At 36.9% G+C, this 131,740-nt stretch overlaps 6 protein-coding genes and 3 long non-coding RNA genes across 40 annotated transcripts; 5 read left to right on the forward strand and 4 right to left on the reverse strand.

Annotated features, from left to right (window-relative positions):
* Positions 1-12,202: 12,202 nt before the first annotated feature.
* On the reverse strand, positions 12,203-16,778 carry LOC113322513. 20 transcript variants are annotated; one of them, XR_003347180.1, is made up of 9 exons: positions 16,624-16,778; positions 16,427-16,490; positions 15,121-16,355; positions 13,871-15,027; positions 13,640-13,722; positions 13,421-13,498; positions 13,280-13,309; positions 13,062-13,137; positions 12,203-12,802 (listed from the first exon to the last, which is right to left on the reverse strand). XR_003347180.1 is itself a non-coding variant. In XM_026570610.1 (3 exons), the coding sequence occupies exons 1-3, from the start codon at positions 13,772-13,774 to the stop codon at positions 12,678-12,680; spliced, it is 336 nt and encodes a 111-aa protein (XP_026426395.1). In that variant the 5' UTR covers positions 13,775-13,860; the 3' UTR covers positions 12,203-12,677. The 20 variants fall into 20 exon arrangements, 1 of the variants encoding a protein (XP_026426395.1); XR_003347173.1 differs by having other exon boundaries at positions 13,236-13,309; XR_003347186.1 differs by having other exon boundaries at positions 13,062-13,722; positions 13,871-14,065; positions 14,307-14,398; positions 14,966-15,027.
* Positions 16,779-28,274: 11,496 nt separating this feature from the next.
* Positions 28,275-29,222, reverse strand: LOC113321974 (50S ribosomal protein L10, chloroplastic-like). Its single transcript, XM_026569966.1, has one exon. The coding sequence runs from the start codon at positions 29,145-29,147 to the stop codon at positions 28,476-28,478; it is 672 nt and encodes a 223-aa protein (XP_026425751.1). The 5' UTR covers positions 29,148-29,222; the 3' UTR covers positions 28,275-28,475.
* A 158-nt stretch (positions 29,223-29,380) lies between these two features.
* LOC113321973 (enoyl-[acyl-carrier-protein] reductase, mitochondrial-like) lies at positions 29,381-32,352 on the forward strand. 2 transcript variants are annotated; one of them, XM_026569964.1, is made up of 9 exons: positions 29,381-29,603; positions 29,724-29,953; positions 30,029-30,172; positions 30,269-30,371; positions 30,863-30,962; positions 31,131-31,207; positions 31,388-31,466; positions 31,778-31,896; positions 32,033-32,352. In XM_026569964.1, the coding sequence occupies exons 1-9, from the start codon at positions 29,428-29,430 to the stop codon at positions 32,124-32,126; spliced, it is 1,122 nt and encodes a 373-aa protein (XP_026425749.1). In that variant the 5' UTR covers positions 29,381-29,427; the 3' UTR covers positions 32,127-32,352. The 2 variants fall into 2 exon arrangements, with proteins under 2 accessions (XP_026425749.1, XP_026425750.1); XM_026569965.1 differs by having other exon boundaries at positions 29,814-29,953.
* A 14,553-nt stretch (positions 32,353-46,905) lies between these two features.
* On the forward strand, positions 46,906-60,199 carry LOC113322133. Of its 9 annotated transcripts, none has more exons than XR_003347005.1 (5): positions 46,906-47,029; positions 48,277-53,259; positions 54,982-55,042; positions 56,573-59,111; positions 59,864-60,199. XR_003347005.1 is itself a non-coding variant. In XM_026570155.1 (2 exons), exon 2 carries the CDS (start codon positions 50,687-50,689, stop codon positions 52,427-52,429), a length of 1,743 nt encoding a protein of 580 aa, XP_026425940.1. In that variant the 5' UTR covers positions 46,906-47,029; positions 48,277-50,686; the 3' UTR covers positions 52,430-59,479. The 9 variants fall into 9 exon arrangements, 1 of the variants encoding a protein (XP_026425940.1); XR_003347004.1 differs by having other exon boundaries at positions 56,586-59,111; XR_003347007.1 differs by having other exon boundaries at positions 48,277-57,665; positions 57,809-59,111.
* On the forward strand, positions 58,706-59,110 carry LOC113324533. Its single transcript, XM_026572853.1, has one exon. The coding sequence runs from the start codon at positions 58,706-58,708 to the stop codon at positions 59,108-59,110; it is 405 nt and encodes a 134-aa protein (XP_026428638.1).
* A 30,165-nt stretch (positions 60,200-90,364) lies between the features above and the next one.
* On the forward strand, positions 90,365-91,999 carry LOC113321175. The gene is made up of 2 exons (XR_003346528.1): positions 90,365-90,854; positions 90,983-91,999. It is a non-coding gene; the product is annotated as an uncharacterized LOC113321175 (long non-coding RNA).
* Positions 92,000-97,884: 5,885 nt separating this feature from the next.
* Positions 97,885-98,537, forward strand: LOC113321176. The gene is made up of 2 exons (XR_003346529.1): positions 97,885-98,063; positions 98,159-98,537. It is a non-coding gene; the product is annotated as an uncharacterized LOC113321176 (long non-coding RNA).
* Positions 98,538-103,440: 4,903 nt separating this feature from the next.
* Positions 103,441-107,084, reverse strand: LOC113322860 (zinc finger CCCH domain-containing protein 21-like). Its single transcript, XM_026571034.1, has 8 exons — positions 106,637-107,084; positions 106,447-106,531; positions 106,199-106,342; positions 105,996-106,087; positions 105,695-105,883; positions 105,163-105,293; positions 104,971-105,070; positions 103,441-103,896 (listed from the first exon to the last, which is right to left on the reverse strand). Exons 1-8 carry the CDS (start codon positions 106,802-106,804, stop codon positions 103,723-103,725), a joined length of 1,083 nt encoding a protein of 360 aa, XP_026426819.1. The 5' UTR covers positions 106,805-107,084; the 3' UTR covers positions 103,441-103,722.
* A 302-nt stretch (positions 107,085-107,386) lies between these two features.
* LOC113320864 lies at positions 107,387-113,582 on the reverse strand. Of its 4 annotated transcripts, none has more exons than XR_003346325.1 (8): positions 113,444-113,582; positions 113,244-113,317; positions 110,731-110,821; positions 110,415-110,505; positions 109,388-109,541; positions 109,131-109,216; positions 108,522-108,809; positions 107,387-107,682 (listed from the first exon to the last, which is right to left on the reverse strand). It is a non-coding gene; the product is annotated as an uncharacterized LOC113320864 (long non-coding RNA). The 4 variants fall into 4 exon arrangements; XR_003346324.1 differs by adding an exon at positions 108,257-108,343 and having other exon boundaries at positions 110,415-110,821; XR_003346323.1 differs by adding an exon at positions 108,257-108,404 and having other exon boundaries at positions 110,415-110,821.
* Positions 113,583-131,740: the final 18,158 nt, after the last annotated feature.

The raw sequence follows: 131,740 nt of genomic DNA on the forward strand, positions 1-131,740 counted from the left end.
AATACTGCGGAATGCACGAGGATTCATTCTATCTTCAATCACTATTTGCATAACGACAACTAATAGACATAATCCTTGGAAAAAAAAGATTTTAACATATCTTCCATCAAGTGTTTGACAATATAGGCTTAACTTTTGTGTTTGTCAAAAGTCTATTCATTTTTTACCAGTACGTGAATACCGATGACAAACGACTTTACTTTTTACAGAGTATGGGACAAACATAGTTCACGGGCGTAAACACCAATATCCCATAAAAAATTGCAATATATCAAATCATAAAGATTAATACTGCAAAAATCATCTTCCAAACAATTTTTTAGAATTTTAACAAATAAATCTAAAATATGAAGATGAAAACGTTGGACATAGCTATGTGTAAACACAATAATGGCTATTCCAAACTCTAGTAATCCTTCTCAAAAACAAGAATAAATTCTCATAAGAAGTTTCCTAGGCACCAAGACAAACTCGTAATGCACATATAAGATGATTTGTCCTTAGAGGGTAGAATCAATCTTTTTCGCCCGGATTTACACCAACAATATCTACCAAAGGCGTATAAAAAGATTTTCTTAACAAAGAAGAACATACAAAGTCATTAACGACCATGCACCATAGTCACAAAAAAAGATTGTGAACATTCAAGAATCTCATAGTAATGCGTGCTACTGCGCATTCTTGAAATTTCTTCTTTTTGATTCACCAACAACATTCTTTTAAAAAGCTACAAATGATCTTAGAAGAGTAGTACTCCAATAATCCAAGTGCCCAAGTCCAAGAGTAGTGGAACAAGTGCAACGAAACAGAGTAAAACACTCAAAAACAAGAGACAAGACAAATACCAATCTTAACTCATCCAAATTCAGAAATTCTCATCTTCAATTTAAAGAGAATTCAAATAGGAAGAGAATGCAAAAATAATGAGGTCATTCCGAGTTCGGACGAAGAAGTTACGGCCAGAACAAGTTTACCGAATATCGACGTCAAGTATGCATACGGGTTTGCAAATGAATTTTCAAGTCCGCGAACTTAAACCCCTGGATTTTGATTTTAAAAGATGTTATGCATACCTGGTAGGTGTACCATGAAGTCCAAATATCCCGAAATACTATTTTCAAACCTAAACGTTTAAGAACCTTAAACACAGATCAAGTTAGGTAGAAAAGAATGATAAGAAAGGTACATTAATCATTATAAGTTCTCTAAACAAATAAAAGCACAAATCTTGCTCAAGTTTATAGACATGCCTTTTTAGATGAATCCAATTGAATTCTACAGCCTTACCGAACATAATTTTTGCGCCCCAATTTTCGTGCTTTCTTCTCCGTATACGTAGCAGGGCATTCATTGGTGAGGATGCACTTACAACACAATCAAGTTGTGTTGGGGTGAACAATGTCTTGTTCACCACCATTGACCTTTGGATTATCATGAAAGGGATCACTTTTAGAGCCTTTCACATCCAATTCCATTTTTCCAAAAAACTTGTTAAGTTCCAACATCATGGATACTGCCTTCTCCATAGTCATGGAATTTTCTGGAAGATCATGCATTTTCACACTCAAAGCATCATTAGATTTCTTTGGTACCCACTTATGAGTGCGTTTAGGAACAACCGGAACCTTCTTCCCATTACTCTCTCAATATTTTTCGGAAGAGAATTGGATTGACTATTCTTTTGGAAGTTAGTCTTTCTCCAATTGGGAGCATCGGATCTTGTCTTCGTCTTTACGAAGTTATCCTTTTGATAACCATTACGATTGTGAAAAGGCATTGTATAACGTTTATAGGAAAAAATATGATTATCACATGACTGATTCATTTGCCTAAAGGTTGGACATTTACAACCCGTAATGTCGAGAGTCTTATCCTTAACATATGATCCCGGTTTAATCACTTATTTTAACACCTAAACAAGCATATCATGAATTTTTGCATTCCTTATACGAAAATGACATCTCCTTTCCAGGTGACCTTTGTTTCCACAATAATGACAAATATAAGGAACGTTCTTACCCGGATTCATGTGTGCTGATTTTGGAGGTTGATATACTTTTCTCTTTTGAACCTTAACTGCCGGTGAAGGTATTTCACTTTTGCCATCAGTGGAAACCTTTTGTCGAGAAGAATCACTAGCCTTGAAAAAATGTACCTCTTTGCTAATATTTGGAGCATCTATTCCCTTATAGCCCAATCCTCGTGCATCACGATGATTTTTACTTGCTCCTAGCATAGTGATTAATTTGCTTGAACTAGTATTGAACTTTTTTCAAGTTATCTTCCAACATCTTGATTTTATCAAGAGCAGCAGTTAAATCAGCCTCAAGGCGTTTTTCTCGAACGAGACAAGCACTTTCTCTGTCATCAAAACTAATTTGTTGAGTTATACTTTGCTTCAGATTATGCAAGTTTCCCTTCCAACAAAAAGTACTTTTGATAAAGATTATCATATTCAAGTAACTTCATACGTAGGTTTTCCTAAGAATCCTTGAGGATCGATTCGTTAGAATGATTCGAAAAATAAACACATGTGTAACATCTTCTAAATTTCTTGTTTTCTCGACAGAGAGGAGTCAGAAGAGGTGTGACAGGAGAAGTTGTAATCTTCTTCATTTTCCACGAATCCAAAAACTTAACATACTCTGAGATTTCCTCATCAACATCTCTATCAATATCTGAATCACCTTCATCAGAAAGTTCATCCAACTGTTCTTCTAGAGTGTTTCCTAATCAACAGTTTTTACATCAAGAGAATGTTTAGATATTGACTTAGATGTGGCAGTTCTCTCAGGTGAATCAAAGCTTTCAGAATCATCTGGTAATTTATGAACTGATACGTTATTAGAGATAGACTCGTCCATATAGTCAGATTGCTACAAACACAGACTTTTAAGGTCTTGAACGTGTTTGCCTGCTCCGATACCAATTGAAAAAACGGGGGTCTAACAACCACACCCAATATTTTGCTTAGAAATCTGTATGTACAAACTCCAATATACTTTCTATAGAATCAACTAGATAGTCAGAATCAATCTAGATAAAAGTATATCAAAGAGTTTATATCTCAATCTCTCGATTTGATCTATACTCAAGCAAATAGAAATCTGCGAGTCTTTATCAAAGAGAGATAACTTGGATGGTACCAAAGACCAATATCCAAGTGTCAATCAATTTAAATCAACAACCTAAAAGGTCGGATATTCTAATTGACTGAACAATACACAACCTTTGATATTTCAATTATATAACAAAATATAATGCGGAATAGAAATAACACAGGCACCAGGATTTTGTTAACGAGGAAACCACAAATGCAGAAAAACCCCGGGACCTAGTCCAGATTGAACACACACTGTATTAAGCCGCTACAGACACTAGCCTACTCCAAGCTAACTTTTGACTGGACTGTAGTTGAACCCCAATCAATCTCTCATTGATCCAAGGTACATTTATGCTCCTACGCCCTTGATACCAGCAGGATACTGCGCACTTGATTCCCTTAGATGATCTCACCCACAACTAAGAGTTGCTACGATCCAAAATCGCAGGCTTTGACAATAAAAAAATCTATCTCACACAGACAAGTCTATCAAAGGATCAATCTGTCTCCCACAAATAAACCCTAAAGGTTTTGTTCCGTATTTTGATAATAATCAAGGTGAACAGGAACCAATAGATAATCCGGTCTTATATTCTCGAAGAACATCCTAGAGTTATTAATCACCTCACAACAATCTTAATCGTATGGTAGCAAAACAAGATGTTGCGGAATCACAAACAATGAGACGAAGATGTTTGTGATTACTTTTTATATCTTTCCTATCGGAGATATCAATCTCAAGCCAATCAATCTGATTGTACTCGTACGATAGAAGATGCAAGATCAGATCACACAACTACGATAAAAGTAGTATCGGTCTGGATTCACAATCCCAATGAAGTCTTTAAGTCGTTAGCCTGTTTTAGAAGAAGAAAACCAAAGGTTAAAGGAGAATAGACTCTAGTATGCAAACTAGTATCATACATAAGGTGTGGGGATTAGTTTTGCACAATACTAGATATCTCCTTTATATAGTCTTTCAAATCAGGGTTTGCAATCAATGTTAGCTTAGTAACAAAGCATTCAATATTCACCGTTAGATGAAAACCTGATTTAGATTCAAGCTAATATTTCTCAACCGTTAGATCGAAAACTTAGCTTGTTACACACACTTGAAAATGCACGCTTCTAGGTTTGTTAACCGTACCCAAACGTATGCACTTGTTGGTTCAATAATAATTAACCAAAAGGTTATCCATATGAGCATTTCATATCAATCGTGTTCTTCTTCACCATAACTAGTTCAAATGACTTCAAATGAACTAGTTAGAGAGTTGTTCAATTGCAAGGAAATCTATATACTACACAAGACACAATTGAAGCAAAGATGATTTGATTCACTTGAATCGATTCATGAACTTTTATAGCCACGATTCGCAAACTGCATTCCTTATTCTTTTTAAGTTTAAGTTCAGAAATCATCTTCAGATATATAACCTTCTCAAGTTCGCAGAATAGGTTCGCGGACTTAAGTTACCGAGTAGAGTTTACAAACTCCAAAACAAATTCTCGGGTATGAGAACTTCGCCGGTCGCAGAATGGGTTTGCGGACTTAGCTTCACTCAAGTAGTTTGTCAACTCCAACAGAAATTCTCGGGTTTGAGAACTTGGGCAGTTTGCGGACTGGGTTCGCGGACTTGGAACCAACTCCAATATAATTTCTAGAGAATCAACTAGACAGTCAGACACAATCTATATAAAAGTATATCAAAGAGTTTATATCTCAATCTCTCGATTTGATCTATACTCAAGCAAATAAAAATATGCGAGTCTTTATCAAATAGAGATAACTTGGATGGTACCAAAGACCAATATCCAAGTGTCGATCAATTTAAATCAACAACCCAAAAGGTCAGATATTCTAATTGATTGAACACCACACAACCTGTGATATTTTAATTATATAACAAAATATAATGCGGAATAAAAATAAAAGTATTAATTCTAAGGGGGAGTTCACACTATAAATACATATGTAGTTCACATTACACATACATATGGTTTTCGGATCATTATGTAAGGGGGAGTGGTTTCCATGTGAGATGGAGTATTGACTAAGGGGGAGTGATACATATAACCGTAGTATTATTGTCAAAGTTGTGAAATAATGAAACATTGATGTTGTGTAATAATACTATGATGGATCTTCAACAAGTACAGGATGAACACACGCAGAGTTGAAGAACCAAGGAAATCAAGCTTGTTGATTTTGCTGTTAACAAGTACAATCCATATATAAAATGGTTTTGTCACTAAAATTGACAAAGGGGGAGATTGTTAGATCACTGCTCGGTTGAACCCACTAGTGTTGGTATGTCAAGTTAGTTGTCAATTTTAGTTGCCAAAATGCATTCTTGATTTAGCATACTAAAGATAGTTTCGGACTAGATTAGGTCTAAGAAGTTGAATCGAAGCTATCCTTAAAGGATGAAGATTGAAGATTGAAGACTACAAGAATACATCAACAAAGTTATGTGATTAATTTCATTTGGATTCTTGTTCAATTCTACCTTTCTAATCTATCAAGATAAATGCTCACTCTATGGAATAATTCCAATGACGGTAAATGTACATTTATGTATATATACTTGAGGTTATTTGATGCATGACCTTGGAGACAATAACCTTTATCCTTATAAAGAATATCATGTTATAGTGAATGAGCTTATGTATCCAACGAGCCAAGAATCACTCAATTCCGAGTTATAACAATGAAGTTATGAGTGATTTATTAAAGTTCGTTAGTAGGAAACAATTCATGGGTTGTTTGTAAAAGTTCATGGACTTGGGCCCAATTACGTGACTAAAAGCTATTTTTGGTCAACTTGGTGATGTTTCCTTGTCTAAGCAAGATGGCTATTAATCCAAACATTTTTTATTACCATATTAAAATGTTTGTGATAACTTTTAATTCCTGCCTAAGTTAGAATGTGATTTATTCACATAAATAAATATTTGCTAATTAATTACTCAATTGATTATTTATGCATAATATTTGTAACTTAGGAAAGAGTCTCATTTTTAAGAGAGTCTTTAAAAAGGAAAATAGCTTTGCTTAGCTTCCAAGCTATTGCTCATTATAAATAAAGGGTTCGTGAGTTTACACGTTTTTCATCCCCTTTGGAAAATTGGCGTAATCTTTGCAGGTTGTTTCCATGTCTTCTGTTCTTCGTGAACAAGAGTGAGATAAAAGTATTTTTATTGGGGATCACAAATCCAAGTTGAATTAAATATTCGTGATTGATTATACAACTTGTAGTCTAGGTTTTTCACCTCTTGTCTATTCTAAGGTTTTCTCTTCTGATATAAAACCATTCAGAAGTTGTTGATCACAAACCCTAGGTTTTGATAGATTTCAGTTTCCGATCGTATACCAAAACTTGTTAGTCGAAATCGGAGACTAGAAAGAAAAAATTATATTGAGGCATCTCGTAAAAATCCTTGAGAAGTTTTAAACAAGATATCTCTAGATTTATTCTAGTTGTTCTTGTTGTAGAGTTATTAGGTTTTTCTTCCTATTTTTGAAGAGTATAATAATCCCTAATCTACGAGTTTATTTTGATATTACTTTTACCTAGTAATTGTTTTTATCAAAATAAACACAAGATTTCCAAAACCTTGATTCACATCTAAAGGGAAATCAAACTGGTGTTTTGTGCATGCAAAATATCAAATCGTATCAATCGTGTTGGTGTATCTTCTAAAGAGAACTTTGGGTTCTGCTAGAAGATTTTTGTGAAGAGTTCCTAAAGAGAATCGGTATTCTGCTAGGAGTTCTACAAGTGATGAAGAAGGTATTACATTTAGTCCGAATAGGTAGTAGGAAATTGGTGTAACAACTTATAATCAGTGTGTGTTTATTCTGGACTAGGTCCCGAGGTTTTTCTGCATTTGCGGTTTCCTCGTTAACAAAATTCTGGTATATGTGTTATTTATTTTCCGCATTATATTTTATTTATATAACTAGGTATCCCCGGGGCCTTACGGCCCCGGCTCACCTCTCCTTTTGGTGTACATACTTCAGGCCTACACAACAACCCTGACTATAGAATAAAACGTAAAACCCATCATTTAACCCTGGTCTGATAGTTACCTTTGCATTTGGGAGTAGTTTTATACTGCTCTGTCAGTTAAATGAAATACAAAAAACGGAAAATTATATTCGAATTAAATATCTTTTGTATTGTTATTACCACTCGGAAAATGATATTTGCAGCATGTGGTTGCATACTAACTTCTCAGGGGAATTATTATTAGCAAACCCATTCAAGTACATGAGCAAACCAAAAACAAAATCAGTTTTTCTTTGCATAATGTTAAATTACTGGAACTGAAATACTTATATGAGGAAAACTATGACATGCACCTTAAACGTACTTCAAGATCAAATGACTGTACAACTAACTATCAGAAATATGTGTGATAGTTGGAATACATTAGTTAAAAGTGAAAACTTGAGAATTTGGCATGAGTTTGTAGTTTTGACTATTATTTTTTTGTCTTTTTTTTGTTGTATGTATGTATGTATGTTTGTGATATCAAAAGTAATTAATATAAATGTATTGTGTTTATTATTTGTAAGAACACCTTGAATTTTAAAAATAATATTATTTATATTTGAGCCTTTCATGATTTAGAATCATCTCCCTTTAAGAAAAGATAAAATGTAATTAATATATCAACGAACTTTCATTGACATGAACTTGTTCTAAAAAGCAAAATATTGAAATTTCATAAATAAAGGTATTCGTAGAACTGTAAGAAAATTAAATTCAAGACAACTCAGTTCTAATCGTGAAACTATCCACTTATAATAAATGAGTAGTAAGTCAAGGTCAAAAACTGTAAAAATATGGATACTTATACAATTTAGTCAACTTATTAATCTAATAGATCTCCCCTTCTACGCTTCTTTTTGAGGTAGCGAGTATGTATTCATTGTTGGAACTCCATGTCATTTCAATATCCATGTTCCTGTAGGTGGTGAATTCTCAGTAGTGCATTCACGCACCACGGTTTTGTAATACCCTGGCAACTCATTCTTCTTGATAACAGTAATTTTTAGTTTAGATGGATCACCGGATATTTTTGAAATGCCAATATGCATTGGATTTTCATCTTTTGTAAAAGCATCAGATATCAAGTAGAGTTCAGCATTATGTAGGCGATGTTCCCTACACACGTCCATCTACATAGCAAAATAAATTACTTTCGCATGAAATCGATATCTAGTTACATGTATCATATCTTTCAATCTCATCACTTTCCACTATATTATTATTATATCCTCAGCAGCAACACCAGTTAGGACTTCTGCAGCAATCTTCAGATCTCGTAGTTGTGTTATCGTTAATCTTGTTCCCTAAAGATGTTATATCTTTTATTAATAAATTTCAAAAGAATAATTGTTAGGACAATTTTTAATTGCAAAGTATGGCTTGGCATATACTTATTTTCAAACTAATTTAAATTTTTTGTGGGTTACATCCCCCAATTTTTGTCTTAATATTTAGAGGCGGAAGATGAATAGTCATTGCTCAAGTATACGCGCCATTGTCTAAGAAAGAGTGACAGGATGTGCTTATTTATTTCAAGGACTTTAATTACAACCCCGTCTCAACCTATAATTAATGTCATGCGTGACGTAGTCTCCGGTATTCAACACATAGTTTTCGTCTTGGCACTTTTCGTGAAAATACTTTAAAATATCACTAATATGCTTATGTTATCCAAGTATCTCATTGGTAAACTCCAGTTTATGTTATTCAGGTATCATCATTGATGTTTTCTTGAAAAAGATTCTTGGTGCCTTTTTATTCTTTCACTCATGGATAATTGAATAATAACACTAATTATTTTTTTATTCTTTGACTCCTGGATAATTAAATGGTAGTATTAATTAAATATGAAATCATCCACCGATTAAGTGAAAATTAATAACAGTCAAAGTATAATGTGATATATATGGGCGATACTCAGTGTTATTATCTAACAAATTAGAAAATGAAAGGGACTTATGAAAAGTTCAATCATAAAATACCCAAGTTAGGATTCACCGAAATATCTTCTAATAAAACCCGAACAATATTGGTATTCTATACAACAACTGTGTCCTATGAGTATTCATCAATAATACAACTACTTATTAAATGACCTAATTCCTGACACTTGGTATATCTTGTAATTGATACTTGATTTTCTTGACAACTCTTGACACTTTGCATATAACAAAGATCAAGATCCATTCATCCATCTTTCTTTTAAACATTGTACAACTCTTGCGTTAATATGCTTGAAACGTCGTAAGTATAATTGGATATGTAACATTCATCAACATGTGATAACAAAAGGAACAACGTCCACATTAAATATTCATGACATATTGGGTTGGAATGAAAAACATCAGTATGGTTTGTCTCACAAAAAAATATTATTATGTCTTTTCCATCATTATGCCGACGATAACTTGGATATCCAACTTCTTCCAAAAACATATGATTATGTACCTTTGGTTAACTTTTTGTATACTTTTTTTTGCTTTAATAGGGAGTTTTTTTTTTCTAGAATCCCTATACGGTACATTTTTTAATGTTTGAAAAACAACTGGGTCAGTTTTTTCATCTAAGGGTTTAACACAAATAAATTCGTGAATATGTTCTTTTTTTGAATTATATCATCTCCTTGGTATTTGATCATTCCAAAATAATGGTATACTACTATAAATCCAAAACCCATGGGTTAATTAGCGGGCAATCACAAACTGTAAGAAAAAGGTTTTCAACAACTTCTGGAACTCATGTTTGAAATAAATTTTATGTAGACTAAAATGTAATGCACGCTATGGTGTCCGTAAAAACACGAAAAATAGTCCAAGTAAAATGGTCTTTACTGAAGATGTTGTTTTGTAAGTCATATTGTTTGATAATCAGAAAATATGTGTTTGAATTCGTTTTAAATTTAGGGTCAATATTCGAAGACAGGCATATAACAACTGGTCCATTTAAAATATAACAAAACATCTATGTTCCATGTCATTGAAAAGGTGAACACGACCGTGGTTGTTACATTTAACGAAATTAAATTGCAAATCTAGAGATATGATTTCTCAAACGTGATATTAGATCATTGACTTGCAATTCACAGTGTCTTCTTAATCTCTTACATGCACAAATACCTCTGTGATCCACATGCGGCGCACGGTTCAATAGAAAATCGTCGCCCATGTACGCAAAACCAAGATCAATTGCTTTATTAACTTTGCTACGTCCTTGTTGGAGAGTTTTTTTCTTGTAAAGAATGATTACATACTCTTATAGTTGAAATCTATTTTTCATTCCAAATCTTTCGTCTCATGTACTCCTCTCACTTGCAACTCTTCCACCTCTTGAACGGCCATTAACCTATGTTATTGATTTCATGTCTAGATGATGCAAAAAAAATATAGATCTTTCAACCCTCTTTATATATTTTGTATGTTGTAAAATTAAATATCTTCATATCCTAGTGACCGTATAAATTAAGGCTTGCAGAAGAACATCAAAGTCATCTTAGATAATAAAATTTAGATTACGAATTATGGCTTCCTTTGCAACTAATCCAACTAACTTGTGACATTCATATTCTTATACTTTCTCACATAATAAGTTATCTTAGAAGAGAGTTAAAATCGTGCTAATTGTAGACGTACCAAAACATACCATCTAGTATAATATTCATACAGAACCCTTAAGTTGGAAGGGTAATGATTTTCCATTTCAAGAACTTCAAGAGCATGGTATCATGAATGCGTTGAATATACCAAGGTATCTTTTGAGCGCTAGGACTTCTATACGGCATCTTCAGCTCACAAAGAGTTTGTACCTATCTCATTGATTAGGTGCTAGTTTTTGTTGTTTAATATGTTCCGTAGAAGTAAGGATAAGCGGATGACATTACCTAAATAAACAAAACATATAAATTACCCGTAGAAGAAATGAATCAGTCTGGCATTTTAATATACCATAACCTTAGAGGAAAGTATCTTGTAGTCGGGAACAAAATATATGCACATATGGCTCCAGTCAGAAGCTCAATTATCTGATGAATTTCCATTTGTGTACATTCCCCCCTGAACGTCGCCTTACATTCAAAAAGTATCTTCCTGGTTCCAGAACTCCTCATAGTTAATATATTCCTGTAATGTACACTATAACTCATCTTTATTTTATTTACTTTTTGATAAGATTGAACAGTGATCCCCAGAACTACACCTAGGTACATTAGCCTAGGATATTATGCTATCACAGGGATTCGATTCCTAACCTCCCTTATAGGAGGAAGCTTGAACCATCATACCACTTGATGGTCCTATTTTTAATAAACATAGTGGTAGCTAAACACGAACTAGTCCGAAAATGTGGAAACATAGCACTCAAAAAAGCACAAACAATCAAAAATATTATGTGAGATTTCTGTTTGCATATAATTATAGTCAAAGCATGGGTACCTGACGTAGTATCACTGACTAATAGAATCACAAAATACTTCGTCATTTTATAAGTCGTTGTCCACGAATAGTGACATCAACTAATTGAAAATCAAAGCACATACACATAGAGGTTTCAAATTATCTCGCTCAACCAATTGATACTGCATTTTCCATGTTGATGGAACAAAAAGATATATACCCCGACTATAGCGAAAAAGGATTAAGTACATTAGTCTATATGTATCACATTGAAATCAAAGAAAGCCACTGAATAGCTTCCTTTGGGACAAATGTTCAACATGCTTTTCCGTTTTCCATAAAAGGACATGCGCATCTTGGCATGCTTATTTTCAAAGCCGGTTTGCTCAGACAGACAAATTTCATAAGGAGGTTATATAAAATATCATGGTTCATATCTACTTATGTTTCTTGCAGGCCATAACAGTATTGTATCCCAGAAAATTCAGTCGAACATGAAACAACAGATTAAACGTCAAACTTGGTAGGTGCTAGAACAATTTCTTTTTCTTTCGGCATGTATTGCATTCTAATCACAATCTTCATCTTTTTTCCTCAACTTCTCGTTCATTTTGTCATTAATTCGCTCCTTGTTTTAAAACAAACAAATATAGAAAACAAAAAAAAGATATTTAGGTATAATATATAGAATTCTAAGCATTTTCCATCATATCATTGCCGATGACTGAAAATAAATTTCAGTTTGTTTAATACTCTTTAACAACACTGCAACATGGTGTAAAAAAGAAACAAATTACCTCTACTGATTAGCTAACTAATTAATGAAAGATGCACTTACAAAGGACCTAAAGACCTTAAACCTTCTCATACTGTAATGTGAAAATCAGCTACCGGCATTAAGATTTAAGACAACCTACCATAGTAAACAAACCAAGAAGTCTGAAAACCCTGCAAGAGCTTGGTAATATAATTTTCCACTGCCAACACAAACAAACTAAGGAGGCATATGGGGCCTCAATGTCTTGGCTGGAAACACCGTGGGTACTTTACAAAGCTTCTTCACAAATAGATGAAGCCTCATAAGCACCAGTTCAGTTTGAAGAGCTCAAGCAAAAACCTGATTTCTATTCAGTAACCGAATGCAAGTATCCAGCTGAGAATGGCTTTTCTGCTGAAATAATGTTGTCGAGAGAACTTGCGAATACTGAATCCTGACACAAGCAAGTGGTCGAAATACCAAAGAAGCGTGAAGCCTACACGAACATCATAACGTTAAATTATCACCCACAACTGACAACGGGGAATAATGAAATTTCTAAATAGCTCAAATGCGAGCTGTGTATCTATCATCTATTAATGTATTAACCAAGCAAATGGAATGTGCTTCTATAAATAACCCAAGTGGGGAAAAGGTGCAACCCGTGGTTGTTCTCAACTGATACCGGCTTAGTATTTAGACATCTAATATCACCATTTCCAAAAGCAGAATAAATTAGATGTACAAACACTAACCTGGTTCAGTTAGCAACTGCTCTTTCCTCCAAACTTGCAAAAGAAAATCTGAAAAAGGCAGGAAATTGATGGGAACCTGCAAATGACGTTGTTGAGTGTTTCATTGTTTTGCAAAGTTGATTAGAGTTAAGACTTTATTCAGGCTGAGTTATCAACTATGCTCAACAAACATACACTAATCAACATGTACAACTCAAATGTATCCAAGTCAGTTGCACCTTTCAGTTGAAATAAGCCTGAAGTTGTTTCTGCTCAAAGGATCAAACAAACTACAATTAAATGTTTGTCGGATCTCAATGGACTATTACGATCTGAAGTTCAGCAAAATGCACGTGGAAAGCTCTCTATCCAAGTATTACCTGGCTTAGTCAAGCTCTAATTTCTAAGACAGCCATATGCATATAAGACTATGTTATTCAAAGTGAACCCAGTAGATCCTGTAAGAGAATTTTTGGGAGATATCTTGAATCAAAAAATAAACTTTGAATGCCATAATTACACAGAGAAAAAAATTATGCTTTCAACTTTTCATTTACTTTTCCTTCAAACTAAGAGAAAAAAAGTTAGGGAGTAATTACCTCCAATAAATTAGGATCAAGATGGCAACCGTAAGCATCAATATTACCTCTTCCCTGATCCATCATCTCTATTTCATTATATACTAAAGTACAAAAAAAATTAACAGTACTTAAGAATGCAAAATTCGCAAACATGCAAAGTTCAATAGATCCTTATTAGAATTCCAGTGGAATTAGAATTACAATAGACACACATTTTCAAAGTTATATGTAATAATAAGTAGTGGATACCTGTTCTTTTAGTTCTCCTTGGGTGATTGTACCAACATGTCCCTGTACAAAGATAATACCCAAATCTGGTCACATGGTCTTACGGGATGCTATAAACTTCCATTAATCTCCACCTTATCTCCTCTTCCTCTTCAACGACTCTCTATCCCCCAACTTTGACTTTGTTTCATTTCCCCGTATGGTCCACGTTACTCACTACAGTAAGTGATTCGAGTAGTTAAAGAGAATCTAGTTAACATTTATATTATTTGGCTATGCGTACAATTGCCGAAGCTTTTCCTTAGCTCCATTCTACAAGTTTTCTTTACTTTCGGAGCTATAGAATAATACTGTACAGAAAATGATAATGTTGATACTTGACCTAGTACGGAATCTTAAAAGCAAAAACTGGAAGTAAAAACTTAACAATCAAATATTCCCATATCTAAGAATTTACATAAGAAGTGTAACGGTAGCAATGTCTCCACAAACTCGCCTTTTCCTTGATGAGAAACTGCAGAAAGTTGCGTAATAGTAACCGCTCTTCCCCTGCAAGTACCACTATATATTAAAAAATGCTACCTATTATTTGTTGCGCACGACATTCGTGCAAGTATCCAGCATACCATCTATCTCTCTTTATCACTCAATTTTGACAAAATAAAGACTTTGGTTTTATTCCTTCCAAATTTGCTTACTATGATTCTTCTGATCATGTATGCTATTATTACATTAGAAGAAACTCAAATTCACATACGTCCTCCAGTAAATCTCTATAGGTTTTCTGATTCCTGTCTTCGTAGATTACTCTTAAAGATAATAAATCAACTTGAGACACACGCATGTATTTACTTATGATTCAAAATAAAAGAAAAACCTGCACTTAGCTTCCAGACTTGGCTAGGTTTCCATACTGAGGGTGAGGCTGAAATTTCCAGAAAATGGTTCACAATAAATGGATGTTGATCACTGCATGTGAACTAATTCATAAAGAGCGTAGAATATATTTTCTGCCACTTTATTACTATTTTGAAATAAAGTCAAAGAAGCCATGCGAGAAGAGATAAGATGTATAGCTAGCATGAACAGTAAAAAAACGCCATGAGCAGAAGTTACCTTAATCTGGATACTGATTATATCAACAATGGTCTTCCTACCATCTAAAATAAAAGTACAACCTACACATCACAAAAGCAACCCAAACAATCACTACCAAACACCATTCACAGAAATTCAAACACAGAGTTGTATCATCAATGATTGATAATTACCTTGAGATCTCCCGGCATCTTAGCAGCGAGTGCTTCTGCGAAATCGACAATACAATTTTTAACATACATGGACATAACCACTGCAGTCACAATTTGTTGCCACTTAGGTATTAAGATGGTTTTCTTCTTTCAAGTCCTAACCCATGTTTAATAGCTTCACTTCGTGGCAATGCATCATGGTAAAGTTTGAGCATTCAACTTCTTTTGCGAGTACATGATCATCCAAGAAGTAAAATATATAAATTATAAGAGCAGGTAACCCGTTTGCAACATTTGCAATGAACGGGTTTTAGAGTGCAGGTAAGGAATTAAATCTTAAGGAATTTGTGAGATTTGTGATTCCTCCTCTAGTATATATCTCGCATGGGATAAAAGATAGTCAAACGAAAACCATCCAAGCGCACATACTTCAATTGATTACTTTCACTCCCACAACATACTTATAAGAATCCCACCCTCCTATCCTGCACAAAACTGAAAATTATGTTGATCATATATTTGTGGTATATATATCGCATCGGCTATCAGGAAACTCTAGAAAATTCTCTTTTACAGTCATAACCCGACCTTCCCAGCATCTCCCATCACCAACATCTGCTACTGAAAATATAGATGACTTTGTGAATTTAAACCACACTCATGTTGCATAAGAACTTTATATCTCGTAATAGTCCACCATTAGATATGCTTTCTTAGTAGCTTCTCTGGATCACCTATCTCTCTTAGGAATATTATGATCTTTTTATGAGCTATACTTCTCAAAGCAATAAATCCAAGTATAATGTAAGTGGAGTGGCTCAAAGGAAAATCGAATAAACTGCCAATGCCAAACATTTCCTAAGACATTAAAATATGTTCACTAAAACTAAATCACCAAAAGCTTGAGCAAACTGTGAATGTAAACAGATGAGGGCGGTTAAAAATTCTTCATTTTCTTAAAGAACAAAAAAAAAATTGAAGCAATCATATGAACTGAAAACCACAATAAAGACTTTGACCAATATATATACTGTAAATAATGTAAATAAACACAAATTAAAAGATATTCTCATAAAGTAAACCTCATTAGAAAACCAAACCCAATATACCAAAGTGAAGTCTTACCTTGAAGTCTTACCTTCTCGACCAAAGGTCCGGTATGCATAGGCTCTAATCTTTTATCTATTTTACCTTATCATCAGTCCCTATCTGAATCTGTGGCTCCGCATTTTCTTCATTTGTTGATGCAATTGCACCTGCTTTGTATCTAAAACTGTTTAGCATATGAAGAACAACAATAAATAATGCGGAACTCGTCACAACTAACCCAATCATTGAATATCTACTCCAGGTATTTTTGAATCAAGCTCTTGCGGAATATCCTCGCGAATCTATAACATGAAACATGAATTCGTCAGATGCCTCTAAATGGAAGTAATAACCTGATCAGAACCTAAGATCAATACACAGTGAATAGTGCCCAAAATCAAACGAAGTAACAAAGAGAGGTCATTGAGGCGAGACCGAAGAGTCCAATATAATGGAGGCACACTTGCTGGTGATGTGAATTGAGTTTTTCTTCTCTTCTTTGTTGAATATGGAACCCTTATGGTTCACTGTACTGAGCAATTAGGTTTCTTCGGGGAGGAGAAAGAAAAAGAGTGTTCGCTCTGTGCAAAGATAGTTAGGCTATATGACGCACCCAATCCGGAGTGATTTCCGTATATAATCCAAACTGACTTCCGCGTATCATACAGTGAGTCTGTCGTGGCCGTCCATGCAAAAACTCAATCCGGAGTTCCCGACCTTTGGATGATGGTCCCCATTCAACGTCGTCCGTCTGATAGCCCTGGCTATCATGGACATAAACCTCATACCTTTTTATAACAATGATAGAAATATCACAGGTTGTACGTTAAGATCAACCAGTTCTTGTATCCGACTTTAGGGTTGTTGAGTGAATTGATTGACACTTGAACATTGGTCTTTGGTACCGTTCAAGTTAATCCTCTTATATTCAATCGGGCTCGCAAATCCCTATTTGCTGATTGCGATTGAATCAAAAGATAGATATATAAAACGCTTTGATATATTTTTTATGGATTGAGTCTAACTGTCTAGTTGATTCTCTTGAAAGTATATTGGAGTTTGTCTATTCAAATTGCCAAATGAAATATATTGGGTGTGGTTGTTAGACCCCCGCTTTTTCACATGTCATGAGCAGCGTGACTGGGTGCACTGTTTCTAAGGAGGTGGTTTCAAACTGGGAATTCCACTGAGATGTGTTCAATGCTTCCTGGTTCTATGAAGGGTTTTCTAAAATCCAGAAGCTGCAAGATTAAACAAACGAAGTTCCCTCCATGGACTTCATTGCTCGGCAAGAGGAGGAGATCGAGAGTCTATCCTTGGAATTGAAGCTGAAGCAGGCTGTTCTCCGCAAAATGAAAGGCGCTCTTTCCAAAAAGAATGAGTTGTTGCTGAAAGACTTCCCTTGAATACTTGCGCATTTTCTTTTATATTTCCCTTTTAGGTGTCTTGAGTGATGTAAGGAATTCCTTTCACAGTTTTGATTTTCTGGTTTTTGAACTAGTAGGTGATTGAATTTTTAAATTGGTTTATTTTTGAGATGATTTTATGAATGACTTTCTGAAAGGAATTATGTTTGAATCGGCTGAAAGCCGGCATTCTGGTTTTGAATACGATCATTCTGAGTATCTCGTAAAAAGTGAAAATGTTGCATAAAAAGGGAAACATGTAAAAGGAAGATAATGTGGTGTCTAAGAAAAACTGCATCATTGACTCCCTTCTTCGATGTGGGGCGCATGCGTCAAGTCCCTAGGCTTTTAAAATGTAAAATTGTTTATGAAAACTTACTTGTTCACAAGATCTCGGTTGAACGAGACTTGAATTCTCCAAGGGTGATCGCTTCGAATCCAAGTTGTTATGGCGTGCCTCGAGAAACCCGTAGTTGGTTCGATCAATTCGATAAAACTGCGCACGTTAATCTTCTGGGAAAGGGGGTAACTCTCCTGATTTAATCTTCCTTTGGAGAATATGCTTCAGGCCGTTGCGTTTACTGGTAGAGCGATGAATGAATCTGTGGCAGTGGCAGTACCTCGGGTCTGTTATCTCTTGATCATTTGGAGGACGTCATACGGGAGGTAATTGAACTTCCCCGTCTCGCACCCAAACTTCTAGTAATTCCAGAATCTTCCTTGTTGGAAATGGGAAGTGCGGGTATTCCAGATCTGGTTTCTCTTGCGTTAACGGCTGCCATCATGAGAACTTCCGTGGACTTTGGTACGAAGCTCGTTTCAAGGGCGGAGTTGAGACACGAGCGTATGTTGACGCAAACGCAGACCGTTTAGCTCGGCGATCATGTAGACACATAACTTTTCTCAAGGACTCTTCAACGGTAACAGTAGCACTATGAGGTGGTGGAACTAAGCACCATTCATTAGTGCAATCTTTTTTTTTTGAAGGCCTTGGTTGATTTCTCCTTCTTCGGGTGCTTCTGGCAGAGAGTATGAGCAGTTGAGACTGCGCATTGTTGAATAACCCTCCGGACTTTTGCGAGGGTCTCTTGATACACATTTTTTAACAAATCTTCGTAAGCTTGGTGCTTATCTTTTATCTCGCCGGTACCATGACTCTCTTGGCGAGTCGTTTCCCCGTGAAACTGTTTCAGCTCCTTGATGTTGGTTGAATCTTGTGGATTGTTTCCCTTCTTCTCATGTCTGATGTCTGCATCGTTGATGGCATTCGCTGGGTGGACGCTTGTCGATTCCTACTACAATCGGTTTACATTCCTTAGAATATGAAGCATCTCGTCTTTCTGCTTGGCGATGTTAGCTTGATTCGCGAGAACATCTTCTAACATCCTGGCCATGTCTTTCATAGTGATTGGATTTTGATCACTTATGATTTTCAGAGAATTCAACTGGTAGGGATATATCACGGAGCGGAAATTGAGATAGGTGATTGGAATGAAATCAGGTTAATGACTAAGTTTTAGAACTAAGATCGACCCGTTCTCAATTTAGAAAGATTGAAATCAATCTTTTTGCAACCGAGAGATCAATCTCCCACTGTGGTCGCCAATTGTTTTGGGGTAAAAACTGATTCTGCTGTTTTTGGTAATTTGGGGTGTGTTGATGAGAAACGAGTTCAAACCCTAAACAAATGCACTGCACGGGAATGCTTTTAGGTTCGAGAACTCAATCTGTAAGACTCTGGCCTAAACCAAGAAATGGTCGTTCCAGATTCAATTCGGTCACAAGGTGAAGGAGAAGGGTTGATCTTAGGGAGGGAAGCGGAGAAGGTGTTTGAGATCAGAGTGTTGAATTATGAAGGTGTGGCTGTTTATGACTTGTGTTGATAACACTTGTGTTTTTCGTGTTGTTGTTCAAACAGGCTGAAAGCCTATTTATAAAAGTCATTGAGCGCAAAACTCTGATCTCGTAGGAAGTGAAGGAGATTGAGTAATGGAGTAGTGGGGTTGTGTAGGTGGTGGTGATCGTCATGTTTTCACTATGAGGGAAAATTGGTCACTCTTTCACTCACTACTCTCATTACTGCTGAACGTCCGTCTTTTCCTAACACTTTCTCGTAATGGGCGCGTTGCACGCCGCACGCTGTAAACCTCCATACCAATACCCCAGTGAGCATCTCCCAGTTTGTGACACGTTTGATGTCTCGAGTAAGTGGGTCAAGTCGTGGGGACTTGCCGCGGAGAATAGCACATGATGCTATTAGGTGAAACAACTAAGTTGTTTATGAGGCCGACATAAAATATCGTATGTATTTGATGCATGTGAAGCATCGCATTTAAGCATCTCAATTTAATCGATGTGTATGAAGCATAATTGTTTTAGAGCATGATTGAGTAAGTCGCGCATAAGCGTCTTAAAAGGATAGCGGGGTCGACCACTTTGGGTAATCGTTCGAGTGTATTACGGGAAAACTACCATCTGGTCAATCACTCCCTGTGGAGGAGTGATGGCCGGTGTTCACAATGCCACTTTGTAAATTTTCTGAGAATAAATCTACACCATCCGACTAAGCTGGCGAAGTTGGATGGTCGTGATTGATTTGCGGCAGTTGATCAATGTTGTTGACGCGATTTTTAAGGTTTGGAGGCCGATCGACCAACTCCCTTTTGAGCAAGCGATTCGAGGTGTTGCGTTTGGGTTTGAGTAGGTCAATCGACCATGTACAAAGGTGGGTTGCCAGCGAGCACGCTTACATCCTCTAGGTCACCTAAAATCAAATCTAAGCCACTCAATTCGGCTGGCGAAGTTGGATAGTTGTGATCGATTTGCGGCAGTAGTGTGTTGCCGCAAACGTAATTTAGGGTTTCTAAAGCAGCGCGTTCACCCTACTTTGGGTGAACGATTCTATACGTTCTCGGCTTGCCGTGAGCAAGTTGATCAACCATGGGTGTAGCTGGGTCGCCGGTGGACATGCCAGCACTTCTTTGATCGCTCAAGATGCGATCTAAGCCGTCCAACTAGGCCGGCACGGACGTGATGCGTTTTGAGACCGTCTTTGCTGGTCTCAATTCGTTTGAGCTATTTTACGCAGCGTGAACGCCCATGTTTGGGGTAAGCGGTTGAGCACTCTATAGGTTTGCCGCATGCAAGCCGATCAACTAGGGCACTAGTGGGCCCACTAATGATCATGCTTGTGCTTCCTTAACTATTCGTAGGAGGATCCAAGCCGTCCAACCAGTATGGCAAAGTTGGACGTTCGTGATGCTTCTAAGACTGTTTTGAACCGTCTAGCTCGTTCGAGCTTTGTTTTTACGCATCGCAAATGCCCATGTTTGGGTCAGCGTTTGAAACGCTTGTGAATGGGCAACATGGAATTCGATCAACTAAAGGACTAGTGGTCCCGCCGGTGATTGCTACGGCGATTGCCTAGTTCTACTGGGAGTAAGCTATGCTTGTTAAACCGCGCGGCCAATTCGTATGATCGTGATTGTTTTTGAGACTGATATTGACAGTCCAGATTTTCTTTAAGAATAAATATGTGTTCAATCACGCTAACTTTAATTAAAAGTGTGTGAAAGCGTTGATCTCTTTGTCAGAGAGATGTAGCATGTATGAGTATTTTTGCGCAGATACCAATACTAACAATTCGGGAGATTCTTGCTACTCTTCTGAGAGTGAGCATTGATCGTCATGTCATGTCAGTATTGAGAGTTCGGCTGAGAACATAGCATGGAAAAATACCAAGCGCACAATGCATTAAATGGATAATGCTACTAGGAAAATTCATAGAATATTCGGGATTGTTGCACCATTCTGAATGAATTCCATACATATTGAATTGCTCAATGAGTGAAGAGGTTTTTGCGCTCATCACTTCTTAATGGATTTATACCCTTGCAGGGCGTCAGCGCATTAAATACAGGGTTTTACAATTTTAGCCCTATTCGAAAAACCACCATCAACATTAAGTCCCCTGCTTAGCACGTAACAGTGACATTGTTACAGGGTAAGCAATGGATGGTGACGGTTAAATATAAAACTTATGAGGCAAGGTAGATAGATGTTACCAGGATAGAGGTCGGCTAGGTCTTTGAGCAAGATACGCTTAACGAAGTATCAAGGCTTGCAGTGATCATCCTCCTATCATATGTCAATTGCCTCAAGGTAGATTTTGAAATTTGCTAAACTCCATTGCGCTCGATTGCGAGAGACCTTGACTTAAGTTGCTTGGAGTCTGGACTGCTGAATCGCAACGAAAATATTATTTAAACTCCTGAACATTGACTGGAATGGAATTGCGTTCATTCTGACCTTTTATCTCATAGGCTCATTGTAGCCCTTCTGATTGCGATGGTGAAATGCTTGGAATGCTTGTATCGGGCAAAATCTTCCGGAGTCTTTGAGTGATGGAAAAATACCAGGCGCACAATGCATTAAATGGATAATGCTAGTAGGAAAATTCATAGAATATTCGGGATTTTTGCACCATTCTGAATGAATTCCATACATATTGAATTGCTCAATGAGTGAAGAGTTTTTTGCACTCATCACTTCTTAAATGGCTTTATACCCTTGCAGGGCGTCAGCGCATTAAATACATGATTTTATAATTTTATCCCTATTTGAAAAACCACCATCAACATATATATAGCCATTCCGCTATGTGTATGAGTACATGTAATACGACTTCAGACTTATAACAGTTTTCCTAGTTTGTAAGACTGATAACACTGTCTTGTATCCGAATTTATAGTAGTTCTATATTTCTCTCTAAATCGATTCGAAACATTTTCGAATAAAATCAATGACACATATCGTTGTTTCAGGCTATTTTCGAATGATAAAACTTGAATCGTGATTTTGATTACGAACAAAAAATATCCTTAACCGAAATTCATCAAGTAAGAAAAAATGTTCATTAAGCTTAGTCATTATATTTCGAGAACTAATCAAGATAAACTTGACTCAAAATTCTTGTATATGCAAAAGTCTAATTAGTTATGCGATAACGTCTCAATAATAGAAAAGTGAATATAAATTGAGAAATAGGTGGTTCAATCTTCACTTACATTTTGTTGATAAAGTTCTCCAAAAGCTTCGGTGGATCTTCGCCTTCAAATGGTAGAACGCAATGATGACTGTCGTGATCCAATGTTTCTCAACTACATTTCTATCCTAGTCTGAGACTTAACTAATTGTAGACTAGAATTCAAGATATAATTTTGACAACTAAATTTGACAACAAGCTTGAGATAGCAACACTTGTGATTTCGGCCGAGCAATGCTCTAACAGTGCTATTCAGGCATTTCACTCCAAATGCTGAGGTATAATGCCCGTGCATTACTTATCTATCTCCTTTTTTTTTATGCTTGATCCATATTGAAGCCTTCGACTTGATTATTTAGAGAAACTCCAACGGGCACATCAAACAGGAAGATTTTCCATTTATACACTTACAGTCGGGCTAGTAAACAATTAAAATGCATATGCAACCCCTCAAATACAACAGTTTGTTCATCGCGTCTCAGATTGAGTCGATCGACTCAGTCTGAGATGACCGGTTTATACAGAGTCGATCGGTGTACATTGAGTCTGGGCTCGGTTTAATCAAGGCCGATGCTCATTCCATATTGAGTCGACGGGTTCCTACTGAACCGGACGGGAACTTACATCCAACGACTACTAATTCACTCACTATAAATTCAGTTGATTTCAACTCCAAACTCACACCTTCAACACATAGAAAATTCTTATAATTCATCTTCAAAATCTCCTTCAACACCCACTGAAATTTATAGTTTCACTTTAGTCACACCTTCTACACCCACCTTTTAATTTCACTTCATTATTTTTAAAACAACTTTTTGAACAAAATGGCAAGTCAATCAGATACACAAAACACTGCATCATAATGAGTTCGCGGTCCGAAGTTCAGTTTGGAGGAAGATAAAGCCATCTGTAGAGCTAATATAACATTTACGTTTGATCCAATCAATGGGTTTCAACATCCACATGCTGCGCATTGGAGAAATATTTTTACACAATTCTCTCATGAAACCAGGAATCCAAAAGACCGTGATGTTACTGGGTTGTCACATCATTTTGGTGCAATCAGCAAAGATATGAACAGTTGGGTTGCTTTTATGATGCAGATGAAACGAAAAAAAGGAACTGGTGATACTGATGTCGATGTGGTAAGTTGCACTAACATACTATTGAATTGATATTTAAATATTTTATCAATTATTTGTTGCAAAATGCTAATTTATATATTGTTGAAACTGCAGCAACGAAAAACAAGAGTGGAATGGCAAAAAAATCAGAACTTCTAGTTTAAAGCACGAAGCATGCTTCCACGTCCTCAGAAAGCTCAACCGATACAACCCTGATTTGTTGTATGGATATGTTGTACTAAAAGAACCCCCTTACGAGACCAGTGGATCCCAACATGGTTCTTCAGGTTCTCCTTATTCTTCACCAGAAACAAACTCACACCCTCACCCCAATACTGATGCATCAGTACATGGCAATTCTAATTTGAATGTTAATGGAAAAGCTAATGTATGGGATGGAGTCGATGTAAAAAAAAAGAAAAAAAGCTCCGAAAGGAAGCTCAACATGTTGCACAATCATCAACTTCAGCTTCAACATAATTCAACCTTCAAGATTATTTTGAAAAACATGAAAAGTATGATATGGATAACATAGTTATACGTAATAAAATGGCTTCAGAAATGAAGAAAGGTCGTAAGGAAGTTGAAAAGAATATTTTTAATGCACATATGCGATGAATTACGGGAATTGACACTTCCAAGATGAATCGGGCACAACTTCGATGCTGACAAGATGAATTTGATGCAATCCAAGCACATAAGGCCCAGCAACGGCCACCAGCAACTGACGGGTCTTCTTCTAGGGAAGAAGACATCCATGAGGAGGATATCGATAATGCCATTGCATTGGTACAGTTTTTTAAATTCATGAATTGGTTGTTAATTTAACTTATTCAGTGTAATCCTTTTAGTTTTAGTTTCAATTTAATCCTTACTTGCAATTTAAATTATCAGAGCACACAAATCAAACTACTGAAATTAAAGTACATGTAATCAAAGAACTCAAATAAAATTACACCAAAAAAAAAACAAAAAAAAAAAACTAAATCCTGTGAGGGTTTTTTCTTCCAAAATCAGCCCACAAGTGAGCAGATCCCTCCTTAGTCTTAAATGTAAACCTCTGTTTTGAATTCTCTCTTCCACCAATCTATATTCTCGTGCAGGCATACCCCATGCAGGTTGAACATCTTTTTCATATCTTTATCTGGATCATGAACCCAGGTTTTATCCCGTCGAGTTTCTTTGATTACCATAGTGTGCAAAATGATGCATGTGAGCATAACTCTATTCATTTCTATTAGTTTAAACGAACGATATGGTCCATAAATTATATGGAACTTTCTCTTCAAAACTCCAAAAGCTCGTTCCACATCCTCCCTACACGGCATCTGTCTTTTGTTAAACAACCATTGAGCACGTACATATTATTCGTTTATAGGTATCTTATCGTAAGCTTGAACTAAAGTTGACACGCCGGATAAATTTTGTCCGCCATAAAAATACCCCATGTTATAGTGATTGTCGTTGATGGTGAAATTGGCAGCTGGAGCATTTCCATACTTTAAATCTTCGAACAACGGTGATCTGTGCAAGATATTGATGTCATTGTTGCAACCCGGAAGTCCAAAAAAAGCATGTCATATCCAACAATGATAAGAAGTTGTTGCTTCCAAAACCATGGTTGGTTTTGTGTAGTTGCCCTTATACTGACCTTGCCAAGCATACAGACATCTATGCCACACCCAATGCATGTAATCGAGGCTACCTAACATTCCAGGAAAACCTTTCTCCCCATTCTGAGCTAGTAGTCGATTGACATCATTTTGTGTTGGTTGTCGTAAAAAAACGTGGACCAAAATGGTTGAGTACAGTTTTGCATAACAATTCGAGATTATCAAATGCAGTTGTTTTGGCTACACGAATGTACTCATCATAAGCATCCGCAGGAACCCCATAACTTAGAATCCTAAAGGCTGCGGTGACCTTTTGTTCAGGACTATGTCCTCGTATGTTTTGTACATCAAATTGATAGTTAAATTTAGGGTTTACCCGACAAAGCTCTCCAATAACCAGCATGACCAGGTGTTGTGGCATTCGGTAGCGACGTTGAAAACCCTCATCAGAGGAGACATTTCTATTAAGAAAATAATCATGTATCATTTGTTGGTGACCTTCCTCTCAAAATCTCAACTATATCTTCTTCAATACAGCTCCTGGTTCTGGATCTCGTGGAACTTGCCCGATGTATAATTGTAGCATTGTGTTAGTTCTGGATCTCTCATCATCTAAATTTGCATTTGTTTGATCCAGTTGCTGCATAATCGCCTCTTGTTGATGGAAAAATATTTCCGTCAACAATTGAGTTTCTTCATTCTCCATATCAGGATCCATAATGAATGGAACTAATGAAAACAAGAGAGAATGAAATGTATTTGAGTGTGTTTATAATCAGTGGATTGAGTGCGTTTATATATGTGTAGTACTAAACATAGCCATTGGGGCAAGTGGAATAATAGCCGTTGTCGAACCATACAAGGTCGGTCGGTTCAACCTGGGACGAGTGTCGGCTCATATTGTGCCGAGCCTTGTTCCAGGTTGAACCGGCCAGCCTTGTATGGTACACTCGGCTTATTCTGACTCGATATACAATCTTCCTACTGCAGAAAACTCAGTTTACCCATCCACCTGGCATCACAAACAACTTTATTTACATAGTCCCAATGGACTTGCTTTTAGAAGGTTGATTCAGTGCGGTTCCATGTCAAAATTGGTATGTTTGATTGTAATCCAACATCAACATTTTTCATAGTAAATAAGAAAGTCAAAAAAAAAATGATGAAATAAAAAAAAGTTGATGAGATAATAATACATGAATCTAACTGGAAACTTGATATAACTTACACAAATAATGGATGGAAAAACCTGGAAAAATCGAAAAACCTGGAGAAAAAAAAAGGAAGAAAATTATAAAAGAATACTGTGTAATCAAAATCTAGCCGATTCCGACTTTAGAAAATTTGGTTAATTTTTTTTTTTGTCCTCGTCCTATATGTATGTAGCCTCAGGAAACAGGCCGCCACAAAACTGCATTCACTCAGGGGCTGATAACAAATTTTAGATTACACGGCCCATCTCGGTTCCTAGATTTTGAGACAAAATTTTGGGCTAATTTTCATCGAGATTACTATAAAAAAGCACTCCACAGTACGTTTTCATAGACTTCCGATAGAAACAGTTGCATACACTCGATCTTTTGTGAATCTGTGATGACCACTAATGAATAAAGAAAAAGAACAGAACTGAAATTCATGGATGATATGGTAACTGCTAAAGAATTACTCTTTAATTGTGATAGTGTGCATCACTGGTCCATTGGTTTTCCAGCATACTGACGGTTTAAAGAAAACTTTTACATTCATCATCTGGATGGGAGTCAGATTTGGGGCATGACAGCTTAGGGTGGGATAATATCAAGTATCATACTACAAATCCAAAGAATAGCTACCCACACTTAGAACCATCAACAAGATGAAACAATGAATAGAAAAGATCTTAAACCCAAGAAAAGATATCAGGAAAAGAAAATAACTGAGAATTACCCATCAATGATAACCAGTATATTAAAATACCAACATGACAGAAGCGTTCAGAAAACTTCATTCCTCTACAACCACCTCATTGTCCACTCCAATTGGGTATCTACGGATCACCCCTCACTATATCAGTAACTGGTTGAGGCTGTTATGTTCTAATATCATGTGCATTGTAGGTTTCTCTTAATCAACAGAAGATCATATAACAATATTCGTTAGCACTAAGACAGCAGCACAGACAGGAAAGTTTCAAAGTCCTAAAACGTGAACTTTAGTGCAGCTACTCTTAAGTTTTATCTAATGTTCTCATTTCGAACAACATTATGATCTAGCTAACTGGAACTAAAATCATTGTTCTAAAAATGTAGAATGACATCGACTTGACAACACTAGCAACAATTCTTAGACAAGTTTAATGATTCAAGATTCAGAACTTCCCAATCTGTCTCAGAGCTGTTAAAAACCACTATCAGATGTAAAATATGATTATGAGTCAAACCCACAATTGATCTTGTATACGTCTTGAGACTCGAACACATTCATTCTTTGCACCCTTCAGAATTAACTTCAAAATTACACATTCAATAGAAGATAACATATTCAGTTTGAACTAAAGTTAGTTCGACCTGTAATAAACCTACTTTTACCTAACGCCCATAGTCGACTACATTCTTATCTAGCTACCGGAAATACCAAAAGATAAAAAAAAAACACTGACTTTGCAACACTAGGCAATTCATTATCACTAGTTTAACGATACAAGACCCAAATCATCCCGATATATCACAGAGCTTGCAAAGAACATCATCAGACTGAAAATTGAACAGGTGTGTCCTTCCTACCCACAAATTACCTTGTATACGTTTCATTCACATTCATTCTCCGAACTCGTTAAACTTAACCCCGAAATTTACATACATTATCATTCTCAGATTAAGAACATATGGACTACAGCTATCATTATGAAGAAATAAACTCAATGCACTAAAAATTTCTGTAAGCTCAAAATATCATACCGTGAACGATATTACGAATCAAATTACAACAAAACGGTTCAAGGCGATAAATAATTTACTTTGACAATATCGCAAACAAAAGATAAGCATGATAATAAAACAGAAAATGAAGAAAACAAAATAAACAAACTTACATGGCACCACCATAAGCTAAAACCCCACTATTGGGCACCACCGTTTTCCTCCTCCAATTTCTTGACATAAGCTTTCAAAACCATAACCAAATCCCTAGCTGGAGCTTGAAGTGTACCAACCAAAGCTGAAGCAGGACTCTGAAGTGATCCCAACAACTTAGCATAGATCTCAGCTCTTGTAGGCATTGTCTCTAACGACTTAAACTCATCAGGACCATAAAATTTGCCCTCAAAAACAGCACCAGTAAAATCATTATCTTCAAGTTTCTTCTCTTTCTGGAAATTCCTGTAAGGTTTAATAGCACCAGGTATTTCTTCAGTGTGAACAAACATCCAAGCATTCATACCTTTCATACATGGTTTCAATGCTTCCCATGGAGTACCTTCAATAGCTTTACCAACTAGTGTGTTTTTAGCAACAATTAGGTTAACATTATCTGGTAATGATTTTCTTAAATCCTGAAATTGTTTTACTGTTAATCCTTTGTATTTGATACCAGCGAGAAGGTGGCAGTTCTCCAGTTGTTGTTTCACTGTTTCTACCGTTTCTTCTTTCTTTGTTCTACTTATTGCTGCATTAATAGACATAGACTTTCTTTGTTTGTTGTGTTGAATTGAGGAATGGGTTTTGGGTATTACGAATGAGCTTTTGAAACTTGATGACAGACTTGATTGTAATGTGCAGAGTGAAGACTCCATGGTGATGATTTTGATTCAGCAGAAGAAAAAGAAATATGAGCGAGTGAGTGAGTTGTGTGGGAACAAGAATGGTTAGGATACAAATACCACCTTATCTTTATCTACCTAAGTTTGTCTTCAGATTTATCTTCATCTGACGGCTTATAATTTGATAGTAATTTAATACGATAGGATTAGAAACACATCATCATTCATTTTCTCAAAATCTTAAAATAAAACCTGGTATCATACGCGAATGATTGATTAATTTAATAAAAGTACGTGTCTGTGAGTTGCTCCTATGGCGGCGTCTGCTAGAATTCTGGTGTTAAAACATCTCCATGGAAGAACATCATGCTATTTCAACAGTGTACGGAGTAATCGGATGGTCAGTATTAGAGCTTACTCTTCAAAATTATCTCCGCCATCAAAAGGTGTTGTGTATGAACAATATGGATCACCTGATGAAGTTACCAGGTTTTATTCAACTTCTTCTTCTTTGCGATTATGTTCAAATTTCTCACTTTTGTTGTGAATTTAAATATGGTTTTTCTTTATTCTTCGAGTTTGAGTATAATATGTCAAGTTTATTTGCAGAGTGATTGATTTACCTCCAGTTGAAATTAAAGAAAATGATGTATGTGTTAAAATGCTTGCTTCTCCAATTAATCCATCTGATATCAACAGAATTCAAGGTGTATACCCAGTTAGACCTCCACTTCCTGCAGTTGGAGGGTATGAGGGTGTTGGGAAAGTACATGATTTTGGGTCTGCTGTAAAGGGGTTGTCTCTTGGTGATTTGATCATACCATCTCCTCCTTCATCTGGTATGATTTTTACTATAATTAAATTTGCGATGCCGTCCCTTTCCTATTGTTAATTCGTTTCTTACATCGATTTAGGAGCTTGGCAGACTTATGTTGTGAAAGAGGAGAGCCTGTGGCACAAAATTGATAAAGACGTACCGTTAGAATTTGCTTCGACCGTCACTGTAAATCCTTTGACGGCATTACTTATGTTGGATGACTTTGTTACACTTAATCCAGGTAGTTGCCAAACATCATATTTCTTTTACCAATTTAGCTTGAATTCCACATACTAAAATTTACTTGTTACATCTGATGACTTTCATTTATAATTAGGGGATGCTATTGTGCAAAATGGCTCAACAAGCATCGTCGGCCAGTGTGTTATCCAGCTTGCAAAACTTCGAGGTGTTCACAGCATTAATATTATTAGAGACAGGTGCAAATTGTTAAAGTGGTTTTATTTTCTGTTGTTTGTTTAGCATCATAGACATGCGAGCATCTTTACCTAAAACAGATAAAACTAGTTGTGTACTTGTGTCAGAAGGTCCGAACTCCAGTGTGCTATCTTTATTTTGAGATGGTTATTAAGTATTGAGTTTAAGGATAGGAGGCTCCATCTTTTTCTTCTTTGGAACTACAAGGAGGCTCCATTTGTAGATATATGCCTCTCTAGTAGGATAGTATTCATCCATGATGTGAAGTTGAAACCTGACAAATGTCTACACCCTAATTTGTTGATAGAAATAGAAAGATGAGAAACTGCAATATCCATAACCAGGAGTGGATGCTGTGGTTGTATTGTTAGGATAACTTGATCTGAATAATTACTTTCTGACTCGAGTGCCTTTCTTATGGATAAAATGAAGGTCTTCTTTACATTGTCATCAGACTTCCGAAATTACCATAACCATCTCCTTGCTTTTGCAGAGCTGGGGCAGAGGATGTGAAAGAAAGGCTTAAGAAACTTGGCGCAGATGAAGTGTACACGGAGAGCCAGTTGGAAGTAAAAAACGTCAAGGGTTTCCTGGTACTGTCATTTTCTGGTTTCTTAAGGATTTATAGGGTCTTTTGCTCCCAGTTTTTCAAAAATTGTTTTACTTCATCTTCTATTTTTAGTTGATTGAACGCATAGATTCTGATAAGTAAGTAGTACATGATGATTATTTCTAATCTTAAGTCTCCGGGCTATGTGTAGGGTGCCTTACCGGAGCCTGCATTGGGATTTAACTGCGTCGGGGGTAATTCCTCTTCTTCAGTCCTCAAATTTTTGAGGTGAATCATGCTTACATTAATTTAAGAGAATAAAATGTTTGTTTTCAAATGAGGTAGCTGATGACGTTACAGTAGTTATTTGAGTAATTGATGCTGTCCCGAACTTGAGTTTCTTTCAGCATCAGCAGCATGATTAACAATTCCAACTAAACTGACCTGAGGAGAGCCTAATTTTTGCAGGCAGGGTGGGACTATGGTAACTTATGGTGGTATGTCTAAAAAGCCTGTTACAGTATCTACTTCAGCTTTCATATTTAAGGTAGCACCCTGTTGACCTGAATATCATCGATGTATATGTTACACTTGCGCGTGTTTGCATGCTCAATGTTTTCTATTGTGAATCAATAAGGCCCACAGTGTTTATTTATCTCTAATTTCCGTTTTGTTGTATAGTTCTATCCCGTTTCTTGTTCTAGAAGCTTGATGCCAACTAAAATTCTATGACAAATTATATGCATCAAAATACATTTCTCTGAAAATGCTCCAACTGTGTCCATATGTGCTATGAACAACACCGTTGCTCTTTAGCTAGTTCTTAACTCAATGTTTTTTATTGTACACTGTCTGCAGGATCTTACTTTACGGGGTTTCTGGTTGCAAAAATTGATGAACACGGATAGAGCCGTAGACTGCAGAGTTATGATAGATTACCTTTTGAGTCTAATGCGTGACGGGAAGTTAAAATATGAGTACGTTTTCTTAAGAAGCAAAAAAGATCTTTACTTGTTTTCTTGTACAAATCCAACAGCCACAATCGTGGCATTCTCATGGATTCTTTCCTATGTCATTTTGTTAATTGCATATTCGTCTTTGTTTTTAATGCAGAATGGAGCTAGTTCCTTTCGACAAGTTCGTTGTGGCATTGGATAAAGCACTGGGAAAATTAGGAAGCCATCCTAAACAAATTCTCAAATTTTAGGTCCATGAAACAGAATCTTAGAAGTGTGATCTTCATGTTTCAGTTTCATGGAATTACTTAAGATATGGTGTGATTGCGTAAAACCATAGCTTTTCAAGTGTCTACAGCTGACAACTTTTATTGTTTGACGGGGAAATCCAAAATTTATCCGTATGATTGTCCTTGATACGGTGGGAAACCGGAAGGAATTTAATCCAATGAAAGCTTTTCCATTTTTTCGGGTTTATCTCAAAGATACCGCTCAAACGATTTATCGTAAAACCTTCCTCTAGGAAGATGTCATACTAATAACTGGCAGCCATTGGTCTTGTATACTTGAATATCTAAAGACTTAATAACTGGCAGCCATTGGTCTTGTATGCTTGAATATCTAGAGACTCAAAGGCCTTGATAAATAAAGCTCCCACACTGAACGGTGAGGAAACCCTCGTTTCTTATTGGCCGAAATAAGTCTTTTGCGGTTTTTGTGAAACGAGAATTTTGAAAAGGACACTTGACAACGTATGTTTGGTTTAAATAAAATTTACAAACTCAAAAGGAAAATTTAACTTTCGGTGTTTGGAATTTCAATTTAGAAGTCGAGTACCTACCATATTATGACTCTTTTTTCCAAGTTAATCTAGAATACAAAGCACAGTTTGGTTAACTTAGCTTAGATAAAGAGTGGTCAAGATTTGTTTAAGAAAAAGATAAATCTACGGTCGTGGTTTGTTCAGATTTAATATTAATATAAATATTTTATTAATTGGTGTTGTCTCGTTAATTGCTCGTAATGAATGGTTTATTAATTTTTTATTTCTCTCAATTAATCTACTAAATACATATTCCATTAATAAATAATAATATATATAAAAAAAAATTAACAAAAACAAGACAAGACTCTAATATTATTGTATTTTAATAATAAAAATTATATCAATAAACATTATTGTCATAGTGGAATAAGTAGGTGTGGTATAAGCGGTGGCGGGTGTTAGTGAGTGGTGGATGCGGTTGAGTGGTGTAGGTGGTAACATTAGTGTTGGTGGAAGAAATATTGGAGGTTGGTGGTTTTTATGGTGGTGGATATCGGTGAGTAGTAGTAGACGATATTTGTTATGTGTTTTTACAACATGGATGACATTGTATTGTGAAAGATGTAATCGTTTGCTTTTAGCACGATTGACAATGGAAAATATTAAATATTTCAAGCATAATAAAAAATTATACAAGAAAAAATAATCATGACCGTTGGATCAGCGACCTTGGCTATCTTTAGTACCCGATCGTATAAATCTTGGTCTTTACGATTAAAATAAAATTGATTACAATATAAAAGAGAATATAACAAGAAAAACAATATAATGATATATATTAATTGGCAACTTGAGTTTGTTCAATCTAAAATAGGTCGGTGTTGCATATATCCTTTTCGTAGTTACTCTTATTGCTTAGTCGAGAAGAAAATATAATTGTAGGTAAACTTCACTGCGTTTTTTTCTTTTACTTAATTTTCAATTTGCTTGCTCGAGTGTTTTAAGCACTGCAATTTTTTGTTTTTGATATTGAATTCTCTTTTTCCATATTTATGTGTTATATTTTATTAAACACTGCTCCAGCATTGTTTTCCAAAAATGACAGTTAAATTGACTCTTCCAATTGTGGCAATTTTATTGGTTCTACAGGGGATTGGAAACACTCGGATGGATTTAGTGTATCTCTAGATGGTAACCATTTTCTTGGTCTTCTTAGTAACTTAACAATTTTTTCAAGATAAACCCATCCAATTATTGCTACCTTTTGTTTAGGAAATCAATATGTGTCATATAGGCCTTTCCACAATTTTGAAATGACTTTTCAATTATGTCCACATAGGAAAACAAAAAAAAAAAAAAAAATGAAAAGTAAAGTAAAGTAAAGTAAAGTAAAGTAAAGCAAAAAATGGTGTATGACACAACTAATTAGTAATTACCATCAATGCCATTAAACGCTTTCTTGATCTTTAGCACGCATCCAACACAGTCCTTGCAGATATATATTTCAGTCACTCGAGGTTTCTGTAAGATTATTAAGAAACACAACATCTGTTACACATATTTCTTCTATATAAATCAAAGTAGATAATCCTAATAATTTTACAATCTTATTATATTGTTATGATCATATTATCCATTGGAGATATGAGTTAAAAAGGGGCATAACTCTAATTCAGGAACCATGAGGAAGCAAAGATAACAAGAGGAACTTCTCTCCTCTAAATAAGATTTTATGTTGTAGAATGACTTCATAATCAGTAATGTTATATATTTTATGCTGGATGAGAAAAGCAATATCTAAAATGCGAAAGGGATTGGTCAGTTTAGGAATTGACTTTTAAGAATATAGGAAAAAAGTTTATGAGAGAGAAAAACTAGGAGCACCACGTTGATTGGGTAATTTAGTAACAACGTAACTAAAGGGGGGAATATATGCAGGTACTGATATTTTTATTTAGCGTAAAACCGTTGTAAAATATTTTGATTTTTCTTCTCAATTTTGTACTTTGCGAAGTATCAGGATGGGGAGGCTATGTTCTCCACTATTTTTATATTCATTGGCAGCATCACAAAGATTTTATTGCAATGTAAAAACTGATAGCCAGAGTAACGAAGTTACTTCCACGTAAAACGTTCCATTTTTTTTTTGAACATATAATTGTGAATTTCAGTTTTCAAAATCGATAATTTTTCCACATGAAAACTATAGACATTAAACAATTTGTGTCAAAGAGATATTACTTGGGTTAGGCGCGCGCACCAATTAGTTATTGATCTTGTTAGAGCACAGCTCGATCGAACTCGCAAGCGTTGCTATCTCAAGCTTGTTTGTCAAGTTTAGTTGCCAAAACTATAAATTTTGATTTCTAGTCTACTTATAGCAAAGTCTCGGATTAGGATAGAAAGTGTAGTTGAGCATTAGACTTCACGGCGTTCATCGATTGAAGACGAAGAACTACTAAGGGGAGCTTGTGGAACTTCATCAACAAAAGATATGTGGAAAATTGAACTCATCTATCACTCAAAAGTCTATATACTCTATCTCCTATTTGAGAAAAAAGTCGTATAGCTATATAGACTTCAATTATGCACATTTGATGTTTCGAGCTGAGTTTAACTCGCTTACATATTTCTCGAAATATGTGTTGGTAAGCTTTCGCTTTAACTAATTTCATCTTATATTATTGACGAAAGTCAAAAGATGATCATGTGAAAATATCCTTGTAACATCTTACATGATGTGTGAGACAGTCATTTGATGTAGACTCAGAATGTTTCGTGTTGATCATTCGATCACTTGAAAATTGCTTTGAAGCTAATAGTTTGTGTGAGACAGATATTGTCGTCTTCCGAGAATGTTTCAATGATTGAAATGGATTTTAGAACAATTGGATATATGCATAGTATGCGTACTTGCATATATGTAATCAAAGTCCAGGAACCATAGTATGCATACTCGTATGCGACTGGTTAGTTTACTGAAAGTCCGAGAACCTTGTACGCATACCGGTACGCGTACTGGCGTGAGGTTCAGGTCCAGGAAATGTTTGGAAGGTATGCGTACACGTTCGCATACTGGCGAACCCAAACTTAGTCCGAGTACTTAGGTATGCGTACCCGTATGCATACCTGAGTAAGTTAAGTTCTAAAATTAATTTGTTCATGAACTAATTCATTTATATAATAATGAATCAATCTTTTGCAAACCGTAGATATAATGTTCATGACTTGATTCGAGTGAATCAAAATCGATTTTGCTTCAATTGTGTCTTGTATACTTCTATGAGAATATAAACAATTGAAAAACTCTTGAACTAGTTTCATTTGAGTCATTTGAACTAGTTATGGTAAAGATGAATGAGGTTGATATGAAAGTGTTCATATGGCTAACTTCGGTTAACTATTGTTGAGCCAACAAGGTGTACACGTTTAGGTACGGTTACTCATATCTAAATGAAGTCACTTTTCATTTGTGTATAACAAGCGAAGTTCGATGTAACGGTTGAAAGATATTAGCTTGAGTCTAATCAGGTTTTCATCTAATGATGAATATTGAATGCTTTGTTACCAAGGTATCATTAATTGCAAACCCTGATTTGAAGACTGTACAAAAGAGAACTCTAACAACTGGGAAACCTAATCTCAACACCTCATGTTGATGTTAATTGCGACTAGAGTCGATTCTCCTTTAACCTTAGGTTTTTCACGAAACCTTATATGCTAACGACTTGAAGACTTCATTGGGATTGTGAAGCCATACCCAACTATTTTCTCTATAGTTGCATGTTCTGATCTTGTTGTTTTCTATCGTGATTGAGTACTATCTTCTCTAAGATTTGCTTGAGATTTAATCTCCGATAGGCAAGATAAAAAGTAGTCACAAACATCTTCGTCTCATCGTTTGTGATTCCAAAATATCTTGTGTCGCTACCATACGATTAAGATTATTGTGAGGTGATTCATATTTCTAGGCTGTTCTTCGGGAGTATAAGTTCGGTATATCAATTGGTTCATGTTCACCTTGATTTGTCAAAAGACGGAACAAAACTCATAGATTTATCTGTGGGAGACAGATTTATCTATTCAATAGACTTTTCTGTGTGAGACAGATTGGTTTGTCAAGTCTTCGACTTTGGGTCGTAGAAACTCTTAGTTGTGGGTGAGATCATCTAAGGGAATCAAGTGAGCAGAATCCGGCGTGGTTCTAGAGGCGTAAGGAACGCGACTATACCTTGATCAGTGTGAGATTGGTTAGGGCTCAACTATATTCCAGTACAAAGTTAACTTGGAGTAGGCTAGTGTCTGTAGTGACTTAATACAATGTGATGTTCAAATCTGGACTAGGTCATGGGGTTTTTATGCATTTGCGGTTTCCTCGTTAACAAAACTTCTGGTGTCAGTGTCATTTCTTTTCCGCATTATATTTGTTCATATAATTGAAATATCATAGTTTGTGTGTAAGTTCAATCAATTGTGAATCCAACCTTTGGTTGTTGATTAAATTGATTGACACTTGGATATTGGTTTTTGATACCGTCCAAGTTATTTCTTATATTCAATCAGGCTCGCAAACTCTTATTTGTTCGATTGCGGATTGAATTGAGAAATAGATATATAACTCTTTGATGTACTTTTCTTAAGATTGAGTCTGACTGTCTAGTTGATTCTCTTGAAAGTATATTGGAGTTAGTCCGTATAGATTGCTAAGCGAAATATTGGGTGTGGTTGTTAGACCCCTGCTTTTTCAATTGGTATTAGAGCAGAAAAACACGTTTAAGACCTTATAAGTCTATGTTTGTATCAATATGACTCTATGGATAGTAAAGTCTCAATAAACGCTTCACCAGGATTTAACTCTAATCTTAGAGAAAGTTCTGAAGAGTTGGTTATTCTCCAGAAGAAGTTGAATGAACAAATCCGGATCAATATTTGATCTTAATGCTGAAACTGCAAAGTATAAGGATTTGAAGTATGTCAAAGTACCTTCAATGGATTTGAATAACTCCTCTAATTCTTCTTTGAAGGATTGTCACAAGTCAACGGGTAAGTGGGGTTTAAGATTTGTAAAACCTGATAGGACTCAGAATCACTCTGATGAGATTAAAAATGTTAGTCCATGTATGTTATGTGATTCTCACAATCATTTTCAACATACATGTACATCCTTCAAGAAAAGTTTAAGGTTGCTAGTAATCTTCATAAGAAAGTTAAACAACTGTTTACTTCTCTAAGAAGATGTACAAATCTAACAAGAAATCCCAAACGGGATAGTAGTGTTAGCATGAGAGCTTTTGCTCTAAAATCAATATCACCCTTTCAGTGGTTTCTTGACAGTAGATGTATCCGACATATGACTGGAGATCTTTCTTGGTTTGTGAATTCAAGCGAATTTGAAGGAGGTCCGGCAACATTCGGAGATGGGAGTTGTTGCTACATAAGCAAGAAGGGGATGATCAAACTTCCCAGCGTTAAAGGTATGACTGCAAATCTTCTTTCCGTTAGTCAAATTTGTGACAAAGGCCATAAAGTTGTCTTCAATGCGACTGGATGTGACATTGTAGACAAATCTGGAAAAATAATTTTTCAGGGAACTCGCGGTATAAATAATTGTTATCTTCTTGATACTTAGTCTAGTAATTGTTGCAATTTTACTAAGATGGAATCTACACATCTTTGGCATGAGCGTTTTGGTCATATCAATTATCGCCTTTTAACAAAGATCATTAACAAAGAGCTTGTTAGAGGCGTTCCAAAAATCAATGCAAAGATTGATGGTGTCGGTGGTGCCTCTCAAAAGGGTAAACAAACGAAAGTTCCACATAAATCATCTCGAGACATTCTCACTAAAGCTCCACTTGATTTAATTCATATGGATCTCTTCGGTCCTATTCAACAACCTACGGTTGCTGGGAAGAAGTATGCTTTAATTATGGTAGATGATTACACCAGATTCATTTGGGTGGCATATCTAGCTCATAAGAATGAAACCCTTGGTGAATTCAAGATTATTGTTAATAGAATCCAAAATGAACAAGGTCGCAATCTAAAGAGAATTATAAGCGACCGTGGAACTAAATTCAAGAACACTAAGGTGTTTGAATTTTGTGACAGACTGGGGATTATTCAATAATACTCACCACCCATTACTCCTCAAGCTAATGGAGTTGCAGAAAGGAAGAATAAGAACATCCAGGAAATGGCCAGGGTAATGCTCCGCAACAAAAACCTACCATTAAGGTTTTGGGGAGAAGCTGTGTTCACAGCATGTTATTTGATCAACCGTGTTTACCTACGGTCTGAAACCCTAAACACTCCTTGTGAGTTGTGGTACGGTAGGAAGCCCAACTTACATTATCCCAGAGTGTTTCGAAGTAAGTGCTATGTTCTGAAAGATCGAGAACAGAAAGGGAAATTTGATTCTAAAAGCGATAAAGGCATCTTTCTTGGCTATGCTTCTGATAGTCGTGGTTTTCGAGTATTTAATCTCAGAACCCAAGTTATGATGGAATCTGCAAATGTCATCATGATGATCTGTGCAGTTTTCGTCATGATAGTCCTCCTGCTGAATTGTCTCCAACCGAGACAATTGAAAATGTCAAGGAAATCCCAGAATCAGTTGAAGTTTTTCAAATAGTCGTTGATCCTGAAATTTCCCGTGACGAGGAGAAAAGCACTAATGAGGCTATTCCTGTTGAACAGGAACGTTTCCTCCAAGACACCTCTGGGTTCAAAGGAATCATGATACTAACAGTATTATTGGAGGAAAAGATTTTAGGGCTAAGACAAGAGGGCAACTTCAAAATATTTGTAATTTTGGTTGTTATCTTTCACGGATGGAACCTAGAAATATTGATGAACCTCTTAGCGATCCCTTTTGGGTGAATGCAATGCATGAAAAGTTAAATCAATTTCAAAGGCAAGATGTATGGGAGCTCGTAACTTGTCCCTCCAATATCAATATTGTTGGTACCAATTGGATATTGAAGAACATGTCTGATGAATTTGGCACCATTGTCAGAAACAAAGCTAGACTTGTTGCTCAAGGATATTCACAGATTGAAGGTATCGACTTTGACGAAACTTTTACTCCTGTGGCACGCCTTGAGTCCATTCGGTTACTATTAGCTCATGCTTGCTTTCTTAAGGTTAAGCTATTTCAAATGGACATAAAATCCGCGTTCCTAAACGGAAATTTAAAGGAAGAGTTCTATGTTTCTCAACCAAAGGGATTTGAAAATCATGACTTCTCATATCATGTCCTTAAACTCAAAAAGGCATTATATGAGTTGAAACAAGCACCTCGTGCCTGCTTTGAAAAACTAACTACTTCCCTTCTCAGGAAAGGTTTTTCGAGAGGTGGTGCTGATAAAACCTTGTTTACCATGTGGAGTGGGAAATATGTTGTCATTGCTCAAGTTTATGTAGATGATATCATCTATGGATCGACTTCTGAGAAACTTGCAAAAGATGTTCAAGTCTCTCTTGGAAAGGAGTTTGAAATGAGCAATGTTGGTGAATTAAAATTCTTTTTAGGATTACAGATTCAACAACATAAGGATGTAATATACTTATCTCAAGAAAAATATGCTAAGGATCTTGTGACAAGGTTCGGTCTTGATAAGTCAACTCCAAAACTGACACCTATGCCCACTATTAGTAAACTACATCGAGATGAGAAATGAGTAAATGTGGATCAAAAGCTTTATCGATCTATCATTGGAAGCCTCTTATATCTTACAGCTACTAGACCTAATATTTCTTTTAGTGTTGGTTGTTGTGTTAGATTTCAGACTAATCCAAAGGAATCTCATCTTGCAGCTGTAAAGAGGATTATGTGATATATCCAACATACTAGCGGGCATGGTCTATCATATACTTTTGATACTAACACTGATCTTACTACCTATTCAGATGCAGATTAGGCAGGATGTGTAGAAGACAAAAAGAGTACTTCGAGGGATTTTACTATGTTGGGTTGAATCTTGTGGCATGGCATAGGAAGAAACAAAACTCACAATCCCTGTCTACATGCGAAGCAGAGTACATTGCTGCAGGTTCATGTTGTACTCAACTTCTATGGATGAAACAAATTCTTGCTGATTATGGAATTAACACTGTTGTAATGAAGATCTTTTGTGATAACTCAAGTGCGATTCACATCACTGAGAATCCTGTTGAGCACTCAAGAACTAAGCATATTGACATAAGGTATAATTTTATTAGAGATCTCTATGAAAATGGTATCATCAATATGGAATTTGTGCCTTCCAAACAACAATTGGCTGATATTCTCACCAAACCTTTAGATACTGCTACGTTTCAACACTTACGACAGTCTATTGGTGTTGTTTTGGTTCATTAGTTTTCTAGCCTTTTGCCCCTGGACTTATTCATATATTTTGGGAAATCAAGGCTTAGAACGTCAGTGTAGTGTAGTTTTAATTTCGCATTTGTTTCTACGTAGATAATAGTTCTGTTAGGTATCAAAGTTTTCTGTTAAATCCTTTTTTTCTTGTGAAAGTAAGGTCGCTCTTGTTGTTCTTTCGGGAATGACATTTTATGGGGGAGAGTTCTTAATTGAACTTGTTCTTAATTGCCAAATCTTTGTGAGGAGTGCGGCTGTGGAATATTGTAGGAGTTTTCTTTTATCTTTATAAACTCCTTGATGAAAACACTAGTTTCGGCTCTGTGAAATCATCGAAACAAAGTTGATATGTTCTCTTTTGTTCATGAAGTATCTCTATGGAAATTTCATTAGGATCCCACTAGTTTTCGTACCTTTTCCAATTTATATTGACAAAATGGGGGAGAATTAATGTATAGTTCACACTACAAATACATATGGTTTACGGATCATTATGTAAGGGGGAGTGGTTTTCATGTGAGATGAAGTATTGACTAAGGGGGAGTGATACATATCACCATAGTATTGTTGTCAAAGTTGTAAGAAAAATTGTACTTTGATGTTGTGTAATAATACCATGACACTGTATAACAATCTTCAACAACGATGATGCCGAGTTGAACACGTTCAGAATCACTTGAGTACTTGGAAGTGACGAAGATTTCGAGTAATGTTGAAGAACCAAGGAAATCAAACATTTGGACTGAGAGCTACAAAGTTTATTTATTTTGTAATCTATATGTATTGATAGTTTTGCCATTAAAATTGACAAAGGGGGAGATTGTTAGAGCACTGATCGGTCGAACTCGCAAGCGTTGCTATCTCAATCTTGTTTGTCAAGTTTAGTTGGAAAAACTATAAGTCTTGATTTCTAGTATACTTATAGCTAAGTCTCGGATTAGAATAGAAAGTGTAGTTGAGCATTAGACTTCACGACGTTCATCGATTGAAGACGAAGAACTACTAAGGAGAGATTGTGGAACTTCATCATAAAAAGGTATGTGGAGAGTTGAACCCATCTATCACTCAAAAGTATATCTACTCTATCTCCTATTTGAGACAATAGTCGTATAGCTATATAGACTTCAATTAATGCACATTTGATATTTCGAGCTGAGTTAACTCACTTACATATTTCTAGAAATTTTTGTTGCTAAGCTTTCACTTTAACCAAGTTCATCTTATATTCTTGACGAAAGTCAAAGGATGATCATATAAAAATCGCCTTGTAACATCTTACATGATTTGTGTGAGACAGTCATATGATGTAGACTCGGAATGTTTCATATTGATCATTCGATCACTTGAAAATTTCTTTGAACCTAATAGTTTCTGTGAGACAGCTATTGTCGTCTTTAGAAAATGTTTCAATGATTGAAATGGAGTTTAGAACAACTGGATATATGCATAGTATGCGTACTTGCATATATGTGATCCATGTCGGAGAACCATAGTATGCATACCCGTATGTGTTCTGGTTGGTTTAGTGAAAGTCCGGGAACCTTGTACGCATACAGGTACGCGTACTGGCGTGAGGTATAGGTCCGGGAAATTATGTTGAGTTTGGAAGATATGCGTACCCGTTCGCATACTGGCGAACCCAAACTTAGTCCGGGTACTTAGGTATGTGTACCAGTATGCATACCTGAGTAAGTTAAGTTCTAAAATCGATTTGTTCATGAACTAATACATTTATATAATAAGGAGTGCAATCTTTTGCAAACCGTAGCTATAATGTTCATGACTTGATTTGAGTGAATCAAAATCGATTTTGCTTTGATTATGTCTTGTATACTTCTATGAGAATATAAACAATTGAACAACTCTAGAACTAGTTTCATTTGAGTCATTTGAACTAGTTATGGTTAAGATGGATGAGGTTGATATGAAAGTGTTAATATGGCTAACTTCGGTTAACTATTGTTGAGCCAACAAGGTGTACACGTTTAGGTACGGTTACTCATATCTAAATGAAGTCACTTTTAATTTGTGTATAACAAGCTAAGTTCGATCTAACGGTTGAAAGATAATAGCTTGAGTGTAATTAGGTTTTCATCTAACGATGAATATTGAATTCTTTGTTACCAAGGTAGCATTGATTGCAAACCCTGAATTAAAGACTATATAAAGGACAACTCTAGCAACTGGGAAACCTAATCCCCACAACTCATGTGTGATATTAGTTGCGACTAGAGTCGATTCTCCTTTAACCTTAGGTTTTTCACGAAACCCTATAGGTAACGACTTGAAGACTTCATTGGGATTGTGAAGCCAGAACCAACTATTTTCTCTGTAATTGCGTGTTCTGATCTTTCTATTTTCTATGGTGATTGAGTACTATATTCTCTAAGATTTTCTCGAGATTTAATCTCCTATAGGCAAGATAAAAAGTAGTCACAAACATCTTCGTCTTATCGTTTGTGATTCCACAATATCTTGTTTCGCTACTATACGATTAAGATTATTGTGAGGTGATTGATATTTATAGGTTGTTCTTCGGGAATATAAGTATGGTATATCAATTGGTTCATATTCACCTTGATTTATCAAAAGACGGAACAAAACTCATAGGTTTTTCTGTGGGAGACAGATTTATCTATTCAATAGACTTTTATGTGTGAGACAGATTGGTTTATCGACTCTACGACTTTGGGTGGTAGCAACTCTTAGTTGTGGGTGACATCATCTAAGGGAATCAAATGCGCAGAATCCAGCATGGTTCTAGAGGCGTAAGGAACGCGACTGTACCTTGATTAGTGTGAGATCGGTCAGGTGTCAACTACATTCCAGTTCAAAGTTAACTTGGAGTAGGCTAGTGTTTGTAGCGGCTTAATACAGTGTGGTATTCAAACGTGGTCTAGGTCCTTGGGTTTTTCTGCATTTGCGGTTTCCTCGTTAACAAAACTTCTGGTGTCTGTGTTATTTATTTTCCGCATTATATTTGTTTAAATAATTGAAATATCAATTGCTGTGCGTAAGTTCAATCAATTGTGAATCCAACCTTTGGTTTTTGATTAAATTGATTGACACTTGGATATTGGTTTTTGATACCGTCCAAGTTATTTCTTATATTCAATCAGGCTCGCAAACTCTTATTTGTTCGATTGCGGATTGAATTGAGAAATAGAGATATAACTCTTTGATATACTTTTCTTAAGATTGAGTCTGACTGTCTAGTTGATTGTCTTGAAAGTATATTGGAGTTAGTCCATACAGATTGCTAAGCGACATATTGGGTGTGGTTGTTAGACCCCCGCTTTTTCAGATCCTTTTATTATATTATATTTTATACTTTTGAATTGCATGACAATTAGTAATCTGAATGCAATACTAATCAACCATTAATTAATCACGATATCTTCTGTTGTAGTATGCATAATGAGTAAATGTTAGAATTTTGAATTGCATTCACTTACATTTTGAATTCATGTTTCAACGAACTGTCTTTTGGAACCATGTTTAGACGTTTTAATTACAACATCCTATCTAGATATCATGTCAATAGGGGTCTATAAGTGAATTTCACATCCAACTTCTACCACCTTTCGGTTATATGGTGTGAAATTTTTATGGCCTAATATGGAAGTCCATAAGGGAGTTGAATTACTTTTTCGACATAACATAAATGGCTTAAAGTTGGTCTCGGTTAAGTATTATTGATTCAGGCGTTAGAATTCTCCATTTTTCCGGCTTGGTTTCAAAATTCAAGAGAATTTGACTAGAAATCCATTATTCTTGATAAATAGTCTAACATAATTATCCAGAATGTTATATAACAACCGTGTCGTTGTGGCACGGGTTAAACTCAAGTCTAGATTACAAAACAAAGCTTGGACAAGTTAGTAAAAATAAAGAGCGGTCTTGATTTGTTCCCCCAAAAGTTAAATCGACGGTCGTGGTTGTTTATTTTTATATGTCTGAGATTGAAAGTTAGAATTACATCTAACAGTCTTAATTTTCTTATCATATCATTAAAGTCCTATTAATTTTTCGTAATTAGTGTTAATGATTTCTTATAATAAATATATATCTCATTATATATAGATCATAATAAATATCTCTTTATTAATAATAAATTTGCTAAAAATAATAGTGGTGGTTGTGAGGTGTTTGTGAGTGGTGGCGGGAGGTGGCGGTACAAGAAGAAGTAGAGATAGGTGGTTCTTATGATGTTGGTGGGTGTTGTGTAGTGGACAATTTTAATTTCATGTTATTTAGTATAAACTCGGTTACAATACAAAAAAAAATGACAATTTGATAAGCATCTGGATTAGTACTTTGCATCTATCTTATAAAAACAAATGTGTTTTTCCTAATCTAATGGTTCTGAGTGGCCTTTTCAAACGATCGACGGCTTGAGTTCTTTTAAAGTGTAGGAAATTGCAGCAGATAAATCGTGGCTTATATTGTACCCCCTCCTACGCCCTCATCCAATGACCCAGAATTTTTTCCTCTTAAATTTCCAGGCGTTACGTATATCAAAATTTAGTTCCCAAAGATAAAGCTACCATTATTTCCGATTTGATTTTTCTTACGTTATCAAAATTTAGTTCCCAAAGATATATCTACCATTAGTAGCTCCACCATTATTTCCGATTCGATTTTTCTTACGTTTGGAAAATACAAGATACCTATTAACATTAACATTATTGCTGCTCGTCAATTCTTCGAAGCGTTCATCTACATAAACCATATTCTTGCGAAAGTTTGCAAGAGTTTTGGTGTGTTTGAAAACCATGCCCTACAAAGATTCATAGTTGTTTACGTTTTTTTTTTTGTTTTATTTGTTATCTTTCTAGAAAATTTTCTCTAATTGATATTGTTATTTTTGTGCACGATAGATTTCGAGACAAACCAGCATCCATCTCAGGTAAAGGCATCATATCAACTGTATGTTGTTATTCCAATATGACAACTCTTGTTAGTATTCTAAATCTTATCAATTATGAAGTTGTGTATATCCAGAGGATAATGATAATTAGATATCACAAAACTTTGAAAGGTATCAAGTCACAAAATATGGTAATATATTTGTTTTTATGTTGATCAGTATTTTCTCAAATTTTCTCAGTTTCCTTTTTCTTGGACTGCCTTGATGAGTGTCGTAGCCACCACAAATTAGTGAATATTTTTCCACCTATTAACAAGTAATATAGTGTAGTCAAATTCGTTCCCACGAGGATCAAGAGGTTTTAGTTGTCTTATAATGTCACAAAAAGGGGGGTTTTGGTTTTAGATTTTATAAAGCAAAATAAATAAACAAAGTAATTAAAAGATAAAATTGAAATCAATAAGAGAGACAAGATCAAGGAATAGTTCTTCGTTGCAAAACAATGATTCGAGTTATGTTCTTTTCCACTTTTTATTAGTCACAGATTATCACCAACCGTAGGCTAACAGGTCCGCTTAGCTAATCCCAAAATTCCTCGTTTCACCGAGTAACAGCTCCGCTTAGTTATCAGATTCTATTCTAAAGAACCACCTTGAGGTTCGCTTACAAGATGTAATTCAATGAGTGCATTAAGATTTGTGAATTTAGGTTTGATACTAGTAGTTAGACTCGGTTCGCTCGATCCACTTTCTAGCGTTGCTTTCACACACAATTTGTAGCAACACAAATATTTTGCTCGGGCTTTGCGCCCTAGCCCAACCCATACGAATATTTTCTTTATCTAAGTAGTCATCCCTTAACATCATAAGTGAGCATGAGTAGTAAATGCTAGAAGACACTAGATATTTGAGCATGATTTGCACGTGTTTGACATGAGCAGCAAGGGGTACAATTGTCTTTGTCTTGTCTTTCTACTGTACCGATTCGATTTAAAGGCAGTAATTCTCTTTTTGGCTGTCTCTAGTTTCTCTTCCACTCTTCTATCATTACTTTTCTGCTCAAATCAGTTTTCAGAAAGGAACAACTTTAATCTCAAATTTCAAAATTGAGTGCAACCCAGTCTTGGTTATCGGCTGAATTCATTTCCTAAAAGGTAGGGGGTTTCTTCTCTTGAATTTGATTTTTTTTTTTAGTAGTACCAATCTTTCATCCATAATTTGATTTGCAAATTTCCTTGAACTACCTCCTCATACAAATTGGTAAATGATTGTTTTAGATGTTTTAGTAACCAAGAATTTAACAAATTTTGTTCAAATTCTGTTTTCTAAAGATCTCTAATTTGGAAAGCCTTGTACAGCCAGAAAACTTGGTTTAAACTATTTGGTTTCCTGTGTTCAACTTTTGCATATTTTACTGTGATTAATTTTTGAGTGTTATAAATGATTTTATGAGATTCTAGAAATGCCTTTCGATTATTAAGCTTGGTATCCATCATAAACCAAGGTTTGCGCAAAATTATTAAACTAAACCCTTGCCTATTTGTTAAAATGGTCAAACGAGATTTGTATCTGAACTCCACTTTTAGACCAAAAGTTGAAATCCATTTTTGTAGATTTTCTTATCTTACTCTTCTGTAACCCAGGGGTTAATCTTGTTAGCCGTGTTGTCAGGGATTGCCAAAGTCTTGAGCTCATTTTTAGCCATAACATTCAAAACAAGATTAGGCTTTGTTTTTGTTGAAACTCCACTGGCTGCCGAATACTTAAATTTGTCTTATGGGTTTTGTAATTTAACCTCCTCTTATTCCTGCAACTCAGAGATTTTTCAACTGAACCTTATGGCATTAGTTTGAGATTTCTTTTTAAAAATTCCTTGTTTGTACAACTTAACTAAATAAATGTGTTGCCTATATGGATATACCCATTGCTCAACTTCTTGATTTATATTTGAGCATGTACTTGCTTACCATTAAATTTGTGAGGCTTGACATGGTTCTGTGAAGTGAGTTAGTGCTTACGGACAGATAATGCTGTGCACTGTCTTTTTCAATTTATGCAATTGTTGAAATGTTCATTTGTTAGCGTTTCTTTCACATGGGTACGACCAATAGAAAACGAGATTGACTCTACTATAGGACCGTCGCCCGGAACACCGCTTCTATAGCGGTGGATGGTAACCAGAACTACCCTGACGTCGGCATTGTCCTCGTAAATAGTAGAGTAACATTTCTAAAAATTATCTTTTGGTCATAAATTTTAATTGCATAAGGTTTTACAGTTCTGGTACTTTAAGTTGCTGCTCATTGTCTATTGTTTTATGTTCCATTTCGGTACTATGATTTGATTTTTGTAACCTCCTACTGGGCATCAGCTCACCCTTTTATTTGTTTCCCCCCTTCAGAGTACGAGAGGAGCTTGCGTCAGTAAGCCGGGAGCTTACAACAGGCTACAAAAGCTTCCAGTGTTAGTATTTTCGTTATTTGGATGTGTATATAACGGGGATAATATGGGGTAGTTTATTTTCTATTTACGACTCATGTAGTACCATATTTTGCTTTGTAAATATACAAGCTAGGATCTAATTTTGGGTGTTTGTATTAACTTTACACAAAACCTTCCTTGCCGTTAGTGTGTCGGCGTGTTTTAAATTATGTACTACTATCTACTCAGAACTTGTTTACTTTAATGTACTAACATGTCTTATTTTGCATATTGATATCTCTAAAAAATACTTCTATGTTTCCAGAAATTGTATGAATAGAAGTGATAATGGGAAATGTTGTACTCAATGTCATTTTAAGTGACTGGTGTCTTTAGGCTAAACGGTGTACATATCTTGCATTCTGCTCTGCTCTGCGTCGTGCTTGACTCTCATTTTGAAAATATGTACTGAACCATAACATCTTTGTGTACTTGTTCATTTATAAGAATATTTTGTTAATTCTCTTGTTTGAATTTGCAACATATGTTGACTTCTAAACTCTTAGCGTGAGTGATATTTTCCCCTGAATATGTCAAGGATTTGAATCCCTTTGTGTAAATCCAAAACTTCTTTTGAATCTGACACTTGGTTATCTGTTGGTCATAAATTTTAATTGCATAAGGTTTTACATTTCTGGTAATTTAAGTTGCTGCTCATTGTCTATTGTTTTATGTTCCATTTCGGTACTACGATTTGATTTTTGTAACCTCCTACGGGGCATCAGCTCACCCTTTTATTTGTTTCCACCCTTTAGAGTACGAGAGGAGCATGCATAGTAAGCCGGGAGCTTATAACAGGCTACAAAAGCTTCCACTGTTAGTATTTTCGTTATTTTGATGTGTATATCACGGGGATAATATGGGGTAGTTTATTTTCTATTTACGACTCACGTAGTACCATATTTTGCTTTGTAAATATACAAGTTAGGATCTAATTTTGGGTGTTTGTATTAACTTTACACAAAGCCTTCCTTGTCGTTAGTGTGTCGGCGTGTTTTAAATTATGTATTACTATCTACTCAGAACTTGTTTACTTTAATGTACTAGCAGGTCTTATTTTGCATATTTATATCTCTTAAAATTACTTCTATGTTTCCAGAAATTGTATGAATAGAAGTGATAATGGGAAATGTTGTACTGAATGTCATTTTAAGTGACTGGTGTGTTTAGGCTAAACGGTGTACATATCTTGCATTCTGCTCTGCTCTGCGTCGTGCTTGACTCTCATTTTGAAAATATGTACTGAATATAACAACTTTGTGTACTTTTTCATTTATACGAATATTTTTTTTAATTTTCTTGTTTGAATTTGCAACATATGTTGACTTCTAAACTCATAGTGTGAGTGATATTTTCCCCTGAATATGTCAAGGATTTGAATCCCTTTGTGTAAATCCAAAACTTCTTTTGAATCTGATACTTGGTTATATTCTTATCTTAAGTTTAATTTCCATGCAAAGGCTCTGTCCATGTCCCAAATGTTCTTCTTCCTAGTATTTTGAACATGTAGTCTGTTGTGATAGTTTCGTCTTTTGTCGCGAAAGCGTATCATTTTTGTAACTAGGATCAGTTTTACCCTTTTATTGTTATATGTTTACTTCCTAATGCTGCTCCTTGGTTAAAATACGTGTTGCCAGTATAAATGTTGTACTCATTGACTTTTGCATTGACGATTTTACAAACTTTTTAACTTCAAATATCATTGTGAACATCTTGATAGATCAACTGAAAATGATACTGCTTTCATCCCGTGGCTCGTATCCGAAACTTAATATAAATCCAGTATCTTGGTCTGTTTCATTTTGTCATTCTTCTAAATATTTTTTTTATTACTTTTATAACTGTATAAATCAATTATTTTATGTGTATGGTTTTAGTCTTCGAGTGGCGCACTGGGATATGGCCTTGCTAAATGGGTTGAAACCCAATCCTTTTACGAGGGAAAATTACCGTGTCCGCTGCAGTTTGGTATCAGAGATCCAGTTCTGATTTATCGGGGTTGTGTTGGTGTTTTGTTTGCTTAAATGATCGATTTCCTTATGTTTCATTTCCGTTCATATGATTTGGTTGTTTAAATAGTGTTCTGTTGCGTCGCAACTAAACCTGAGTTTTTATTTCCTATCTGTGAACATACTCTAACTTGTTAGAAACTCAATTTTAGTTACTCTTCTGACTTAGTCAAAGCATTCTTATTTTCTGAAGCTTTTTCCTAGACTTATAATAATTGCTTGAAAAGGTTTTGGTTGAATTTTGGGTTTGGGAAAAAACTAACCATGACCGTGATATACATGTCATTTTCGTGTATTAGTAATGTACATTACTAACCATTTATGAATATGAAGCTTAGTTTCTTTTTGAAGATGTCCGTGTGCGCAAAATCTGTAACGTCGAGCTCTGTACGCAAGAAAAAGAATCTCAGCAAGAGGACAACACGCCTTGAGAATGGTTTTGAAAAACTGTTGGGTTCTGTCAACGCTATTGATGATGCCGTAAAAGACCATAAACGGATGAGATCTACTATGGACTTGAAGGAATTCAAGAAGGTGGTAGGTAAGGACGGGAACTTTAGTGGGACAGCAGAACCTACCGAGGCAGACAAATGGTTGATAGGCATTAAGAAAGAGTTTGAAGCGTTACAAATTCCGAATGAGAAGAAGGTTAGACTTGCCACTTATCTGTTTGAGGGAGATGCCGAACATTGGTGGAGATCTGTCAAGCGCATGGAAGATGTCAGCAGCATATGCTGGGAGAAGTTTGTGGAGCTATTTCTTAATAAGTACTTTCCACCGACAGGTAAGGCATTAAAGTGTGCTGAATTTCCTGCGTTGAGACAAGGAAGTATGACGGTTATGCAGCTGGATCAGAAATTCGTTGAACTTGAACGTTACGGAACACATCTCGTCCCCAACGCGGAATTAAGGGCTCGCAAATTTGAAGACGCATTGAGGCCAAGTATTCGTAACCAAGTCGTTGGACACGTGCACATGAATTATAATGATGTCTTAAAGGCAGCACTGGCAATTGAGGCTAGCATGATCAAAGCACACAATGAAAGGGAAGAAAACGAAGTCAAGAAAAGGAAAATAAATGACTCTCCATCTAGTCGAAAACGTATCAGTCCCGGGTCGGACACCAACAAAGAAAGACCCAGGACCTGTTACCGATGTAAAGAAAATGACCACCTTATAAAGGACTGTCCTGTTCCAGCACCAGATGCACCAATGAAGCTACAAAACGCAAACCCACTTCAACAACCAAATACACAGAAACAAAATTCATACGTCAGGCAGCCTTATTATCCTCGCAACAACACCCACCCTTTCCAGCCAAGGCAACAAAATTTCCAAGGGAATGCTGCATCACCTTTCCAGCCACGACAACAAAACATCCAAGGGAAGCTGAATAGTATTACTGAAGTCAAAGGAGAACCAGAAAATGCAGTGATTGAGGGTAATTTTCAAATTTTTAGTACTCGTGCTAACATTTTATTTGACACCGGTGCTACTCATTCATTTATATCTCTCCATTTAGCTGCATATTTAGGTTTGAAACTTGACCCCTTAGGATCCATTTTGAACTTATCTTCGCCACTTGGGAGTGTGGTAAGTCTCAATAAAATTTGCAAGGAATGTGAGATGACGCTGGGAAACCACAGGGTGAGTATCGATCTTATACCTATGAGAATGCAGGAGTACGATGTTATCGTAGGTATGGACTGGATGTCGCAGAATCAGGCTATTTTATGTTGTGCTGAGAAGAGAGTTTCTTTTGTGACGGAGGATAGAATTCTCGTATCTGTTCAAGGCGAGAAATGGAAAGTGATAAACCCATCAATTCCAGGAATGAAGAGAGGAGATGAAACCGAAAAACACATGGCTCTTCTCGCTCATCTTACTGAAGGTGACGAGGTCGTTGATACAGGAAAAGAAGTTCTAGTGGTTAGAGAGTTTGCTGATGTCTTTCCAGATTCCTTTCCGGGATTGCCTCCAAAGAGGGAGATTGATTTTGAGATTAAGCTACAGCCAGGAACATCACCAATATCCATACCACCTTATCGTATGGCTCCGAAATAAATGAAAGAATTGCGGAAACAACTTGATGAGTTAACTGAGTTGGGTTTTATTAGGCCAAGTACATCACCGTGGAGGGCACCAGTGCTGGTTGTGCTTAAGAAGGATGGAACAATGAGAATGTTTATCGATTATCGTCGGTTAAACAAAGTTACAATCAAGAACAAGTACCCGCTGCTGAGAATTGATGATCTCTTCGATCAGTTGAAGAGAGCAAAATGATTTTCCAAGCTTGATTTTCGAACCGGTTACCACCAACTAAGAATCCGAGAAGAGGATATTCGTAAGACTGCTTTCGGTACCTACTTTGGACACTATGGGTTTCTTGTGATGCCGTTTGGATTGACTAACGCTCCAGCAACATTCATGGACCTAATAAACAGAGTTTTCTGACCGTTTCTGAATAAGTTTGTGGTTGTTTTCATTGATGACGTTCTCATTTACTCCAAGACCCGGTATCAAGAGATTCGGGAAGAAAAGTAAGTTGTCTCCTCGTTATATTGGACCTTTTGAGATTCTTGAAAGGGTTGGTGAAGTCGCATATCGCCTAGCTTTGCCACCACAGTTAGCGGATGTGCACAACGTGTTCCATGTATCTATGCTACGGAGATACAACGCAGACCCATCACATGCTATTGAGTGGAGAGACTTGCAGCTGAACGACGATACAAGTTACATTGAAAAACCACTACGTATTGCTGGTACAAGGGAGCATGTTCTCCGGACGAAAACAATTAAGATGGTGAAAGTGGTATAGAAACATCATATTCTCGAAGAAGATACTTGGGAGCTCGAGTCCGACGTGAGAGACAAGTATCCGGAGCTACTTGAAGGTAATCTTCATAGCTTTTTCAGTTTAATTTTGAATTGCGGGACGCAATTCTTTTTTTAGGAGGTAATGGTGTAGCAACACAAATATTTTGCTCGGGCTTTGAGCCCTAGCCCAACCCATATGAATATTTTGTTTATCTAAGTAGTCATCCCTTAGCATCATAAGTGAGCATGAGTAGTAAGTGCTAGAAGACACTAGATATTTTGAGCATGATTTACACGTGTTTGACATGAACAGCAAGGGGTACAATTGTCTTTGTCTTATTTTTCTACTGTACTAATTCGATTTAAAGGCAGTAATTCTCTTTTTGGCTGTCTCTAGTTTCTCTTCTACTCTTCTATCATTACTTTTCTGCTCAAATCAGTTTCCAGAAGGGAACAACTTTAATCTCAAATTTCAAAATTGAGTGCAACCCAGTCTTGGTTATCGGCTGAATTCATTTCCTAAAAGGTAGGGGGTTGCTCTCTTGAAGTTGATTTTTTTTTAGTAGTCCCGATCTTTCATCCATAATTTAATTTGCAAATTTCCTTGAACTACCTCCTCATGCAAATTGGTAAATGACTGTTTTAGTAACCAAGAATTTAACAAATTTTGTTCAAATTCTGTTTTCTAAAGATCTCTAATCTGGAAAGCCTTGTACAGCCACGGAACTTGGTTTAAACTATTTAGTTTCATGTGTTCAACTTTTGCATATTTTACTGTGATTAATTTTTGAGTGTTATAAATGATTTTATGAAATGCTAGAAACGCCTTTCAATTATTAAGCTCGGTGTCCATCATAAACCAAGGTTTGCGCAAAATTATTAAAAGAAACCCTTCCCTATTTGTTAAAATAGTCAAACGAGATTTGTATCTGAACTCAACTTTTAGACCAAAAGTTGAAATCCCTTTTTGTAGATTTTCTTATCTTATTCTTCTGTAACCCAGGGGTTAATCTTGTTAGCCGTGTTGTTAGGGATTGCCAAAGTCTTGAGCTCATTTTTAGCCATAACATCCAAAACAAGATTAAGCTTTGTTTTTGTTGAAACTCCACTGGCTGCCGAATACTTAAATTTTTCTTATGGGTTTTGTAATTTAACCTCCTCTTATCCCTGCAACTCAGAGATTTTTCAACTGAACCTTATGGCATTAGTTTGAGATTTCTTTTTAAAAATTCTTTGTTTGTACAACTTAACTAAATAAATATGTTGCTTTTATGGATATACCCATTGCTCAAATGCTTGATTTATATTTAAGCATGTACTTGCTTACCATTAAATTTGTGAGGCTTGACATGGTTCTGTGAAGTGAGTTAGTGCTTACGGACAGATAATGCTTTGCACTTTCTTTTTCAATTTATGCAATTGTTAAAATGTTCATTTGTTAGCGTTTCTTTCACATGGGTACGACCAATAGAAAACGAGATTGACTCTACTATAGGACCGCCGGGCCTAAGTGGCACCCCACCACCTCAGTGGCTACCTGGAAGACCTCTTCTGTAGCGGTGGCTGGTAACCAGAACTACCCTGACGTCAGCACTGGCCTCGTAAATAGTAGAGTAACATTTCTAAATGTACAATTATCTTTTGGTCATAAATTTTAATTGCATAAGGTTTTACATTTCTGGTACTTTAAGTTGCTGCTCATTGTCTATTGTTTTATGTTCCATTTCGGTACTACGATTTGATTTTTGTAACCTCCTACGGGGCATCAGCTCACCCTTTTATTTGTTTCCACCCTTTAGAGTACGAGAGGAGCATGCATAGTAAGCCGGGAGCTTACAACAGGCTACAAAATCTTGCAGTGTTAGTATTTTCGTTATTTTGATGTGTATATCACGGGGATAATATGTGGTAGTTTATTTTCTATTTACGACTCACGTAGTACCATATTTTTCTTTGTAAATATACAAGTTAGGATCTGATTTTGGGTGTTTGTATTAACTTTACACAAAACCTTCCTTGCCGTTAGTGTGTCGGCGTGTTTTAAATTATGTACTACTATCTACTCAGAACTTGTTTACTTTAATGTACTAGCATGTTTTTTTGCATATTGATATCTCTTAAAATTACTTCTATGTTTCCAGAAATTGTATGAATAGAAGTGATAATGGGAAATGTTGTACTGAATGTCATTTTAAGTGACTGGTGTGTTTAGGCTAAACGGTGTACATATCTTGCATTCTGCTCTGCTCTGCATCGTGCTTGACTCTCATTTTGATAATATATACTGAACCATAACATCTTTGTGTACTTGTTCATTTATAAGAATATTTTGTTAATTCTCTTGTTTGAATTTGCAACATCTATTGACTTCTAAACTCTTAGTGTGAGTGATATTTTCCCCTGAATATGTCAAGGATTTGAATCCCTTTGTGTAAATCCAAAACTTCTTTTGAATATGACATTTGGTTATAATTCTTATCTTAAGTTTAATTTCCATGCAAAGGCTCTATCCATGTCCCAAATGTTCTTCTTCCTACTATTTTGAACATGTAGTCTGCTGTGATAGTTTCGTCCTTTGACGCGAAAACGTATCATTTTTGTAACTAGGATCAGTTTTACCCTTTTATTTTTATATGTTTACTTTCTAATACTGCTCCTTGGTTAAAATACGTGTTGCCAGTATAAATGTTGTACTCATTGACTTTTGCATTGACGATTTTACAAACTTTTTAACTTCAAATATCGTTGTGAACATCTTGATAGATCAACTGAAAATGATACATCTTTCATCCAATGGCAGGTATCCGAAACTTAATATAAATTCAGTATCATGGTCTGTTTCATTTTGTCATTCTTCTAAATCTTTTTTTTATTACTTTTATAACTGTATAAATCAATTATTTTATGTGTATGGTTTTAGTCTTCGAGTGGCGCACCGGGATATGGCCTTGCTAAATGGGTTGAAACCCAATCCTTTTAGGACGGAAAATTACCGTGTCCGCTACGGTTTGGTATCAGAGCTCCAGTTCTGATTTATCGGGGCTGTGTTGGTGTTTTGTTTTCTTATATGATCGATTTCCTTATGTTTCGTTTGCATTCATATGATTTAGTTGTTTAAATAGTGTTCTGTTACGTTGCAACTAAACCTGAGTTTTTATTTCCTATCTGTGAACATACTCTAACCTGTTTGAAACTCAATTTTAGTTAATCTTCTGACTTAGTCAAAGCATTTTTATTTTCTGAAGCTTTTTCCTACACTTATAATAGTTGCTTGAAAAGGTTTTGGCTGAATTTTGGGTTTGGGGAAAAACTAACCATGACCGTGATATACATGTCATTTTTCTGTGTTAGTAATGTACATTACTAACCATTTGTAAATCTGACGCTTAGTTTCTTTTTGAAGATATCTGTGTGCGCAAAATCTGTAACGTCGAGCTCTGTACGTAAGAAAAAGAATCTCAGCAAGAGGACAACACGCCTTGAGAATGGTTTTGAAAAACTGTTGGGTTCTGTCAACACTATTGCTGATACCGTAAAAGACCGTAAACGGATGAGATCTACTATGGACTTGGACTTGAAGGAATTCAAGAAGGTGGTAGGTAAAGACATGAACTTTAGCGGGACAACAGAACCTACCGAGGCAGAGAAGTGGTTGATGGGCATTGAGAAAGAGTTTGAAGCGTTACAAATTCCGAATGAGAAGAAGGTTAGACTTGCCACTTACCTGTTTGAGGGAGATGCCGAACATTGGTGGAGATCTGTCAAGCGCATGGAAGATGTCAGCAGCATGTGCTGGGAGAAGTTTGTGGAGCTATTTCTTAATAAGTACTTTCCACCGACAGTTAAGGCATTAAAGTGTGCTGAATTTGCTGCGTTGAGGCAAGGAAGTATGACGGTTATGCAGCTGGATCAGAAACTCAGTGAACTTGAACGTTACGGAACACATCTCGTCCCCAACGCGGAATTAAGGGCTCGCAAATTTGAAGACGCATTGAGGCCAAGTATTCATAACCAAGTCGTTGGACGAATGATGTCTTAAAGGCAGCACTGGCAATTGAGGCTAGCATGATCAAAGCACAAAATGAAAGGGAAGAAAACGAAGTCAAGAAAAGGAATATAAATGACTCTCCATCTAGTCGAAAACGTATCAGTCCCGGGTCGGACACCAACAAAGAAAGACCCAGGACCTGTTACCGATGTAAAGGAAATGACCACCTTATAAAGGACTGTCCTGTTCCAGCACCAGATGCACCAATAAAGCTACAAAATGCTAACCCACCTCAACAACCAAATACACAGAAACAAAATTCATACGTCAGGCAGCCTTATTATCCTCGCAACAACACCCACCCTTTCCATCCAAGGCAACAAAATTTCCAAGGGAATGCTGCATCACCTTTCCAGCCACGACAAGAAAACGTCCAAGGGAAGCTGAATAGTATTACTGAAGTCAAAGGGGAACCAAAAAATGCAGTGATTGAGGGTAATTTTCAAATTTAGTTCTCGTGCTAAAATTTTATTTGACACCGGTGCTACTCATTCATTTATATCTCTCCATTTAGCTGCATATTTAGGTTTGAAACTTGACACCTTAGGATCCATTTTAAACTTATCTTCGCCATTTAGGAGTGTGGTAAGTCTCAACAAAATTTGTAAGGACTGTGAGTTGACGCTGGGAAACCACAGGGTGAGTATCGATCTTATACCAATGAGAATGCAGGAGTACGATGTTATCGTAGGTGTGGACTGGATGTGCAGAATCAGGCTATTTTATGTTGTGCTGAGAAGTGAGTTTCTTTTGTGACGGAGGATGGAATTCGCGTATCTATTCAAGGAGAGAAATGGAAAGTGATGAACCCATCAATTCCAGGAATGAAGAGAGGAGATGAAGCCGAAAAACACATGTCTCTTCTCGCTCATCTTACTGAAGGTGACGAGGTCGGTTATACAGGAGAAGAAGTTCTAGTGGTTAGAGAGTTTGCTGATGTCTTTCCAGATTCCTTGTCGGGATTGCCTCCAAAGAGGGAGATTGATTTTGACATTGAGCTACATCCAGGAACATCACCGATATCCATACCACCTTATCGTGTGGCTCCTAAAGAAATGAAGGAATTGCGGAAACAACTTGATGAGTTAACTTATTTGGGTTTTATTAGGCCAAGTACATCACCGTGGAGGGCACCAGTGCTGGTTGTGCTTAATAAGGATGGAATAATGAGAATGTGTATCGATTATCATCGGTTAAACAAAGTTACAATCAAGAACAAGTACCCGCTGCCGAGAATTGACGATCTCTTCGATCAGTTGAAGGGAGCAAAATGCTTTTCCAAACTTGATTTTCGAACCGGTTACCACCAAGAATCCGAGAAGAGGATATTCGTAAGACTGCTTTCGATACCTATTATGGGCACTATGAGTTTCTTGTGATGCCGTTTGGATTGACTAACGCACCAGCAGCAGTCACGGACCTAATGAACAGAGTTTTCCGACCGTTTCTGAATAAGTTTGTGGTTGTTTTCATTGATGACATTATCATTTAATCCAAGACCCGGTATCAAGAGATTCGGGAAGAAAAATAAGTTGTCTCCTCGTTATATTGGACCTTTTGAGATTCTTGAAAGGGTTGGTGAAGTCGCATATCGCCTAGCTTTGCCACCACAGTTAGCGGATGTGCACAACGTGTTCCATGTATCTATGCTACGGAGATACAACGCAGACCCATCACATGTTATTGAGTGGAGAGACTTGCAGCTGAACGACGATACAAGTTACGTTGAAAAACCATTATGGATTGCTGGTACAAGGGAGCATGTTCTCCGGACGAAAACAATTAAGATGGTGAAAGTGATATGGCAACATCAGCCTCTTGAAGAAGCTACTTGGGAGCTCGAGTCCGACGTGAGAGACAAGTATCCGGAGCTACTTTAAGGTAATCTTCATAGCTTTTTCAGTTTATTTTTGAATTGCGGGACGCAGTTCTTTTTTTTAGGAGGTAATGGTGTAGCAACACAAATATGGCATGGGTTTTGTAATTTAACCTTCTCTCATCCCTGTAACTCAAAGATTTTTCAACTGTACCTTATGGCATTAGTTTGAGATTTCTTTTTAAAAATTCCTTGTTTGTACAACTTAACTAAATAAATGTGTTGCCTATATGGATATACCCATTGCTCAACTGTTTGGTTTATATTTGAGCATGTACTCGCTTACCATTAAATTTGTGAGGCTTGACATGGTTCTGTGAAGTGAGTTAGTGCTTACGGACAAATAATGCTTTGCACTATCTTTTTCAATTTATGCAATTGTTGAAATGTTCATTTGTTAGTGTTTCTTTCACATGGGTACGACCAATAGAAAACGAGATTGACTCTACTATAGGACCGTCGAGCCTAAGTGGCACCCCACCACCTCGGTGGCTACCTGGAAGACCGCTTCTGTAGCGGTGGCTGGTAACCAGAACTACCCTGATGCCGGCACTGGCCTCGTAAATAGTAGAGTAACATTTCTAAATGTACAATTATCTTTTGGTCATAAATTTTAATTGCATAAGGTTTTACATTTCTGGTACTTTAAGTTGCTGCTCATTGTCTATTGTTTTATGTTCCATTTCGGTGCTACGATTTGATTTTTGGAACCTCCTACGGGGCATCAGCTCACCCTTTTATTTGTTTCCCCCTTCAGAGTACGAGAGGAGATTGCATCAGTAAGCCAGGAGCTTACAACAGGCTACAAAATCTTCCAGTGTTAGTATTTTCGTTATTTTGATGTGAATATCACGGGGATAATATGGGGTAGTTTATTTTCTATTTACGACTCACGTAGTACCATATTTTGCTTTGTAAATATACAAGCTAGGATCTGTTTTTGGGTGTTTGTATTAACTTTACACAAAACCTTCCTTGCCGTTAGTGTGTCGGCGTGTTTTAAATTATGTACTACTATCTACTCAGAACTTGTTTACTTTAATGTACTAGCAGGTCTTATTTTGCATATTGATATCTCTTAAAATTACTTCTATGTTTCCAGAAATTGTATGAATTGAAGTGATAATTGGAAATGTTGTACTGAATGGCACTTTAAGTGACTGGTGTGTTTAGGCTAAACGGTGTACATATCTTGTATTCTGCGTCGTGCTTGACTCTCATTTTGAAAATATGTACTGAACCATAACATCTTTGTGTACTTGTTCATTTATAAGAATATTTTGTTAATTCTCTTGTTTGAATTTGCAACATCTGTTGACTTCTAAACTCTTAGTGTGAGTGATATTTTCCCCTGAATATGTCAAGGATTTGAATCCCTTTGTGTAAATCCAAAACTTCTTTTGAATATGACATTTGGTTATAATTCTTATCTTAAGTTTAATTTTCATGCAAAGGCTCTGTCCATGTCCCAAATGTTCTTCTTCCTAGTATTTTGAACATGTAGTCTGCTGTGATAGTTTCGTCCTTTGACGCGAAAGCATATCATTTTTGTAACTAGGATCAGTTTTACCCTTTTATTTTTATATGTTTACTTCCTAATACTGCTCCTTGGTTAAAATACGTGTTGCCAGTATAAATGTTGTACTCATTGATTTTTGCATTGATGATTTTACAAACTTTTTAACTTCAAATATCGTTATGAACATCTTGATAGATCAACTGAAAATGATACTATTTTCATCCCGTGACTCGTATCCGAAACTTAATATAAATCCAGTATCATGGTCTGTTTCATTTTGTCATTCTTCCAAATCTTTTTTTTAGTACTTTTAAAACTGTATAAATCAATTATTTTATGTGTATGGTTTTAGTCTTCGAGTGGCGCACCGGGATATGGCCTTGCTAAATGGGATGAATCCCAATCCTTTTAGGAGGGAAAATTACCGTGTCCGCTACATAACTGCTCCACGGAATCCCTCCGCAAGGTCTCGTTTTTCTACTTGTGAAAGAGTCAAGAAACGATTACGTATCCCCTAACTTTCACTAGCTTTAGATTGAGTTAAAAAATCGATTTAGCGTGCACTCTAAACAACCTATCAGTCAATTATAAACACTCATATTAGTAAAAGCAAACGATAATCATGTGAAAACTTCAAAGTAGATTTAAAACAAAACTCAAAACATGTCAAGAACTAGGAATCCATCCTCAATCAATAAGAAAGTTAGCTACTCATGGTTTGGAGTTCACAAAGAAAAAACAAAAGAGAAGTGTTGTGTGTGTAGAGGTGTAAAAGTGTGTTGAGAAAAATAGAGAACTTCTCTATTTATAGGCTTCAATTTGCTTGCAATCCTCTTAGGAATAGACTCCCTTTCCTTTAGCAATTCAATTTCCAAGTCCTTGTCTTTCTCAAATCCTTCCATCTTCTCTTCCGAATCCAAGCCCAATTCTTCAAACCCATGAGTCTAGAAAATTTTTCACAAATATTTGTACTTTTAGTATCCTGAAAAGTTCTCGGGATCACCGGAATTCGGTCGGAAAAGTCATCACTGGCCATCTGAGTATGTCGCCGTCGACAGAATATTCCGTCATATTCTATTAAAGTTAACGGTCACGCGTACGGTCTCTGACGGTCAACAAGTCAAGGAAGAAGGGAAGTCAGACACTGAGTCAGCTGCTCTGACTCAGCTAACCGGTCTTATTCAGCTGGATCACTGAGATGGATCGGTCATCATCGGTCGAGTTGACTCGCCGGAGCAGGAGACAGATAGAGTTTCCTCTGTTTTCAGTGCATTCTCAGGCCATATTCAGGCCGATTACTTCTCCTGTGAAAATCCTAACATTCATCTAGTTTAAGCATCACAATTGCTGCTTCAGATAGCTTCAATTTAGCAGCATCATCTCATACTTGCAATCAACAACAACTCGGCCCTCAACTGCATCAACAACTCCTCTCACTGCTAGCATTATCAGAATCACTTTCATATCCAAACTACAGACCCCTGGCAGACTTAAATTTCATTTACCTTATGGCATCACCAACAATTCCATTCATAATCTGCAGTATCAATTTCTGTCACCAGAACCATCTCTTTTAATCTCGATCTGCTTCTTCTTCTCTCAAATTGACGGCAGCAGCAAAATTGAGTTCTTCATACACAAACCCTTCTTAGCAAAACAGTGTCTTCTTCACCTTTAATCTCTTATCAAACCACAGACCCATTTCATCACAGCGTTCCCATTATTTCAATTTCACAAAATCCATCTCTGCTACGTTCAGTCTTTCTTCGAACCCAATTTCGTATCAGACCCAATCTTCTCAGCACTGTTAGAGCTCAAACTCCACCAATGTCTTCCATTTTCTAACAGCAGCAGAACGTCATCTCAGAAACAACACAACCTAACCCTAGATTTCATTTTGGGGAAAAACGAACCCTAATTTATTTTCACTCCAATTTCATCTTCAACCATTCTCAGTTCAATTTCAATTTCTATGTGATATCAAGAACACTGCCATCTTCTCTCGAATTGGTTTCTCTGGTTTATTAGGCTAAGTCCTATGGGCTAGATATCTAGCTGCTATATTGGTCATCCACGTCAGCTAGGGAAACCTCCTAAGTCCTATCGGATGGCGAATCTAGCAGCTATATTAGAAGACCACGTCAACTGGACCACAATCTAGCGCTGAACGGTTCAGCGCTGAGCGATGTTTGGTTCAGCGTTTTAAATCTCAGCCGTTAGATCAGAAAATTTTCTCTCAACGCTGAATGGTTCAGCGTTTTGATTACTTTTTGAGTGCTGAACGGTTCAGCTTTTGAAACTAGCTGCTAGTTGAACTGCGAGCAAATGCTAGGAGAGAGAAGTAGCAGGTACAGGTGTTAACTTTTTTCCCACACTTATTTTTTTATTTGCAACACTTTTTGGCCAATCTAGCAGTTCAATCTAGCCCATAGGACTTAGCCTTAGCAGCGGTTGCTGCTTTTCTTCTCTCTCTTTATTCTCTGAATTTCAGGTGTTGGAATGACTAGGGATGTAAGAGAACTCTCGTTTTAGGGTTGGGTTCAAGTAGGGAATGGATAAAGGCACCCCACAATATAGGCTAGGGGGCATCCCAATGGATACCCAATAACAAGTGGCCACCCCTTTAACATCATATGTTGTTTTTAATACTCCTCTGAGAGATTTTCCCCTTAACCTTGATTCGGCTCCCAATATTGTTGGCGTATTATTACCCTTATAGCTCAATTTAGGATGATTTCTTTTTCTTTTCCTCCGCATACTCCAAAGTAGCTACAAAACTCAAACCGCGCGTAAAATACATAACTTACAAGAAAAATAGCAAAGAAAGCCTAAACAATAGATATTACATCAAGGTGTATTCTACACCTACCATGCCTTAAATCTATGTATATTGCAGGATGAAAATCGAACTCATGCTTCACCTGAATCAGGACAATGGAGAAAGGTAGTTCAATATTAAGAAAATATCAGATGAATACTATGATTTTGTAAAACATGGTTTAGAAGAGGATCTCACTTTATTCTTAGGAGATCAATATGAGATGTATCTCATCCAATTGAAGGAGATAGGTTAACGTGAATTAATTCATGAATTGGTTCTGATTTTTTGTTATCATGTGAAATTTGATCAGCCTTTACTCATTCTATGTAGGTATTATACAGGTGGAAGATAGAATATGTTGATGCTAGTAATTGGAACTGAATAACTAACTGGAATCACTGCATGTTTGAAGCACAACTGATATTCTTATCTATTAGGAAAGTTTGATGTTAAGCTTCATAGATGTCTCCTCTATATAAGATACTTTTTACTCTACAAGATGCTTTCCAGTGAATGTCAAAACTTTAAACAGATTCAGGAGTTTAATGTACAAATTTCGTAGCATTTTGGAACATAAGATTTCCTTAACTTTGTTTTACAGGAAGGAAGATCCAGAACAACATAGAGTTTTTTTGGGGTATATCAGGAAGAGGAAATAAACATCAGGATTTGCATAGCTCGCCATTTTTTTTATTTGTTATTGACTAACATCTTTCAGTCTATTTAATTCCAACCAAAACTTCTCATGATTGTTACTGTTATCTTTCACAGGAAACATCAAAATAAAAAACTTAGTATGAGGTGCCTAGGTTTTACACTTGATGGATACGATAACTTCCCTACGGGAAAGTTTAATACTCTGTCTAAATAATCTTAGTGATAATCATCAGATGGTTTTCTTACCATGCCGTCTACTCAAAGGAAGTTGGTGTTTGTCTACTTTGTATTTTTTTATATATATTATGCTGAAAAATAAGCTGCTAATAATGTAGGAAATGAGATTTGCATAGCTCGCCATTAATGTGTTCACAGTTCATTACATAAATAAAGTTCCAATGCAGGCTTTAGGACTGCAACCTGTCATGAATTTGGTCTTGCTCTTTTGTTTCGGAAAATAAGTGAAAAACCATTTTGTTCCATCCTTCCAGTTCTTATCTACATATCCATCTGTACTGGCACTCAAAATAAACAGAATCTTTTCGATGTAGTGCCTGTTGCGCCTTGAAGCTGAAGACCAAACGGTCTCATATGTACATTCGTGGTGCATTGTTTGTATAACAACAGTTGAACCAAAATTTCATGTTTGGTGTGTAGGGATCTTTAAACAGTGGATCGATAAACTTTTTTGTGGCATGGTGTGCATGATTAAAAGGACACGTATACGTAGCCTCTTTATCTCCACTTTCCCTTCTTATCAGCACCATCTTAGAAACAATACTTCTAGGAGATATGTTTTTCTAGTAGTAGTGTTCAGTTTCCTTTTGTTACTCAATAAATATATAATTTCTCTTAGACTATATGCATGTGGTTATTAATTCCTTCTTTCAACCATGGATGGTAGATAACTATATGCATCCACTGCAATTGGAGTTGCTGATTGAACTATTAGGAAGTCACGTAAATCTTTGCCCCTGACGCTACCAGCTTAATACCAATTCCAGACCCTACATGTTTCACTTATCAAACACAGGGTAAAGTGATTAGACTATTCAATAAATAGTTAAGTTTATGTTAAAAAACAAGTAATTAAATTTGGTGGAAGTATTTGGATATTACTAGATCCATAGTAGATGATGTTTGAACACGAAGTTTAAAAAGATTGTAAAATGTCCAAATGTTAAACGGAAATGTCCATAGAAGACACGGCAATTGAGGGTTTTTTTTAATTATTTTTTAAATCATCTTTACTTACATATAAATGACTGAAATTAGTAAATCCAAATAATTCTCTTTGTGGCATGTGGATGAACATAAAAGCGTTCTTAAAATTTCTATAACATGTAGATAAAGTGCATGTTGAATGGAGATTCGGGTTATTTTATACACAGTAGCTCATTGGTCTTTTTGTAGTCAATAGGAACCAGAAATCGCACACATGGATTAACTATGCCAAACCAGAAAGACTATGAGAGGAAGAGTTCAGTATCCTACAAGAATTTGGAGAATTGTGATGTACCGTTGTTGTCGAAAATGCTAGATACCAATTATAAGCATTTGGAAATCCCGCAAATTAACAATTTTCAGGAATATCCAGCGGTATCCCGGGCTCTCCAAAGTTGTATTCCAAAGTAACCTACAAACTTGAATCATCTGCGCGCCTATTTTCTATGTATCCATAATCATATATAGCTTAAATGATCATTCAATGAGAAAGTTAACTCTGATTCATGCAAAAGAACCGATATATAATGAGCATTGGAAGTTTGATTCGTATAACTTCTTCGTAACTACAACTTTCATGAGGTATGTAAATAGCTAGAGAACTCTTTGAACATTCGTGAAGTGAAAGTATGATTCCCCTAATTCCCAATCCATTTTGCAACTATATATATGGGAATATAGCTCGGAGATATGAGGAATAAACCTACCTTTCAAAAACTGCCAAAATTATAGAATGAAATTGTACTATGAAATTAAAAATTGACCGCTATTCGGCATAGAAAGCACAAGTGGACATCAAAGTTAATTAGTACTTATGTTTTGTATCCATCAAATGCTTTAGCTAACATGCTAAATTATGTTGTTCATACATAAGTCGTGGTTGCTTCATGGTTTGAATGAAGATTTCTATTAGGAAGAGCTTCACCTTCCAATTATTAGCGATATGTGGCGACAGCTAGTGAAAATCATATAACTGACAAGGTTTTCGATTTTTATTTAATTTTGTGTACAAGAATTTTACTAGGTTGGAGATTAAAGCAAGGGTTTCTTACATTTGATCGCAAAGCAGATAATGAACTTACCATTGATCAGTTGATGGATTAAAGATTGGGTGCCATAATATTGTGCTCCAGTTCAGGTAGTATTGTACTTTGCAGGCATCACAATCATGGAACTTTACCGGAAACAGTCTCATTTCTGAAATAATATTATGTGGTTTCAGTTGAAGATGGAATATCATGTGATTTTTGATTGGTTAACTTTCAAATCTATTTTCTTTTTTTTTGTAAAAGTTTAAGATTTTAGTTTGATTATTATGCATCATTGATTCATTGTGCACCGTACAAGTATACTTTAAGGCGAAGCATGCCGTAGTGTTCATTGGATAAGAAACCGACATCTAAAAATGTTTAGAATACTTTCTTTCTTTTATTTCCCTTTTCCAAACTTTCTTTTTATGTTTGTTTGCATTCTTGAATCATTAAATGCTAAATTGTGTCCTCTCATGTTGTGAAACACAGACGTTATTCACCTCATTGTCTATTTTTTTCATCATCTTAGGATTCCAAACAGGGTAAATGATTTTCATTAATACTAAATTTAATATGTCTCCAAATATACTCTTTTGACCTAGAAACTAATGCACTCCTCTGCAAGTTGTCTAAAGCAGGGAGGCGCCTAAAGAAGAATCCCACATTGCACACCTATGGGGCTATTTCATAGGCCAAAGTACAAGATTATATTCTATCAATTATAAATACCCATGTTATTACTTAATGAAATTAAGCTCAACAATCCAGTCAAACAACTAAAATCAGCTTAACTAGGTCAAATCTCCCTCCACAATGCACACGATCATCTCCTAATTCTGAAGTGTACATTGTTCACACTGTAATGTATGAGATTATGTTATGACTCATGGACACTCATATACCTAATTGCAATTAAATTTAACAGTCCTTCGGATCAATTCTCACCCTATAATACATGGAATTATTCAATAATTCATGAGTACACAAACACTTGCTCCGATATAAACAATTCATCTTATAGTCCAAGGGATTATTTTATAATTTAGCCAACACCAATAATTTACCCTATGAAATCAAGTATAAGTATCTATTTGAGGAATTGACGGTTTAACTCCTCTACGTCAGTACTTCTCACCTTATAATACACGAGATACAATTTACTTGCTCGGAAAAGTTTGTCACTGAGCACCCATAAAGCTCAACGCTTTAATTAAACAATAATCATTAACCTTAGGGTCAACTGTCTCCTAATCCCTGAATGATCTTATATTTCATGGGTGCACAAACTCACTCAATATATATATAATTTACCCAATAATGTACAAGATCATCTTATAATACAAAGTCATCTTATAACTATAATCCATCTGCACCCGCAAACTTCCTAAACCAAAACCAAGTTAGTCGGGCTGTTGAAATCAAACTTCATCTTAGATCTTTATGTTCAAGAATAAACCAAAATCCCAGGACGTTACGGCATGGGTCATTTCCTAATAGTAACAAAAAATGAATGATACATATTTTTATCGAGCCCATAATGTTGTGGTAATGGCTAAGTTAGCTTATATAAGTAGCGGTCCAGATCTGTGCTTGCAAAAGATAAATTCACGTCTAGCATTTTTACTCAATAAAATGAAAGTAATTGTGCATTGTTTGGATAAATCAGTTTTTCTTTGTTGTAATAAATTTAACTCTCATGAAATTACCAGGTTTCAAGATTCATATGAATCGTCTCTATGCTACCCTCTTATGTATTTGGATATTTTTTAAAGTTTTCAATACTTTAAATTTTGTTATTTTTGTTTATTTGGATTTTGAAATTTTGGATATTCAAATAAAGGATTTTTTGAGTAATCGATATATATATCTCAATTGCGGGGCCTATGGTTTTGTTAGATTTTTTTCGTTATGATATTGCACCTATATTTGATTTGATGAGGTTTAGATATATTTGGATCACCTCAATACAATGGCATAGTTCGATGTTAAGCTTATGTGTTACCGTATAAAGTTTATAACGATTTCAGCATTTATATTTATTGTGTTTTTTATTAGATTGGTTTTTGTAGTATTTGATATATAGCCCATTTAGGTTTATATTTTAGGTCTACATAGTATCAAAACCGTTGAAGCTCAAAATGGGTTTATCCCTTATAGGTGATTAAGGGTGATATTCATAAATATATATTAGAAGATTCAATTTCCACTCAATCATCATTTACCTTTTTTTCTTTATTGATGTTTTGTGTTCGAGATTAGAAATCAAATTAAGTTTTCATGTTTTTCTTTTGTATAATCTTACTCATGTATATAGATTTTTATTGGAAAGTTAATAGATATTTGATGGAGGTTTTTGGTCTAATGTCCCCCTATATTTATTTTCCTTCTTATCTTATTTTTAATAGAATTTTTCCCACAAAAGCTTGCCACAAGACAAGTATTTTGATATATTTTTGTTTGGAGTGTACAAATGCTTGAAGAAAAATATTCTTTAATTGGTTCAACTGAATTTCTGGTGGTGGCTATTTGCAACTAATACATTGGATGTGTTTAGCGCATAATTTTTCACCCTTACTTTTAACAAATTGATCATTTGAGGTTATTAATAGTTACAATTGGGGTATTGGCTAGCATCACCAATGCACAAAAAATGAAGATACTAAACGGGTATGAAAGTCTTACGCTAAAACTCAAATGGTAGATAGCCGAATTGTCGGTTGGTAGTTAATGCTTTTCTCTAGCACAACATCGAATGTCTATGTAAAGTGGTTCAGAACAAAATTTCAAGGGTTTTGCGATTCTACACTGCTATCACTCAACTGGACAAGAATACATGTTATGTTCTTAATATTTTCGATGTAAGAAGTTAACAAAAAGCATTACATATATGAACTTACATCTACGCGATATTTGAAGACCATTGATGATTCAAACGTAAACGCTCCAGTGAAGATGAATGATTATTGTATGATTCAATTAACAAAAGTAATTGGATATAATATTATATGGTATAGTGATACAGTCTAATATCTTACTTGGCTCTACATAAAAAATGCAGTAGTGTTATAGAGGAGCAATATTTCTCATCTGTGCCAAAATATCTGTTTTTGAGATAATCGTTATCTGGAGTTATTTACTATCTAAATTATATTTTTTTGGATTGATTTTATCTCGAATCGCAACAATAAAAAATTCATGAATCCCCCAGTCTTCCTATTTCCGAAGGTGAAAGGTAAATTGTGGAATTATTGTTGAAATGTTCTATATTTAATGATTCTGATTAGTGCATGCAGATTTGTTTGCTTGGATTTTTCTGTCATGATTTTTGATTTCATTTTGATGCACCAATGTTATTAGTTTTTATTCGAATTCTTGATTGTTTATATGGCTAAATTATTAAATAATTAAAACGCGACATGCACCCGTTGCGCTACGGCACGAATTAAGCGCTAGTACATAAATAATTTATAAAGAATATTATTACAAGAAACTAGTTGGAAGCCTAACAAGCTAAGCTCCAACAAAGTACTATTACATTAGTTGAACATGTTGCCGTGTTAGCCTACCAGCGAGCCTCATGAAGAACCAGCAAAGGAAGCCGACGCGGATAGGGGAAACGATTATGTCGCAAAGGGGGTAAGCTAGCTCTACCTTCCATGTAAAATTATAGAATATTCCACCTTCGGGGACTCAAACCTGGGACCTCCTGGAGCACATAAAACCTTTGAGGAACGGGGATGACCAGCTGAGCTAGTTACCCACATATTTCACACATATTTTCTGCGAAAATAATGAATAAATAAATAAATAAAATGAAAAATTTAAAAGTGCCCATGTGGGGAAACACATTTCATAAAATGGCCCAGCTTTTTTGATAATATATTTAACGGGCCACGAGTTATAACCCCAAAGGTGTCACTATCCATGTACAAAAACTCCAACAAAACAAATTGTTCACAAAATCCCCATTTAACATAAACTGTCTATACTACCCTCTAGTTTAAATCACCCCAACAAAAATAAAAATCAACCCCACCTTTGATTTTTATTATATTCTCACCACTAATAGCAAGACACCACAGCAGCACCACTAATGTTCCACTACCACAGACCACCACCGCCGCCGCCGCCAACCACCGCCACCACACACCTCCGCCAACCACCACCAGAGACCGCCGCCAACCACCACCACCACAACCGCCGTCGACCACCACCAACGCGCCACGACCATCGCTCCACCACCGCCACTGCACCACCACCACCACCACCACCGACGACCACCACCACCGACCACCACCACGGCGCCGCAACCATCACCACCATCCACCATCGCGCCGCCAAAGCCACCGCGCCACCACCGACCAAAACCAGCGCCACCGCCAACACCTGCCGCACCTCCACCAGCACCACGAACGCCGACCAGCACCACCGCTGCCGCTCACCGCCACAGCCAACCACCACCACAACCAACCACCTTCGCCACCACCACCGCCAACCACCACCACCGTCACCGTATCACCGTTATCGCACCACCAACCACCCACCACCGCCGCCGCCGCGCCACCATCGACGCCAACTGCCACCGAACAACACCGCCATTGCGCCATTGCACCATCACTACCAACCACCGCCACCAGCCAGCACCACCACTGTCGACCACCGACGATCACCAACGCCTCCAACACCTGCCACACTGCCACCAGCACCACGACCGCCCACCACCACCACCGACCAAAAATTAGATGAAACCTTCATCATAAATACGATGAAACCGACTTTGGTTTCATCATAAATAAGATAAAACCATAATTGTTTTCGTGAGAATTCAACTGCAAGAAAAAATATAAGAGGTATTATACATGTTCATTGATAGAAAGACATCATTGAAATGTCATGATTGAGATGGCATGCCTAGATGTTATTTCGCAAAGCTTTGAAAACACTAACGGATGAAACGCAACTAAACAAAGTGAACCTTAGTCGAAGATCGATCCTGTTTCCGGAAACACATATATAAGCAACTATTGTAACCACAAAAATCTAAGCAATCCATTCAAAATAGACACAAAATTGCAAATATGCATATGCAACTGTTGATGGTGGTTTTTAGCTTAGGGTTAAAATCGTAAAACCGCACATCTGACATGACGTCACTATGACCATTAGCATATTTATTGAATCGATCAACATGCCTACGTAAGAATTACCAGGGTACCTTTTTTTGTGTCATGTTCCAGAACCCTTAACATTGACCGACGCCGTCTATGCCAACCCCTAATTCTCATGCGACCGGGCCAAGGCATGCCAACCATGTCATCCGCACCACTGTGCCAATGGAAAACCATGCCAGCCACATCTCCGCGCCAAGGCATGCCAACCATGCCAGCCGCACCACTATGCCAATGGCAAACCATGCCAGCCACATCTCCGCGCCAAGGCATGCCAACCATGCCATCCGCACCACTGTGCCAATGGAAAACCATGCTAGCCACATCTCCGCGCCAAGGCATGCCAACCATGTCATCCGCACCACTGTGTCAATGGCAAAACATGCTAGCCACATCTCTGTGCCAAGGCATGCCAACCATGCCAGTCGCGCCACTGTGCCAATGGCAAACCATGCCATCCACGTCTATCGCGCCAAGGCATGCCAACCATGCTAGCCGCACCATGCGCCAATGGCATGCAAAACCCTTGGCCCCACCATGCCAATCTAGCCACACCATGCGCCAACGGTATGCCAAACCCTTAGCCACACCATGCCAAGCCAACCGCGCATTGCCTTGGACCAAACCATGTTAGCCGCACCATGCTCCAATGGCATGCCAAACCCTTGGCCCCACCATGCCAAGACAACCGCACCTTGCCTTGGCCCCACCATGCCAAGCCGTCCGTGCCAAACCCTTGGCTCTACTATGCCAAGCCATCCGCGCCATTGGCCTTGGCCCCACCATGCCGGCCTTCCCTATGAGGCTACCAAAACGAGGGCGTGTGACGATCAACGGCCACCCTTCTGTTCTGGATGCAAATCCTATCCGTCCAAGGTCGCCAAATGACGCATGGTAACCTTTGGCCCAAAACCCTAGTTTTGGCCACGCCAAACCGCGCCTAGGCATGCCATGCCACATGTGCCAATGGCATGCCAACCACCTTGTCGCGCCATACCATGCCAGCCTTCCCCATGCGGCTACCAAAACGAAGGCGTGCGACGATCAACGACCACCTTTCCATCCTAAATGGAAATCCTATCCGTCCAAGGTCGCCAAACAACGCATGGTAACCTTTGGCCCAAAACCCTAGTTTTGGCCACGTCAAACCGCCAAGGCATGCCATGCCACATGTGCCAATAGCATGCCAACCACCTTGCCGCGCCATGCCATGCCGGCCTTCCCTATGCGGCTACCAAAACGAAGGCGTGCTACGATCAACGGCCACCCTTCCATCCTAGATGCAAATCCTAGCCGTCCAAGGTCGCCAAACAATGCATGGTAACCTTTGGCCCAAAACCCTAGTTTTGGCCACGCCAAACCGCGCCAAGGCATGCCATGCCACATGTGACAATGGCATGACAACCACCTTGCCATGCCATACCATGCCGGCCTTCCCCATGCGTCTACGAAAACGAAATCGTGCGACGATCAACGGCCACCCATCCATCCTAGATGCAAATCCTAGTCGTCCAAGGTCGCCAAACAACGCATGGTGACCTTTGGCCCAAAACCCTAGTTTTGGACACGCCAAACTGCGCCAAGGCATGCCATGCCACATGTGGCAATGGCATGCCAACCACCTTGCCGCGCCATACCATGCCAGCCTTCCCTATGCGGCTACCAAAACGAAGACCAACATCAATCAACGACCACTTTTTCATCTAAGATGCAGATCTTAGCCGTCCAAGGTTACCAGCTAACGCATGACAGCCTTTGGCCCTAGTTTGGTCGCGCCTAAACAAAGCCAAAACCCTAACTTTTGGCCGCGCCTAAACTGAGCCATATTAAAGCCATACTGATCATACTTTCATGCCACTAGCTACCAAACGAAAGGTTGCAATAATCAACGGCTACCTTCCTCTTAAGATGCAAAATCTCGACCGTTGAAGGTCATCACCGAGCCGGCAAGTCTCGCAAGCTCAATTTGCCAGACAACAACAACATGCTACATGTTTTCCACGAAAACACTCGAAGACATCAACACATGTCACAAACTGGGGGATGCTCATTGGGTATTGGTTTGGCGGTTTACAGCGTGCGGCGTACACGACGCTCATTATAAGAAAGTGTCATAAGGATGAGGCGGTTAGTAAATACAGAGAGTAATGGTGAAATGCTTTCTTTTATGGAACATCAATTCCAAGCGTTACCGGTTACCACCTCCTCCCATTTACTCACCCGTTTTTCCATTTCTTAATGAGACCAGAGTATGTTTCACTTCGAATTGTATAAATAGGCATTACCTATTTCCACCGAACAACAAGTTCAGGTCAGGAGGATACAACACTCAGAAAACATTTGCTAGCTTTCCATATGTTAGCTTCCAACTTTCTGATACAAGTCGTGAAACAACTACTCTTCCAGAATCAACTATTCTGGTCTCAACACTTTCTTCGCTTCCCTCCCCAAAACCAACCCTTCTCCTTCACTTTGTGACCGAAGCAAGTATGGAACGGCCATTTCTTGGTTTAGGCCGGATTTGTACAGATTGATCTCTCGAATCTAAAGTACTCCCTTGCAGTACATTGTTTGAGGTTTAAATTCGTTTCTCACCCACACACCCGAAATTACCAACATCAGCAGAAACCGTTTTCACCCTTAAACAATTGGCGACCACAGTGGGAGATCAATCTCTCGGTTCCAATACCAATTTTAGAACACGTTTCTCTAACTCAGGAAGATGGTCGGTTTTAGGAATGAATCCGTGTCCTCAAGTTCTACTCAGGCGAACGGCAATGTTTCCTCCCCCAACGCAACTCCCAACAACGCAATCGACGAAGGAATTCCAAGGATGGCTGACTTGGTGCGGATTCAAGAGATCCACACCAAGAACATGGGTCTGATAAAAGATGCGATTAACATCATACTGGATTTACTCATCAACTTAACGGCAGATTCGAACGATTCACTTGCCCCGGAAACTCCAGGACTGCAGAATAACATCCCAAACGATCACTCCCAAGTCAACAGCTTCACTACTAACCAGAAACCAGTAGGACAGGAAGCGACCTCGCTGGTGGAGAATCTATGTGAACTCTTACATCTTTCAAAAGATCAACGGATGGAGGCGTTCACCGCCATCAATCGAATAACGTTTACCGACGACGACATGATGGCAAAGGAAGGACATAACCGGGCCCTACACGTCACATCCCGTATCAAGGATGTGAAATTCAAAAGGGCTCGCATCGACACGGGAGCATCTTCCAACGTTGTTACCCTCAGGACGCTCAGAACGGATGAACGAAGTCGTGCGACAGTCCACTACAATGACTAATTTTAAAGGCAACCAAACCAGCACGTATGGGTACGTCAATCTGAATTTATCAATAGGACCCGTCCAGTCAAAAGTAAGGTTCGAGGTAATCGAAAAGGATCCATATTACCACATGATATTGGGAAGACCATGGCTCCACGACAACAGAATCATTCCTTCGACATATCACCAGTGCTTGAAAACCATGTTAAATGGAGAAGTCGTTCGCATCGCCGCATCATTATCTCCCTATGCGCTGATCTGCGACATGGAGATTTTTGATCCAAGAAAGGGCCCGCACGCCACAATCAACAAGGCTCACCACACTCCACTGCCAAAGTGGACGTCCATTGAAGAAAGCGATGGTCCTGCACCGCTTCACGGAGAAACCCGGTCTCACATCACCCCTTCGAACGAGAGACACGCCAGCCTCCACCCGCCAAACCGGAGTGCAGTTACACCATACCAAGCGAGGACGGGCTTTAATCATGGGTCATGATGAAAAAGGGAAAATTGTATATCAGCACCGCTGTTAGAAATTAACAGAAGAGACTACCGCACAGTCTCTCCACCCAATGGAACGCAAACGTAGTAACGAGTCGCAAGAGGAAGTACATGATGCACCACGACAGCTACAAGACGGGACCAACTCTACCATGGACGAACTTGAGGTTGTTAATGTCGGGAGTGAAGAATCTCCGCGACCCATCTCGATCAGCTCGACTCCGTGCGTAGACGAACGCGTAAAGCTGGTAGACCTTCTCAAGGAATATCAAGACTATTCGCATGGACATGCGAGGAAATGCATGGCTTGGACGAGAAGCTAGTCACTCATAATTTACACGTGATACCCGGGTCCAAACCGGTAAAGCAAAACCGGATGCAATTCCGGCACGATGTAGAAGAACAGATTAAGGTAGAGATTCAAAAGCTACTAGCGGCTGGTTTCATCAAACCGATTCACCACCCCACTTGGTTGGCCAACGTAGTTCTGGTAAAAAAGAAGAATGGCTAGATCAGGTGTTGTGTCGATTTTAGGAATTTGAACAAATGTTGCCCTAAAGATGACTTTCCGCTCCCCAACATTGACATGCTAGTAGACGCCACCAGTGGACATGGCATGTTCTCTTTCATGGATGGATACAGCGGCTACAACCAAATAAAGATGTACGAACACGACGCAAGTCAGACGATTTTTCGAACTCCTCTTGGAAACTTTTACTACACTGTGATGCCCTTCGGTTTGAAAAACACTGGCGCCACATACCAACGCGCCATGACCGCCATTTTTCATAATATGATGCATAAGCAAGTCGAAGATTATGTAGATGACATAGTGGTTAAGTCAAAAACTCGGGCAGCCCATGCAGGAATTCTGCGGCAGGTATTCGAAAGATGTCGCGAGTACAAACTGAAGATGAATCCATTGAAGTGTGCTTTTGGTGTCTCTTCGGGCAAGTTCCTAGGTTTCCAGGTGACTGCCGAGGGAATTAAAGTTGACCCAGTCGAAACACAAGCCATCCTCACGATGCCACCACCGCGAACCGTGAAAGAACTCCAGAGTTTCATGGGTAAAATAAACTACATTCGCCTCTTCATACCAGTATTGGCTCAACTTGTTGCTTCGTTTACCCCCTTACTGAAGAAAGGATCAAGCTTCGTCTGGACCACACTACAACAGGAAGCGTTCCGGAAGATTCAGCAAACATTATCTTCCCCATCCATCATGAAATCTCCAATACAAGGAAGACCGCTACACCTCTACACTGCCTTTAGTGACACTGCTGTCAGAGCTCTCCTCGCCCAAGAAGATGACAAAGGGATTGAGCATCCCATCTACTACTTCAGTCGGACTTTAAGAGATGCCGAGCTCAGATATCCCAAAGCAGAAAAGGCGTGCTTAGCTTTGATCTACTCCATCTATAAATTCAGGCATTACCTGCTTTCCAATAAAGTGGTGCTTATATCTAAGTCCGATCCTGTGAAGCTCCTCCTCTCAAAACCGGCCCTAATAGGAAGACCGGCCAAATGGCTCCTACAAATGTCAGAGTTCGACATAACATGCCTTTTCCCGAGAGACGTCAAAGGGTAACCAGTTGCGGATTTTCTGGCGGCGTTTCCGGGAGAGAATACCATGACGCTACACGAGGACCTCCCTGGAGACTTTCATGAAATCTCTTACATCCAAGAAGAAACGTGGCTACTATTCTTCGACGGCTCCGCTAATCCTAACAAAGGTACTGGAGGAGCAGGTGTGGTTCTAGTATCACCGGCCGGTGAAGTATTCTCGCACTCTTTCAAGCTAGACTTCCCCTGCACTAACAATTCAGCAGAATATGAAGCCTTTCTCATCGGACTGTCCTTGGCTAAACGAGCTGGAGCCACACGTCTGGAAATAAGAGGGGATTCTAAATTACATGTCAACCAAGTGAACGGATTATACGCACTGAAGGAAGTAACCTTGGCCCCATACAGAGACGAGGCACAAAAACTGCTAAACTACTTCGCCGACGCGACCATAACGTATATTAGGCGCAGCGGCAACCAACACGCTGATTTATTATCCACGCTAGCATCAAAAATGCAATTTAAAAGTTTTGAGGAACCCCTGACGTTGAAGAGACGAACCGTGGCTTCAACATGGCTTTCACAACCCGAAGAGGATGAAGCTGTCGACTGGAGAACACCAATTATCCAAGATCTTAACACCTCGGTTTTTCAGGGAAAGGTCAGTCTAAAAACCTTACAAAATTTCTTCATGATCCGAGGGGTTCTATATCATCGAAATCCAGACGGTTCCTTGTCAAGATATCTTGGAGAGGGAGAAGCACAACAACAACTTAACCGCGTCCATGATGAAATCTGCGGGCAAACATTAGTAGTAACACTCTATCACCGTTTGCAACGCCTCGGATACTACTGGCCAGAGATGGAGGGTCAATCTCGGTTACTTCAAAGAACCTGTTCCAACTGTCAAGCGCCACCATATCAATTAGAAGTTTTCAATATTGGTCACGATGGGGATTGGAAGGAGCCATATATTAGTTACCTTTGCGACATCATACTCCACACCAATAAGAAGGATGCAGCTAAAATAAAACAAAGGTCCGAGAGATTCGTATTCCACGAAGGAATCTTATATCGTAAGAGCTTTGGAGGAAGTTTGCTACGATGTTTGAACGAAACAGAAATCCCAATCATGCTGAAAGAGATGCACGAAGGCGAACACCAAGGAAAATGGAAATTGTTTCTTCAGATACACGAGAAATACTACTGGCCAACCATAGAGGATGATGCATCATTTTTCGTCCAGAGATGCAAAAAATGCCAAATTCACGGAAACCTTATCCATGTACAGTCGACTCCCCTGCATTCGATAAGCAGTCTGTGGCCCTTTCACAGCTGAGGACTCGATATCATTGGAAAGATCAATCTGCCGTCCTCAAAGCATCACGATTACATAATAACAGCAACCGAATATTTCACCAAATGGGTCGAAGCCATACCTTCACGAGGGACGAATGGAACCACAATTGCGGCATTCATTAAGGAATACATTATCTGCCGATTTGGCGTGCCTAAACATATCATCACCGACAACGGAACTCCTTTCGCAAACAAGCAAGTACGGGAGTTACTCGAAGAATACATAATTAAGAAAGTCTTCTCCACCGTGTACTACCCCCAAGGGAACGGACAGGATAAAAGCACCAACAAAACTCTGATCCGAATCCTCAGTCGGAAAATGCATGATAATCCTCGGACATGGCATGAGCAATTTCCAATGGCGCTCTGGGCGTACCGGACATCACCAAGAAGTTCCACCGGGTCCTCTCCCTACTCCCTTACTTATGGCGCAGACGCCATCCTCCCAACAGAAGTTAAAATCCCATCGGCTAGGATTGTCGAAGCAAGCGGAGTTCGAAGGAATGAAGCTGAAGCATTGAGCGCCAGAGTCTCAGAATTGGACACTGTAGATTCCAGAAGATCCAAGGCGTAAGAACACGCACAAGCATACATAAATAGGGTTTCCAAAGCATATAAAAAAACCGTGAAGCCTCGGGTTTTTCAAGTGGGAGATTTGGTACTGAAGACTGCCAAACACATTCAGCAAGAAGCGTCTGCACCAAAATTCTCCGCAAAGTGGGAAGGGCCTTATATAGTCAGCGTACAACAGTGGGTACTACAAGGTCATTAAAGAAGACGGAGGAAAACTGAAAGCAGTCATCAACGTAAAGTGGCTTAAGGCATACTACGCCTGACCACCACCTCGCGCCCCGCCGTATCACAAACACGGATAGCCAGGCATCTTTCCACTTTTCTTCCACATCTCAAATATCAAGTTTCTTTTCCTTTTTTTGATTGAAGTAAATCAATAAAATTCTCTTATTCTTTCAAAAAAAAAAGAGAGAGCAAAAACATGCTTAAACCCAGAAAGAAACCAAACATCTCACAACCACATAACTTAGAAAAGCCCATCCAACAGATTGTAATCCCTCTAAAGCATCATCTTTAACCGGCTTTGATACCTTTCAGTCCTACTCTTCAATTTCCGGATTGACTCTTCCACCTTCTGTGACTCCATGGCCAGAGTTTTCTCCTTTTCCAGAATAACTTTCGTAGCAAGGACCACGCCAGCAAGAATACCGGCTCTGTCGACTTTAACAATATCAAGACGATGTCGCAACCAACTAACGTTGAACTTCAGAGATTCACAGGTAGACACCATGTTCTCCCACTTTTGAATAGTTGATTCCGCGACAGCACGGATAGACATACTCACCATTTCGGCGACCATCGGGAAGAGACAATTTACTATGGAAACTAAAGCGGATGAACAATATTGCACCACGCTCCTGGTGGCGATGTGGCCATATATTCTCAATATCTTTGTGTAAAGAGTCACGAATTCTTTCCGCACCAGAAACCCATCGACGTTCCGGTTGTTAGAGGAAAGACACCTCATGCGGGTTCCGAACGACAAACCTGCATTGGGATACTCATGACAAGAAATTTCTAAGTCGGCGTTCTCCAGATCTGCAACAGCTGGTGGGATCGGTCTTGAAGGAAAATGGGTAACCAAATCATCTTCATCAATGATGGTAACGCACGCTCCGACAGGATATCTCTACACAGAAGAAAACTTTTGTCATTCATCGGAAAACAATGAAACACCTGTTGATCAATAAAAACATACCGGTATAATCTTCTTGACTCGAATGACCTGGATGGGGGAATTGTTGCAAGAGTCAGGCCTCACGCGTTTGACTGGAGAATCTATCTGGCTCGAGGATGATTCACTTATGATCGAAATGATGAAGAGAGGTGGACTCAACAAGAGGAAATCTTTGTTGTAAAACTGGGAAGACGATGCAACTTCACCGGCATAAATACTGTGGAAACCCTAAAGGAAGAAAGAGAAACACAGACTGAATAAGCGGAACGTGATTACATCACGACCGGGAAATCATCCTCAAACGAAACCCCTCATCAAAAACTCTAATGAAAGCCAAACGAGACAGGATAGCGTGATACTTTGACATTTGAATGAGGAAAGGACTTCCTATTCGATTCAAGTAAGGAAAAGAGGCAATCGGGCCCGCAAGGACAAATCACCACCATGCCAAGCCATCCGTGCATGCTTTGCCTCACCAAACCGTGTCATGCCTTGCACCACCTTCCGTGCATGCTTTGCCTCACCAAACCGTGTCATGTCTTGCACCACCGTCCGCGCCATGCTTTCCTCGCCAAACCGTGTCATACCTTACGTCGTCTTGCAGCGCCGTGACTTGCCGCGCCAACACCAACAAACTCGCCAAGCCAGCATCACGATGTTACCTAACCCAGCCAAGGTGATGCATGACCAGACTAATCCGACGATTTTCATCTCACCACTCCACGGTCTGCACCACCAGTACAATTTATGCAAGGCCGCCAACACGGGAAGCACAACTTTATTTACCTCTCGAAAAAGGTTAGTCGGACCTTCCTGACTATCTTTTGACGACTTGTTGTTTCGATTTTTGTCCTAGCATGTCACCATCTTATGCTTACCTCGCAACGATGCTCCCGTTCCGAGCTAAGCAGGGGACATAATGTTGATAGTGGTTTTTAGCTTAGGTTTAAAATCGTAAAACCGCACATCTGACATGACGTCACTATGACCATTAGCACATTTATTGAATCGATCAACATGCCTACGTAAGAATTACCAGGGTACCTTTTTTTGTGTCATGTTCCACGACAGAACCCTTAACATTGACCGACGTCATCTATGCCAAACCTGAATTCTCATGCTACCGCGCCAAGGCATGCCAACCATGTAAGCTGCACCACTGAGCCAATGGAAAACCATGCCAGCCACATCTCCGCGCCAAGGCATGCCAACCATGCCAGCCGCACCACTGTGCCAATGGAAAACCATGCCAGCCACATCTTCGCGCCAAAGCATGCCAACCATGCCATCCGCACCACTGTGCCAATGGCAAACCATGCCAGCCACATCTCCGCGCCAAGGCATGCCAACCATGCCTGCCGCACCACTGTGCCAATGGCAAACCATGTCAGCCACGTCTACCGCGCCAAGGCATGCCAACCATGCTAGCCGCACCATGCGCCAATGGCATCCCAAACCCTTGGCCCTAACCATGCTAGCCGCACCATGCGCCAATGGCATGCCAAACCCTTGGCCCCACCATGCCAAGCCAACCGCGCCTTGCCTTGACCCCAACCATGCTAGCCGCACCATGCGCCAATGGCATGCCAAACCATTGGCCCCACCATGCCAAGCCAACCGCACCTTGCCTTGGCCCCACCATGCCAAGCCGTCTGTGCCAAACCCTTGGCCCCACTATGCCAAGCCATCCGCGCCATTGGCCTTGGCCCCACCATGTCGGCCTTCACTATGCGGCTACCAAAACGAAGGCGTGCGACGATCAACGACCACCCTTCCATCCTAGATGCAAATCCTAGTCGTCCAAGGTCGCCAAATGACGCATGGTAACCTTTGGCCCAAAATCCTAGTTTTGGCCACGCTAAACCGCTCCAAGGCATGGCATGCCAACCACCTTGTCGCGCCATACCATACCGGCCTTCCCCATGCGGCTACCAAAACGAAGGCGTGCAACGATCAACGACCACCCTTCCATCCTAGATGAAAATCCTAGCCATCCAAGGTCGCCAAACAACGCATGGTAACCTTTGGACAAAAACCCTAGTTTTGGCCACGCCAAACCGCGCCAAGGAATTCCATGCCACATGTGTCAATAGCATGCTAACCACCTTGCCGCGCCATACCATGCCGACCTTCCTTATGCGGCTACCAAAACGAAAGCGTGCGACGATCAACGACCACCCTTCCATCGTAGATGCAAATCCTAGCCGTCCAAGGTCACCAAACAACGCATGGTAACCTTTGGCCACGCCAAGGCATGCCATGCCACATGTTCCAATGGCATGCCAACCACCTTGTTGCGTCATACCATGCCGGCCTTCCCCATGCGGCTACCAAAACGAAGGCGTGCGACGATCAATGGCCACCCTTCCATCCTAGATGCAAATCCTAGCCGTCCAAGGTCGCCAAACAACGCATGGTAACCTTTGGCCCAAAACCCTAGTTTTGGCCACGCCAAACCGCGTCAAGGCATGCCATGCCACATGGGCCAATGGCATGCCAACCACCTTGCCGCGCCATGCCATGCCGGCCTTCCCTATGCGGCTACCAAAACGAAGGCGTGCTACGATCAACGGCCACCCTTCCATCCTAGATGCAAATCCTAGCCGTTCAAGGTCGCCAAACAATGCATGGTAACCTTTGGCCCAAAACCCTAGTTTTGGCCACGCCAAACCGCGCCAAGGCATGCCATGCCACATGTGCTAATGGCTTGACAACCACCTTGCCATGCCATACCATGCCGGCCTTCCCCATGCGTCTACGAAAACGAAATCGTGTGACGATCAACGGCCACCCATCCATCCTAGATGCAAATCCTAGTCGTCCAAGGTCGCCAAACAACGCATGGTAACCTTTGGCCCAAAAACCTAGTTTTGGACACGCCAAACTGCGCCAAGGCATGCCATGCCACATGTGGCAATGGCATGCCAACCACCTTGCCGCGCCATACCATGCCAGCCTTCCCTATGCGGCTACCAAAACGAAGGCCAACATCAATCAACGACCACTTTTTCATCTAAGATGCAGATCTTAGCCGTCCAAGGTTAACAGCTAACGCATGACAGCCTTTGGCCCTAGTTTGGTCGCGCCTAAAAAAAGCCAAAACCCTAACTTTTGGCCGCGCCTAAACTGGGCCATATTAAAGCCATACTGATCATACTTTCATGCCACTATCTACCAAACGAAAGGTTGCAATAATCAACGGCTACCTTCCTCTTAAGATGCAAAATCTCGACCGTTGAAGGACACCACCGAGCCGGCAAGTCTCACAAGCTCAATTTGCCAGACAACAACAACATGCTACATGTTTTCCACGAAAACACTCGAAGACATCAACACATGTCACAAACTGGGGGATGCTCATTGAGTATTGGTTTGGCGGTTTAGAGCGTGCGGCGTACACGACGCTCATTATAAGAAAGTGTCATAAGGATGAGGCGGTTAGTAAATACAGAGAGTAATGGTGAAATGCTTTCTTTTATGGAACATCAATTCCAAGCGTTACCGGTTACCACCTCCTCCCATTTACTCACCCGTTTTTCCATTTCTTAATGAGACCAGAGTATGTTTCACTTCGACTTGTATAAATAGGCATTACCTATTTCCACCGAACAACAAGTTCAGGTCAGGAGGATACAACACTCAGAAAACATTTGCTAGCTTTCCATATGTTAGCTTCCCACTTTCTGATACAAGTCGTGAAACAACTACTCTTCCAGAATCAACTATTCTGGTCTCAACACTTTCTTCGCTTCCCTCCCCAAAACCAACCCTTCTCCTTCACTTTGTGACCGAAGCAAGTCTAGATCGACCATTTCTTGGTTTAAGCCGGATTTGCACAGATTGATCTCTCGAATCTAAAGTACTCCCTTGCAGTACATTGTTTAGGGTTTAAATTCGTTTCCCACCCACACACCCGAAATTACCAACATCAGCAGAAACCGTTTTCACCCTCAAACAGCAACATAACAAAGTATACGAGATAAAAATATATCGAAGCTAGGCAGAGCATCGGTTAACAATGAAGCTTTAACGGCTCATCCAAGACTGTACAATAAGGTAAGTGCGTAGATGTGTTGTTTCACATATATATCAGTCATAGTGTTAAGAATGAGACAAGATGAATGGAATTGTACAGATCGTAGTTGAAAACTCACGGTGATGAATTTTCCAGTGTTTTGGCCATTAGCGCAATAGTATTTTTTGTCTAGAGAACCTTGCACTACTCCTGATGGACCCAACTTATCTTTATAAACTAGGGGCGAAGGGGGAGACTTGTTATCTATAGGTACATTTTGAACTGGGGGGTCTGAGCAGCAGCAGCAGTTGAAGTAGCAGCAAGTGCAACATGTGCAAATGGTTTTGATTCCCTAGGACCAGCAAAGAGATATCCTAAAGAACTTTGACCTCCTCCATAACTGACTCCACGACCCATTTATCTAAAACACCAACAAGATTGGTTTCGTCGACATAAAATCTAGAAAAAAAATCACATATTAGATGAAACAAAAATTTCATTCAAACCTCAGCAACATAATTAGTTACAGCTAGAATTCAAACCACACAACTACCTAAACATCATCACAAGTAATTCAGTTTCATAACATTCTGTAAAGCACCCACCAAAAAAATTTTGTAACTCAATTTTTTTCCGCTTCAGACTTAACCTAAACACAAATACCACTTCTTTTATTCAAAGAACATAATCTCCATCACAACTAGCATTGTAAATCCTAATCCACAAATATCAAACACAACAACAATTCAAACTCATAAACAAAATTCAATTTAAGTAAGGATAAGATTAGATGGAACCAATTTTGGTTTCATAAGTCTGCAAGAAAAATTATAAACCATGATTCATTTTGTTTGAGGACACCAATAGCAATAACCTGTGTTGGCCTATAAAAACAATAACTTGAAACTCGCACAAATATTGTAAGGCATGGACACACAGAGGTCTCAATATTCAGAACAGGGTCATTCAATTCATTCATTACAGCCAAATCCCAAAGGTAAGTCATACAGGCAAAAGAAGGTAAAACTACCATGGTAATTCATTGTACTGCGGGTACGTAAGACTCTAACTTGTTAAGTTACATTGTTGTTGTTGAGATCATATCATCTTAATTAACGAAGAATAAAGAAAATCAATGATAAAAGCAACAAGCAGGGAAACATAAACTTGAATGAACCAAAAGGATGATACTAGTCCGAAGAGATTAAAAACATAGACCACACCACCTACAACATTGATAAAAAAATTTAAGTAAGGATAAGATTACCTTGCATCAAATTCCTAAAACGAGGTAGATGATTCTGGCTTCCTTGATTTGTCCACTACAACCAGCTCGACACAGATAACAACTCCATCACTTCCTTATAACATAATCAAACAATAATTCCATCAGCAGCTTCAAACAATTAACTTTATCTTGAACTTTTGAATCATAGATTCAAAAAATACATTATTATATCACCAAAAAATTGGTTTTGTCGATAAAAATTAGATGAAAACATTTATAGTTTCATCTTATTTATGATGAAACCAATTTTGGTTTTATCGTATTTATTAAGTTTCTGTTGGACTTGATCCTGGCTAAATTTTGATTCGTGCAAATGTCTATTCAACTGCAAGAAAACTTACAAGAGGTATTATACATGTCCATTGATATAAAGACTTCATTGAAATGTCATGATTGACATGGCATGCCTAAAATGTGGGGTATGTTTCGAAATCTGATCACTGGAGTACACAAACTCTATTGAAGTTTAGACCATCCTAAAATTGATTATCCTAAAATTGATCTATTGAAGTCTAGACCATCCTAAAGTGCACAAACTCTGTAGATAAATCTGATCTTACGTTGACAGGAAATTTCATAGTTCAGATAATCAAATGTTTTGATATTGTTATAAGGATGATATGGAGTACATTTTAATTTCAGTAGCATGGACTTGAAATGGAAACCGTTTATCAAATAGACTGAAGATATTTTAACATCAATTTTCGGGGATAGAGATGTATCAATTTCTGAGTTAATATTCCTTATAACTAAAACATGAATCATGTAATAAGTTTAAGATTCATTAATGATCAATTTTTTTCATGGATATAAAAACAAGAACATCAAAACTAGTGATACCTTCTTGAAGCCAAAAGATTCCGACCATGCTCAGTTAACTTCAATAACTGAAGATAAGGCATTTTTCTTAGATGGCTCTTTTCCAACAAGGAGATGTCAGCTGATGGAAAAGACTATCTTTGCGAATTAAGGAAGCAGAAACTTTGAAATACTAAAATATAACCTTGTAATGTCATTCTTCCGGTATAACCTACAACATAATGATAGGAATTATTAGTGGTTTGAATGCATTAGAACAACAACTGCAACAAAGGTGATTTCATCTCCATTATCCCCTCCTTTGTATGTTTTTTCACTGCGTTTGCTACAAATTCATGGTCCTTGTCTCGTATAACTATTTGAAGCAAATAGAAACAAGAGAGAATTTAACTACATCATAAAGCTAACTAGCAGAAGAATTTTTATTATTCTCGCTAAAAAAAATATAAAGGCACTTTGGCGTGATTCTTATGTCCAAAGGATGTCAAAATGAAAATATGTATGTTCACAAAAAAACATGAATATCACCTCCATCAATAAAACTCATATGGTCATCGACCATATATATTAACAATGATGTTTCAGCATGATGAACACCTGGAAATAATAGGTTCATTGAAACCTTTCGACGTGACTTACCACAGTAATACTAAAGTCGTCTCAACAGTGAGCATACTACAACAAAAATATAACAAAATTAGATGAAACCAAAATCGGTTTCACCAAATTTAGATGAAACCGAAATTGGTTTCATCATAGATTTACTCTCAACTATTTTAATTTCCTTTTCCAACACTTTCTGGGTTCAAATTTTTTTATAAGAACTATTGTGATGGTGTGTACATTTTCATCCTAGGCCAATAAAATTTTCACTCAAGAGTAAATTCAGATTAAAAAAGAAAATTATTTATCACCAACAACGTTGGTTTCACCGGTAAAAATTCAAAAAATATATAAAAAAAATTAGATGAAACCAAAACTAGTTTCAGCCTAAAACAATCCATATCACAAACAAAAATTAGTTTTACCAATTAATACGCAGCCACAACACTGCCACCACCACCGCCATAGCCACCAGCAAAGCCACCATCACAATAACATTGGTTTTGTCGACGAAAACTTGAAAAAATAAAAGATGAACCAAAACCTGTTCCATCAGAAAACTATAGTAAAATTTAGATGTTATACCAAATTAGGGGCAGAATCTAAGGTGGATTATCCTCGGTTGTAGCATCACCTTTCTTTTACAAGGCAACAACCTTGGTTATTCAGTTCAGCCAATTAATTAGACACCAAAAAAATTTAATTTCCTAGCTTTGGATTTAGAAACCCAATTTTAACTAAAAAGAGCAAGCAAAAGTTTCGGTTCAAGAAAAATAGATTGAAAATATATACTGATCAAGTAGTATAAGAATAAATTAACGAGATATTAAAGAATTGAAGATACGGGACAATAAAAAACCACGATGCAGTAAAGGACGAGATTTCAACAACAAAAATTAGGAAGTAAAAGGTAACCATTATGCCACAATAAATGATTTTTTCTTTAGGAAAATCAAACCCAATCCTCTACAGTAGTACCACCAACAAAAAATTACATCAAAAAGACTTATTAGTAGGGAAATGACAAGCAAAGATGGATCCATCAACATCCTTAGAAGCATCCACGACAATCATTTAAGGTTAGTTTGTTATCTTACATATCAACAGAAATGTAATTCAAAACCCTAGAATAGTAATTATAAAATTTCATTTCATCAAAATCAAATTCAACTTCTTAGTTTAAAATAACGGAATTCAGTACCAAACTTAAGTATCCAAAAATGATTCAAACCCATATCCAACAAATCATAAATCAATTTTCACGAAAGAAAAAAAATAGAAATATCACAAAAAATCATAAATATGTCTAATAGACTAACCTTAGGAGATTGGGATTCAAGCATATTCTTCAACGTTTCAAGAATCATCGTAGTGAAAGTTGATGAGTAAACCCTAATATAATTGGGTTTTTAGAGAAAAATGGTGGACGAGAGTATTTTGAACGAAGGGGAGTGGGTTTACCAAATTGAAGAATTGATGCAGTAATTGCTACTCACAGGCACCACGATCCATAATTTTTTGAATTGTTGTTGTTTTACTAATGGTCACCAGTTCATCATCCAGTATCTTTTATTTTCATCTTCTATTTCAAGCGATTTAAAACCCTAGATTCTACGAAACAACCAAAATGAAGAAGAAAAGAGAATTAGACGTTGTTGGTGAAGGACCAATAAATGGTTGTGGTTTTGGTGGTGGTGCGGGAGAAGGCGATGAGGAGACGCTGTGGTGGTGGTGTAACAGAGATTGAGAGAGACGATGAGTCTTCTCATACGAGGAAAATGAAAAGAAAGGAGGGAAGAAAAAGAAGAAGAAAGGTCAAAGGGTATGTTTGGCTTTTTTTTTTAAGTAATAAAAACTAAATTTACTCATTATTATTTTATCTGGGCTTTTTATGTCACTTTTTAATTAAACGGTTTTCATTTATTAAAAATAATATGGCTGGATTTTTTGTACCACAAGTTTGGTCATCTTGGTGTTTTATGACTAGTTTTGTATATTTAATGCCCATACGATTAGGAATTCCGTCCGGATCCACCATATGGTCAATTGTCATTGAAACAGTCAAAGAAAATTTGGCGTCATTACGTAACTGCCCTTCTCAATCAAGGCTGAATTGGGAGCCCTGGAAAAATAATTGGGGACCCCTAGCTACAGGACAAAAAAGGTCATGAAATAGTAATTGGGAGTTATCCCTTATCCCCAACTTTTTTAAATGGCTAAACTACCCCAAATCATTAGTGGTAATTAAGTTAATTAATTATTAATTAGTTTAATTAGATTAAAATCAGATTTAGGGATAAAATTTTGATAAAAGAAAAATTGTGTTTTTGTGTTGTGGAGAGGAAGAAGTTGAGTTTTTGGGGGATTCCAGTAGAGGAATCATATTGCTCAAATTGAAGGAACCAATACTCAAAATGAAGAACCCGAAGCTCAAAACAATCAGGTAAACTTCCTACACTCTTCAAATTGTATGAATGACGCCCCAAGTGGTCGATTCATGTACACTATGCAACTACTCAGAGTGAGGGTCGTTAAGTCGAGAGGGTAATAAACGAACGACTCTAAGGAGTCGTCAATTACTTGACACAACCTTTGACGACTCAAACCTGCAACTTTTGCAGGTTATGAAAAATCGTCAACCAAGTGTGATATAATTGACGACTCCAGCTAGTTAGGTCATATAGAGTCGTTAACTTAATATGTTTAGAACCCAACGACTCTAAAACTTTTTACTCTCTGAAGATGTTATTCTTAGGGTCGTTAATTAGGCACTCCTATATACTGACGACCCTAGCGAGCCATTTCATTGATCAAGGGTCGGCAGGCAAAATTTATAAAACCAAACGACCTTTCAACATCGTTAACGACTTCAAAAATTTGATATGACGACCCTTCAACATAGTTAACGACTACAACCATTTGACATGACGACCCTTCCTATTTTTGAACACGGAACAAGTTTTGTATCATATAAAGTCGTTAGTTTCATAAAGGGGTCGTCAAACAAAGAATCGTTAATGTTTTAGAAATATATTGACGACCCTGTCACTATTTGGGACAGAGAGGTGGTTCTGCATAAAACATAGTCGTTCGTATTTAAAAAGGGTCGTCGAGAAGAATCGTTAACGATTTAGAAATCCCTAGACGAGACTATTGTAGGGCAGAAAACCAGGTTTAGGGTCGTTATCTACTACACCCTAATAGTTAACGATTTTTCATCAATTCAACATGCATATCAAAAATCGTTAAGCAATAAAAGCGGTGGTTAACGACCCTGGAACTATAACTGCAATTTTGCAGTTGAAAACCTAATTTTTCAATCAACAAATCAAATTAAAACGCAAACCCAACTTAGATTAAGGGGTTTTAGTTCATTTACGACGATGAATTGGTGAGAATTTTTTTTTCTCAGAAATCATTAATGGAGTGGGAGACAGTGAGAGAGAGGGCGCAGAGAAGAAGAAGAATGGGAGGAGAAGAGTAAAATAGTTATTTCACCATCATTTTGAAAACCGCATATATCTTTTGGTGTGGGTATAAAATGTGTCCTGACCTCCGATTAGCTTCCGTGGCCCCAATTCAGCCTTGCTTCTCAGTCCCAAATCGGTTTAAACACTACCAGTACTTCCTTAGGTTTGATTGCGAACCCATAATCCCTAGTTGTTTCTCTATTCTATTGTATATAGTTGGACAAACGAATTAATCGAAGGATTGATTAGGTAGATGAATTGATTGAATAGAAAATGTAGGAAGAAGACAGGGAAGAAAACAGGTAGCGTGTTGACCTTGTGGATCAGTGGAGGAGATGGATAAGTATTAAGATGTTGTGATAGACTAGTAAAGATGGGTTAGTATCTAATTCGGATATGGAGTGGAGATTACTTCAGATTTGGATAGAGTATCATCAGAAAATCAACTAAAAACTCATGTTTCATGCCATGAAAACAACCACCAAGTGATGTTTTTGTTGTCGACTGCGTGATGATTGATTATGATTTTAGTTCATTTGTGTCGGCTTACAATTGATGGGTAGTTATTGGATTCGAATTTTCAGGTAAGAAGAGGCTATAAATTGAGGCGCAAGCACCAACAGTTGGCACCTCTTCATCACCAGGAACACGGCCGTAAGGTATTTGACAGAGTTCCCAAACCAATTCTCTTTGATTATTAGGTTTCTACTTACTTATATGGTATCTTTTTTTTCTTTTCTTTTTTTGATAAACTTCTTATATGGTATCAACTATGGTTATTAAGCAGTCCACCAACTATGGTGATTCAGCAGTCCACCAAGTAACCATCACCGGGACATAAAACGATGAGCTCACACTCACTGCAAACAACCCCACAAAATCAATTACTCATAACAGTGAGATTGTTTTTTTTTTTCATAGATTGGGGATGCTCTTAAAGTGAATGAGAAGTGATATTGTTGTGGATAATGAGATGAATAGAAAAAATTAAAAGTTTGTGTAGGTTTATAATCGATGGGTAGTTATCAGATTCCAGTTTGCAGGTAAGAAGAAGCTATAAATTGAGGTGCAAACCCCAACCGTTACACCTCTTCATCACCAGAAACTAGCTCGGAAGATAGTCGACAAAATTCCCAAACCAGTTCTCTCTGTTTACCAACTTCTACTCCAACCTTCTGCAGCGTGTAGTACCAGTAACTCTTAGCAAGTAACAAGACTTGAACCTGTTTGCATCAGAAGCTTGGGATTGAAAGGTTTAGTGGTGCAATATGTTAGGATTTTATTAAAAAACATTATGGAAGAAAGATGCATATGAGTTTGATTTAGCTTCTGACTCGCAACTTAATTTAGTAACGACACAAAACTGACTCAGTATCCCAACTAGGTCCTGGTTCTAGACGATTGATCAGGGGTTAAAATGTCTTTTCCAGTAGCAAAATGACTGCCACCTAAGTACTAACGGCAGTTAGCCGTTTTTTCAAAAAAACGGAACGGAAAAAGTCAATTCATGGGAATTAAATATCGGTTCGCGAGTTATAACCCCAAAGGTGTTACTATCCATCCACAAAAAATCCGCAGAAAAAAAGAGATTCACAAAAACCTCAAAAAACAAAATTTTGATGAAACCTCATAGAATTTGACGAAATCAAATTTGAAATTTGGGATTTTTGTGTCAATTTTTTAAAATTTGGGGTTTTTGTATCAATTTAGTTTAGGATGAGTTTTAATGAATTCCAACATTTGAGTGAGGTTTTTGTACCACAAGTTTGGTCACCTTGGATTTTTATGACAAGTTTTGATTAAATATACTATGAAAAATGTGGACGTTTTATTAAATGCATTTTTCCACATGGGCATTTTAGTAAAAAGCTCGCACATGTTCCCTATCTTTTCTCCATTTATTTGATGCATCCAGACGATGCGCCCCTCGCATAGCAAATCAAAAATGCATCGCACTAGACGGGATGAAGGCCCGTGCACACGAAACCAAAAATATAGTTAAAATAAAAAAAATACCCAGTACGTAGCACGAGCACAAACTTAGTACGATCAAAATTTATGAATTGTTTTATCATTCCTATCCAAACGATTGGCGGAACTACTTTAATAGGGGCAATATTATCATTTAGAACGGATTTATTAGCGTCAAATGAAACAACAACAACCGTTTGTAATTAAGATGAACAGTTGTGACTGAAACAACAGACGACGCCAACTGTAAAGACACATCTCTTTGTAGGAGACACTTCAACACCAAAAGACACCTGAAAACCCAATAAATAACAGTTTAGACTAGTAATCCTACTATCACCACCACCCATCTCATTTTCATTCGCTCCTCGATCAATTTATATTTCTGTTTATCGTTTCTCAAATAATTATGGCATCTCCCGGTTCCAGTTCCAATGATGAGATTCGCTCCTCAATCAATTTACATTTCTGTTTATCGTTTCTCAAATAATTATGGCATCTCCCGGTTCCGGTTCCAGTTCCAATGATGAGATGACGATAGATGAATTGGGATCTATTCACAAGATAGAAGGGATATGTATAGAAGATTTCCGTTGGACATGAGTAACGAAACTCTAGTCTGAATCATTCTTCATGGAAGAGCTTGGATATTCTAATGTCATCTCTATGTTACTGTCGTATCCAAGTGATATCCTTAATTCAGCCGAAATTGTCAGCGCATCATAAAATCACCAGGACTCCACCTCCCTTTTCATGATATGCGGACAACATCAAGATTGATGCATGCAGTCGGATCTGGAAAGTATATCTATTAGAATGTGGGCATCCAACTCAAAACCGATCGACAGTGAGTGAAGTGGCCCTCATGTTTCGGAAATAGTCTATGTGGGACGATTAATTTTCAACATGTCCCCTCCACGTGTAAGGCTATTCGACTATTTATCTCCAAAGTGGAGTGACCCTCATGCTTAGGAAGTGGTCTATGTGGAACTATTTATCTCCAACATGCCCCCTACACGTGTATGGCTCTTTGAATGTTAGTCTCCAACCATCGTGGACCGTTGTATGGTTTCTCTGCCTTCTTGGGTCTTATTGGGTCTTACTTCACATACAGGGCCTAGCTCTGATACCATGTTGGAATATGAGCATATAACTCAAAACCAATTGGCAATGAGTGGAGCGGCCCTCATGCTTTTATTGAGTAGTCATGCTTAGGAAAGTAGTTAATGTAGGACTATTTATCTCCAACAATATACCTTTATCTGTTTCAAGGTGGAATAATTTCGTATACTGAAATCAATAAAAAAGCAAAAGATCTTTGTGTGCTTTGTTTGAAGATATCTTCAGAGAAACAATGTCGAGGAACAATACTGTTAATATTACCGTACATAGTCAAAGATTATTTGATGAAATTGGAGGCTCTTCTTTTTTGGTGCCTACAGTGAGGAACCACAAGTAGTATGAGTTAATAGTACTCTACCAAGTGAACGACAAACTATGTTCATTACATTCTCAACGGGTTTCCAATTACTGAAGATCAAATTCGAGAGTGTTTTCTCGAGTAAGGATGATTATACATCCAACATTGAGTTTATTTAAGTATTTGGGTAACAATTGATTTAGTTTTCTTGAAACTACTGTAGGATACATGGAGACTGCATAGAAAGAATCGATATGTAAGAAATAAAACCACCACGAAATAGTATTATTCCTTAAACCACGATTCGAATTAGAAAAAAAAGTTTAGCAAGATTGTTAGTGATGTTAGGAATCCAGATTATGGCACAAAAAACAGTGTCTTTTGTTTTTGGATCTAATCTTCATACGTTTTCTCATGCTCTATAATCAAGAATCAATCCTGAAAAGACGAGGGTACCCAAATATACCTCAATCTAAAACTTTTCCACCTATAAGTCCTTTCTCCGAAAGTGATTGTCTATGGACTGAGTCGAGACAATACAACTAATCGGTTCACACTTCATTTGATCGTCTATGGATACGAGATCGAGACAATAAGAAAACAAGATAACTTGCGTGATTGACTATGGATACAAGATCGAGGTAATACAACAACGAAGGGGATTACTTGATAATAGGTTCGGACTTAACCAAACACAATAGGATTGCCATCAAGTAATTAGGAATTAACGTGTGTGTATTTTACTTCTAATTATAATAAAAATAATTATAATTGCGGAAATTGAAAAGTAAAAGACACAGCAAGATTTTATTAACGAGGAAACCGCAAATGCAGAAAAACTCCGGGACCTTGTCCAGAATTGAATACTCTCAGGATTAAACCATTATACAAAATCTGAACCAACTTCGTATAGTTGAGACCAAGAAACTAAACCTATAGTTCACCTAGTTCCGTTTGTATCCCTGCGCCTCCAACTTGCAATAAGTCACGCACTTGAAACAATTCCTTTGGTTCGTATTCCAAATATTAAAGGAACAACAAATCTGTTCGGTAACAACTCTTTTCAATCAAGTGCTATGAGTTTGACAAAACGCTCTTCCGTTTATCCCAATAAACTCCTTTGTCGGGTTCTTAGATCAATCTATTTAACAACTACCAAAGTAATCGTTTAGACTATGCAATCAATACTATGAATCACAAAGAAATGTATTGATGCCGATCTACTTAACTAATCAATCCAATATATCAAAAGATAAACCGATTATAGTTGGATCCCCAACCGATCAAGTTTTGTGCACACCAAAGATTATGAACTCAAATAAGAAATCTTATTTGTCTTCAAATCTTCTTAGATATTCAATAATCACCTGCACACAATCAACTTGAATCTCTTGTGATCAATCACACACAGAACGGAGTCTGTTAACGATGGATTATCACAAGATCTACAAACAGTCTAAAGATCCCCGTCGATACTTCGATCTAGTTTGAGTGAATCTTATATCAGAAGAGAAGATTCTCAAGCATAAACAAACTAGATGCAATCAAAGTTCAACAACCGTTAGTCAATCAAATTAATCGAAAACTAATAATAAACTGCAATTATCTTGTTTCCCACCAACGGTACTCGTAGAGCTTCCCAATCCCAAAGAAGTATTTAAAACGAGCGGTCGTAAGAGATTTCGCCTAATTAGGGTACTTTCCTCTCCGAATAGACGGCTCCACCAGTAACAACACAACAAGGTAGTTTTGCTGGCTCTGAGGATTAGTTTTCTCGAAATGCAAACTTCAATATTTATAGACCAAGGAAGTTTGGACACCAAGGAATTTCCAGAACCGAATATTCTCAAAGATATGCAATAAACCCAAAATCGGTTTTCATAATTACTGGAAATGCTCTGTCCAAATATTGACCGAAATCTCAGTAGAAAATCTCCAATTAGTAAATGCACATTACCAATTTTTATTTTCTAAAGATATTCATTTAATTGCTGGAAATTAAAAGCATATAAAACTAAAAACCTTAACTAAAAGATTCTCAATTTATTTCGATCCGGGATTCTCCTTTAGTTATTAAGGAATATCTTTGAACAATAATAGATAAGAATTACTTCACGTGTTCAAAGTATGTCGACATCTTTACTTTGTAAATCCCAATCTTGGAACCGATTTGCCGCACTTCCAAACGAGTTTAGAATTGGTTCATCTGATTTTCAAGAACTATGTGATTGATCAAAAACATTCAATCACCATTCATGGGTTTAACGGTTCTACCAAACACAAGTTCGGTTCTACCTCCAAGTGGCTACTAGGATCGGTCACACTAGTTTCCATAAAATGGCTAACTAAGTACCAGGATCGGTTACCACTTATTTATGGTACTTACTTGTGATCGGTTGCACAAGTTATAGGATCGGTTACACCAATTACTAAAACTTGTTAACCTACTATAAGGATCGATTACACATCTTGTGATTAGTCCCACCAATTCAAGGATCGGTTACCCAATGACTAGGAATGGTCACACCAATTACAAATATCGGTCATACCATCTCAGGTGATTACTTAAGATTGGTTTCACTAATAAAAGTCATACCGATACATAAGTCAGGCATTGTGAATAGTTTTACCAATATACATAAACAAGTTATGAGTGTTTATACTAATCACACATATTGGTAATCCAAAGATTTGCAATGAATAACAATACCAATAAGCCTAGCGATTTCCCTTTCGATTCACAAAACAAGTTTATGAATGTACTTCCTTTAAACGAATGTAAAACATTGTTTCCTAGGACGAAATCTTCACCCATACCCATACATAATCACAATAGCATTCATACGAATATGTCGATGTCTTATATACGAAGTTCAAAAGATAGGCGTTATACTTTGTATTATAATTCCTTAATACTATGTCTAACTAGAGTATAATCATTCACAGCTTCGCAGTTATGTTTTCAATATAGCACGACTTGAAAGATACGTTAGGAATGAAACAATTCAAGTCAAAATATTACTAACCTCAAGAGGAAGGATGATGTCGTCGTTGTAGCTCTTTACTTCTTCACATTCTTCAAGTCTTCGAGTAATACTTGTATGTCTCATGTCCTAATAACTTTCTAGCTAACCTATACGAAGTTGACTCTAGTAAATAACCAAGCGACTCTTTAAATGAGTTTTGGTTCACTAAAATATGACAAACAAACTTGACATACCAACGCTTGGTGGGTTCAACCGAGCAATGCTCTAACAAATCCTCTCACTGTAGATTTTCATGGAAAAATTTAACGAGGTTTTGGTGAAGGGATTGATCTAGCCTTCAATATTTTCTCATATGGTTGGCCACATTCATTCAGAAGATCGTCTAGAAGTTCTATTGAAATTTATCTCGCCTCCCAACACTGTAGAGAATAAAGAGATTCAAAATTAGAATCCTATTATTGGTTTTGCAACCTAAATAGGATTTGGGGATGCATAGGATTTGGGTATCCCAAAATTAGATAAGGGGGACCTAATGAGACTGAAAATTCATATTTACCTTTACCTAGTATAATTAATCCAAATCCAAATCTAATTTTAATTCAAAACCTAAAATCAAAACATTAAAAACCTAAAACTAAACTCTCGATTCAAATTACACTTTTTCTCTTCTTCTTCTCAGAAAACAAAACCTAAACCTATCTCTTCTTCATCGAATCTTCAAACAACCCAAATTGATTCGATTCTCCAAATAACTCACGTTGGTTCTCAAAATGACAACAAGATCAAGAGTGACAACATTAGGTTGACTGAACGCTGATTTTGAAACAGGCCAATTCTTTGATGGAAATTGGAGAATCAATCTGTTCAAACACCAGCGAATCCTCGGCGAATGACTCCTACTCGGTAAGAATCGAAAAACCCATCAGTTATTTTAATGTTACATTGGAAAAATAAGTTAGATTGATGAATTTAGGGTTCCGAAAAATGGTTTTCTGAAAAGGTCATGGCTAGGATTTCATAGCCATAAGCCAATACTCACGTGTCGGACTTGAAGAACTTCCAACCGTAATGTACACCTACAGTTAGGAAATATCGATATTCTAACCGCGAGTTCCTTTATATGGATGGAAATTTCCTATCCGTAAGAATTCATGTTTCTGCAGAAATTATTTGAAGATGAATATTTCGGCTGGGACTTTCCCCACCGTAACTAATTTTCCCAACCGTCTTTTTTCGTTTTATAGCCAAAAATATGTTTACGGTAAGATCGTCCTAGCCAAAGATATATTAACGGTTTGATTGTCACGTACTTCAAGATGATTTGTTGTCCGACGGATGGGTCGTGTATTGTTTCCTAACCGTAAGTCTATCAGTGTAAATGAATTGCTTTTATCTTCTTATATGTTTTTCTTACCATTTTTAGGAACCGAGAAAGTGAAAACAAGAAGGGACCATAGGAGCCTTCAATGTCTGATATTTCTATGATGATTGTACATATGCTAACTATATCATTCTTAATTTTTTTTAAGTTTTCCAAATTATGTACAAGTATTAATTGAAGGATTTTTATTTGATATGAAAATAGGTCGGACGAACTAAGTGGATGGTCAGGTACATGGCCAGTAACATTGATGAGGGTTTATATTTGGATTGCTATCAACAAAAAACAATGCTTCTCAGGCTTCTGAAGTTACATAATCCTATGAAGGATTCTCTCTATACTTATGATGATGAGTGGTTCCAAGACGCCCGAGAGTTCTTCATCATCTTCTAATAATGTTTTCAAGAATGTTGGTCGTAGTGGATGAGTGGATTATGTACTTGTTTAAGTATTTTCAACTTTTATAATGCAAGACTTTGTTTTAGTATGTTTGGTTTGGTTATGGATTTGGGTGGATTTCCTTTGTTTTAATTAATGGGATATTAATTTACCTTTAATGAATGAATTTTAGTATTTTAATTAATCTTATTATTGTTTAAGTATAATGGAAGGAAAATCGAAAGATGGTAACCCAGGGTCACTTACAACTAGGTTTACCCTTTTTATAACCTAGTCGTAGAGCAGATCCGACTGGGAATGTCGTCCGTAATTACGGCTTATGGTTGGTTTAAGTGGCCATAAAACTGCCATAAATATGAACTCAAAATTATGGTTTGTATTCCCAGCCGTAGATATGGTTGGTTTCTAGACAATCCCAGTCGTGAATCTGCCGAGATTTCATTTTTTGGGACAATCCCAGAATATTACGACTTGGTTACTAAACAATCCTAGCCGGAAATCTGCGGAAATCTCATTTTCTTGATAACTTTCTTAATTACGGTTAGGTTGTGGCTCCGTAAAACCTAGCTTTTAGTGCCTGAAAAATATCCAAAAAAAATAACTAAGAAATACAATAAGACCAAAATAGATAGTTCATCAATCGTGAGTAATTCAAAATACATAGGTTCACTTATACTCACCACCCTTAAAAATACATTCTTATCATTTTAATCACCACCCTTCAAAAAATATTCTTATCATATAATCACCATCCTTCACACCATATTTACTCATCATCATCGGAAGTTATTAGTACACATGGGGCATCCCTCAACAACTGTAATGTCGTCCGCAATTCAAAAATTTCCTCGAATCGATTACACCAACCCTTGGATATTGCACCCATCACCATTGTCTCCATCCTTAATGGAGGTAATGGGCGATCTTCTTTCAATTGGAGGCCAATAAAATGGTTCATTTTCTCAAACCCCATGATGACTCTTCTTGGTGACAATTCATCGGTAAAAATACGTCTTGTTGGTGCTATGTAACACTATGTCCATAGAAGATGCAATGAATACGTAATGGAATGGTTGGCGAGTAGATAGACACATATTGGCATTCTCATACAATATTGACTTGTCAATCTAGTTTTTCCCATTAAACGATGTTCAAATGCTTGGAACTTCTCATTTAACATTGTTTCCGTTTTTTCTCTACATAAGAAATTTGGACTACACCCCAATATTTTGTCGTATCAAAAGGTCCAAGTTGATTTACGAACAAATGGTAACCACAATTTCTGTCGCCCTCAACATCGTCTGTGGCCTTAACGTACTCATGAATAAAATGTGGTAAAAAGTGCATGTAATTTTTATATATTATGTTCATAGGTCGGATGTAATTACCTTCCTCATCAATAGAGGGTAATTTTATCGGACCTACTTCCGTATAAACTATCTCTTTCTCACCACCAATAATTCTTTGTATGGTGATTTGGGGAGGTTCGATCATCGATGTTTTTCCTTTAACATCATTACCTCATATTCTTTCTAATTTGTTAATACCAATTCCAATACCAACCTTTCTTGTTGAACCTTGTTTGGATGGAACAACCGTTTTATTAATTTTGACTCTACAATCAGCTTTTCTTGTGGAACATTTTTTGGATGGAATAACTGTCTTCTTGCGACCTTGTACCTTCAGTTCACTACCTCAGTTTGGTCTTCCTTATTCCATTTCCTTCATTTACGTTCGTTTGTAGCCGTACCTTTCCCCTTAACATCCTCCTCCTTATACAACTCGTTCAAGTCTCAAAACCCTAAAGATCTCATTGACTAGAATGCGCCAATTGTAGACCCTCTTGAACCTTTCTCTTCGCTTCTACCCAATCTTGTTTCTTTGTAACTTTTTACAGAGGCTTACCCTTGCCCTTACCTTTTGTTGGTTCAAGAATATCTTTTCTAGTGAAGGGACGGTTGGATTTCCACAAATCACAAAACCAAAGTTGTCTTTGCGCCGGTAGTAAAGAAGCATACTTCTCAAAAAGTTCCTTGTATGCCTCAGTGTTGCAAAACACTTACCGAGACGTTGATTGAGTAATGGATCGTTGAATAATAGTTGTTTCCAAAATGGATCTATATCTTCGATTGGGATTATATTTGAGGTATTGGAGATTACATGCTTACATAGGAGGCCCAAAGCTAACATGTTGAGACAATTACATCTCATTCCTGCAGGAAATTTCGTCTCCTCCTAAGCATCCACTTCCTTCATAATCTTCTTAATTTCCCAATGCGAAACATAGAAACCAATTCCTCGGTTCCAAAGGCTATCCAAATAATCAACGGGCTTTCCAGATCGGCTCTTTTCAAAATTCCCTTTAATTCCATTGAGATCACGCTTCAAATACTCTTTCATAGCTTCAAAAACAACAACAAATCCACCACCGCACCCATTTAGCTTACTTTTGAATCGATAGTGAGGCGACTCCACCGTGTTGGTGGCTTGATTGTCATAATGTTTATGTTGGTTTACCCATACACTAACGAACTTTTCTTTGTGGGGATCCAACAATTCATTCTTCAAAGACACTATATCATCTGGGTAGGTAGCCCATTTTTCTAAATAAAGACACTCCCTTTGAGAGAAAAAAAAATGCTTCTTCTGTGAGCGACCATATATATTAATTCTTCCCAATCCAATTGAAATTTCGCCTATTTGACCGTGGATACTTTGTCATGGATCTTAAATTTATCTTTCTCTTCTTGTTGTTCCTTCAACGTTAGTTTTTTAACCTTCTCCATCTCGGTTTTCTTTGGTGGCCAAATAAACCCTCTTGCAATTACTTTGCACATTATTTCATATATTGAACGTGCAAGGATAATGATGTGCCTCAGGAAAAACACGTGGTATAGCCCACATCTACACTTGCTCCTTATCCGTAATCAACACCTTATGAGTATAATATTTTAGATACAATAACTTGATCTTTTGCAATGCCCACCTATAAATTTCCTTTGTCTCGTCTTTCAAGAAACAAAGTGCAACACTAAACGTCGACTTGGTAGATGTTTACACAAAAAAGTTCAATATTGGCATGTTATACTTGTTTGTTTTATACATGCAATCCATAAAGAGAATTTGATGGAAGAATCTTGCCAATTGTACAAATTCAAGATGAGCAACGAAAAGATATTCCTTTCTTTTTCTTCATTTTGTTCATAAGTTGTAGAGTAGTTTACCTCCTCAAACAAAAGCAATAATTGTTGCATAAGCATTCTCTCTTGCCATGTCTCATTTCTAAACTTTTATCTTTCAATATAGATGGTAGTCAATGTAGATGGGTTTTTGGGGTTTAACACCTTCACACCATCATGGATATCAAGGGGTCTCATGCGTCTTTGACTCAACACGCGAAGTAGCTCATTTTCTTCGGGGCTGAGCCTTGTCAGATAAGGATGGTTGATCACACTCTCTGGAATTGGATGGCTATGAAAACCCGAGATTAATTCACTCATAAACCCTGAACCCTGAACTCATAAACCATACTTTCTTGATGTTGTTGTATCTAAATTGAAGCTTAAAAGGGCATCTACACTTCTTCATACTATGAGATCCCTTTTTCCTCGTGGTTTTTAGTTTATACTCACAACCCTTTTTTTTCCAATGACTCTCGTACTTTACACTACACTCACTAACAATTTTAAAGTTGGTGTCTCTAACTTGTTTATTTTGGAATATTATACACATGTTTTTCATCCCTTGTTCTCGAGCTCACTTCTTTGCATCTTCTTTATCTTTCCACTCATAGTTGTTTGCATACTGAGCATTTGTGTCCATTGAAACTTGAACATGTGAGGGTTGGTTTTCCATAATTACCGCTTGGTCTTCCACCATAATGTATGGTACAATCTCTAATCAAATGAAATATATCACATCATTAGTTAAAAATAAATTCTAAAAACACAGAAAACGGCTGGGTTGACAAGGGAAATCCCAGCCGTAAACAAGTCCACGGGTTAGAATTCAGATCAACCCAACTATATCTAAAGTTACAGCGGCGTCGAAAAGGGATATCATAACCGTAATTTGACCTATTTCCTTAGAATGTTAGGAAAGGTTAATTTATGGCCTAGAAAACAAGCAGTAAATCAAAAACGGCCTGGCAATGCAGCCGTAAGAACAATACACATATGGGTATCCAACTGGCACCGACAATATTAAATGCTAACAACCAGGAAACCTCAGCCGTCGCCGACAGCATTGAAAACCATTTAATATTTCTCATGCAACGTAGAAGAAATCTGTTCATCCAGAAAGAGCCATTAAACCTGATTACGGCCAACAATTCATGTTTTCCCAGCCGTGATTGGATCTGACAGCTAGAAACCTAGGGTTTTTTGGAAAGAAAAAAATCTAAACTTCTTGCAATTCTAAACTTGAAAACCGAAATTGGAGTTAGATTAGAGATATAGCAATTATCTTGAGCAGTCGTTTCTTCGTTTTCTTCTTCTTCTTGGGTTGGTCCTTTGAAAGCATAGTAAGCTTCATAAAGATTATGTTGAGTTTGAGAAAAAAAAATTAATGATTTTCTGAAAAATCAACGAAGAACTGATCGTTGTCGATGAATATTAATATCTTATCGAATTTTGAAGATGAAGACTCACCTACATCAGAACTCTTATTTGGATCACTCATTTTGAATTTTTCCCCAAATTTTCTCTTCTTCCACTTCTTCTCCCTCTTTTGTTTTGATTTTGATTTCAATCACTTGACTTAAAGAAATGTGTTGAACTTAATTAAGTCACTAATCATATTTTTGATGTTAATCACATTATTATCACTAATCAAAACGGGTCTATTAGCTATTATGTAAAATGCTCGGATAAGGGGTTATAAGGATTACTATTTCATGACCCTATGCAGCCCTGTCCAACCCCAATAATAGGGTTCCAAAATTATGCTTTCTATTTTTAACAAAAATGGTGGTATTCTACCGTAGTTACAATAATGTACTTTACCCTAATTTATGCTGAATATTGGGCTCCACCTGAGGCCTCGAAGAAGAAAAATCTCATACATCACTTACAGAATGCACACGAGAATTAGGGTCTCGACTCTTGAGGAGGTTTCAGAGAAATCCACCCTTCAAGTCGTAAATATACTAATATCTTCTGCTGTAGATCTTTTTCTTTCATGAAATTTCAGGATTCATTTCTCTACATGAACCCAAGAGAGAAGAAACGACTTCACAATTAAACAGTCCATAAACCAAGCATTAAACAAGTGATAACCAAAAAGATCCTATCATTGAAACTTTTCCTCATCAAAACTCTGAAATTGAGACTAAAAGTGACATCACATAAATTTTGGTTTTAATATCTGAATTAGGCTTCAACGCCTGGTTCACGAATTTGAAGTGATGTCTTCGATAGGCTTGCCTCCAGCTCCTCTAACTCGTCCAGATCCAGCTCATCATCGTCATCATCAGCAAAAAGCTCTTCGTCACCATCAACAGCGGACGTAGAAGTACTTGCCTCCCCTTCGGCAGCATCCTTTGGCTGAGAATTGAACCGATAAAGCATGAGCATGCAATTCTCAATTAGTATTGTTAGTTTCTCATAGATGCTATAAACCACGAAACTACAAATGCATGAGCTCCAAGACATTATTGACATTAAAGATCCTAATACCAGTGGAAACAAGGTAATATATATTGAGGGGAAGTTATCATCTAGTTATCAGTATACAAGATCTTGAGATTGTCGTAAACATGATTATGTATCACATGGGAAAGCAAAGGTGGCAAGAAAAGCAAAAGGTTAAAGTAACCGTAAATATATCACACTGCCTCCAAGACTAAGGGTGTAAACACACTGCTGCCTTCAGAGATCAGAAAGAGAACCAGGCTATACTTTTATCATCCACCTCGGGAGAAAACACCTTCACTCATACTAAATTCATGCACCTCTCCAAACTGACTTTGACAACATGGGAAAGGTAATTGGCAAACGGAGGCAGGTAAAGGAGACCATGCAGTAATTAAGACAGAAACTAACAATCTGCACATGCGTCAAGTGTTATTTAGTTAAATAGGTATTTTCGCTGAGTTGGAAGCATCACCCCGGCACGCCAAAGATGTACTATTTTTAATTTCAGTGACGCCCTAGAAAAAGACTACCACTTTCAAAACAGGGAAGCGACAATCAGAGGTTTGAATGGAAATGGACAGGGTTTAACTTGATTGTGCGCCTGACTATTCACAACACATCTTTTTTATCCTATCAAGGACTTTGCTAAAAGCACGTATACATTGTATAGTAACCCTAAAGTAAGATACTGTACGTTCTTTCTTTGTTCAAAAGCGAGGCAATAGTATTCAACATTTCTAGGAACAACTTCTCGTTGAGCTGTTTAAATTTTTTTACAGATATATATGGGGGGTAGTATACTACACAAAGCAGCGCCAGCGGCCTATAATTTATACACATTGCCCCCAAACAACATAGAGTGTTCTGAGAGTAGCACCAAACAGAAGCCGGTTGAATTTCTAAGCATTTACAAGGAGAATCCAATACCCCCATTAAGTAGACATATAATAGAAGAGAACAATAACAAGGGCGATGAAAGAGTACCTTCTCTTCAGTAGCTTCAGGATCTTCTCTTTGGTACTTCTCATATGCTTCTGCGTCGTCCACAAACAAACTAGCATCTGCCAGAAACAGCTCGCGACCACTACAACAGACAAAAGGATCAAAATATTTAATAGAGTGCCAAGCAAATGTGTCTTCATGGTACCATTCACATAATCATAGATAACAAAGTACCTCATGCGGTCATTCTTAGCCCTTTCTGCCCTTGATAATGCGAGACCTGCTTCTTTTTCGTCGAGTTTTTTCTTCTTCCATTGATTGAAAATTTCAGTAGTTATCTGGGTTGAACCTACTACTTTTGCACGCTGAAGGCCAAGAAACAGAGAACCCAATTATGAGAACCACCATTAGGAAAAACAAACGTAAAATATGAAGATGCAACACAATGCCACTTGTAAGTCTGTATTAAGAAAACTGAAAATTAGACTAAAGGACCAAACTCAAAGTCTCAAAAAATTTAAGGCATTAATATTCATTTATTTAAGTATGCAACTCACAAAGTGTGTCCTAATCTTATATTTACTATGTTGTTTTCTTAATTTCAGTTGATAAGCAACCTAAAGAATGCATACCAAGGTTCTCAGTGTGATCCTTTATATTACTACAGGGAATCTATGCCTTTGGAAAACCATGTCTTCATATTCAGTCCTTAACACTTAAAAAAGTCAAACGTATCGTCTCTTTACTAGTATTTTAATATTATTACCTGGTTTTCAATCTCTTCCTCGATAGATATTTTCTCCGACTCCTCTTCTAGTAACGCCTTCATCTGAGATTTTAATATATAACCTGGAGGAAGAGCATGTCTGTAACGACACTCTTTATTTCCATTTGGACAAACCCAAAACCACCCATATTGTTTCCTCTCAACTGCATCCAAAAAGTGCTTACACACCTGCTCAAATCACAAGCGAGTAAAAGCATTTAAGTTTTACTTCCCTTTCACCATGATAGAAAACATCAATCAATCACATTCTACAGCTAACATAAGAGGATAGAAAACATACAATCTCAGTTGCTTTATTCTGGTTACTATAATCATTTTTCTTGGACTCCACAACCTTTTCCAATGTCTCCTGATCCCAATCCTCCATATTATCTTAACCAACAACAAATGACAAAAAACAAATAGCAGTAGAAACATCAAGAATTTATGGAAACATCAACACCCTAACATAAAAGTTGATGAAAACAAAGTAAACTAACAAACCATCTTCATCACGCTTGTCACTATAAATACAAATCTTTTCACCCTTCCTCTGAATATCCAAATCGTGGGAGAATTTGCACTTAAATCCCTTAGTACATTGCCCCACTTTGAAAAATTCACATAGTATCGACTTCGGATCAACACCTGTAATAATCATTTACACACAATCAACATTAATTAATAGAATCACATCCAATAATTCAACAAAAACAAAAGGAGCACAAAATTTACAATAAACCCCTACATACCAGGTGGAACTTTGGGCTGACTAACAGCTATCTTAAATAAATCATTCAATTCCTTCTCTCTAGCTTTCTCTTCATCTTTCTTTTTCTAATTATTCAGAAAAACCAAAAGACAACGAATTACAACTTTAACCCATTTCAAATTCAAATCTTTCATGCACGAATTGATAAAGTTAAGGAGAGGGAGTGATACCTTAGCAGCGACTTTGGAAGGGTCAGGTTTGGGGACAGCAGAGGCTTGAATATTCTGAACATATTTTTGGACACTTTTACTCTTGTTTTTGTTCTTCAATCCAAAGGTTTTATCTTCAACCTGCTTTTGTTTCTTGGCAATATCAGCTTTAGCTTGTTTTGGAGGCATCTTTGATCAGCACATCAAATGTCAAAAACAAAACCTAATTCCTTTTCAAAAACCCTTTCCTTTTAATTCTTTCTCTGGATCTGATTGAACGAAGATTCAAATGATTGGTGATGCTTGCTTACTGTGGATTTGTTAGAAAGGAAAAAGGAAAATCTTAAAATCTTTTAGTGATTTTAGGTCTCTGTGGACGAAGGGATTAGGGTTTGCGAAGTGAGTTCTCAGTGTTTTAGTTTCGGAAGTGGTGCGGGAATTGCAAGGGGTGATAGGGTCCGATTGGCACACATCCACGGAGAATAGATTAAAAAATGCGAGAAATACGGTTTAGTCCAAAATCCCATCTAAATATACTGCTTAGTCCTAACCCATTCAACTAGGTCCAAATTAGTTCTTTTTCATGAAAAATACATATGTAACCTTCCTGATTTACAATTTAGTCCAAATATTTTCAGTTTAGTCCAAAACGACTCATGATGATATCAGCAGTTTTATATAATATAAAAAAAAATTAAAAACAATTTATCTTTTGAATTGTTTGTCAATAATTCACAAATTTTATATATTCAGAAAACTCTTTCCGAGAACTACAAAAAGATTACCCATATGACTATATAATTTTCATTTTTCAAACATTTTAGTTTACACAGTACCAAAATCCAGAAAATCCAAAAACAAAACAAGGTACACCACTTTGTACATCACGTACAACTTGAATCGTTCACCTAAGCACCACTAACAAGAATGCCATTACAATCTAACACATAGCAGATACCTAAACAAACAGCAAGCATGCCATTAAAATCTGAAAATCCAGAAATTCGTCCATCTACGAAACCCGTCCTATGTTCTTCTCCACTTTCTTAAGCTCTCTCCAAAAGTACCTAAACACATAGCAAGCATGCTATTAAGATCATCTCATGATATCGAAAAACAACTTAGGATTTCATTAAGAATTAGTTTTTTCATATTTTTATGAGAGTACAATCATGTACAACTATGTATACACCTTCAAAAATCTAACGTCCATACCCACAAAACAGACCTTATAGGTATTGGCATCATAGTGTTATATACAGAAGTTTACGTACTAATGGAAATAGAATTACAAGGAAATACTTTTCTTACTGCCTTAAATCACATCGACTATAAATTACAAGATATAGACATGGTTTTCATTAGCTTGGTCATTTTCATTCATCATTACTGTTGCAATCGGCACCGCTCATTTTCTTATAAGAAATGTTCAAAAATTAATTACAAAAGAAGGATATGTTTTCGTTCATGGCATTTTCTGCATTATTCATTTTTCTAATCAGGATGTTCATTAATTTTGTTTATTTCTGAACAAGAATATAACTAAATAAGAGACCAGTATAACTAAAAGAGAGAGATTAATAAATATATGGAAAAGATGTTTGCAAGTGATATAAAGCATAAATAATAATAGCATATTACTGTCATAGACTCGTAGATAATACTCTTAGTGGCCTCAACTATCAATACATGATTCAAGACTGTTCTCCACAATGATTCTCGTTTATTCTGCAAAAGCACCATACTAGAATTTCAAAACTTCCCCGAACAGTCCGACATCTTCTTATATCTGGGAAGATGGTATATATAGTATTTCATTTGTGACTTTGTGCATGAATCCCAAGTTGAAAACCAGAATAACAAAAATCATATTTGTATGAGATTAACTTGTGTTGGGGGTAAATACCTGGTTTTATGAAATTAGTAGGCATCAAGACCATGAAGAATGCAGATAGGCAAAGGACCATGGTCCCAACTAATTCCAAGCGAAACCCCAGCCATTCGTTAGAACCATTATTATGGAAATCCATTCTTAAGTTTGTATTCACCCTGTTGAAATTCTCATTACAAAACTCTTCTTGTTTTCTGAAGCATCTTATTGTCATGACCCCAGCAATACTTTGATGGTGAATACATGGCTTTTCGTGGTCGAGTCAAGACAGGTTTATTCAAGTGATGACGCCATATAATATCGCTGCAAAGATAGAGTCGGAATGTATCACAAGGGTATATCTACAGAATTATTACAAGGAAAAATCATGAATATGGCAGAAACTTTTTTTATTTTCCCAGGGGTTGCTGCTCTAGCTAAGGAAGATGCATCGGCCGCGAAGTCAGATTTTTTATCATAATCATGGCATGTGTACAACTATGTACACGTTAAAAATCAGCATGTGTACAACGATGTACACATTAACAATCAGCAACTGTACAACTATGTACACATTGAGATACCTTACAACTATCACATGCCAACTAACAATAAAAGTGACACTTGGTGGAATAGAAAACTAACCTTGTAGCTAACTCCGCCCATGAAGTCTCATTGATCCTCCATGAATCAAGGAAGCTTCTACCCTTTGCATCTGTGACTTGTCTTCCCTAAAGTCAGATTCAATATTTTATTTCAGGGCACAATCATCCAGCAACTGACTACTACAAATATTTACAAGAACTGCCCCGAAAAAAGAAAACTACATCTTTTATATGCGAAAAAAAGAAAGAAATCGAAAATACTGAAGAATAATATGATAAAAGTAGCAATAAACTTACCATGTTTTACTTGATGCAGGCGTTCAACACTTATAATCTAACAGTTTCATTATTCAACGCAAATGTAGGGAGATAACATTTCCTACAAGCAAGTCGTTTAGTGTATTCATTCTTCTTGCAGCAAGAGGGAAACTAACAAGTGCTCTTCCTTCCCCTGCACAAAACGTATACATTAGTATATCTCGTTAAAGGAAAAGTAATACGCTCTTAACTAGATATAAACAAAGCCGAACATAAGAAACTGATGAAAGTAAACCAAATTCGATAAGAAGACCACATCATATAACTGGTGTACAAACATATACACCTAGTATAGCAAGCACAAAAAAAGGTGCACTTTTATGTGCACCCGTATAACTGGTGTACAAGAAAATACATCGGTTAATTCTTACTTTTAGGATTAAGCATAATCGCTAGATTAGGCAATAAACCCCATAAAATCCCATGTCCACACAAACCTAATTACATAAAATATAGTTCTGAAAGTGTACAACTATTTACACCTAAATGATAAACATGTGGACAACTATGTACACCATTTCGAGCTTATGAGTCTCTATGTTTAATACATAAAACCAAAAATGATTGATTTCAAAAGTGCATCAAGGTATAATACAGTTTTGTACCAAGTAATAATCGGCATGTGTACAATTATATACACATTAAGAATTCAAAGAAAAGTCCACTGATGAAACTTAATTTACCAATTATGGTTTCAATAACAAACCTGATGCAAAAAGGCTACAACAAAGACTGTTATAAAAAAGGGTAGCTGTCTCAAAAAACTCGGGAATGTCCATTAGGAGCCTCATGGTCCAGCCAACAATCATGCAAAATGGAATCTGCACGCAACATTCTTAATGTGTACCACTAGGTACACCTAAATAACATAACATATGTGTACACTTATGTACACTATTATTTGCTCGTTCATGTTGTGCCTAATAATGGGAAGTGAATATTCAATCATTCTTAACTAACAAGTGAAATAAGAAAATTTGTATCAAACAGAGTGAGCATGGTTTACCTTCATCTGGGTCCTTCTGTTCTGAAACCAGAATTAATCTGACGGGGTTCGAGACCTAAATCTCTACTTAATTGCATCCTTTGTTTATCATCTGGACGAGGACACCAAAAAACAAAAAAATGAAATTAAGTATTTAGAACTAAAATCGGTCAAGTAATCACTAGTAACTCCAATCAACAGAAACAAAGAACCTTGGAAGATGAAAACGAAAAACAACATAGATTTGGTCTTTGGAAAAGTATTTTTTTTAAAAGATTTGTTTGCAAGAAATCAAAATAGAAATATCAACCAAACTAGTATGAAAGCAAACGACGACTTAATAAAAAAAATGAAACATCATCGCCTGATCTTCCTCGCAAGGTCTGCTTATGACCTTGTCAGATCCATCGTATATGGTGCGTGTTAACCTGTCATCACCAATCAAAAAATTAATAACAGGTGTATAAATATGTACACATTAACAGCAACATGTATAAATATCACTAACAGGTGTGTGTTAATCAACAGGTGTATAAATATGTATACATTAACTCTTTTGCAGAAGCGAAGTAGTATTTCTAAGGGAAAAAGCATAATCGAGATACTTAAGTATATTAACTATCTCTATTATATGATTAACTGTTTTCACATTAACTCTTCCCAGACAAGCATCTTTCTAGGAAGATGATAGCTTTTACATTTACATTTTCATATGCTTGTCTGTTTCTGTTATATGATTAACTTATCAGTCCATAGAGAGATAATGGAAATTTTAATTTGTCATAAGGTGGTGGTGGTGGTGGTGGTGCAGTGGTGGTGGGGGTCATTTATTCTGAATGCAAGAAAGAAAAAAACTATCAATAATATGCATATGGTAACGTCCCCCAAAAATGACCACCACCACCATGGAACAAAGATAGAATTGTCAGAGTCTATACCAACTGTGAGTCAACATGAAAAACGTACCCCTCCCCTTCCAAATCTGATCACCCTCTAGTCTTTACTTTACTACTACACTCTTCTTTTTCTTGTCCTTATCAGTTCTAGGCCACTAAAGTTTTATACTTACCACAATGGCAAACAAAGACACACCTTTTGTTTACAATCAACTAACAGAAAACCAACTCAAAATTACTACTATGGAAAAGAAGAAGAATAAGAAGACGTACGTACACATGATATTGTCTTCCTTCTTTCTTTATTTTCAGACAACCAAAACAACATTCCCTCAAAACATTCCTTTTGGAGAGAATAAGGATAATAGTACATAGCAATATACGTATAATGGAATAATTACTGAAGCCGATATGTAAGAATTATCCTTAGCTAGCTATGCTATTTAATTATAGATTAGGCCAAATCTATTCACTGCTCACCATTGCCACTGTTAGTAGTTTGGCTGGTGTTGAAACCTTGTGTTTAGTTTCCTTGATAGCATCCATTTTTTTATTTATTAATCCAAGTTACCATTGAGTCCTACCATTAATGACGAGGTCATGGACCATTACCATTCATTCCTACCACTAATGAGTTCATGGTCGAAAAGAATATGGAAAAATTAAGCTAATTCGCGTCGAAATTCTAGTGTCATACTTGGGAGATTGTAGTCCATAAGAACATGGAAAAAGTAATGTATCACCAAACTGATAAACCTAGTTATTAGTGAGAACAAGTACCCCAGCACAAGAGAGAATCAAATTGAGATATAATATGGTAATATATCATCTAAGAACCACTATTACTCTACTTATAGTCTAGGCTTAGAAATTTTTTTGAGAGAAACTCCAGTAATTCCTCTATTCAAATACTAATTTTTCCTACAAATGCATCCGTATCGCCAAATAGTGGATCTCTAAAATTAGTTCAATGATAGCAATATGTAGTTTTCCATATGCATTTTTGAAAGGTAAAAGAAATAAAATACTTCTACAGTTTTGTGTTTAACGTTTAAGCCTTTAAGCAGACATATAATAATTCCCGTGTCGTGGATTACGCATTAAATCAACTCCTGGTGATAGAAAAACTGCTCTTACTTGCAAAACAGCCAATATGAATGATTTGATTAATTGATTACTGCGAATGAATCTATCAAACCATAAACTAACTCTAGTTTCGGCTATTTGTGTCGGTATCAAACATGATCTTGTCTTCTCGATTGATTGATTTTTTATTATTTCTCAAAAGTCAATCTTTCGAAGTGTATATGCACGACAACTCAACTTAATTAGCAGTGAACTTTAAAGATAACATATCCAGAAGCTCATTTCTCATTCCATGTACACACATCTGATTCAAATTGATCAGACAAATTAATCTCATTACTGTTTTTTAGTAAAGCTTATAGCTAATATTAGTAACTAACAGCAGTAAATAGACTGAAAAATGGCATCATTCTCATCAACATTTCTCTACATTTTATATGTTCCGCACTTCTCTTGGGCAACATTACTCCTTAATTTGCAGCTAAACCTAAGCTTCTTGACCGTAATCTCGTTAGCTGAATAAAGTTAGATTTTATTTTGTGAACATTTCTATTAGATTTATTATTTTCATAGTTTTATTGATTTACGATTATTTCTGTTACCTGCTGATTATCTTCCAAATGGGCACTTTGAAGATGGACCTAGTTCTATAACAGGTAGGAGATATATATTGTTGAAATCTCTCTTAAACCTCCCTCTCGTGGTTCCCATAGCCCAGATGTTGCAAAAATCTCTCTTAAGCACAAATCTACTACCGATATCAATGGTTATTGAGACTATGAAAGATTTTAAGAAGAATCAAAACAGTATTTGGTAAGGTTGTTGAAGAATTTCGTTGAAAAGAGAAATTAGATTCAAGAATTATCACCTTGATTGTTTCTATATAGTTTCCTGAAATTCCATCTGGTTTCGTCACCGCTAGAATCTCTTACTTTTCGACAGCTACAATATCAAAAACGAAATGAAAATGAAAACCTAGATTGAAGTTTTAAAACTAATTTTGAACTCAGACCTAGATGAAGATGAAGAAGAGAAGAAATAAAAGTAAAAATACATTGAAACCCTTACCTTCCGATTTGAGTGATGGAGATGAGGAAGATAATCGAGAAAATCTCCATCGAAAATGAAAAGAGTAAATGATGATGTCTTCGGTGTTCTTCTTTCATCGACTGTTTGCTGTTTCAGAAGAGTAGGTAAGTGAATGATTACTCGCGATTTTACTGGAAGGTTATTTTTGTCGGCCAAGAAATTCGATTTGGACTGAATCGGTAAAGAAAGGACTAACCCGTTCTAGATTTGTTCAATTTGGACCTCCGTATATAAGGCTTTAAGTGAAAGGACTAGAGTGTCTAAAACCCAATAAAAATGGGATTAAACGTTAATTTCTACTTAAAAAATATATACAGTAATTCTTTTAATTAATACTCGATTATTTAATAAACTCTCTTAAATAATATTTTTGCCCGGTCCCGAATTAGGGACAGCTTGTCAAATTGATAATTCGCTAAAATTATAAGATAATGTTGGAGTAACAATTAGAGAAGGAGAAGAACTTCTTATTGATAAAGAGACATCATCTTTTACATACATACAATGTTCTTTATATATAGGAAGGGGAAAACCTAGACATCTAATGGACCGCACATCCATGGGCAATAGGTCTTATAACACTCCCCCTTGTGCGGTTCAATAACAAAGCTTTATACACGGTGCTTCATATACAGTCCTTTAAATGTAGTTCTTTAAATGTTGTTCTCTCCTTGATGACTTGTGGCGGAATCCATTGTCTAATTAAAACTTTGATAAGGAAAAACCCAGCGGGACAAAACCTTGGTATGACTATTCACATGTAGTACTTCACATGTTGTCTCGTACTTTACATGTAGTTTATCACATGCAATACGATCTTCAAAGACCGACGAATCTAAGTTAATTGCCTCATTAAAACTTCGTCAGGAAAACCCAGAGGGTCAAACCCTGAACTAAAGAAAAATACTACAATATTAAGCAAACTTATAACATAGATGGCCTTGAATATGTTGCCTCATTAAAACCTTGACAAGGAAACCCAGTGGGACAAAACCTTGACGAAGGGGAAAGAGTACAACGTGACAGATGCAAGTATGCAGATGATCACTTTGCTTCGTTGAAGTTGATTAGTTGCTTCACAACTTCTTAGGCAGAAAATCCTTCTGGAAAAGACAATAGCCCTACTTGGGAAGTTAATTCCCAGTGTTTGTTGTTGTCTAATTAAAAACCTTTCCAAGTAACAAAACCCTGTGGAAAAAAAGCAACCTCGGTGAAGGAAAATATTTCAACACACCATTAGATGCTCCCCCTGATGTCAGACAATTTTCATTAGTCTAATGCAGTCAAAAGGAGTTTATCACACTTTACTTTGGTGACATGAATGTTTATAAGACCATGTTGTTGATTCTGGTTGTTACGTTGCTTAACAGAATATCGCGTTTCATTTCTTTGATCCAGATATTTTCAGTAATATCAACGACGATCTTTATGTCTTCAACACTCAACATACTTGATGTTTTTAGTGTTGTCTCGCTAAAAATCTTGTCGAGTAACAAAACCTTTTGGGAAAAATTGTTCTCAATCGAAAGGAAAAAGAGTACAACACAGATTCAGTTTCGAAGTAAAATATGTCGACATCATATCCTTGGATCCTCCCCCTGATGTCGGCATCTCCCCCTATTACTTTCAGAGTTGTTCCAGACTGTTCCTTTAGTCATGTACTTTTCGAAAATGAATATCGGTAATGATCTAGAAAATAGTGTACCGTATCTCCCCCTGATTACTTTCGTTGGAGAAGAGATTATTGTTCCTTTATAATCAACAACCTTTGGATTGCACTTCCGTTAGCATTCCTTTTTATGTCTTTGCATGGATAAAACAAATTTATGTCAATGGTTACTTTTAAGCACATGATCGCATTCATTATACCATTCCAATGACGTTGCGTTGGCGCTGAGCTATATCTAGCTAACAAGTTCATTGAGGATGTAACATTTGGTCGAGTACATTATGCTAAGTACAATAATGTGTTTATTATACTTGGATAAGGAAATTTCATCTCCCGACCTAACTTCCTCATCTTCCTTTAGACGAATTGATCATTTATGTACATTTGAAACTCGACTAATCATGGGAGTGCTAGCAGTATGCACGTCCTTGTTAAATTGCATGACAATGGACATATGCAAACTGGTGGAATAATATACCACAAACTCGGTCTTCTAGTTTAGAACATAGATAAGATCGAGATTTCCCAGGATTTTCATCTCAAATTCAGATTTTAAATAGCTTGTGAGATCTTTGTTCCATTAAGAGTACTTATCATGTCCATACCGTCGACATAGATAACTATAATTCTGAATCAGGAACTTATTTAATACGCATGGCACGAAACCTTACTTGTTTATCCCTTCTCAATCAAATAGTCACTTAGACAGGTATACCACATCCGCCTGATTGCTTAAATCAATAAGTGAGTGTTCCAGTGTAACTGCAAACACACTCCGTGGTTTAGAGTCGTTTGACTTGGGAAGCAAAAATCCATCATGCACTTTTGCAAATATCTTTGAGTCTAATTCTCCAAAGAATTGACCACAGCTACTATGTTTCAATTTCTTTTGAAACTACCAAGGAAACTAATTAACTGAACATTATGGTGTTCAAAAGAGTAAGCGATCCAGGGGTTTGTGAGAAACCTCGCGCCACGAGGTGATTCTTTATACTTTAAGACCTCATTCTTCTCACTACACTTTTGTGACAAATAATCACATATGTCCCACAGGCTTTACACTAGGTTGGTTAAAACTACCACATCAAATACCCGTATATTTGTCAAAGAACTAAGTTCTGCCTGGATTGCGTAGGCCAAATATGCTATTTATTTGAAATTAATCAAAGTAAAGCATGGTTCGATCTCATTATGCTCAACTTCTGGAGCAACTATTTATGGATTCATCATTGTGCACGCATGATCCTTACATTGACTCATATGCGTTCTCATAATCCATCAGGATTTCATTGTTCTCTAAAATCATTTAAAACTTCAGAGCGTCCTCCAGTTTGATTCACAGACATATTTAGAGACAATCTTATGAGATGATTTCTGATGATATAAATAAGTCGTGCCTTACTCACCTACTTCCTTTCTAGGTGAGGATTGATCGAACCAAGTGGTGTCTCCAACTTCCTTTATGGGGCCACGACCTCGACCACACTTCCACTGAGTGTAGTTGCAACACCTTAGTATATGGTGTATATCCCGTATTGAGGATTTGTAACTTTTCAAATAGGTTTGCAGTTGGTATGTGTGATCTCATCACTTTAGCAACATCAGTGTAAATTCTGAAAATCGAATATTCTTTATCACTTCACATTTACATTTGTGGAGTACAAGAATCAATATGAGAGTGGGAACACACCACGACAATTTCTGTCGTTCCCTTAGAAAAATACTTTTTCTTATCTCCCCCTAACAACGGGAAGACTGTCTCATTAAAGTGATAACCCGCAAATCTAGCGGTAAGAGATCTCTTGCCAAAAGTTTTAAAATGCGGATAATTGTTGGGAACTCAATTCCAACATAACTACTTAACAGTTTTGAAGACCCATCATAGTACGATGTGGAGTCGTAATGGCACATATATAGTGCAACCAAAAATGCGTAAGAACACGAATGTCAGGCTTAAATCCAGTTACCAACTGGTACGCATAAAAGGTTGACTAATATTGGGTTCTAAAAACGAATTAAGTAAGGTGCGTGTAATATTGCATATCTCCAAAGAAATAAAAGATAGGTTGGTATGCATAACTTATTCCTTAAGCACCATCTGTAATCTTTGATGGTAGCCCCTGCTAGACCATTGGGTATAAGATGCTCTATATTGATCCTATTAAACATGCAATATTCATCAAGTCCTTTTGATGTAAATTCTCTAGCATTAACAAGGGTGGTTAGCCTTTTCACTTTGCACTGTGTAATATGTGCTAGGATTTTTCAAACGCAAATTTTTTGGGAACTATAACTAGTCCAAAATGTCAAAACATTCACCAGATCCATCAGTCACTTTAATGGTCCGCATTCTGCATGAATATTTTTCTAAATTTCACCTTATTTTCTTTGTAATATGGAATTTTTACCATTTGCATCTTAGGATGGTCTGGATCCTGTTTTACCGAAGATTTTGTAAAATGAGTGATATGCTCTCTTACTTAAAATCATAATGGGAGGGAGGAGGGGGTTGTGCATCTGGTACTTTAGAAAACACTTATTGAGAGATATGTCGTTACTTCGCATTCTGTCAATCTTTTTCCCATTGTCTTGTCCACTCAAACACAATGATGTACGTACGATTCCTTTCAAAATGAAACATCATGTCACAACCAAAGTGGCTTCATGGTTATTCCCAAAGCCTGGATGAGTCAATTCCCAACATTTCATCGTCGGAGCCAATATGGACTCAATAATCCAAATACTAGCTATACTGATTTACATTTCACTAGATTGACTCACTAGTTTCTCTAATACATTGGAGACTATAAAAGATGCATTCAATTACATTCTCATCACTGTGAGTTTCCACATGATATCCACTTGCATGGGTTTTTGTGAAATTTAACAAGGTGTAATTATCTCTTGGTACATGTAGAGATTTTGTGACGTCTTTGTTCTATATTGAAAACAAATTTTGAGCAATTCTGCGCTCGATGATCCAATACTCATAATCACATTATAAGGAAATAGTTCAACAACTAGTTTAAATTCCTTAAGCTAGTGGAAGAAAAACAACTATGAGTTAGACACTTGGGTCTTGAGAGTTTTAATAAGTGGTGTGGCCTTATTACGTAATAAAAGTGGGATTCAACTCAAGTACTTTAGAGTGGATATATATTACGTGTCACCAAATATACCTCAAGTGTTTTAGAGAATTTATGTCTCGTGTTTTCATTCCATAAGTGCAGACATTGGATCTCGTTCAACTCAATAAGATAGTCGATTGGCCCGACAAAGTTCTTGTGCCATTAAATTTGATGTGAAAATTGGTTGCTACTATGATACACACATTACATTGTATATACCAATACCTATGACCAGGTGCATTTTCAATCCTTCATTTATGATGGAAGCTAGAATTAGTTTTAGCTTCATCCCATGATATATATGTCCCTTTTATCATGCTTTATACGAGTCATTACGTCTAACCCTTATTACTTCGAGGTTCTTTCCATTTTCAAATTTGCTCCATTTAGCTTAATTTGAGAAATTTCTTTATCTCAATAGGCCAAGAGAATCTCATTACACATGTCAACCACTTACTTTAGGTTGAAAAGATTACTAAAGATAGTTCTCTTGTTGTTATACATCAACATACACTGGTTCTCTAGTATCATGGATGAAGTAGAAAAATGGAAATTTTCTGTCTCATATCACCTTTTGTGAGTTCTTCCACAAAAAATTGGAATACATGTGATTTTATTTACAATGTATCTTTTGAAAATACCGACTCTTTAGTAGTCGAGCAAGTGGATTACATCCCACTGAATTCAAATTTGGAGAGACAATATCAAGTTTGCAATAATGGTCTAAGTACTTCTAAAACCCAAATAAATACATTGGAATTGAGTTGGTACAACCAATTAAACAAAACACACCATTCAACTATAGCCAATATCATATTCAAGAGAACAAAATAACATTAAGATCAAAATTCTTAATGATCGAGATCAACGGTCATAATTTAAATTGACAGTTTATATATGCTATGGATTTATCTTAAAATAAAAAAATAAAAAACAGAACTAGCATGTTCTAAGAAAACAAAAAAAATAATAAGCCCAGCATGAATTCAATTTTAGAAAGAAATAAAAGCCCAGGTTGGTTACATACCTTAGGTAAGCTTTGGTACCCAGTGCATATAGGCGGAAAAACGCTAGTCCTAGAACCGGGAACGGAACATGAACCGAGCTGGAAGAACATGACAGGGCCCAGAACCGAGCTGGAACGGAACAGGACAAGGGATGGGACAGGACACCACCTGGAACAGGACAGGGGATGGGTAGGACGCGGAACAGGGGTGAGACAGAACCTCTTTCCTCTTCTTTTCTTTCGCACAGAGACTCCTTATCTTCCCCCAATTTTGCACCGACCTAGAAACTAGATCCACATGCAAATCCCAGATTAAAAAAACGACAAAGATTTGACCAACGTAAATCCTCATGGGGTACATACACAGTACGAAAGACAATCAATAACGATAACTAATATCATCTGTCCCCAAAACCTCAACGATAACTAATATCACTCTCGAGGACGAATCAAAAATAATAATTCCTGATTGGTATACATACACAGTAGTTACAGAAATAATAACAATCAATCAAAAGAATTCCAGATTTACAAACGACATTAATCAAAATAATCCTAATTCGTGAGATTAAATCAATTTTTCGCCGCAGATTTAATAAACCCAATATGATGAAAAGAAATAAAAATACTTAGGAGAAAATATATCCAACTTATCTTATTTGATTCCAGCGTTGATGGAAATCATCCATGTAGAAAAAGAAAAAAAAATCAATCGATTCCATATAGCTCTGCGATACAGCTTCGTGCATGATAACGTGTTGGAGTAACAATTAGAGAAGGAGAAGAATTTCTTATTGATAAAGAGACATCATCTTATATGTACATACAATGTTCTTTATATATAGGAAGGGGAAAACCTAGACATCTAATGGACCGCACATCCATGGGTCATAGGTCTTATAACAGATAATACATTTTTCATTATTTGTGTAGACCCCATATAAAATATAAATTAATAATGCATTAATGATTTACGAAGACTTTTTGAAAAATGATTTAATTGTGTTTTGTTTTTTTTGCTAAAATCAATATCGCATTGAATTTCATCTCTAATTTTTCTTATCATTGTAAGAATTTATGGTGTTGTTTTCTCATAGTTCAACAAGAAATTATTCAACGTGATTGCCGCTTTAATAGCCTCGTTTCGTAAAGGGGGCTCTATTGTGGAACTTTCATCATCTTTATAAGTTCCCATAACGTTCTCCATTATTTATTCATTAGTCAACAACTGTGTAACTTCTGTAGCGCCCCCAAAGCTAGCAGCTGACTAATCCAAGAGATTAACTAGTAAAGAGGCACTAAAAATCTAAATCATTTACCTAAACATTTAATAAGAGTTATGCTACAAAACTTAACCCAAAATTAACCCCGCTCATAAATATATATACAAGAACTCCTTTTAAATGATACATACATATCCAATAGTGGGTTGATTTACAAATAGAATATAAACACGAAATAAACATAGCAGAAGCAATCTAAATAACGTAATCAACTCCTCGAAGCTTTCGCTGCGCAACTCTGCACATCTTGATCTGTCTCTGAAACTGAAAGTGGGAATGAGTGAGCACATCATCCCTAAAATGGGTGCCCCGCAGGAATAACATCTAACTTTCATGCAATCATTGGAAATAATTTGAAAACAATTCATGTTTTCCCTAACAGTAAAACACAACCAATTCACGGTGGTAAACAATCATGTATATGGAACTAACTCTTTCCAAACAATATATAATATGATGACTCGTCCCGCACCTAGATAGCTATATGGTGAACTCATCCCGCACCTATTAAGCATAGCTCGAAAGTGAGTAGTATAAATGAAGGAGCAGCATCCTATATACCACAAATGGAAATTCTCATTTCCCAATCAACTCATAAAGACAAACAAAGCATTACAATTCCTTTCCAAGCAATGGAAAGATTAAAAGAAATCAACAGTACTTTCGGAATTTTAAATAAAACAATGTGTGGAATACACAATCAGATAATGCATGAATTTGTTAAACTTCAACTTTGGTATAAAAAAAACAACAATAATCACAAAAGAGTTAAAAGTATTCCCACCTCTTTTGATGACAAGCCACGCCTACCTCGAGATCCACGATCCACCGGTTCATCCTTTGAATCGATCGTTGTTAATATAGACTAACTATTAATCACACAAGAAGTTTAAGAATCTAGCCAAAAAGCTCATACAAGAATCATACAAGTCTATCTAATGTTTCTAAGCCCATTTGTGGTTTAGCACATCTTCATTATCCATCTCTTGCATATCTAAAGATTTACTAAATACATTAGGTTGGTTCTATAGTCTATTAGCTAAGTCTTATGAATGTTTACAACTTTGTAGAAGAATCTAAAGGCTAATCAATACCATAAGAGGTCCAAACAGTCAAAATAGAAATACTAGGTCTAAGCCCAAGTACAGTAGACTCGTCCCATTAGCACAAGGTCTGACCCAATGATAGGGTGTAGAATAAATCCTATTTATTATCTATTATTTATGCTTTCTCTGTTATTTTTCTTGTAAATTATGTATTTTATGCATGTTTTTGAGTTATTAGGTACTTTGGAGTTGCACGGAGAAAAAGAAGAAGAAATCACCCAAATTGAGCCGAAAGGGCAAAAAAGGAAATTTCATAGACTCTTATTATTGGGAGCCTGGTCAAGGTTAAGGGGCAACCCTGTTTGAAGGATTACTAAATACAGATCAGCTGAGGATAAGGGGTTGGAAACTGGCTAGCCCTTATCAGAACTGACCACCTATTATAGGCACCTAAACTGGGTGGATCTTATTCAGTGGGGCGTCTAAATCCACCCCAATCATTCCCAACCCTAAAATTCGTTATTACATCTGAAATTGAGAACGTAGCAGCCGCTGTTGGTGTTGGTCCGAAAGAAGAAATAAAGAGAAGAAATGGGAGAAGCTTCAGCCGCACCATTAATGGCAGAAATAGATCGAGAAACTGTGAAGAAGTTGGAGATGGTATTGCTGTTACAGAGAGAAGAAGATGGGTTTTGTGGCTCGAGAATTACTGTTAGATTTTGGTCTCGATTGAGATTAAATTGCTGCTGATGAATTGAAGATTGAGAGTTCCTGTGATGATTTGCAGTTGGATTTCGAAGTTCAGAGACAAAATCGAAGGGTTTGGTGAATTTCTGATGAACTGAAGAGGAAAATTGAATTTGGAAATTGGAGTGTGTTGCTGTTGAATGATGAGATAGGAGATGGGTTCGATCTATGAGAGATGCAGATGCTGTTGCTGTTCTTGGAGATGGAAGGAATGGGTCTAATGGGTTTCTTTCGAATTGACGATAGAAATCAAAGAAGATGGATCTATTACAGCCGTGAAATGTTATTGCTACTGTTGATTTACTCGATGGGTTTTGAAAGATTAGTGAAGAACCTAACTGTTGCTGTGATGAGACGAAGAAAGTGAATCCGAGATAGACAAGGGTTGCTTCCGTTAATGGAGGAGATCTAGATAATGATTCTACAATTGGTGGTGTTCTCTGCTTGAATTAGAGAATGGAGAATCGAGAGATAGAACTGTTTTGTTGTTGTTCTACAAATAAGAAATTGAGGTTAGAGTTTTCCTGTGGTGAAGAAATTGAACATGAAAGAATTCTGATGTTGCCATTCATTGCAAAGATGGGTTCATAATGAATGTCAAGAAACTGGAGGTTTGCTGTTGATTTCTGAAGAACAAGAGATGTAAATTCAAAGCGTCAAGGTGATCCAGTGGTGGAGCTGGTGCTGCAACAAGAGTAGACAGGGGAGAACTGATCAAGTCTGTTAAGGCTTGAATTGAAGAAAACCGATTCAGAGAGGGGCTTTGAGTGACACTGTGTTGTAAATGTTGAATGATTAGATGAATGTTAGGTTTTGTTACAGGGAAAAAAAAGCCTGAACTTGGCCTGAGAAAGTCTTGAAAATAGACAGAACTCGGTTGAGTTCCGATTCAGGCGAGTCAACTCAGACCGGTGATGAGCCGATCCAGCTCAGTGACTAAGATCTACTCAGACGACTCAGACCTGAATAAGACCAGCTAACTCTCTTCCTCTTTGACTTGTTGACTAACGGAAGACCAATTTGACAGTTAACTCTAACGGCGCCGTAACGGAATATTCAGGCAGCAAAGTAGAAGATTCTGATCACCAGCGGCAACTTTCCAGGCCGGATTCCGGTGGTTCCAAGATTTTTCCGTCGACCCAAAAATTATAGCTTTTTGTGTGGATTCTTCTCATGGATGTGAATACTTACACCATGTTTGTTTACTCCTGACTCATCTGAGTCGTCTGGATCTGAATCATCTGGATCTGAGTGAAATCACCTGACTCATCTGGATCTGAGTCGATATGTTTGTTTTGAGTCAGATCTGACTCATCTGACTCGGAAATAAGTGAGTCAGTGGTTTGGTCCCATGAGTCAGGGGTATTTTGTTACCTGACTCAAATGAGTCCGAGTCAGGGGTTATGTCTGAGTCAGAGGTCGAGTCAGATCTGACTCAAAATGGAAACAAACGGTCTGACTGCTGACTCGGTCCGAGTCAGGGGTTGACTCAGATTCAGACGCCGAGTCAGCTGCAGACAAACAAGTTCTTAGATTTGGAAGTTGGATGAAAACTTGGAAGATTTGGAGAATTGGACTTAAAATTGGAATTAGGCTCAAATTGGGAAAGTGGTGTTATTATGGAATGAGGATTCTTTTCCTACAAGAATTGGAGAGCATTGAAGCCTATAAATAAAGGAGTTCTCTATAACTTTTAGACACCTCTCTACAAACCTTTTACACACACAACACTTCTCTTTTCTTTATTCTTTGTGTGAACTCCTTAGCATGAGTAGCTAATTTTATTGATTGAGGATGAATTCCTAGTTCTTGACGTGTTTTGAGTTTTGTTTTAAATCTACTTTGAAGTTTTCACATGATTATCGTTTGTTTTTACTAATAAGAATGTTTATACATTCATGGTTGATTGATAGGTTGTTTAGGATGCATACTAAATTGATTTGTTAATTGATTTATATCCAGTGAAAGTTAGGGGATAAGTAATCGTTTCTTGACTCTTTACACAAGTGGCAAACACGAGACCTTGCGGAGAGATTCCGTGGAGCAATTGTGTGTGAAAACAACGTTAGCAAATAGACCTTGAGCTAAGAGTCTAACTACTAATATCAACCTAATAAATTCATAAATCTTAATGCGTTTAACTAAATTACATCTTAAGTGAGCTACTACTAGGTGGTTTGGTGAATAGAATCCGGTAGTCGAGAACTTACGTATCAGGTGATACTAGGGATTTCGGGGTTTAGCACTGAGCTAGCTGCTTTACCTACGATTGGTGATAATCTGTGACTAATAACATGTGGATGAAAAACATAATTTGAATCATTGTTTTGCAACGAAGAAGGATTCCTTGATCTAATCTCTCTTATTGATTTCAACTTTATCTTTTTAATTGCTTTGTTTATTCTTTTACTTTATAAAATCTAAAACTCCCCTTTTTTGTGACATTATAAGACAACTAAAACCTCTTGTTCCTCGTGGGAACGATCCTTACTATCGCTATATTACTTGTTAATTAGTGAGAAAAATATTAATTAATTTGTTGTGGTTACGACACGCATCACCCAACTGGGTCAACTAACAGTCACTGACGGTCAAAGGGTCAACTAACAGTCCACGTCCGTCCAAGGTCAAGTCAACGGTCCAACTCAGTCAAGGTTCACTGAGCCAGGTCTGGTTAATGAATCAACTCAGGGTTAGACTGATCCAATTCAGTCAGATGATCTAAGTCAGATAAGAACCTAATCAATAATCTGACTAGGATGACTAACATGCCTAAACCTATTGCAGTTACAAGAATATAACCTATTTGATTCTATTCATATGATCAAAACACAAACTATTTATAATAACAGAATTTGAGAATTCAATATACAATTGCAATTTAAGCTTTGCCTCCAATTGCAGTACCAAGCCACATTCATTCTACACACATCTACATCTTCACTCTTTAGTTCATTGTCACCATCTTCTCAGACTTACACTGCAACCACAGTTTTCTATCCACTTACATAGCTCTGTCTTCAAAGAAAACATCATTCCTATTAAACTTCATTTTGCCAACACTTCCAAGTCACAAACTCTAGTTCTATAAACTATAACCCCATCACTGGATACATTTCCATAGAAGAATCCTCCATTTCATTCCTTATAGTAGCACCTACCGTACAATCCTTTTAACTTCATCCTCTCACAGAACAACACCAATACCTGCATCTCATAACAACTCATACCAACAATACCATTTCAGTTACACCTTCCCGCATGCAATCTTCAGATCACTATAGCCTCGCAAGTATATCAACTACTGAAACATCTTAACTCATCCCCCAACCATCATGTTCACCATCATATATTTCATGCCTTCAGTCAACCACCATACCTCATCTGAAGCACTAATTGCACTTCACACACACACTTTAAACCCATGTGCATTAGCATCTCAACTGTAACTCCATAAGTGGAGCAACACTTCTTATTGTCTTATCTCCCATAAGCTACAACATCACACATACAATACCACCAGCACCGTCAAACTATCCCCAACTTCATCTGCATTCAATCACCCTTTCAAAGTCATCACCACCAATTACAACTACACCACAACCCTTGTAACTCATCAGGTACCTAATTAACATCCATTGCTTCACTTAAGATTACCAACAACAATTATACAACCACCTCTACTAATGTATTCAGTGTAGTCTCAGCCAACAATCAAAATAACTCCGCACAATTCAATTCCATATCCAACACATCTACCACAAATCTTAATTCAATTATCAACTACATATAATCAATAAAATTCAATAGCTTTACTAAATTGACTCAGGAACAATTACCTCAAAGTAATTCCCTTCAGCATCCAATCATCCCCATCACCACCACAGATTCTCAACAATCCTAGTTTATTCTCAATCTCCATTAAAACAGAATCAAACCCTAACAACCAAAATCAAACTATTTTTCCCCCTCAGACTCTAATTCAGACAAAACCCACCTTCAATTTCTTCTCAATCATCATTATACAGCTCAACTCTTCCATGCATGAAACCCAACTCAAACCCTAATTTATAATTCTCAAACTCCCAATTAAACTTAAATTAGAACTCCATATATTTGATTCTACTTCAATCTAAACAAACCCATCTTCAATTGCTTACATCCATCCTTGATTTCACACAAACCCTCAACTAACTCAAGTACCCTAACTTTTCAAATCTCTTCTTCTCTCATTCAAACCCTAATACATAATCTAAATATTCATGTCAACACAACCCATCTCTAATCTTCTCCTTAATTACTCAATTTCACCATCTACATCTTCACAGAACTTATTAAGAAACCTAATTCTTAATTTCACTTCCTCCTTCGAGTTTAAATCAACAACAAACCTCATCACCATCACTACCAACTACTGCATAATCTTCTACACCTCCTATCATCACAAAACTTCCGCTTAATCTCTCGAATTCGACAGAGAAGGAAGAACATGAGAAGAAAAGAGAAAGAGAAAAGAAACAAAGAAGAAGAAGAAAAGAAGAAGAAGAAAAGAAGAGAATGAAATCTTCTCGAACCGTCTTGGGATAAGGCCGTCCCAGAAAGCTAAAGGCACGCGAGAAAAGAATAAGGGCAGCCAGGCGGCTAAGATATATCTTCTTCATCCGGTGTCCGATTGACACGTTCGAGTAGACCACACTGCGTAACTTTTTGAGATATATCTAACGATAATAGTTTCGAATCTAAATCGTTGTTAGTTTAATTTCTAATAATTAAGTTTTATATTAATCGAGTCATTATCGGATTAATCGGTATCTTGATCATCGCTAGACCAGTCACATAGCGTTGACGAACTTGAGGGTCTTTACATTCTCCCCACCTTATAAATTTTCATCCTCGCAAATTAAACCATCCTTCTGGACTTCAAAATATCCCCACCTTTTAGAATACCTCATCTCGTGTCTAAGCGCAAACAACATAAACAAAGCACAAACCTATATGTCTTTCTACAACTAAAATTTGTGGCACTAGGTTCAACTACGCTGATTTAAATGTTATCACATAAGAAAGTCTAAGTTTCTTATACTAATTTCTATTCCAATATGACAATGGCTCTATTTAAGAAATAAACTATTATATAAGCTTCTAATTAAATTTTGGGATCTATTAGTTCACTATCAGAAGTAAGTCTCCCTTCTATACCTAGTGATACAAGAATGCAGTTTCCCTGTCTAGGTTCGCGACGCCTGACAATGCCTACCTACGTAACAAGTATCACAGGAACACACAAGAATTACCAACCTCACTATTCCCCAGTGCTGGATTAACTAAGTATTAACTTATTATGACTAATTAATTTCTAAATTCTATTGTAACTGATTTAACTAAAAAATTCTACTTCATAGATTATGTATAAATAGTTCACATCATTTTAAGTAATTTAATCATCAAAATTTATTTTATCATCATCATTATTTATTTATTCAAATGAATTTGAATTTTAATTCCAAATGAATCTATATTATTATAACTAAATAATTTTTAAATTCAGGTACAATTTAAGAATAACTTAATGTTATAACCATTATCCAAATTTTACTTAAATATTATTTTTAATGTATCTATTTGTTTATTTCATTATGCAACTCGATATAAGTAAATAACCGCTAACAATTTTCCATAGTTGTCTGGTATTAATATTTTAATTTTGTTATTTCATTTATTTCTTAGGCCGATAAAAATTAATTAAAGTTAATCATAATGTCAAGTTCAATTTCATTATAACTAGATTTGATTTGATCTAACTTTATTTCCTTAAATTTTTATTATTGTTAAACAATCCTTAAGATGTACTATTAATAAAATTACATTTTGCTATTAAAATCCTAACATATAATTATTATCCAAATGATATTTACAATAATTCTAAATTTTATAATAATTAGTATTAGATAGTATTATTATTTGTTTAACTTATTCAAAAATTATTGCCTTAATTATATTATCATTTTTCATTACTCTTAAGTTAATAGTCCAGTTGGTGCAGTAAGCCTTGATCTTCTAAATATAACCCTACATTCACGTAAAATTGATATAATAGATTTTATTTATTCATCTTGAATCTGTATATTATATCTTGTTAAATCTTGGTGTTGGTAATTTAATATGATTTAAGTTTTGAGTCTGCATAAAATTCTAATATGTCTTAATAGTCTTTAGGTTTTATTATTAATTAATAAGTATCTTATTCATGTGCAAATTTATTCTCCTTTTAGTCTAATTTTGTATTAAGCATTCATGTACTATAAATATCACTTCATGTGTATAATTTAGTGATTTAGTAAACCGTTTATTGGACTAAAGATAATCCAGGTATAAGGTCGTTAACAAGTTTAGTCTCTATTTTATGCATTACATTATCTCATTTTCTTAATTCTACCGAATAAGTCTTATCTTATCTATCATGTTTAAACGGAGAACATAGCTATTTAATCCTAATCATTATTTTATCGCTATATATTTGTTATTGAGATTTTAATTTAAATTATGCTCAATATAATACTAGTTTAAATTCCAACAGTTTGAGTTCATCACACTAATTTTCCATTTCAAAAGATGATTGAATCTATTTACGAAGAAGGATCCTATTCATATACGAATTTATTTTCTTTTAATTCTAATTTACACTAAGTAGCCGAATATTATTGTCACTACTTCACGTATACTTGTTCCATTTTAGAGATTTACTGAATCATTTGTTAGACTAAAGATAATTTCGATACAAGGATAATTAACATATCGATTCTTCTATTGTGTGTATATTACATCCTCGTCTTTTTACGTCTAACACCTAATATGTATTATATTAACTATCTAGCTTAAACGGGGTACATATATTTCTAATTTGTAATTAGTTTAATTTACAGGACTTAATTGTAAATAAGCATTAATAATTTTTCATAATTACTTAATCATAACTATTATTTTTATCGTATCCTTATTGGAATTTTAGCTAAGTTTAATACGGTATTAATTCCAAAAATGCTAACATTATCTTATTAAAATTATTATTACTATTATTTTAATTTATAATTACTATTATAGTATTTTTATTATTAACATTGATGGTTGAACTATTATTCTAACTACTCTTACGAATATTGTTGAATCCCAAAAATATCGTTAACATTTATGTATTTATAAATTGTTTATTCTATGTATAAGTAATGTTCAGTAAGTTTCTATGTGATTTACAAGATCTATCACTAATACTAATTTCACTACTTTTATAGTATTAAATTGACTACGTGTTCATACTTTTTAGATTAATTATTCTCAAATCCTCATTAGCTAAAGTTATTGGTGTACCCTACAATTTTTACTTCATAACATAAACAAACAAACAAATCAATCAATCAAATAATTGTTTTAATTATTGATAGCTTTTAGTGATTAAGATTTATCTCACAAACCCAACCCAGTTTTAAACTAATCTAGTTCACTAACTGGCACTGGCTATTCCTATTAGTTCCAATATAAGATCTAATAGTGAGATCTGATACCAACATTGTAGCGCCCCCAAAGCTAGCAGCTGACTAATCTAAGAGATTAACTAATAAAGAGGCACTAAAAATCTAAATCATTTACCTAAACATTTAATAAGAATTCTGCTACAAAACTTAACCCAAAATTAACCCCGCTCAGAAATATATACAAGAACTCATCTCAAATGATACATACATATCCAATAGTGGGTTGATTCACAAATAGAATATAAACACGAAATAAACATAGCGGAAGCAATCTAAATAACGTAATCAACTCCTCGAAGCTTTCGCTGCGCAACTATGCACATCTTGATCTGTCTCTGAAACTGAAAGTGGGAATGAGTGAGCACATCATCCCTAAAAGGGGTGCCCCGCAGTAATAACATCTAACTTTCATGCAATCATTGGAAATGATTTGAAAACAATTCATGTTTTCCCTAACACTAAAACACAACCAATTCACGGTGGTAAACAATCATGTATATGTAACTAACTCCTTCCAAACAATATATAATATGGTGACTCATCCCGCATCTAGATAGCTATATGGTGAACTCGTCCCGCACCTATTAAGCACAGCTCGAAAGTGAGTAGTATAAATGAAGGAGCAACATCCTATATACCACAGATGGAAATTCTCATTTCCCAATCAACTCATAAAGACAAACAAAGCATTACAATTCCTTTCCAAGCAATGGAAAGATTAAAAGAAATCAACAGTACTTTCGAAATTTTAAATAAAACAATTCATGGAATACACAATCAGATAATGCATGAATTTGTTAAACTTAAACTTTGGTAAAAGAAAACAACAATAATCACAAAAGAGTTAAAAGTATTCCCACCTCTTTTGATGACAAGCCATGCCTACCTCGAGATCCACGATCCACCGGTTCATCCTTTGAATCGATCGTTGTTAATATAGATTAATTGTTAATCACACAAGAAGTCTAAGAATCTAGCCAAAAAGCTCATACAAGAATCATACAAGTTTATCTAATGTTTCTAAGCCTATTTGTGGTTTAATACATCTTCATTATCCATCTCTTGCATATCTAAAGATTTACTAAATACATTAGGTTGGTTCTATAGTCTATTAGCTAAGTCTTATGAATGTTTACAACTTTGTAGAAGAATCTAAAGGTTACTCCATACCATAAGGGGTCCAAACATTCAAAATAGAAATAATAGGTCTAAGCCCAAGTACACTAGACTCGGCCCATTAGCACAAGGTGTGACTCAACTGGGTCAACTAACAGTCACTGACGGTCAAAGGGTCAACTAACAGTCCACGTCCGTCCAAGGTCAATTCCAAGTCAACTAAGTAATCGGCCCAACCCAGTCAAGGTTCACTGAGCCAGGTCTGGTTAACGAATCAACTCAGGGTTAGACTGATCCAATTCAGTCAGATGATCTAAGTCAGATAAGAACCTAATCAATAATCTGACTAGGATGACTAACATGCCTAAACCCATTGCAGTTATAAGAATACAACCTATTTGATTCTATTCATATGATCAAAACATAAACTATTTATAATAACAGAATTTGAGAATTCAATATACAATTGCAATTTAAGCTTTACCTCCACTTGCAGTACTAATCCACATTCATTCTACACACACATCTACATCTTCACTCTTTAGTTCATTGTCAATGTCTTCTCAGACTTACACCGCAACCACAGTTTTCTATCCACTTACATAGCTCTGTCTTCAAAGAAAACATCATTCCTATTAAACTTCATTTTGCCAACACTTCTCACTCACAAACTCTAGTTCTCTAAACTAGAACCCCATCACTGGATACATTTCCATAGAAGAATCCTCCATTTTATTCCTTATAGCATCACC

Source organism: Papaver somniferum, chromosome 11, assembly GCF_003573695.1.
Source record: "Papaver somniferum cultivar HN1 chromosome 11, ASM357369v1, whole genome shotgun sequence".
Lineage (NCBI taxonomy): Eukaryota > Viridiplantae > Streptophyta > Magnoliopsida > Ranunculales > Papaveraceae > Papaver > Papaver somniferum.

What these genes read in the sequence shown, in the direction of transcription:
- LOC113322513 (XM_026570610.1), bottom strand. Translation starts at nt 13,774, where the DNA reads ATGTTTGCGAATTTTGCATTCTTAAGTACTGTTAATTTTTTTTGTACT. An exon ending in TTGATCCTAATTTATTGGAG is followed by an intron (nt 13,138 to 13,639) that starts GTAATTACTCCC and finishes CGTCATTTGCAG; the next exon opens with GTTCCCATCAATTTCCTGCC. An exon ending in GCAGTTGCTAACTGAACCAG is followed by an intron (nt 12,803 to 13,061) that starts GTTAGTGTTTGT and finishes ATGTTCGTGTAG; the next exon opens with GCTTCACGCTTCTTTGGTAT.
- LOC113321974 (XM_026569966.1), bottom strand. Translation starts at nt 29,147, where the DNA reads ATGGAGTCTTCACTCTGCACATTACAATCAAGTCTGTCATCAAGTTTC.
- LOC113321973 (XM_026569964.1), top strand. Translation starts at nt 29,428, where the DNA reads ATGGCGGCGTCTGCTAGAATTCTGGTGTTAAAACATCTCCATGGAAGA. An exon ending in TCAGTCCTCAAATTTTTGAG is followed by an intron (nt 31,208 to 31,387) that starts GTGAATCATGCT and finishes TAATTTTTGCAG; the next exon opens with GCAGGGTGGGACTATGGTAA. An exon ending in GACGGGAAGTTAAAATATGA is followed by an intron (nt 31,897 to 32,032) that starts GTACGTTTTCTT and finishes TTTTTAATGCAG; the next exon opens with AATGGAGCTAGTTCCTTTCG.
- LOC113322133 (XM_026570155.1), top strand. Translation starts at nt 50,687, where the DNA reads ATGAATATGAAGCTTAGTTTCTTTTTGAAGATGTCCGTGTGCGCAAAA.
- LOC113324533 (XM_026572853.1), top strand. Translation starts at nt 58,706, where the DNA reads ATGACATTATCATTTAATCCAAGACCCGGTATCAAGAGATTCGGGAAG.
- LOC113322860 (XM_026571034.1), bottom strand. Translation starts at nt 106,804, where the DNA reads ATGCCTCCAAAACAAGCTAAAGCTGATATTGCCAAGAAACAAAAGCAG. An exon ending in TGACAAGCGTGATGAAGATG is followed by an intron (nt 106,088 to 106,198) that starts GTTTGTTAGTTT and finishes TTGTTGGTTAAG; the next exon opens with ATAATATGGAGGATTGGGAT. An exon ending in CTGAAGCTACTGAAGAGAAG is followed by an intron (nt 103,897 to 104,970) that starts GTACTCTTTCAT and finishes TTCAATTCTCAG; the next exon opens with CCAAAGGATGCTGCCGAAGG.